The 113,432-nt window shown below is 40.9% G+C and overlaps 3 protein-coding genes across 3 annotated transcripts; all 3 read right to left on the minus strand.

The window, feature by feature from the left end:
* Positions 1-233: 233 nt before the first annotated feature.
* LOC135480459 (myomegalin-like) lies at positions 234-66,873 on the minus strand. Its single transcript, XM_064760297.1, has 43 exons — positions 66,735-66,873; positions 53,548-53,615; positions 52,389-52,456; positions 51,867-51,971; positions 51,275-51,351; positions 50,215-50,338; positions 49,533-49,652; positions 48,984-49,009; positions 48,369-48,525; positions 45,991-46,086; positions 45,832-45,873; positions 44,980-45,099; positions 44,303-44,395; positions 43,249-43,338; positions 42,685-42,789; positions 41,608-41,682; positions 41,124-41,255; positions 40,549-40,614; positions 39,905-40,042; positions 39,567-39,650; positions 38,794-38,889; positions 38,366-38,452; positions 37,625-37,720; positions 37,125-37,220; positions 36,359-36,454; positions 35,843-35,999; positions 35,110-35,201; positions 34,057-34,160; positions 32,713-32,846; positions 24,864-26,789; positions 23,886-24,006; positions 22,636-22,758; positions 20,456-21,654; positions 19,327-19,645; positions 16,541-16,653; positions 15,338-15,559; positions 13,920-14,022; positions 13,140-13,381; positions 10,289-10,501; positions 8,563-8,735; positions 4,490-4,648; positions 3,587-3,725; positions 234-2,435 (listed from the first exon to the last, which is right to left on the minus strand). The coding sequence occupies exons 1-43, from the start codon at positions 66,785-66,787 to the stop codon at positions 2,314-2,316; spliced, it is 7,971 nt and encodes a 2,656-aa protein (XP_064616367.1). The 5' UTR covers positions 66,788-66,873; the 3' UTR covers positions 234-2,313.
* A 10,177-nt stretch (positions 66,874-77,050) lies between these two features.
* Positions 77,051-85,551, minus strand: LOC135480661 (death domain-associated protein 6-like). The gene is made up of 7 exons (XM_064760557.1): positions 83,851-85,551; positions 82,540-82,732; positions 81,172-81,298; positions 80,415-80,534; positions 79,777-79,864; positions 78,765-78,897; positions 77,051-77,830 (listed from the first exon to the last, which is right to left on the minus strand). Exons 1-7 carry the CDS (start codon positions 84,847-84,849, stop codon positions 77,598-77,600), a joined length of 1,893 nt encoding a protein of 630 aa, XP_064616627.1. The 5' UTR covers positions 84,850-85,551; the 3' UTR covers positions 77,051-77,597.
* Positions 85,552-86,820: 1,269 nt separating this feature from the next.
* On the minus strand, positions 86,821-90,557 carry LOC135480682 (uncharacterized). The gene is made up of 3 exons (XM_064760582.1): positions 90,368-90,557; positions 89,912-90,030; positions 86,821-88,277 (listed from the first exon to the last, which is right to left on the minus strand). The coding sequence occupies exons 2-3, from the start codon at positions 89,933-89,935 to the stop codon at positions 87,549-87,551; spliced, it is 753 nt and encodes a 250-aa protein (XP_064616652.1). The 5' UTR covers positions 89,936-90,030; positions 90,368-90,557; the 3' UTR covers positions 86,821-87,548.
* Between the last annotated feature and the right edge of the window lie 22,875 nt (positions 90,558-113,432).

Raw genomic sequence — 113,432 nt, forward strand, 5'->3', positions numbered from 1 at the left:
AATTTAAAGCAGAAAGGTTAAAAACTTCAGAATTTGAGATAAGGCAACACTAATTTTCTGTTTTAATCATGAGCCAACATCACAAGGTTCAAAAATATAATAAAAGTAAGATTGAAAATTTAAACATTTATTCTGTGCTGAGTACCACCTATGCAACATCAGACACTTCATCAAACAAATCATGCCCACCAACCACAGATATGGTAACAATCATGTATCTTGGGAAGACTATTTCTTGGGAAGACTTGGTCCAGGACAGCACCAGAAGTTGTAATACTGTCTAAACTGTGTGAACACATCATCTGGAAGCCACCGGCAATATTGCGTACATTCACAGCAATGCTTGAAAACCCACTGATTTATTTATTTATTTGATCGCGTTTTACGCCATGCTCATAAATACTTCACTTACACAATGGCCGCCAGCATTATGGTGGGAGGAAGCAGCATATTTTTTGGCACTGCGTCACATCTGTAAGTATTTTCTAAGAAATAAGACTACAATAACATGTAAAACTTTGCAGGTAAATGCGTCTGATTTGAATACTGGCAGGTATCCATCAACACAATGTGTAAAAACATGTATTTTTTATCAAGAAAAGAAAAACACACTAATTCTTTAATTGCAAGTCAAATGTACCATTAAGTTATGCATGGTCGTTCTCATATTCTCTGTCCAGCTCACACTTTCCTTCCAAAATTTTACGTACATCTAGCAAAGATGTGACTTTAAATTTTACATAGACTCCACGGGTCCTTATATCCACCCAGATGATGGCAATTCCAGATCACTGAGAATTATAACTTCAGCAAACCTTTCACTCTAAAAGATCTGCAAGAGTTAAGGTATTGATTTACTGATTGAAAGAATCAATAAAATTTATCCATCTATTTGACTCCTTAAAATTTCAGTAGAATGACGGCATAATAAAAAATGAATGCCTTTCAATTTCCTAATTTCTGAGCTAAAAATATATCAATCTTTACACCTACACTCAAAGGGCTGATGAAAGGGCCAGCTTACACAAAGACCTCATGTTTTGATCAAGCCGCTGCCATGGCAACATGATGCCGACACTGCTGGTTGCCATGGTTGTGATATCCACCTCACACTAAGAGGGCTTCATGTAAGCAGGTCCCAATTTGTTAACGCAAACGACACAACAAAACACAACCTAGTTCAATTAACATACATTCATAACTTATACCACAAGTAAATAATTAAGCTACATTACATACATAAACAAGTAGTAATATACCAAGAGAGAATAAACTGGACAGAGTTTATACAGGGATAAAGTAACATATCGTGAACGTTAGTGGTGCAAGAAATCAACAAGAAAGCAATGTATTATGTGATTAAATTATACGTACAGAATAAATACAACTTGTGGATGATTACACAAAACAAAATGATACACAAAGCATACAATCTCAACATTTGTATTACTAGTATTATGTCATAGTGCTTTTGAATTAGTACATGTAAACAAAAAAATAGAGCTCAAACCACCACTACTCATTGTTTCTCTTGCATATGGAATGTGCACGGTGAGAAATAGACACAAAACACTGAAACAAAGCAATGGCCCGGGTGTCAGCTATGTTAGGTTACAAATTGTGATCACTGTGTGATGATAACCATTCATTCCGTTTGCCACGGCAAATCAATAAACCTCTAACATCTTCTGTGTTTTTTCTCAATTTGTTTATAAATCAGCTACATTTTAGGGAAAAGCCGTCCATTCTGAGGTTAAAGCATTCAGACACAAGTTGCTGTGTAGATCCATGTATTTCAGTTCTGTAGAACTACATAACAAAGAGTTACACGGGATTCACTTTCATATTTCCAAGTAAATCCATTTTCTGAGACTTCTTCTTACAAGAAAAATGTACTTGTCCTTTTTTTTTTTTTTTTTCACAAATATTTCATATAAAAACTTAAATATAAACAAGGATGAGCAAAAACAAGGTCAGCTACTTATCGAGACAAATGTGACGCAAAAACGTAAACGAATTAGATGAAATACAAACTGAGATCAACTCCAAAATGGGCATAATACAGGCTGGTACTATACGACTAAAGAAAAAACGAAAAACCAATACTTAACCAAAAGAGTAACGGAGACACAGCTTGTCTCAAAAAACTTAAATGAAACAAAAACCAAGAAAATATTGAAGAAAATATCCTCAATAACGGACAAGAGAAGTTCAAAATGCAATCATAAATACATTTTTTATCTTGTTTTCAGCAAAACATGTTGAAATGCAGTAAGAGTGGTGAAGATAAAGAAGATGGCTGTCGTATAAGCATTAACTAAAACTATTAGCACTAGACGATGATTGTTTTCCGTTCGTCTTGCTTCGATTGGCCGCTTTGGCTTTTGTTTCCAGGTTACCCCGTGCATGTCTCAGAACTTTTTCTGTTCGGCTCACTGAAAAGAAACCAAAATATTGATTCTTCTTAGGAAAAGAAAACAACATTAACAACTATGGCTGCATTGTAAAATACAGACAATGTTTACTATTCCAAACTACCCCATTTCTTCTCATTTTTGGGACACCTGGTCTGCTCTTTTCAGCCAGTAAACATGTAATTATAGCAAGAATAATTAGTTTTTCTCTTATGGTTAGGCCATCCAATAAACGACATACTCATACCTGCACTTTTCCAAAAATCTTGGAAATCAACGTCAATATTCTGCATTGGGCACTACTAATACATGTCCCAAAAATTAAAAGAATTAGGCTAACGAATATCACAAGCAAGATAAAACAGTATCAAATTATCTGTCTGGGAAAGTTTTCAGATCAGCCAGTGTCAGTGGGTTATCACGGATGGCTCTGAGCTCTATAATGCTCCATGTAAATCAAAAGGGTTCCTCAAAACAGGAAACAGCCCTCTCAAGCTATCATCAGAAAATTCAGGCAATGTCGTTTATACACGAGCTCACTTCAAACAATGATTCTGACTTCATTGTATGAGGACCTCGTTTTCAACAATGAGTTAACAAAATATTGTTGTTTTTTTTTTCAATAATTCATAGACGAAATGCTGAATGTGTCTTCTTAAAACCAGGTGCTCTGCTTCCAATGCCTTTGGGCTTAGAAAGAAAGGCTGACTGACATGGATTAATATACTCTTGGTCGTTGCTCCAAATCATAACCAGTTTAATCAGGGATATTACTGTCTATCTTACGTATCTTGGACGATCATTTGGAAACACTACTTTACACATTTCAAATAAGAATTAAGGACATTTCATGATTTTCTTGATCAATTAATGAAGATTTCTAGCAAAGAAAATGATGTTTAAAAAATCTGGGCCAAGAGGTTTCACAAGCAGACTGAAATGATAACGAAATCAAAATCCACTGCTAGAAGTCCACTCATGCAATGTACACACAATAATACAAACATACCTATGTATAGTGTACACACAACACGCAAGATGCTCACAGAAAAGAATACTGATCGCTTTTTCCTCACTTCCCCCAAAATTTTCAAAATTTTTATGACTGGGATATTTAATCTTGATTATGTTTACTTTCACTTTCGTAATGCTGATAGCAAATGAAGTCTCACATTGCTGGATGACAGCTTCCTCAATGTCCTCCTTCTGTCTGTTAGTGGCATGCAGTCGCGTCTGGGCGTCTTTGGCTGCGCTCGCTAGCAGGTTGTACTTCAGCCTCAACATGTACAACTCACTCTGAAGGTGGTCATTCTGAAATTAAAACAGTTCATGAATTATTTTCTTTTTCTAGCAAAATAGCTACAGTTATTCTTCAACCTTTTCGCGTGTTCACAAGGTGTTTATTCAAGCATATTCTGAAGGCATTTTTCTGTGTTGACTGATAAAATCATACTTTTTGTGCAGCTCTGAAATTGGCCAATTTAACCAATGTAATTTTGTCCTCAAAATCAAAATCAAAATTGCACTGAAAATTGCACTTTCATTTGCGAAAAAGTTAAGGAATTAGGGTAATATGGCTTTAAATTTCTAAAAATGACCATGGTAATCAATTTGTCAGGTTCAGATCATAACCTACTGAAAAAAATGGAAGTTTCAGCATTAAAAGTAATATTTTTCCACATTTTATATGCAAATTGTATTTTTTGATTCAGGTAAATCTTTAGGACTAATAATTATCTCTCTAGGAAATTTAAACTTCATTAGCATTTTTGTTTAAAGCAACAATACCGATATATTTGTTTATACGATAAATGATGTAAAAATTTCACCCAAGGCAGTTGCTCATTTTGCCCCGTTTCAGCACCAAAAATAATATTATGTAACATTTATTTGTTTCTAAAAAATGCACTTTTGGGCGAAATTTTTGAACATCTACCATATGTACTATCCACAAGATAGTTGTGTGTTGTTTGTTAAGTAGTGAAAACCTGTGAGAGGCAGAGAGTAAAACTGACTTTTTTCATGAGTAAGAGAGTAAAACTGATTTTTTCCATGAGTAAGAGAGTAAAACTGACCTTCTCCAAGACCTTGGAGCTGTAGAACTCCCCTTTATCATCACAGGCTGGCAGTTGAGTCACCCAGAACGAGGTGATCAGGCGATTCTCCTCACTCAGGCACATCCGCAAATTCTCCACAGACAAGGAGAGTTCCTTCAAAGTGCTGTACTCAATGCTCTGTAGCAAGGAATTTAAATACATTTATTTACTGGAGGATGTTGAATGCCTACCATGGTTACGATATTGTGCAATGCCACTCTGTGCCGTGAGTTGGGGAGAAAAGGCTGGTAGAAACCATTACCACTTTTGCTTCCACAGCACATCACTGATATAAAACTTATAGACTTGCTTCTTTCTTTATTTGACATTTTGGAACTCATGCCATTGTGATCAGGTTTATGAATGGTGGGCAAAAAAAGCACTCTAGAAACAGATGGGTTTGAACCCATGGCCTCATCTGTCAAGGCTTGACTAGCTCACACATGAACAAAACCTAAGTATAGCTTGTTTCCTGCGTGGCTAACGAAGGACAGCAAGCTGCCACACATGCTTCCCCTACAGTCATGATTTTTCATAGTTACATAACATCAAACTTGCGAATTAGTTGCTAATTTAAAGAACATGTGAGCAACAATGAAACACTCATTACATGCATGTACAAATGCACACATGTATATGCAAGCTTTGTGTTAAAGGGATGATGGGAAAATCAATTCCTGATGCGATTCAAAAATTAATGAACTATTTTTGCAATCAGCATGCAAGACAGCAATAAGTCTTTGTTGTCAACACTCACATTTCCACACAACATGCTTTCAGCCTTCTTGTCTGAGACGGCATTCATTTCTCTTAAAGTGAAAGACAGCACCTGACTAATGTTTATGTCCACTGAAAAACTAGCATTCAAAGTATCTTAAACCGGCATTAAATATTATGTTATATTTTCCTAAAACCAGTAAAAGTTTAGCGAAACTTCATCTTGACACGGCTTCAGCGCGTCTCCATTAACAACAGCAAGGTGACGTCAAGTTTGCTCTAGCTCTCTAACATCAAAGTTATTTTCCGTATTACAGTCAAACCAGTAGCCTAGGACAGTTAAAAGTTATGGAGTTCAGTGATGAAGGTCCAAGTTTTACATAGCTTTCTCGGAAATTGGACATACTGGAAGGATATTTCTTCTACTGCTTGAAATGCTGATAAACTAAGCCTGCGATATCATTTACAGTTGAAGTAGCCTGCAGTTGCACAGCCAGGTTATTCCTGGTTCAAGTCATATCCTCCAGATAATTGTGCTGGTGAATTTGACAAATATTAACAAAATAACAATAGGATTGTTGTACAACTAGATTCATGCTCCGTTCTGAAACAAATGGAAATAAATCTAAACACCACTGAGGCTGATCTAGGCATTTGACTGTCCCTGAATTTTATGCTTCACTTTTGTGGTGATGGCTTTTAAGATGAGAACAGTGCTGACCTAGTTTTCGCAGGCGTCAGAGAAAGCACATCAGCTTGAACATAGCGCTTCAAGAATTTTACTGTACTTTACAAAAGAAAACAGAAAAAAAAAAATCATGAAAAAAATGACAAAGGATAAAACCTTAAATTCTTCAATTCTTATAAACTTAAAGAAAAAAAATTATATCATAAGATTTAATTGTCCGCTACCATCTTCTCATTCCCACAAACCTTCAGTATCCCTGATAGATGTTTCACTGAGTCTGACATTTGTTATTTAGAAACTGCTGACTAAGTGGTGAAATAAACAACAAAAAATGTATTTGTATAATTTGAACAGGGTGTCTAAGTAGGCCTGGAGTCTACTGGAGAGATGAATGTGGTTTAGGCCGAGACAGTATGCTACTGTTTACACGGCTTGTAAATCAACTGATTTTACGTCTGTGGTTGTACGTAAATGATACAGACCTGTCCCGCAACACAGTGTTAAATGGCCCCTCTGCTATACGTAACTAAATCATTGTAAACAATCTCAAAATGATGTCTTATGCAGCAGTTCTGTGTTATCATATGTCACTTCATGGAGTGAATGGGTAGAGGCTATGTCACAGCTTAGGCCGCGCAATCTGATAGCAACACGTTTCAATGGATAAAATTCTCAAGATGGCTGCCTCAATTCACCCCATCCATTTCTGCAGTATTGTCATTTTGTTCTACACGTTATTCAGTGAAATCTCATTAAAATAATAAAATATGATACTGTTTAGAGAGCTTGAGAATCCTGCTTTCCACTGAAATATGTTTTAGCAAGGTGCTGTCTTATTCCTTTTAGAATTGCATGAAGCACATGCATGCAGCCGTTCTGGTTTGTTCAGATGGCAGTTTCTGCTGAGAGGTACAAGTAGCATGGACTCTTTGACAAGTATGGTCTTTGTCCAAATGTTCACCATGTAATAGGTAAAATGTTAGCGAGTATTTACAGTGTCTTGTACAGCTGTCATGCCCTATTTACCAGTCCATAACCTCTACTACTGCATTTCACATTCTTGTATACAGCATGCATTCCTATCTGCACAGCATCCTTGTACTACGTTCATGCTTCCTTATACTACGTTCATGTTTTCTTGTTCAGCATTCAGATACAACATTCAGGCATTCTTATACAACATTCAGGCATTCTTGTTTTGCATTCAGGCTTTCTTGTGCTGTGTTCAGGCTTTCTTGTGCAGCGTTCAGGCATTCCTGTTCAGCATTCAGGCAATCTTGTACAGCATTCAGGCATTCTTGTACAGCGTTCAGGCATTCTTGTACAGCGTTCAGGCATTCCTGTTCAGCGTTCAGGCATTCTTGTACAGCATTCAGGCATTCTTGTACAGCATTCAGGCATTCTTGTACAACATTCGGGCATTCTTGTACAGCATTCAGGCATTCTTGTACAACATCCGGGCATTCTTGTACAGCATTCAGGCATTCTTGTACAGCATTCAGGCATTCTTGTACAGCATTCAGGCATTCTTGTACAGCATTCAGGCATTCTTGTACAACATTCAGGCATTCTTGTACAGCATTCAGGCATCCTTGTACAGCATTCAGGCATTCTTGTACAACATTCAGGCATTCTTGTACAACATTCAGGCATTCTTGTACAGCATTCAGGCATTCTTGTACAACATTCAGGCATTCTTGTACAGCATTCAGACATTCTTATACAGCATTCAGGCATTCTTGTACAACATTCGGGCATCCTTGTACAGCATTCAGGCATTCTTGTACAACATTCAGGCATTCTTGTACAGCATTCAGACATTCTTGTACAGCATTCAGGCATTCTTGTACAACATTCAGGCATTCTTGTACAACATTCAGGCATTCTTGTACAACATTCAGGCATTCTTGTACAGCATTCATGTTTTCTCAAACAACTCATTCCTTCATGCCCAGCACTCCTGCTTCATTGACAGCCTTCGCTGATCATTTAAGTATAGGAAGAAATGTTCAGCAGACACAAAACATGATCATTCGAAAAATAAATATACTACCTTTATTAACTGAAAAAAAGGAAGTGAAATACACAGCGTTAGAATAAAATATATAACCTGGCAAATGCGTATGGGAAAAATTAAACATTTGATCCCTTTATTTCTACTGAATCACACACAACCTTTCCTTGACCGTATCTTATCGGCAGGACCACAAAGCTAAAATGCTCACAGAACTGTGCACTCTCAGCTGGTACATCTGTAAGGGTGAAGGAAACCCTTATGCCTGGATAATACCACTGACCTTTGGCAAAAACATGACAAATCTCGATGCAACGGCGGGGTTCTATTGTTTTTCGAGCAAGCATGAAATTCTCGGATGATATGGTACCTTCAGACTCAAATTCATCCAACCTTGGAAGTGCTCTCAGCAGATTTTCATTTCTTTGTTCTTTCTTGTAGTATATCACACTGTGATGCTCATTAAAGTACATAAGCGTAATAGCATTACAGCAGAAAACAAAGTGTTTTACTGCGATTTGGATTGCCATATGTGGCATATCAAATCTTGCATTTTGTTTTCCTGTCACAAAGTCCCCTGGATGTACAATGAACCAAATGTCAAAGCTCTCTTTCACAATTTTGTCAACGTACCTGGCTGGGAGACATAGACTTGAACCTGGAGAGTCGCTCCGCTATCCTGGCCTGAATCCCACTCAGTACCCTCCGACACTCATTATTCTCTTTCTTCAGGTGTTCATAGTCGTCCACCTTCCCAACGGCAAATAAGTGGCGGATGTCGGGGTCCACACCAACTGGGAACACGTCTGTAACCAACAAAACTGAAACTGTAATCTAACCTCTTCTGTAACTCTGTACTGGTTTTTTTATCACTTTTTTTTCAACACACACACATAGGTTAATAAGTCACTTTGTACTGTACAAATCAAAAACAGTTGTCCTCTAAGCCTAAACAAAACAAAAGAGATAAGAATGAAATAATACTGAATCAAATTTTTTGTGTTTCCTCAATTAATACCTGAAAAGTTTCCTAATACATTAACTTATTTACTTATTTGATTGGTGTTTTACCATTATGGCGGTCGGAAACTAGAGAGAGCCTGGGGAAACCCACGACCATCCGCCGGATGGAGAGGAAGCCAGCATGAGCTGGACTTTAACTCACAGCGACCACATTGGTGAGAGGCTCCCGGATCATTGCGCCAAACTGGCGCGCTGATCCCCTCAGCCGTCGAGGCCCCAATATATTAACCATACAGAGGTAAAAAACACACAGTCAAACTATTACAATCATGCCATTCATGTAAATCAACATGTTAACAACAAAACCTACACAAGACAATTGTTATTTATATAATACGTAATTTGGTACAAAGCATATGTATATATCGGTATATATATATATATATATATATATATATATATATATATATATATATTACTAACAATTAGAATTTATATTTTATGTTACAGGCCAATGGCTGCAGGACTGCAAACATGGTTGCAACATAACTGCACAAAGGGCATAGCAACATTCCTAAAACTGGCACAATGACACTGAAACACACCTTGGTTAATGCTTAGCTCACAGCCGTCAAATTTCTGATATCAAATGATATCAAAAATCTTCTTAATAAAATTTCTGATCTCCAAACCCTTTTGACGGGTTCAAAAATGCTCTGGATAAGGCGATGAAGGACATGTTTTACATATGAGAGGTAAAACATGGTAAAGCATGATGATTGCCCAGAACATGGGGTACATCTGTTAGGGTTATGCCACATAAAAATATCTGAAGCATGATGAATATATACCCATTCCTGTGAATAACAAAGACTTTGATATGAACCAACAAAGGACATTCCGCTTCATGCTTCATTCATGTTTTATATCCATACATGTATCATTGTATTAGTTACATCAGATCAAGTGAAATGGAACAAATTTAAACTGTGCATCAGGTTCAAATCATGTTAACTTTAACTTTCGTCAAGCATAAAAACAAATGAACGAGGAATTCAAGGAGAAATGGGTTGACACAAACAAGGCTTGTAAGGTATAGGGGAAATCCAAAGTGCAGGAGGCGCTGAGAAAAAGAGAAATGAAAGATTGTGCAAAGGGGTTCAAGCATGCATTCATGTGATGGTTGAAATGTTCAAGCATACCATTATAAGTTACACGTTTGTCATGGGAGCAGCTCAAAAATGCACAACAACGCACACATACAACACACAAGGTGATGTTCAAACATGCTTATCAGGAGGGGGAGACCATGTGCAAATTCAAGATTGCATTTCAAAGGAATGTTACAACAAATTCAAGGTAGGGGAGATCAAAATCCTGTGGAAGATGGACTGACCTACAAAACTACTGGGAGGATCATAAACATGATAGGTCATGTTGCCCTCGGAGGCGTGTCGCACGGACAGCGATCGCTGATGCATGCTGGCTGACAAAGGTCCGCCAGGTAACGACGTCGCAGACAGCAGCGACATCCCCAAGTCATAGCCGCGCCCTGAGTTAGGCCAGGTTCTAGATAGGCCATGTGGAGAATGGAGGGTACCTATCAAGGCTGTAGACAGGAAAGTAAATATGATTGGTAAAAAAAGTAAAGTATGAATAGTTTAAAACTCGAGTTCTGCAAAATCTTGTATAACCTCTTGCTACCTGGCATCCAGAAGAAGAGGAGACATTAAAAATTTAAACAACAACAACAGGAAACAGTGCTTTGTTATTATTTAAGTACTGAGTAACATCAGTGAGTTTTAATAAGCCACATACAACATATTAGTTGTTGGGTTTTTTTCTTGTTTATGTCACACTCAAGATGTTTTCACTCACTGGGTTGTTTTCAAAAACGACTTTTCGTACAACAGAGGTAACACAGAGGAAACCGAGAAGAGAAAAGTACAAACCACAGTGCCTGACTAACCGTCTAACCTAAAGCTACAACTAAGCCAACCAGAGCCAGGAAGAAAACCAAAAAGCATCAAAGAGGAGTCCTGTGCAATCTGTGCAAACAGCCCAAATTGAACTGTTTTTTTCTCAAAAACAGTTTGATGAACAATGTCTACATTGTCATGGATGTTGTCATGTTTAGCACTGAACACAGTACTAAATTATGACACCAAAAATTTTTGGGCAATTTTCAAAATAAATATTCCTAGATTTGTACAATAAAACTAAGAAGTAAACATTTGTTAAATATTTTTATGAGTACTAGGGCACAATTCCAGTCAACAGTTTGCGCCAGCATTTTCAGGTCCTGCCCAGAGGAGGCAATCGTGAAAATATAACCAAAATCTTGTCAAGCTGATACTTTTGATGGAGTTGAGAGGAACGTCATAACCCAGTAAAATGAAATCTGTACTGAGAAATCTGTTGCCATTTTTTTAAGTTTCCTAATTTTGTAAGACTTTGTGAGATTTTGGGGATTCTTCCTTCATGTGAAGGATCAAACATTTATTCTGCCCTCAATACATCATTCGATGTACCTACTTGTCTAAAAGTATGAAGAGTGTAAGCACCCTAGTGAGCCTCAGCTCAGACCACCAGCTCTGACCTAATTTATACTGTCCAAAACATTTACACATGAGCAAGACTACAGCGAAAATCATGATGTATTGAATGAAGATTCAAGGATGGAACATACCAGTTTTGTCTTTGCAAACTTTCCTGCAACCATTTAGAAATGCACCTGCCCTTTCTTGTGTTACTACCATTATTTCCACTTCACAACAATGTATCAGTAAACAGATACAGATTCTATCCATGGAAGCATCTGGCAGCAGTGATATCAATGACAGTTCAGGAAATTATACTAATATATTCACAGCTACATGCTCCTGCAGATGAGAGGTAACAGGTTCGAAAAAATACTCTCAAGGCTGTTTGCTCTTCAGAAGCGGGGTGTTTTTGGAGAGATTTCTTCTTCCCAAAGCCATGCCACAAATATCTGGCAAGTTTGATATTTTATGGACTCGCGAGGGGCAAATCTCAACTCGTATGGTGGCCCTGAGGTATCAGCTGAGGGGAAGAATGGTATCGGCCAATTAAAAAAATATAATCTGTCACTTGATATGAAGATCGTGAGCCCCAGTGAATTGAAGACATACTTTTAAAGGACAAGTCTGTAGATATTTCACCAAATTATCCTTGCTTGTATGATGTCAGGTCTACCGATTTTAAAAATCGGGATAAGTGGCACCAAACTATGCAGGAAATAGCCAAGGGTAGGAGGTATGATGTCAGGTTTTGGCATCTAGTTCCCGAATTAGTACTGCATATGTGATGCTTTGTCGCTGCCCCAGGATCCACTCCTTGGTCCATGTTTTGCAACATTTTGCTCTTAATTGCCACTGACAGCATCTGAGCAGTAAAATCAATAAATGCGTATCTTGTTGAACTCACATGAAAAAAAAAACCAATTTGATGAAATAAAATTAAAAAACTGGCATCAGTAAAAACACGAAAAAAGAATGTCAGTCAAGGCCTTTTTGAAGCGTCATTCGCGTAACATCAACCATAATATCTAAATTTTTGGCCTAACCAAGTCCTTTATCACAAAGAGCCCAGCTGTTCAAAACTGTGCTAGCTGTTAAGTCAAATATTAACTTTAGTAAGGACTAAAGCTTCATTTGCATCAGGCCACCAATGGTACGAAGATTAAAGTGTAACTGTTACTTTTAACACGCTTTTTAACGGCCAGGTTCCTCATAATTTCTCCTTATCCTGGGTACACCTCTGAGTCATATTCTTAATCAAATTGAGACTGCTTGTTCAAAAGGATTGCAAGTCTAAGTTGATTGTAAATCACTAAGATCACATACTTACAATCGACACCCTCTTCGCATGTATGTTAAAATCATCGCAAAAATTACAACTGGCAGGACCTGTTGTAAATATTTAAAATCAACCCAAAATAGCACAAGTATAAATACTCAAAAAGAGACTACAAGAATTAAAACCTCTTTTGAAAATAAAAACAAGAAGTAGTTATGGACAGGTACATCGTCCATTTATACAGACCAGCTTTATGTACAAGTCAAATTTGGCATATGAAGTTGATTGTAACTTTGAAAAGTAACAGTAGCCTTACAATACCTTTGTGCAAGTGGCTGCAGGATTTACAATGGATTGTAGCTACAATCCCTTTGTGCAAGCTGGCCAAGAAATGTTGTTTAAGCCTGAGTAAAATCAGGAAGACTTACCATCTCTCTCCTCTGAGGACTGGGAGTGCTGACTGCCAAGAGTGTCAAACCCTGACACCAGGTGGCCGCTACCATCAGAACTGTGCCCGCTGCGGTTCAACTCCACACTGCTGCCATAAGGCAAGTTTAGGCGGGGTGCAGGGACACCTGAGCAGTTCCCGTAAGAACCGTTCTGAGACCCCTGTGAACCATTCTGAGAACTGTACTGGGACCCTTGAGAACTGTGCTGAGATCCCTGGGACCTGGACAAATAGGAAATAACAAATGGGAACATTTTTTTTTACTGAATTTTAAAAATCTCATCCGTGAGGATCTGATTTTTATTTCCCTGCAGCTTTTAAATAAATATGTTAGACCGTCTGTGAAAAAGTTTAAATATTGCTTCTCAAAGAGGTTGTAACTGACAGGTTCAATGAATAAATTCTTGATACAATGTACTGAATGTGTCTTTACTCAAGCCTAATTGACTAAATAATGAATTCCTTATGTACAACTTAGGCCTGGGTAATGCTTTTTCCAAGGTGCAATGAAATATCTACCCTATGACTTTGTCCAGAGTATAACATTACACCTAGAAAAAAAAAACTGACTGTTCTGATCCCAAACTTTATAGGTGACACTATGACCATGCATAAAGAAATTTTATAAAATGTGACACAAAATGATGCTTTCTGACAATTTTTGAAATTTGCTTGAAAACTTTTTGTTGGTAACCCATCCTATTTTTGTTCCATTTACTTGTGAATTTTAACTTTACGACATGAATTAACATGACCTTACTTGCTGAGGGTCTCCTGCTCACCCACGTACCTCTCTGTGGTACAACTATGGGAATTCAGGTAACGAGTGTGGGCGTCAGGACTGGGCATTCCGTCTGAAGCTTCTGTAAGATGCAAAACATATATCTATTTACAGATGTAAGCAAATTTTGTAAACACAAAACAACACTGCGGACTTAAAATTCATGCAAAACAAAATGACAATGTAGACTAAAAAGTTTGCATCAAGACATGTATACACATGCAACTAATTGTTTCCTGGATTTTTTCCCTCTCACACTTGTCATTTACCTACAACCAGGTTAACATTAACATTCCCCTCTGATCCTCCACAGACCTCCCCCAGATTCCCCGCAGATGTCCCGCAGGGAGTTGCGGGGCATATGATCTCCTGTGGAGAATACTACGAGGGTACATGCACCTCCCGCGGAGCATTTTGCGACATCTACAAGCGTGCATATTACTGCAGCCGTTAGTTTTAGCTGCTGATTTGGCCCCCACGATGTGATAAATGTTTTGTTTTAACACAGAATCATTTTTCGGTGTTAGCTACGCCGTCGGAAAATATGCAAGTTAACAGGTTGTTTACAGCCTGAAAATCCTGTCTAAGGATGGCTTATAGTTACTGACACGCGGAGACCGCTGTCATCTTTAGCCCGTACCACTTGTGTACCCAATTATGATATTGTATCTGTATTCACCTACCCCATTGGCAAAGCTCACTGCTCACGCAATACTGAACATCCAAATGCAGTTAATACATGGTCTGTCCGCAAGCTAAGACATTAATGCAATCTTTTGCAACCAATGACAATGACCTTTACTCCATATTTCCACAAAAAATCTCAGTCAAACTCGAATATAAGGTCTATTTTGAACTACTCACTGCGTGCCATCTACCAGATTGACCTAAATCTACTGAGAATCTGATATCATGTGATTTCAAAGCACTGTGTTTCAAATACACTTAGTTAGCTAAACAAATCCATGGCTTGTTTATATTTGTTTTTGATTGATGTTAAATATGACATCTATTCACTTTCATGATGGCAGTCAGGTTTATGGGTGAAGGAAACAGAAACGACATTGCAGAACCGTACACCACTGTCCTTTGCCTGATACCTAATAATATCCCTGAGCCAACCTCACTATCAAGAGCTAAACAAGGCTAAATACTAGCAAAGTTGCTAATCCCAAAAAACAGTTGAAGAGAGAAAAAATAGTTTTGCCCCACTGTCCCAGAGACCAAATTAGGCTTTTCTGGCGTTTAATCCAAAGCCTGTATTTCAGTATTAAAATAAAACCCTCCTCAAGAAAATCACAACAATAACTCTGACTTAAGTCTAAGACAGCGTCGTGACCCTGGGGCCAGGAATTACACAGAAGTTTCCTATCACAGCCTTCGGGGGGTGGTTGTACCTTTGCTACCATGCCTGGAGCCATCTGTACTGTGCCCCTGATGAACCATGTTGATACCACCTCCATGGTGAGACCGAGGGCTGTCCTGACGCAGACGCTCTTCAAGCTTCTGCCGCAGCGAGTTGTTCGTGTCAATACACCTCTCAAGCTGCACCCTCAGCCTGCGTACTTCTGTCATAAGCTCCCGGATGTCGAAGCCTTTCTTCCGAGAACCAGAATCTTCTACAAAAATTAAAATATGTGTTAATAAGGCCAAGATATTTGGGTGGTTGACCTAACCCAAAAATCGGTTACAGGTTTAAAGTAAGCGATCGTTCGGTTTCACCACAACGTGAAAACAGACCAATCATTAACGCAAATTGGTTACATGAACATGTGGCTTATAAAGTCATCTACAGTACTACCTAGTAGATTTTTTCCTTTATTTACTGTAACCTCGGCAAAGCCTATTAATTTACGTATGAGACTGGTTGTATTGCAGTACATCCGCCATCATCTTGATTGGAATTCCACAATGGCTACATGGGGGTGTTGGGGGGTCAATTACACTCCACGTAACCGACACGCAAACAATCGTTTTCATTTTGTGCCAAATTTCATGGCCTGTTTAATTATCTGATTTCTCATATTTGGGGCCATTTTCATTCATGTGAAGGGATAAGTGTAAGGGTGGAGAAAAATCTGAGAAACATCAATCTTTGGTAGGTGCGGCCACACCAATTTAAACAGTTGTTTTAAATTGTTTTCAATGTCAGTTTAATATAAAGTTAAAATTCAAACTTGCAAACCATCTAATATAATTTGAACTAACCCAGCAATTTTTCCCACTGAAGATATATTTACATGACAGGAATGTCTTGAAAAACAGGAAATTCACAAAAACATGACTGCACAAAATAAAAAGGTGGGTTTTCATTTTTGGATTTTTTTTTGTCGGCTCACTCGTAAAAGACAACAACAAAAAAAATGCACAGACCAGAAGACCCCACTGATGTGAACTGTCCTGGCAAAACATGAGCCTGGATTAGAGAACATCACTTGATTGGTGACAAGCTTCTAATTTACTTGGCCACATTTAAGGACAAAGCCATTTCGCTTATGTCACAGTTACCTAGGCTATATCGTAACTGATCAAAATGAAGGGAAATTTGACTGTTCCACACATGATACTTGGGTCACAGCCTGCTCTCTGCCTACACGTACCTGAGCGCTCAGCATGCATGGACTCGTACATCTCCAGCTCAAATCTCAGCGTTTTGTTCAGGTCCTCATTCTCCTGCAGCTGCTGGTTAAGCTGGTTCTTCTCCTGCTTCAGCCTGAAACGACAACATCATGGACATGATCATACAAACTGAGACTTAACCATGATACAAACAAGGTCATGGAGTCGCTCATTAAGCTGGTTCTTCTCCTGCTTCAGCCTGAAACAACAACAACAACATCACAGACATGGTCATACAAACTGAGATTTAACCATGATACAAACAACGTCATGGAGCCGTTCATTAAGCTGGTTCTTCTCCTGCTTCAGCCTGAAACAACAACATCATGGACATGATCATACAAACTGAGATTTAACCATGATACAAACAAGGTCATGGAGTCGCTCATTAAGCTGGTTCTTCTCCTGCTTCAGCCTGAAACAACAACAACATCACAGACATGATCATACAAACTGAGAGTTAACCATGATACAAACAAGGTCATGGAGGCGTTCATTAAGCTGTTTCTTCTCCTGCTTCAGCCTGAAACAACAACATCATGGACATGATCATACAAACTGAGACTTAACCATGATACAAACAAGGTCATGGAGTCGCTCATTAAGCTGGTTCTTCTCCTGCTTCAGCCTGAAACAACAACATCATGGACATGATCATACAAACTGAGAGTTAACCATGATACAAACAAGGTCATGGAGCCGTTCATTAAGCTGGTTCTTCTCCTGCTTCAGCCTGAAACAACAACAACAACATCACAGACATGGTCATACAAACTGAGAGTTAACCATGATACAAACAAGGTCATGGAGCCGCTCATTAAGCTGTTTCTTCTCCTGCTTCAGCCTGAAACAACAACATCATGGACATGATCATACAAACTGAGACTTAACCATGATACAAACAAGGTCATGGAGTCGCTCATTAAGCTGGTTCTTCTCCTGCTTCAGCCTGAAACAACAACAACAACATCACAGACATGATCATACAAACTGAGACTTAACCATGATACAAACAAGGTCATGGAGCCGTTCATTAAGCTGTTTCTTCTCCTGCTTCAGCCTGAAACAACAACATCATGGACATGATCATATAAACTGAGAGTTAACCATGATACAAACAAGGTCATGGAGGCGTTCATTAAGCTGTTTCTTCTCCTGCTTCAGCCTGAAACAACAACATCATGGACATGATCATACAAACTGAGATTTAACCATGATACAAACAAGGTCATGGAGCCGTTCATTAAGCTGATTCTTCTCCTGCTTCAGCCTGAAACAACAACAACATCACAGACATGATCATACAAACTGAGATTTAACCATGATACAAACAAGGTCATGGAGCCGCTCATTAAGCTGGTTCTTCTCCTGCTTCAGCCTGAAACAACAACAACAACATCACGGACATGGTCATACAAACTGAGATTTAACCATGATACAAACAAGGTCATGGAGTCGCTCATTAAGCTGGTTCTTCTCCTGCTTCAGCCTGAAACAACAACAACAACATCACAGATATGGTCATACAAACTGAGACTTAACCATGATTCAAACAAGGTCATGGAGTCGCTCATTAAGCTGGTTCTTCTCCTGCTTCAGCCTGAAACAACAACAACATCATCACGGACATGGTCATACAAACTGAGATTTAACCATGATACAAACAAGGTCATGGAGCTGCTCATTAAGCTGGTTCTTCTCCTGCTTCAGCCTGAAACAACAACAACAACATCACAGACATGGTCATACCAAACTGAGATTTAACCATGATACAAACAAGGTCATGGAGTCGCTCATTAAGCTGGTTCTTCTCCTGCTTCAGCCTGAAACAACAACATCATGGACATGATCATACAAACTGAGAGTTAACCATGATACAAACAAGGTCATGGAGGCGTTCATTAAGCTGGTTCTTCTCCTGCTTCAGCCTGAAACAACAACATCATGGACATGATCATACAAACTGAGATTTAACCATGATACAAACAAGGTCATGGAGTCGCTCATTAAGCTGGTTCTTCTCCTGCTTCAGCCTGAAACAACAACAACAACATCACAGACATGATCATACAAACTGAGACTTAACCATGATACAAACAAGGTCATGGAGCCGTTCATTAAGCTGGTTCTTCTCCTGCTTCAGCCTGAAACAACAACAACATCATCACCGACACGGTCATACCAAACTGAGATTTAACCATGATACAAACAAGGTCATGGAGCCGTTCATTAAGCTGGTTCTTCTCCTGCTTCAGCCTGAAACAACAACAACAACATCACAGACATGATCATACCAAACTGAGAGTTAACCATGATACAAACAAGGTCATGGAGTCGCTCATTAAGCTGGTTCTTCTCCTGCTTCAGCCTGAAACAACAACAACAACATCACGGACATGGTCATACAAACTGAGAGTTAACCATGATACAAACAAGGTCATGGAGCCGTTCATTAAGCTGGTTCTTCTCCTGCTTCAGCCTGAAACAACAACAACATCACCGACATAGTCATACAAACTGAGATTTAACCATGATACAAACAAGGTCATGGAGCCGTTCATTAAGCTGTTTCTTCTCCTGCTTCACCCTGAAACAGTAACAACAACATCACGGACATGGTCATACAAACTGAGACTTAAACATGATACAAACAAGGTCATGGAGCCACTCATTAAGCTGGTTCTTCTCCTGCTTACAGGTTGACCAAGTTATGCTTTAAACTTGTGTGTTACTGTTACATCATCAGGACATATTTTACATCACTCACTTGTGAACTTCCTTATTTGCAGACTTCAGCTCCACACTGAGCTTGTTGTGCTGATGCTGCAGTTTCTTGCACATATTGTCTTTTTCTGTCAGCTGTTTCTCCTGCTGCTTCAGAGCTTGTCTCTGTTGTTCGATTTTGTGGTTCTTTTCTCGGATCACACTTTCGTGGGTTTGGATGATAGTGAGTTTTTCCTTCAGGATACGTTCTCGCTCCACCAGCTGTGACTGTATGAAGATCACCTTCTCATGAAGCAGCTGTTGGGAAATGTTCATTTTGTCAGCTGAATGTCCTGTCATGTGTACAGCCACAGGGGAAGGTCCTGAAATCAAATCTCAACAATTTCAGCTCAGCCTTTACTTATTCATTTATAAAAATTTATAATTAATTTTCATACCACTTTCAAAAATTATTATGAAAAATAAAACTTATGAATTTACAACTGCCGTTACAAATTACTTGTTTGATTATTCCACTGATGTTTTATTATTATTATTGATATTTCGCTTAATTATGATAGCAGAAGAATTTCAAAACACCAATCAAATCAATACAGAAATAAACACATTGAAAAGACGCAGATGTATCCCTTGATACCCCTCTAAAGCTGCATTCACATGCTGTGTTTGTCGCAATGATTCATTCTACAAGCCAAATGAAAATATGATACATCTCTTTCCTATGCGGCATTCAGTGGAGGCAATGTATTGAATGCTTGTATGAAAACTTGTACGAAATTATGACCAGTTGAATTGGACAAATCCATGCGTCAAATTGAAGCACGTAAATGCAGCTCGACTCTTTCCCATCACAACAGTATGTGGGCAGGTCTTCCAGCAACCAACGGATGGTCGTGGGTTTTTCCCCATCATTATGTTGGAAACTGTAAAAAAGGAACCTTTTCAACCTCCTCTGCAGCTAATATTTTGAAACATTGAGAGATAACCATGGGGTGTAAAGAAATAATTGACAGTTTTATGAAGCTTGAAGCGAATCAATTTGGGGGTCAATTTCATAATAACTGTATGCATAAATTCCACTGAAAAAACTGCTTCAGTGGTTGAAAAGGTTGAAGAATTACAGTTCATAAATGAACGTCTTGTCATGTTTACACGCATTTCACTGGGTATACCTGAGTGAGAGGACCCTTCATCCTGCAGGCGTCTCTCCAGCTGAGTACGCAGGTGGTCGTTCTGATTGAGCGACGCCTCTAGGCGGATCCTCATAGCACGGATTTCCGCTAAATGCTCCTGGAGAAGGGCTGTGTCTGAGTCCTCAGCTATCATGCTTGTTTGCGTGCCCATGCCAAGAGAAACACGAGTGGGGGTTAAGAGCCCCGGTCCTATGCCAATCGACGTTCGGATGTTCTGATAAATCTTCAGTTCGTCCTTTAAGGTCTGGTTGACGACTTCAGCAGATTTCAGCTTGGAGGTCAACAGATCTATCTGATTGGCGCACTCCTTTACAGGGATGACTGAGTCATCAAGCTCTGCTGCAGCTGAGCGGAGAATGGAATGGCTCTTACTGTCTCTGGTGCTATGACTGTCACTGTCAAGCCCCGAAAGGCTATACCGATCAATGTCAGGGATGGGGACAGCTGGGTAGGTGTGGTCTGTTTCCTTCAACAAGCCGAAGTTTACAAGCTCGGCACGCTTGCCGCGGGATCTCTGAGAGCTCGTCACCGAATCCCCATTCTGCACAAACAACTCGCGACTGTTCTGGCTCGCCCACAGTCCATCCTCTGTCTTCTCACTGCTGCTTAAGGACATAAAACCATTGTTTGTTGATGGTTTCCCTTGCACATCAGACGGCACACTAGAAGATGTGCTCTCCTCTCCTAAGGCGAACCCTTCTGTGGAGCCGCGTGTTGCACTGCGCTGTCCGAGCCCGCTCGCTGTCCTGTGCCGTGCACGCTCTATCGACAACTCGGCCTGAGAGTTGAGTTTCTGTATTCCTGATCTGTTCCTCATGGGCCTTGGTCTAGCTGACCTGGCATCCACATCATCAGAGTCCATCGAATCTGTATCTGGGTAAGCAGGGAATTTCCCACGTGACTTCGCATTACTGGTGCTTCCAACGGGTCTGTAGCCTTCGCGTTCCAAAGCATCCCAGGATTCGTCTGAATACACGGACTCTGTCTCCGTCTCTCTGTTGTTGTTGTAGGAGGGGTAGAAGAGACTGGCGTTGTCGGCTTCACAGCTCTCCCCCACAGCAGCAGAGCGTGTGGAGATGTTCATGGCTTGGAGGTTAGAAGTCAGCTCCTGTAAACTTCGCACCTGGTTCTGAAGCTTGCTCACCTCCAGGTTCTTCTGCTCTGTGTAATTCTGAAGTCTGTCCCAACAGAAACCATCAAAGAATCATCAATCACCTTCAAACTCAGTGCAGTGCAACGACAATTTTTATATGACAGAAGCCAAGGCTTGTTATTTGATTCTGTAAAAATATTTTTCTTGAGAGAAAAAATTTCATTCAAACACTACATAAGTACAGTATGATGTTGCTTAAGCAAAACACATTGGCATACATGAAAAATAACTGAAGAAGTTTCACGAAACTGGGCCCAGAAAACTTAAACCAATTAAGATGCTTAACCTTAAAAATTTAGCATTTTTCAAGTGACACGTTTTCCTTGATTATAATTGATTAATCCACATTATAGGGCAACTTCAGCGGTTTTTGTGAAGAATGCTTAATTTCTTATTAGAACAAATGAGTATTGGCATCAAAAGTATCATTTAAAGCCTTTATGTGCTTCTGAAAGTCCGTTTTTACACAATAACACTTATATGTTTTTACACAATAACACTTATTGTGTAAAAATATGGTGAAATATGGTTTCTGTATTACTGGGCTCTGGATTTCAAAGCAGACTTGAGCTCACCATAATCTTACTCGTAACTCCAAGGAAAATACAAAATACTGACTTAAATGCAATGTAAATATGGAATTTTTGAACTTAAGCATGCGTTCAGATTTATAAACTACCTCATCTTAGATTTTGACAGAGTGTTTGATTTAAAGAGGTTTTAAGAATCAAGTTCATGCTACGCTGAAGATTGCTTTGTGATTCTGGGGAGAAATGTAATTAAATTGTATAAAATGATACCTTTCTTCTGAAACTTTTCCTTTTTTTGTCCTTTTGTTATCTAAAAAAACTTTCAGGTTGTGATTTATTGTCACCACTTAAAACGTGCCTTGGCACTTAAAATTTGTCACAGTCTCCTAATGATAGAACTAAGATTTCCTAATTACACTCCATCAGACACTGTAAAGAGTTGTCTCCCATTTCACACAGCTGGGCCATATGCTCACCTGTCAATCTCCTGGTTCTGGGCCTCGACCACACACTCTTGACTCCTAAGCTCCTCCCTCAGCCCCTGGGTCACCGCCTCCTGCTGCTCCCTGTCTGCCAGCAGCTTCCTCTGCTCCTCCTGCCTGCAACCACACCATAACTCAAATATCTTCTGCATCTAATGATAGCTCCAATTTCTGCATCTAATGATAGCTCCAATTTTAGCGATGATCTGAACATCAACTAATATTTTGCAACATACTAAGATAACTGTAGGGTATAGGGAAATAATTTACAGACTTTTATGAAACCTAAAATGATTAGGTTTTCTAAGATGTACTTTAGTCACATACACAAATCATCTTAGTTATCATTTTCGTAATAATTGTATGCATAAATTCCACTGAAAAAGTGCTTTGTATCTCAAAACGGATTTATCCAGCACGCATAAAACAAAACAAAGTTGCAGCCTTTTTCCGACTGTTCTGCCATCTACATGCGCCTAAGAAATGTGTAAGGTGGTTGCTGCACATTTTGTCACCAGATCAGGTGGGTTTAACAAGAGCTCCACAGCCTGCAAGGCTGACCTCGCGCAGAGCTCGTCCAGCATTTTTAGAAAATGGCACCCAGTGATCAATCATGTGGTTTAATCAGTATGTCAATAAGTTATATCGTACAACAAATGGATATTACTGACCCGATGATATATGTGTCTTTACCACATGTGCATCTCAATATCCAGCATTGAAGAGCTTAACGATGTTTCAAGTGCAACTGAAATGCGCTTTATTTTTTTCTTTATTTTGCTTGCACTTTACTTGTGTTTTTACAGGACATAAAATTTAGTCCATGACTAACTTGCTCATTTTTGCACAATTCAGACAGTTCTACTGATATTAAAACGGTGCATTAAGGTTTATTTACATGGTAGAATGATATCCAGCAAATCCTACTGCACAGGTGTGGTTTCAGCACCAAAATTAGTATTTAATGGCATTTTTGGGGCGAATTTTCAGTCATTTAGGGTAATATATGAATACCTAAGGACTGTTATCCTAAAAAGATTATTCATCTTCCGCATCACATTGTTATTCATAGGTAATATTCCCAGGAAATAGACAGCGAAGACACACTCCCCACGATGAACATGCGCCCCCCCCCCCCCCCCCCCCCGCCAAACAATATAGCAGGGCACACCAACATCCATTTATCCCTCTGAAATCACCCATCATGAAATCTTCACATACAGTGTAACTATATACGTAGATACCTTGTCTTCACCAATTCTCTCTTCAAGGTTTGGATTTCATGAAGAGCCTTCTCGTATTTGTTCTGAAGACCAAACATCTCCTGAAGGGAGTTAACTCCACCGTCTGCTGTCTTGTCCGGGACTAAAAGGTAAATAAAACGATTTTTTTTTGTCTTAGGTTAAGTATCAATGTAATCAGCTGATAGCAAGACGAAAGTATTTGTTCATTTCACTACATGGAAGTACACTGCACAAAATACTAGTATGTATGTCGAACACACACAGGCAAGAAGATTACAGTTCTGTCAGTCTCAAACCTAACAAAAAACCCAATCTAGTCCTGGTTCATGAAGCTGGGTACCATGGGCACCCATCCAACACCCGACAGCAGGTCTCTAACATACCATTTTATTGACGTCAGACATCCATTCCCAGATCATCATGAAAGACAGAGTGATGTTACAGCAAAAACTGATACATGTGTACTGTAACATTGTAGATATTGCACCGCACTGGTGAGAGGCTCCTGGGTAACTGCGCAGCACAGGCATGCTAACCACCTCAGTTTCTTCCCACGATATATTGTATGGGCCATGGATGGAGACTTACAGTGTTTGGAATTTACAGGTTGGTAACAGTCATTGCCCATCCTTTCTTTGGTTTAATTCACGTGTATAATTAGAGTTGCACATGGGCTGGTCAGGAGATCTGAAAACCTTGCTGTCAGTGATTTGACCCCACGTGTCGCAGATTGGCGACCATATCCATCAGGCAGGGACCGGGGCTAATCACCCTCTTGAGTCATCCTGCCGCTAACTCACCTTGAAGCGAAGGTTAACGACAGTAGCGGATGACCAAAACATTGTATCATTTACCGTAAGTGAAATGTTCTTGAGTATGCTGTAAGGCATAATCAAATAAATTGAACAAAGTATACTAGTGCTGAGCAAATTAAGTTTAGGAAGACCAAATGACATGAGCAGCATCAGTAGAACTCACCGTCCAGCAGGGTGGACAAATCTTTCACCAGATCCTGGGTGGTGTTCAGCGTCTGTAACAGGTAATCCCCTTCCCTCGGGCAGGAATTGGCCACTGCTTCTCCCCCTGCATTGCTTTCATCTTTCTGTATGTACTCTAACACAAGCTGTCCTAGGTCCTCCAACTGACTGCTCAGCTGAGTGCAGATGTTCTGACTCTCTGCCAGCTGCTTCCTCAAGTTGCAGATTACCCTGTCCTTTTCCAACAAAGCACTGCCATCTATGTGTACTGGTGCCCTGGAACCAGGGGAGGCAACCGGGGAAGTCTGGCTGGAAGCGCACACATTGGAAATGCCGGAAGACGTTGCCTGCTGGCAATGCTGCAGTGTTTTTAACAGTGTCTTGTTCACTTTTTGCGCATCTGCCAGTTGTTTTTGCAGAGAATTAACCTGCCGCTGAAGAGTTTGATTGTCCATGTCCATGGGAACTGGAGAGGATCTATTGGCAGGAGTCCCCAGTGGACTAGTGCTAGAACTTATAGACTCCACTTTCCCCTTTAGAGACTTAATAACAGCTTCCTTCTCCTCAAGAAGCCTTTGTAGAGACTTCACTGTTTCACCTACATGTAGCTGTCCAATTCCAGAATGCAGACTTTCAGATCTTGCATCAATCGCTTGCTCTGCACCGCCAGAAACAGTCACTGCCTCCTCGACTGTAGCATTACAATCAAACAGGCACGACTCACTCTGACTTCTGTATGGCGCCGTGGGCAACAGCCCAGCATTGTCCAGAAGAGCCTTGTAATACCGACAACGCCGTCCCTGGGTGCGAACCGTGGCCTCCGTGGATGTCAGCTTGTTCTGAAGCCCCACAAGGTCCTGCCTGTACTGCCTTATTAAGGTATGCATCCTGTCTGGCTCGCTCAAGTCCACAGAGTCAATGTCAGGCACTATAACAGTCACAGGTCTCTTGTACACGGCAGATTTTGCGGGCTGGCTTGAGTTTGTGTTGGTGTTTGTATTGCTGCTACCTTTCCCAGTCGTACGAGGTATGTTCAACACCTGTAGACGAGGAATCTGGCTCTTGCACGGTTTCACCTTTAAACATGTCTGACCCTCCACATGCTTCACCGAAGACAGGACCGAATCAGAGCAGATATTTTTACCCTTGTGCTCCAGTTCCTGTTTAGCACAAGTCAGCTCAGCCTTCAGTTCCTCTATCTCTTTCACCATCTGCTCCACAAGGTCTGGATTGAGACCAGATTGGACATTCTCTCCTTTCCCGGTCACCTGGAGTTGCTGCTTCAGTTTGTTATTGACGTTCTCGATAGACTCTAGCGTTGTTTTCATCACCAGTAGCTCTGCTTGCAGTTCGTCCACATTCGGCAGATCGTCCAGGATTATCTGCTCGTCTGGGACGAGTCCAAACTTGAAGCGGAATCCCCGATTCTCAGCCTCTGTCCTGTTCAGTGTCTCCTTGCACTCACAGAGTTCTCTCTTCAACTTTACGATACTATCATCCAATTTGTAACTAGAGTCTGTGTTGTTTTCCCCGGGCACGTCTCTGAAAGTTTCTGTGGCTGCCAGTTGTGTTTTCAGACTGATATTAAGCCTCTGGCCTTCTGACAGCTGCTCATGGAGGTTCTTGACCGTTTTCTTCAGGTCATCCGATGACAGCACGTCCAAGAGGCTCTCATCCAGGTGCAGACTGGATGGCTCTGCGAAAGAGTACGAGTTGACGGAGATGTCCGGTGTCACATCCCTACCAACTCCATTAGCTCTGAGCTTCTGGTTCTCCTGTAGGCAGGACTGGAGAGAGGCATTCAGTCGCTTACTCTCCTCCAGCTCTGTCCTCAGCAATTCAATCTGCTCCTTCAGGTTGATCGCATCATCACGGCTGTCAGCTGCAACAACAACAGCACAAGAAAACAGAGCAATAAGTTTCAAAGTGGATGATTACAGGATTATTACGTCTGATGTATGCATCTTAGAATGTACATCTTAAAGTGGAACAAAGTGTTCTTTAGCTAACAGACCAGTGCAAGCTATATCCGAAAACTAATTTTTTTTTTCAAAATTTTAAGACTAAATTAGCTCAATTCAAAGGTGAAAATACAAGCGAACTATCACTAGCACAATACATTTTAATCCAGTCTGCAACGCAAACCTCTACAAACACAAATTACGACAGTTGCAAGTGTAGTTTTCAGTTAAATACTGAATACTGAATGTAAAACTACAAAACTACAAATAACAGCAAATACTTAAATGTTCTCACCACAAAAAAGTTTAACTAGACAGCCATTAATGCACTCATGATATATCATTTTGGCTGTAAAGGCATACCTATTAACCTTTATTATTTATATAAAGGTGACATTTCAGGATTTCCTTCACTGATAAAAGTGATATCTAACTGGCTAGAATTAGATATCACTTTTGTCCTAACACACCCCGATGTCATGACGTCAAAAAGAAACAATGATCTATCTTGACATTCCAATCCAAACTTAGCAGAATGATGTCCACAATACAACTTCAGTTAATTTTTTAACATTTCTTGTAACCTCACACAACAATGTGCGACATCACGATATAGTCGGTGAAGGTCTAAAGCTAAAACATTGCTTAAATTTGTTCACATACACAAAATCATGACATTGTCAAAACATAAATAATAATAAGGATATTGCACAGTGAAGGTCAAATATCATAAATACTTTTCTTGTGAAAGGTGGAAATGATAACCTATTCCACCCTTTGCGTCTCGAGGGTTATCATTTTCATTCTCAAAAACTATTTATGATATTCAACCTTCACTGTGCAATATTCTCAGTATATTCTTACTAAAACTCCAAAAAGATGTTCACACATAAAACAATGATGCTTGATAATTCCTACCTCCATACTCCTTCCAATACAGATGCAGAAGAAAGTCACAAATGTTCAGCGGTTTATGGCCACACAGACTGAACTAATGTTCCCACTATAAACCAATGATCTTTAAAGTGTTTCTTAACACAGTGTCATTACAACTAATGAGTGCACTGAAGGGAAATACTGGTACCTGTACATATCACCCCTTTAGGACTGCAAATAGAATCAGCATGTTTTGAAGTTGGACAAATCCATACCTTACAAAGGGGTGACAGGGCACTGGGTTCAGTTCGAGCTAGTGTCAAGCATGCCAGATGAAGTGAACCAGAAATGTGCTAAAAGGTTTACACAGTTAACCAATCCAGGTAAATTTGCACACCTGAGAGACACGACAGAGGTCGTGAGGCATATCCCAGATCACACTCATTGTAAGTGTGATCAAGACCACAGAAAACAATCTAAACAGACCAAGGTGATCAATCATCAAAGACAACAGTACACAATAGGTACACCACAATGCACACTACACCTCTGACCAAGGTTACACATAGGGCACAAATAGGGTACATATCATTGGTAGCTTTTATCAAATCACACATGTGCCTTCTACCATCATTTATCATTACAAAAATTCTTTGTTAGGCATAACCCTATCTTAGGAGACGAAAACAGGGTAGATCGAAAGTGAAAGGTTTCTCTTTTTTTTTTATACCAGTCAAAGAAAAACACAGGAATTTTAAAGGAGAAGAAAACTTTAAAAAATGAGACTATAGGCTAATAAGACCACATTTTTTTCTGTCTGGAGGTGCCTGCTGCATAATTTTGCCATTTTTCCTTGCCATACACGTAAAGCCTAAAAACGGCAAAGCTGGCATAAATCGCTGAGTCCATCGCATTCTCCATCTTTAACACCCTGTAATTTATGAGAGTCGTTAAAACTGCCGGCTTGTTCGTGTAATCTCAGAACCTATGTCCAACATTCCGGTTTCCGAATCGTCAAGCGGAAAACAAACTATACTGTTCCCTACCTTCTGGGAAGAAGTGTTCTACCGGAAATGTACAAACTGCACTTCGACGGTTTCTGACGGCAATTCTCCTAACACATAAGGCTTCAGGTTTGGTTTATAGGCAAAATGGAGTCGCCCACAGGGGTTTGGCGCTGACTTTATCTATAATTTATCAACCTGAGGTACATATTAGCTTATGGCATGCACCTGTGAGGAAATGCATACACTTTTCAACGGTATTTGATCGATATTTAAATTTTCTTCTCCTTTAAAGAACCTACCACTGAGAGTAATATACAGCCCAATGAAAACTCCAGTAGGGCCCAGATTAGAGTGTTCATTGGGTTATGTTTAACAAACGCATTCTCAATGATTGCCCACAGGGACATGCAAGTCAACAAATTAAATGAATGAATTAAAACTGATAGTTATATGCCACATCAGGAATACTACAGCCATATCAGGGAAACCAATCAATTAGGGCAATAAAATTTGTTAAACTACCAGCATGTAACCATCATTCCCTACATGTATTAATGACAAAAGGCTCTTACCCCCAGCACAGCTTAACAGGGCTCTCACTAGCAGGAGTATCACTTTACAGACGATTACTTACTGCAATGAGATGTATTCACCTCAGAACAAAACGTAAACCCACATAAAACTGAATACCTCAATACTGGTTTCATTACCTCCATAACTGTGTACCATTTTTCCTCGTCTTCCTGAGTCCCCCTTCCCCAGTAAACCCCCCCCCCCACTTCCTCCCCTAAACCAATCCATAGAGCCATGAACCACACATCTGACAGCAGGGGGAGAGGGTTTGAGGTGTGTTTGGGATTTGGTTGAGGATGAAGTATGCACACATGTCCTAGTTTACACTTGTTTAGAATGTATTGTTTAGTTTGGATTGATCATCATAGTTAATCCCGTCACTTTCCTGAGGAAGGGCACAACTTTTACTGTTCCAAAAACATATCCATCACAGTCTCCAAAACAACATGTGTACATTGTATGTTTCATTCTAGAAACAAACCCACAGCCTCACCTTCCCAAAATCCACAGCCTCACCTCCCCAAAATTCACAGCCTCACCTCCCCAAAATCCACTGTCTCACCTCCCCCAAAATCCACAATCTCACCTCCAATGAGTACACAGGTGGCCTCCCACCACCACCACCACCAAAAAAAATGGGCTGACTTAAATCAAAACACTGAACTGATCTGAAATTATTTTCTGTGTTCTTCAAAACCCCAAATATATGTTTCAAAAATTACATGTTTATGCAGAATTCTCTTCCTGATAATCAATTACACAGTGAATCAAAATATGTTCATTTCAAACAAATAAATTTAGTTTTTAAGCACTGGTGTTTAATAACTTACAACAAGTTTTTGCTTAAATAACAGCAGTCTAAGTCAATAATTGGTGTGAGAAACAGGACTGTTGGGAGTCAATCACCTACCTCTGGCAACTAAATGAAAACATTTTTATTTATTTGATTGGTGTCTTATGCCATGCTCAAGATATATTTCACTTGCACAACAACGGCCAGCATTATGGCTTGAGGAAACCCATGACCATCTACAGGTTGCTGCAAGACGTCCCATGTATGATCGAAGAATTGACAATTTCCCATGTAATGCTTCAATATGCCTTTCTATGAACTAAGGCAGGTCAGGACTAATAATTATCAACATAAACTACACACCTCTCTCTATCTATCTCTCTCCCTCTCTCTGAAACACTGTTGTTGGGGGACAAAATTTAGTTTTTCGACCACTGATAGCCTATGACACATACATGTGTGTAATATAGCCACAGACACAGCGTGATGATGGACGTGAACTGAACTGTAAACGATATCAGCATAATATCATGGCTTAGTCTGAATAGTTACATGAAAACCAAGCCTCAAAAAGCAAAGACAAAACTTATAATTGGTAGCAAAACTACCAAAGAGCTCGCCTGTGTGAACAGTTACATGAAAACCAAGCCTCTCAGAGCAAAGACAAAACTTAGAATTGGTAGCAAAATTATCAAAGAGCTTGCCTGTGTGAATAGTTACATGAAAACCAAGCCTCTCAGTGCAAAGGCAAAACTTAGAATTGGTAGCAAAACTATCAAAGAGCTCGCCTGTGTGAATAGTTACATGAAAACCAAGCCTCTCACTGCAAAGACAAAACTTAGAATTGGTAGCAAAACTACCGAAGAGCTCACCTGTGTGAATAGTTACATGAAAACCAAGCCTCTCAGTGCAAAGACAAAACTTAGAATTGGTAGCAAAACTACCAAAGAGCTCGCCTGTGTGAATAATCACATGAAAACCAAGCCTCTCACTGCAAAGACAAAACTTAGAATTGGTAGCAAAGCTACCAAAGAGCTCACCTGTGTGAATAGTTACATGAAAACCAAGCCTCTCAGAACAAAGACAAAACTTAGTATTGGTAGCAAAACTACCAAAGAGCTCACCTGTGTGAATAGTTACATGAAAACCAAGCCTCTCACTGCAAAGACAAAACTTAGAATTGGTAGCAAAACTACCAAAGAGCTCGCCTGTGTGAATAGTTACATGAGAACCAAGCCTCTCACTGCAAAGACAAAACTTAGAATTGGTAGCAAAACTACCAAAGAGCTCGCCTGTGTGAATAGTTACATGAAAACCAAGCCTCTCAGTGCAAAGACAAAACTTAGAATTGGTAGCAAAACTACCAAAGAGCTCACCTGTGTGAGACACATAAATGCAAAACTTCAGTTCAATGTATAAAGGACGGAATTGTGAATTCGGTAAATTTACAGTAATTAATATGCTCACAGAGCGTCAAGAATGGAACATCCCCCATGCATCATTGTGCTTTATATGCATGTAAAACTTCAGGTCAATACATACAATACTTTAAGATACCAAACGTAACATTTGGTTTTACAGTGATTCTAATACACAATACACAAGTCAGGAATTCAGTAATTTACCGTACTTAATACATGTATGTACACACCCAATCAATGATGGAATATCCCCCTCATGCTGTTGTGCTCTTGTACATACGAACAAGCCCTGAGTTCAATACCTGCAGTACTGTTTAGGATAACACCCTTAACATTTTGTTAAACATTGCTTTCTCTATTACTGGACACGCCCAGTATACTCTGACGCCCAGAGTATGACATACACTATGCCTGTACTTTATACAGGTGAGCTAAAACTCTGAAGGTTTTCTTCACTGAAACTTTTGAAGTGCTGTCCTTTACATACAAGTAAAGTTTAGCATTTTTCAAGTGACACATTCCGATTGATTCATTTAGCTTGCAGAGCCATTCAACAATTTGATAAATTTTTCATCACAAAAAAGTGTTGGCATCCAGAGTATTTTTTTCAGGCCTTCTTGTGGTTGTGAAAATGCATTTTAACATACCAAGCTTTAGATGAAATACTATGAGTACAGATGTGTGCAACAACAACTTGCTATTACTGAAGTCCATGCTGCAATAAAGTGTTCCAATCAGTGAGAGAAGTAGTCTTAAGGTGTGGGCAGTGTGGTTAAAATATCCACATTATTCTACAGCTCCGTTCTCTTCTCATCTTAAACCATCGGATGGATTAATGCACACGTATACAAAGTAGAACTGGGGGTAATCTAGCACTTGAAACACACTTATGGTCAACTAAAGCCTTGTTTTATCCGGAGTAAAAAAAAAAAGGCAAATTTTTGACACAGGTCTTGCAAGGGCCAAAATCTGGTTGAGTGGAACATTACTTACAGCTGAGACAAAAGTGTCCAAGAAATTAGACGTTGACAGGAAGACAATTACTGAGTGACAATAAAGGATTACCTTATTCATCACATAGCCAATCGATTCATCAGTCGCCTGAAACCCTTGGGGTGTACACAGACCCATATTAGAGCAATTCGTTCTGCATTGTCAGATGTATGAATTAGTATGGGTGTTTATAAGTTATGTACCTTAACCACATCAGCACGCTCACCTGTGACTGTGTGGGACTGGGCATCTTTGAGTTGTCCCTCAAGTGTGGACCTCAGCTGGTTGTTCCTCTCCACCCCTGCCTCCAGCTCTGTCCTCAGGCTCTTTACTGCGGCTAGCTCAGCATCCAGGTCACAGCTAAGGGAGTCAATGGAAACACATTCGCTTATCTATGGTGTAACATATACTCATTGTCATACTCATTTTTGTTTAACGCTATGCTCAGAATATCTATAATTTCTATTTTTTCTAAGGGTGAATCAAGATTTTTTCGAAACTAGATATTATGTTCCCTGCTATTAAATTTTTGATTTCAAAGCGATAACAAAAGCAAATTAATACCAATCACTCTACATAGGTGAGCAAATGTCATGTCTGCTGAAGACATTGAAGGATTAGTGGCCAGATTTAACCAATGGTCCTTATTACAAAAGCTAACACTATACTATAAGAAGTGTTTCTGAGCAAATGCCATAATTACTTTAAATTCACTAAAAACAATAGATTTACTGCCCTGGCGGGACTCCAGCCAGCCTCCTCAGCCGTATCTTCACAGGTAACCACATGCAAGCTTTATCTGCATCTTACTCTGAGAACTGGTATTCAAACGATGTCAATTTTGACATGGATTCTAGCTAAACAGAAGCAATTATACTGCCGTATTAAACTGAAACGGTAAAGGGGGACAATGAAGTTCCGATTTTATGACACTAACAGCACTGACCAGCTTTGAGGTTTGGATTTTTCAGGCAGGGAATTTTATGCTTGTTCAGACCATTAGCTAAATCTGGACACCAATCCTTAAAGTTAGGGAAATTTTCCGCCTTACCAAAGACATGAATCGTACAACCAATGGAGTTGCACAAACAAAAATATAAGCCAGAAGATTACACCAATGAACAGGGACATTACTTATATATCACAGAGGTTGGCTGCTTTGTGACTTAATCAATATAGCACTAGGCTTGTGCTGTTTTGGTAGCCATCTTGACAATATTTTTAACAGGCAAACTCAGAGAATTTAAATCTCACGCTCAACAGGCAAAATTTATTCATGGAGCAAGGTAATCGTTAAATCTGATTTTAGTTGCCATAAAATGAATTCGCACGCAAAAACACTGAAGCAGTGATTGTACACAAATTAAAGTGTGACAAACATATACAGAAACTGAAAGAGGGACAGACGGAAATTCGAATTCTTTGCTTCTGTTGAATAATAAAATTTGGTGGTAAGAGCTTCCAATCACCTAAGAAAGCACGCGGTTGTTGCTTTCTTTAACCACAATTTCTACATAAACATTGGGAACACTGAACCCAGGATCCAAGCTTCTGGACAAGAATGACTTACCTTCTGTGGGGATCAGAAGTGTTCAGGTTGATGTAGATTTGACGCTCATTCTGAAGGGCTTCATTAAGCCTTCGTGTTTCATTATTCTGCTCTTCAACCACCCTCTGTCAAGAGAGAAAAATCATCTGTATATGAATGCCTACGAAGTAAAACTAAATGTAACACACACAAAAATAGGTCAAGAGAAATATGGGATACATGTAGCTTACCTAACAGTGCTTCTGAGAAAAGGACAGCATTTGCTAATAAAAAAACAAAAACCAAAAAACAGGTTTCTGTGCTTATTTTACAAGCTGATGAACAAGAAAGTGTAACCTAGCTCTCAAAGATATTTGTCACAAGAAACTATTATGAAGTATTTTGATTTCACTGGTGTTTACCCCATATTCAAGAATATTTCATTTATATGAAGGTAGCCAGCATCTTGGTTGAAGAAAACTGAGCAGAGCCCAGATGAACAAGCCACAATAAAGTGCAACCATTAGTCATAAAGGATAAGGCTGACAAGTTAGGGTTATAAAAAAGGATGTAAAAACAATTGAAACCTAGTTCAAATTCACTGATCTTTCCCCTTCACATATATGTACATTGTACACCCCTTCACTTACCACAAGTGCAGGAAACTGCACAGGGTAGAGAGATAACCACAACATCATAGCAAGTAAGTGACTAACATCCTTAATGAACATGCTAGAAACACCAAGCACATGGCAATCTGCGACAACAACATAATAAGTTTTATTTATTTATTTATTTGATTGGTGTTTTACGCCGTACTCAAGAATATTTCACTTATATTCTGACGGCGGCCAGCATTATGGTGGGAGAAAACCGGGCACAGCCCAAGGGAAACCCACAACCATCTGCAGGTTGCTGTCAGACTGTCCCATGTACGGCCGGAGAGGAAGCCAGCATGAGCTGGACTTGAACTCACAGCGACCGCACTGGTGAGAGACTGCTGGGTCATTACGCTGTGCTGGCACGCTCACCAACTGAGCCATGGTGGCCCCCAACATGATAAGTGTCCAGAACTATGTGAACAGAACCACTCACCTCTATGTGCTTATGTATTTCCCGCGTTGATGTGTGCTCACAGGGATTAGATTTCTGTTCATTGTTCATTTTTTTCAGACGCTCAATAAGATCTACAAACAGAGCAAATCCTTAAAACCATAGCATAAGACTTAATGAACCTGTTTTGCACGGAGTAGGTTGTTTTAACTAACAGCATGATGTTTTTCAAAAAAAACCATATTGTTTTGCACAGAGCATGTCCATAAAGAGTATCTTCTTTTACAAGAAAAACATTTATGTTTATTTATTTATTTGATTGGTGTTTTACTCAAGAATATTTCACTTATACGACGGCAGAAAGCATTATGGTTATGGTGGCAGGACACTGGGAAAAGCCCGGGGGAAACCCACAACCATCCACAGGTTGCTGACAGACTTTCCCACGTACAGCTGGAGAGGAAGCCAGCATGAGCTGGACTTGAACTCCCAGCAACCGCATTGGTGAGACACTCCCGGGTCATTACGCTGCGCCAGTGCGCTAACCAACTGAGCCACGGAGACCCCCCAAATGTTTGTAAAGGGCTTGCAGTTTTGACAAAGCCATTTCACAAAGTGCATGTAGCATTACACACAAATAAGTCCCTACCATGTTTCAAACAACTCATCTTTCAACAGACTTGAAGAAAGAGCTGTTTCACACCACAGCTTGAAACCTTTTCTTCAACGACAAAATTTGACGAATGCAGTTAATTGAGATATAACTCCTGCTTACCGTCTTTGTTGTGTAGGTCATTCTGTAGGAGAGCCAGCTCCTCCTTCAGGTTTTGCAGTTCTGCCAGCCTTGCGGCCGTCTGTGATTGGTCAAGAGACTGGGAGCCCTGCATCTGACGAAACAGCTTGTCCTTCTCCTTCCCACTCTCCACGAGTGCCTGGTATAACACAGGATTTGTCGGCTTATGCAATGTACTCTCGAGACATACATGCAAGTAACACCTGAGCTTATTCACTCACCTGATATCGTTAAACACTGAGAAAAATGACCAGCTGAAACATTCCACTCAAAGCTGATGTCTTACCCTCAGGCAAAGGACACAATATCAAAAGTTTGACTTAAAGAGGTCCTTGCTGCAATTTAACATGTTTCACTTACAAACTGACGTATGTGAGTATTAAAATGTGAGGGTCGAAAGAAGGTAAGCCAAATAAAAACCAGCGCATCTTGCCTGTAACTGGACAATCCAGCGAAAGTCCTCAATTGATCACGTCCACGTAAGTACAACATATTTACCTCGATAGTTTTGTCCTTCTCCAGCAGGGCGTGTCTCATCTTGTCCAGCATATCCTGCTGCTGGTCTTCTGCCCAGGTGGCGCGGTTCTCCAGCGTCTGAAAGCATTCACATCATTGCCTCAGCTGTTTATTTATTCATTTATCTGACTGGTGTTTAGCTCTGAACTGCACAATTTTTCACAACAGCACATATTTATAGGATGACAGTCGTGTTTTTGAACAGGGTGACCCTTCACCAGGTACCTGATTAAATCTCCTCACTTTAGGCCACGCCAGAATAAACATCAATTCTCGTGATGGAAATTGATGGAGATTGCTCCTGGATTTTCAAAATGACCTTTGAGTCAGGCAAGTATTCCGCAGCAATATGTCAACGGTTGAGACTACACGGCCAACAGACCTCACCCAAAGAAATAGTTGACCAATAAATTTTATGGCTAACATGTCTGTGCTTATGATCAGAAAGGACTCCATTCCTATTTCTGCACACATCAAATGATACAGGTGATTGATGCATTGTTAATTTTCCACTCCAGACTGTGCTATAGCCACAAAGGGTCATTTCAAATAACAATATTTTTGCTAAAATCACTTTCTTAATGATGTCAATCAGTTGTAATACCTGTACTCTTAATATGCAAAGTGGGTCTCTCTGGAGAGGATTAAGAAAAGAGAAAGTGAGAGAGATAGAGATGACTTATCTTTTGGTATTATCAATGTGTACAAAACATGAGAAGCACAAGGGCCAGTTTCCACCTCTACTCACCTGTAGTTCAAAGTCTTTCTTGTTCAGGTCACTTTGTAACCTGTGGAGATCTTTCGCCAGGGTGGATACCTCTTCATTGTGAGCTTCAGACATTTGCTGTAAGACATACATAATCACACATAATGAAGCACGCTTCAACAGACTAAGTGATCAAAAAAGATTTGTGAATCATACAATCATGCAGTCAGATTAGTGGATGGAAGGCCTGAGGTAAACCTAAAACCTTAGACAAGTTACTGACAAACTTTCGCATGTGTAGGTCTTAAACAAGAAACATGAAACTGTTTCTGGTAAGAGGCACTTAACATGTGTCATTTGGCGATCAGGAGAGAAGACTGTCTTGAATGCTGCATGTCAAATCCCTCACAAAGACAGTATTATTCAACCCAAACAATTCCCAAGCAAAAAAATAATTCACTGGCGAATCTATATCTTGACATGCACATAGAAATAACAGCAAATAAAAGTTAATTTTAGAAGTTTTACAAAGATCAACATACCTTTATTTCATTTTCCTTGTCCTTCAGCTTTCGATGAGATTCTTTCATGGATGCTTCATAGCTCTGAGCCGCCTGATTCCGCTCCTCCATTAACTCCTGTAAAAACACCAAAGAAGAAAACCTCAATCCTAATGAAACGGGATGCCGATACAGCTCCAACAGGAACTGTCACATAACCACATCTCATTCTGTCAACAATAAGCTGACTGATCGTTTGATTCATTGCTGTGTAATGCGGCACTGAAGAATTTTACACTTTAATATATATGTATTTATTTATTTATTTGATTGGTGTTTTATGCCGTCCTCAAGAATATTTCACTTATACGACGGCGGCCAGCATTACGGTGGGTGGAAACCCACGACCATCCGCAGGTTGCTGGGAGACCTTCCCACTTACAGCCGGAGAGGAATACTTTAATATATAATGTCAGTCAGTTTTATGGGTGGAGAAAATTGAAGTGCATTAGAGTGAACTACTGGTAAGTAACATACCAACTTTGACATGTTACTCGTGAAATTTTCGATGTGTGAAGTACAGAAATGAACTCATGGCTGCCCACATGAGAACTGTTTACCTCTCATCACCATGGTCCTATCACCAGGTGACACAGTAAGTATGAACACAAATCTGGCAAAATGAGAAAGAAATCTTGTCCACCTATGACGCCAATGAGACAAAGAGGCAAATTTAATTAACTGGTTCACCCCATGTAGGGAAGAGTTAACAGACCAACTCACAGCCATCAGTTTGTCTTTCTCAGCCACTCTCTGTTGTAGCTGATGTAGCTTCACATTGTCAATGTCAGGAGACATCTTGGCAGCTTCCTGCACACAGGGGAGACAACTTAGTTACTGGTTACATCATGTCATTTATGACAAGCTCATTTTAACGAACTGGTATTATAAAAGTAGCCTGAAGTAGGTCAGCACTTTATTTGCCTTCAGATTTATTTTGGAAAAGTATAGATATGTACATTTTGTTCGTTAGAAAGAATAACTAGGTGAGAAAAAGAGAAAATGTGTATTCTTGTTACAATAACATGAGTATTGGCTAAAACGAGCAGACCAGACGATTTACAGTACACAGGGTATAAATAAGTATAAGTACACCTGAATCATCAACTCTTTGATTACAAAAGTATCCAGTCACATAGAGTTCAACCCACCTCCAAGGCCTTGTCTTTAGCAGATATGGCGTTCTGAAGACGTTTGATGATAGCATCCTTCTCCTCCAGAGAGCGTGTGTAGTTATCTTGTGTATCCTGTATACAACAGAAACATGTACAGGCCTGGCTTGACAGAGGGCTTGACAGGGCTGAATGCCAATAAACTCTAATAATATGACGGTTGTTTGAGGGAATTTTAGCACTTTATCAACCTTTAATAGGCGACACCAATTTTATTTTGTGTTTTGATTTATCTATTTATTTATTTGATTGGTGTTTTACACCACACTTAAGAATATTTCATTCACAATGTATATGGCAGCGGCCAGCATTATGGTGGGAGGAAACCGGGCAAGGCCCAAGGGAAACCCGCAAGCATCAGCAGGTTGCTGACAGATATTATGTGTTTTCCAGGAGAGGGAAATCCAAAAATTGAATACAATAAAACTGAAAATCCACATTTTTGTTTTGTCCAATCTTTATCTTTCTGTGATTTTTTGTTCTTCTGAACTCGCAGACAATATTCTGAATTTCTATAAACATTTGACCAATTAAAATCTAAAAATGCGATGTTACAACTTCAAATAAAGTCACATTTATTATGGCAGAACTTACTTTCCAAACAAGAGGTGACATTTATTGCGGTAAATGTAAATACATATGTCTCACACTGATTACCACCACAGTTACGAACAGGAAGACTGTCTTACTGTCTGTGTCTTGTTTATTTCAGTTTACGATACATCAGATGTTCCACCTCCATGTACACTTACCTCTCCCCCCTTCTGTGCTGATCTCAGCTGATTAGACAACTGCTTAATACTTTTGTCTTTCTCACGAATCTCGTTTTCCAAGGACTGCCAAGAACAACAACAACATTGGTAAAATTCTGTTTTCAACACTGAGGACAAAATTCCTACAGTACCGATACTTTTTATTTTCTAAACGCTAAACACAAAAAGGCAGTACGATTTTTTAGGTTAGTTAGAAGCAATACAAACTTGAATGTTAATTTAGCTGCACAGCTGGAGGAACTCAAATACTTGTAACTACACATGGCAAACTTACGGCAAAAATTTATTCTGGTATGTAAATGGGTAAAAATACTTACGTCAATGCTCTCCTCTGCATTGAGCAGCATCTGATTGGCTCGTTCTATGTCTCTATCTCTCTCACGCAGTGTTATCTTCATGTCCCTAATTTCCTTATCTTTCTCCTCCAGGCATTTAAACTTGTCCTCAATAGCCTCCTAAAATAAACAAATAGCCACACAAGGAAGTCGAAAATATAGTATTACAAAGGCAACCCAAAAATGAAAATCTGAACTAAACCCAAACAAGTTTGTTTGAATTATATATTCACGGAGACTCACAGTCATATGTGACAATGATCCCCACTAGAGGGTCAAAAGCTTGTTCAAACTATTACCTTCACATGGTGATGCCTTAAATTCATTACTATTAAGATTATTTGAGGAAATAACTGAATATAGTTACAATTTGGGTTGGTTTGTTTTTGACTGGTGCATTGATACCATACTGAAGAACTTAAGTCTATCAGTGGCAGAAACTGTAGGAGACCAGCGCCATGTACACGGTACCTGACAAACTACCTGCCTGAAACCCACATTCAAACCTCCAAGAGATGGATTTGAATCTGTGACCGTCTTCGAGGTTGATCAGATGCCAGCTGACTAGATCAAGGATATTTAGCTCTGTTTCAATGACTGGTAAATAAAAATATGAAGTTTCTAACCTCAATGGCCTTGTCCCTCTCTTTTAATTTCTCCTGGAACTTCTTCAGCAAGTTGTCCTTACTCTCCTGAGAATATAGAATGTATAATTCTGATGAAGATTCCAATGTCAACAGCACTGCTTCACTGGATTGCCTGGTCACAAACAACAGGCATGACGCCCTATCCAATAACAATTTCTTGACACCATGCCATTCAACAATTGCCCTGTCCCTTGGTGCTGAGAGGAATTACTAAACTGACCGCAGTGAATGGTGTAAAGGCTTTTTTCAATTCATTAAGGAACACAACGTAAATATTTAGACTGCACCATGCAGGTGTGTTCACGTAACAGGGTACAGCAACCCGCAATCATTTCAAATCATCCCAGAGAAATTTCAGGAATCTGAAGTACACTCAAGTCTCACTGCTGTCATGTTACTTACTTATATACCCAAATTGCATTATAATGACACTTCATTTGCATTCAAAATGACAGCAGCTACCTTTCTGAGGCACAATTTACATTACATATACATTTTATCCAGGAACCCAAGATATAATTCAGCTAAAGAATTAACAAGCAAGGGGAGACTACCTCAGTAGTGGCAGGTTTGATCAGCGTCATACAGTCCTGGAGCTGTCTATCCTTGTCCTTCAGACTCTCCGTCATCTGCTGCAGCATTCTCTCTTTGTTCTCCAGCTGACGCTGGCTGTCCCCTAACAACGCCTGCACAAACACAGCGGACAGACGTGTCACATTTTTGACATATTTAATCCTCATTTTTATCATATTTTTCGGTTTCAAAATGGTCAAATTGGTAACACGAAAATGCAATACTGCAAAGGCATACAATGTGAAGGACCCTGGAAATAATTAATATCATACTTAAAAAGTGCCAGCTTAAGAACTACACGCAGAGCAAAGTAACATTGCCTACAGGTAATTAACTGCCCTTCTGTTATATTTCAATAATACTTAATACAGTGCAACACTACGCAACTTTACCAAATTATGAAATAAAACGTATTCAGAAATAAGGCCAAAGTAAAGAGTTGGTTATATGGGTGTGTAAACTCACCTGATAGTGTTGTGTTTGTGACTCCAGTTTGTCAGTACATCGCTCTCTCTCCTTCTCCAGCTGATCCTGCAACACCTGGTAGTAACACAACACATATCACTTATCCATTAATATGATTTTGCAGAACAAATTTCAAATGACAACCCTTTAGAAATTTACAGCTGAAGAAAACCACCACACTAAATTTAAGATGTCTGTGAGGCAACTGGCAAACCAGAAGAGCTGGATTTGAACTAGAGATCTCAATTTTCTATGTCAAGTCATCTATTATGTAAGACCCTATAAGACAATTTGGTCAGCGAGGGGAGTCTACATTATTCATGCAATTTAGTTGAAAGTTTGCCACTGCTCAGTCTCATTTCCTCATGATTACCTTACGACTTCAACTGGCAGACATCTTGACTTAGAACTGGTAGCAAGGCTACCAAAGAGCTTGGCTGTATAAGACAAATGAATGCAAAACTTCAGTTCAATGCATAAAGAATTGAAATCGTGAATTTATGGTAATTAATATGCACACATCAGCATATTATGGTAATTAATATGCTCACATATGTTCGATACATAAAGGGCTGAATCGTCAATTTGGTAATTTACAGTAATTAATATGCTTACAGAGCATCAGTGATCGAAGATTCCCTTGCATCATTGTGCTTTACAAGCATCTAGAACTTCAGGTCAATATATACAATACTTTTTAAGATAACAACCCTAACATTTTGTTTAACAATGATTCCTATAAACAATACACCAAGTCCGGAAATTCAGGTATTTACGGTACATAATATGCACACACCCAATCAACGATGGAATATATCTACATGTGTGCAAATCCTGAGCTCAGTACCTTTTGAGAAATCACCACTAACACTTGGTTTAACACTGATCCTTATACACAATATACTAAGCCAGGAATTCAGTAATTTACAGTACTTAATATGCATACATCTAAAAACACTTACGATTATTTCCTTAGTTATGTACAGGAAGAATCTGTTTCACATCAGCAAAGGGACAAACTAACCAAGGTTGGATTTGAACCCCTAACCTGACACAGAGCTGCTGTAACTTCCTCACCTGGACAGCCTCTTCACTGTGTTTCAGTCCCTGCTCAGCCTTGGTCAGCAAGTCCTTAAAACTGCTAGTCTCTCCTTCCCTCTGGGTCAGACTTCGCCTCAGGCGCTGAACAATCAGAGAAAAACCTTTCTTTAACATCACCACAAATAATAACGAAGTGGATATGGTCATATCACTACAAACCATATGACATGTGTACCCACAGACCTTTCTTTAATGATGAAACCTCAACATCTGTCCTCATCACTGTGAACTATCTGGCCCATGCACAAAGATAAAAACACACCTTAGATGTGTTCAGACATCTCAGACACAGGTGGTAAAATTCAGTTAAAAACTGAATACTGGGGTAAAAAATACTCAATTCTGTGTTTTTCTGGTCCAGAGTAGCTTTTCTTACTACAGCAAAAGAGGAAAGCATCCAACGTGTGCTGATAAGGATGAATCAAATTAGTTCAAACTTTCCACCAGTTTGCTTCTCTAATGAATGGTTCTCTGTATTTCACTGGGGGGTTAAAATACAAACTGTCCAAAAATATGAGACAAAACTGCAGGTGATCTTACCTCATTTTCATGTTTGATTTCTTTCAGCTCAGCCTTCAGCTTCTCTAAGGTCAGTTCATTACCAAGGCCTACATGCTGCTTTTCTATACCCTATAGAAACACATGCCCACAAAACACGTAATCACAAAACTCAAATCATCACACACACCAAGAAAACAAGGTAGTGTATTTCACCTGAGGTTTGGTAAGAAAAAAAAAGCACCCTCAGAAGAACATGCGAATACATGCCAGCGCCTAAAAATGGTACTTTTGATGGCAATACTGACAGTTTTCTGGATAAGAAATTAATCAAAGTTCATAAGTTTGAGTTTCATAAAGAAACTCATAAGTTGCCCTATTAGGTGGACAAATCAGAATCAAGCAAAATGTGACGATATGCAAAATTTTTGGTGAAATACAGTACTTCAACTCCTTGAAAAGTAAAGCTATGAATACAGAAACAATGTCAATGGCTCAGTCCACACAATAAGTTCAACGAAGTATGTCACAAAACTGAGACTTTCAAAAAGCAAGAGAAATGTAAGTCAAAAAAAAAGAAAGAAAAACAACAGACATAAGTCTGATTAAGTCACCAGTGAAAAACAGTCAGACTAATCAACAACAGGGCACATCTGAAAAACAGTCAGACTAATCAACAACAGGGCACATCTGAAAAACAGTCAGACTAATCAACAACAGGGCACATCTGAAAAACAGTCAGACTAATCAACAACAGGGCACATCTAAGCTATACGTGTAAATCAAACACAAGGTAATGTCTTGTATTAAATGTCCACATCACAGTTTCTGTTACTAAAATACCATGCTTTTTAATGACTATCTTCACAAGCAGAAGTCAAAGACACATCAAACGTGCTAAACAAAATACAAGTATAAACTTGACAACTAAATCTGTAAGTTTGTTTTGTGTTTGGGAGGTACCTAAGACTTTTCAGGACAAGCAATGGAGAAAGTCTGGTACCCAATGGTATTACTCCGACTCAACCTCTACAACTCTTATTACCCTTGTGGACTGCTGGTCCACATAAAGAGACAAGCCTGTATAAGTATTTACCTCAAGCCTTTCCAGATTCAGGGCATGTAACTCTTCCCTGGCCTGCTTCAATTCATCTTCTTTCTTTTCCAACTGACTGCACAAGTCAGACGCCTGAAAAAACACATCATGATTCACATTTAAGTATCACCATTATTTATTTATTTGATTGGTGTTTTACGCCGTACACAAGACACCACTATTAAACTCCAGGTACTGACTTTGAGCATGTAGCGCTACGTCGTCGTAACTATCATGGCGACGTAATACCTACAGCACTGGTCACCATGGAAGTTACATGCACGTAACGTTACGAGCACTTTGTGAAAGGAGCCCCAGAGCTTTTCGCTGATCATCTGTAGCAAATCAAGAACACGCATTTTACCAATCATAATCAGTGTTGTTGCAAGTGGGTCATTCGAACAAATAACAAAATGCAATGAACTGTAACGAAACACACTCATTACAAATGTCTACTGTGTATCTACATCATCAAGTGACAAATGGTTATACTGAGAATACAACAACGTACGAAGAATCATAAAACAATTTACTACTTGGTATTAACAACAATCAATCAATAAATCAATCAGGCTGAGTGCTGTCTTATGCGATACTAATAACCTTGACTATGTTAAGTGGGCTAATTGTCCCTTCTCTCAAGCTGCAAACTGCTAATATCAGGGCAGAGAGAGTACCTCTTTGACTTTCTTACGCAGCTCCATGGTGATAGCCTGCACAGTTTTCTTCAGCTTTGTTCCCATCACAGTCTGAGTCTCTAGCTCCTCCTCCTTACGCTTCAGCTCGTTCTCCAGGTCCTGCCAACAACAACAACAACAACACATAATGGGCCCAGTCCTGAGTCCTGAACTTAAATTACCAGTATAAACAGAGCCAACAGTTCAGCTTTCTCCATATGTGTCTATATGTATCTCCAACAGTTCAGCTTTCTCCATATGTGTCTATATGTATCTCCAACAGTTCAGCTTTCTCCATATGTGCCTATATGTATCTCCAACAGTTCAGCTTTCTCCATATGTGTCTATATGTATCTCCAACAGTTCAGCTTTCTCCATATGTGTCTATATGTATCTCTGGCAAAGACCAGTCAATATTATATAACTTAGCAAGACTGGTTACCATTTTCTCTGAAGTGGTGTTTTCAAAAATGTTTGGCACCCATATGTATTTTTAGGTTTGTGATGGCTGTCAGTAAATGCTACAAGAAGAGATACGGCAGGGAATCTCGCAAATTTCTGTGTTTCTTACAATTCCAACAAGCATCTTGATATTATTTTGTCCAAGCCAAATCCCAAGTGCCAGAAATTTTCTCGAGCCAAGCTCTTAACCGGTGGCCGGTATGTTCTCCCATAATTCTATTGTCCGGAGCATCTGTTTTCCCTTTGTTGAAATGACTGTACAGTGTATGTATTTTAAAAACAATTTCATGGAATTCTTCATTAATTGTGAAGAATAAACTACCAAATTTAAAGCAATTTCCACAAGCCACAAACACATGGAATAACTTTTTCCTGGCTTGTAATTCTCACCTTGATGCTCTTATCCTTCTTTCTCAAGGAGTCTTCCAAATTCTAAAACAAAACAGAACAACTTCCATGAAATATACACATAAAAAAAAACACAAAATTTCCACCTGAGAATAAATTGAATATGATTGTTGTTCAAAACACAAAATGTTGCACCCTCACCCCAAGTTGCTCCTGTGCAGTTTCCAGGTCAGCTTTTGTTTTGCCCAACTCTTTTTCCAGATCTTTGCTCTTTTCATTCTTTTCTGCTAATTCATCCTGTAACAAAACAACTACCTATATTTACATGTATCAGTCAGTCAATCAAATGATAATTTCCGTTATGTCACAATGGTTTTGTTGAAACCTGATCAATGGCTGGTCATTTTTTGGCTGAAAAAGCTCACTTTCATTTATTATATATTGTATTATAGTATTACTCAAAATTACAGCATAATCAAGAGTCATTATTAAAATTGCAAAAGTAAGTACTTCGTAAACTGAATCAGAGGTTCACGAAAATACTGAGTAGAATTTTCAATCATAAACTGTTCAAAACCAGTGTTTGTGGATAAGCACACTGGAGAGTTACACCCCCCAATGTATCCTGGGTGCATAGCACTACAGGCAACAGCTAATGTTGATATAAAGAATACATATAAAGAATATATATATATATACACCAATTTAGTGTTGAACACAAATATCCCAAAAGTACACAACATACAGGTTAGAACTACATGTACCATATATAGACTGAGAAGCAGGTGAACATATAACAGCGACTCAAGAGACAGTCCGAAATTAATACATGTATGGTGCATTTATGACAGTCATATTTCCTGTCTTCAATGGCATGAGTATATGTCAAAATTTCATCTTACCAAAATGAAAGCTTTGATCTTCTTCAGAGTTAAATTTATACTTTTATACACTATTACATTAAACTAGTATCCCAGAAGTCACGTTGCTGCATTTAATAGGTCAGGTCCAGATGTCAAACACCTTATCCAATGAAATTGACACAGACACAGCGGTCTTTTACGAATCTGTGGCCTTCAGATTGCAAAACATCTACCGACATCATGTGCAGGAATATACCATAATTCTTCAACCTCCTCAACCACTAATGTGGCCAATATTTTGAAACATTCTGAAACAACTATGGAGTGTAGAAAAATAATTTGCATAGTTCTTGCAAGACTGGATCTTAATTGACACAAACATATCATTATTCGCAACATTTTCACAACTAATTGTATGCATAAAAGTGCTTTAGTGTTTGAAGAGGTTGAAAATTTACAGTAAATTTAAGAATGTGAAAGTTTGTTCATACAACTAAACACACTCAAGAGAATTGATAAGAAACAAAGGTAGAGGATTTCACACCCACCTATGATTATTGATAGTTCAATTAATATAATTTACATTTGACTGGTTAAAACATACAAAGCTGGCTCAGCAAATTCTGAAAGCAGAAAGCTACAAACACTGTACAAGAAAGTTAGACCCATCTCCCAGAAGCATCGTGGTTGTTGTCACACACAAACCTGTAGTCTGGAATGATCAAGAACAGACTGGCCCAAATCTTTGTGGTTCCCCTCTAGAGCCCCAGCTAAATTCTGAATACATCAACAACATGCAAAAATAAGGTACTTGCTTCACAAGTCACACAGACATACATGCCAAACTCGTGTGGGGCTATGTGTGTCTCATATACAATTATGGGACCTGGATATCAATAGGTTCATCGTGTTTTCTTTTAGACCCATACATAACAGCAACTATGAATGTGACTCATGAATTAAAATGCAGCTCATGCTGGCTTCCTTTCCAGTCGTATATCGGAACAGCCTACGAATGGTCAAGGGTTCCAGGCTCTTCCCAGTTTCCTCCCACCATAATGTTAGTAGCTGTTGTAGAAGTGAAATATATTCTAGAGTGTACAGAGTAAAACTCCGATCAAATAAATAAATACATCAAGATTAAAATGTCAATCTGTCAATAACATACAACCTGACTTTTGCCCTGATGCTTGCAATTAAAATACATGTAGGACAAAAAAAAAATTACACACCAAAATGATAATACGCAATATGATATTCTCTATTTTCATAGTTAGATCCTTAATTTCCCAGGAATTTTTTCACGACTTAAAACAGGCTAAGTTTGTTGATACACTGGCAATAAAATGATGCTGATTTCCCCATACAACAGTGAAAGGGATGAGATTCCTTCCCAAATGTCCCTTATTCACAAGATATCAACTGATCGATGACTCAGTAATTTCTCGATTCAGTGGGATAAAAGATGAAGATGATATTTTTAGCCGTAGCTCATCAAACAGTTTGTTTGACAGGTACATGTATTTGGTGAAGGGCAGCTGTTTTCTCCACTCACTTAAGATTTCCTCCACCAATAAAACACCATCACATACTGCGAGTCAAATATTTCCTAGTACTCCATTAAACACTAATCATACAAAAAAAAAATATATCAAAAAAAGATCAAAACTAATTTGGTTATCCATTACTGGTTTCAGGTGAATGCAAGATGCTTACCTCAAGCTCCTGTTGTTTCCTTTGTAGCTGAGCTTCCAGGTCTTTCATGGTATCCTTCAACTTCGCTGTGGTTTCCTCAAATGATGTGACCTCTGCCTGTAACTGCCCAATCCTTGCCGTCTTAGCCTTCAAGGTCACCTTCATCTGGTCTACCAGCCTGACATTCAGAAGAGAGGGTCGGGACCAGGTGTAAAGTTACGTCTCCGATAACCAAATGTGATGAGCATGTTAGCCAGAAATTGACAGTTTGAGTCTTTCGCCTGGACAATTTTTGACAAATCTAGGAATGCACCTCTCTGCCTTGTTAACTTTGGTAATTTCACAGAGTGATTTCAGGAAATCGAAAGTGCAAAACGCTGGTTGACTAATACCATAAATATAATGCTTAAGCCCCCCTGAAAAGTTCCATTTTATACAAGCAAACAACATTCTTAAACTTGATCTACACATGGTCCTCTCCACAAACAAGTGAACAGTTACTGGAGACTTTATGTCTGAAAGCAGCACAGAGACAAGCCATTTACACAGACAATACTTTGTCTATCCATCTTCAGCCACCAAAAAGTCTGATATTACGACATACATAAATGATATCACAGATCTGATGTTACTTACTTTTGGGTCTCTGCTGCCTGCTTTTCCTGTGGAGGAGAACCAAGTAACACTGTTTTAACAGGCAAATCTTTCAATGACAATTTCTATCAAGATGTTTTCGATATTGGTACGCGTGTATTTGCTTCATGTACGTCATCAATGCGGATTTAACTAACTTAGGTCGCCTGTAGGAGACACATGAATGCAAATCTTCAACCCAACACACAAAGCACAGATGAAGTGAACTAGGTACTCAGTGATGGAACATCCCTCTTATGTCATAGTGCTTTATGTGCATATAACCCTTCATCTCAATACATGCCATATCTTTTGTGATACCACCTCTAACATTTACTGTAGCATTGATACACTAAGTTGTGAATTTTGTAATTTACCATGTTTAATATGTATCCCCCTCATGATACTGTGTTCTACATGTGCGCTAAACAAGAGCTTAATATATGGAATACTGTTTAAGTATGACAGCTAACAAGTAATGGTGAATAGAAACCCACGGGATCTTGACAATAACAGAATGAAACTGACGCAAAACTATGTAGATCACACTACCTGTATATCTTTGCCACTGTCAGCATCTTGCCTCTGTCGTTCATACATACACAGTTCCCCCTCCATGGACTTAATGCGAGCTTCAGCCGTCTCCAGCTCCTTCTTACTCAAGTACAGCTCCTACAACAATGTTAATATTCACATTTATTATTTATATAAAGGTGAAATGTTTTAATTTCCTTCACTGGTAAAAGTGATATTTCACTCCGTTAGATATGCCTTTTGTTAGTACATTTTGAGGGGGTCTCCGTGGCTCAGTCGGTTAGCGCGCTAGCGCAGAGCAATGACCCAGGAGTCTCTCACCAATGCGGTCGCTGTGAGTTCAAGCCCAGCTCATGCTGGCTTCCTCACCGGCTGTACGTGGGAAGGTCTGTCCGCAACCTGCGCATGGTCGTGGGTTTCCCCCGGTTTCCTCCCACCATAATGCTGGCCAGCGTCGTGCAAGTGAAATATTCTTGAGTACGGCGTAAAACACGTTAGTCAACTTTTAATATTGCTATATCACACAACAAGACCTGAGATCATACCAGACTTGCTATATAAGCAAGTCGGTGAAGGCCTATGGCTAAAAACATGTCAAACTTTTTCAAATACACAAAATCATGAAATCGTCTAAATATAAATAACAAACAGAATAGTGCACAGTGAAGGTTTAATACCATGAATATTGCATCTACTGTACCTGTTGTGAGGCCTGAAGCTGTCTCTCCAGCGGGGCCTGTATGCTCCTCAGGGCAGCCTGGTGTTGTTGTCGTAGCTGCGCCATCTCCTCCTGGTGAGTATGGGTTAGGTTCTGCATGGCCACTCTGTTCAACATATTAACGCTACCAAATAGTCACATGTGCTTAAGAGATTTTCGTCTAAGGTCATGCTCAAGAGTTTTCCAACATCTTACACAGCACATGGAAGACAAGAACATGTACACATAAAGTTAAAAAAAAACCTGACAAGACAGAGGAAACAACCCTACAAATGCTGTCAGCCACTAACTGTTACCAACAGTGATAGTGTTGGCAATCTACCAATGAACACGATTGAACCTACAAATTGCATCATTCTGACTTTTCATAGATCTTTTTATTATTAACCAGTCAAAGAATTACGGAAATTTCAAAATTCCAATACATGTAAAACGTATCAGCCGTCTGAGTAGCCTCTGTATATAAGATCTAATCAGTTGGCTTACTTCACAATTCTTTGACATCATACTAGGACACTGTCATGCTTGAGCTGTACTCATTATTTGACCTTAATTCCAAATACTTCTCGATGGTAGACAATATTTCAGAATAGCCCTACTTGCAATCGTCACTGTCTTCAAGACAACAGATAATACATGGCTACACCGATTACTCATCTTCCTGGTTTGAGTTTTAGAGTGAGTGAGTGAATGCTTGAAGTTTACCGTTGTACTTAACAATTTTTCAGTGATGTGACGACGAAGGAATCCTTAGAGTGCATGTACGTGTAACGTGCCTCCCTGTTGCAGGACGGATTTCCATCGCTCTTTTATTTAGTGCTGCGGCAAGAAAGCCGCACCGCCCGAGCCATTATACTGATACGGGCACTATCCCCTTCATTCTGAACACCAAGTGTGGAAGTTACGACTTCCTCGTGTGACTCGACCTAGGATTGAGCCTGGATCTACCAATCCCGAAGTGGACGCTCTACCAACTGAGTTATCGGGGCCGGTAGGTTTGAGTCGTACACTTTATAAATAGGACAGTCTTACAAAGACTTACGAAGCTTTCTTGAGGATTTCCTGTTTGTCTGACAACTCCTTCTTCACAGAATCCAGTTCAACTTTCAGCTCAATGTTCTAAATAAACACAACAGGCAATTACAAATATAACAGGTGCAAAAAGAGTTACAATAAATTTTTCAGTCCACTATTTAATTTTTAAGTAATTTTTTGTTTTAACTGAACAGCATTAAATGAGAACAAGGCCATCATTGGTGGTAACCCGACTGAACCTCCAAAAAGATCCCTTACAGCAAAAGCTGTTTTTTTACCATACATGTACACAGGGCATTGACTATTCAAGTCCCTTAGCCACTGAAGGCTTAGGAAGGTTTAATTCCTTCTTTTACAAAAAAAAAAAGAAAAAAAAAAGTTATTTTCAAATATAGTTTGAGTTATAATTATTACCTTTCACATTAACAAATGTCAGATACCAGCAAAGTTTTGGATCACGCTCCATTTCCCAGCTACTGAGGCTACAAGCACACGTATGCATGTCGCCTGTTCAATTATCAAGTGTCCTTCAATCTATCAATATAGTTAAGTTATCATTAAAATGTAAATGACCATGTATTAGAGGCAGCTGTGCTTACCGTCTTGAAGACGTCGTCATCTCCAAACTTCTGCTGCATCCTCTCGTCCAGATAATATATACGCAGCTTCAGACTGAAATTCTCTTTCTTCAGCTCGCCAATTTGCTACACACGGCAGACAATTACAGGTAAATGAGGTAATCACAAGAACTGTTCAAGGATCAAAGATCCTGTGTAAGATCTAATCAGAATATTTTCACTATTTTTATCTCACTCAAGAAATCTTTACTCGTTTGTCTTTTAGGCAAAAAATGGATTTCCATGAACCCAAGGTTGTATAAGGTACAAGGCAAGCTGATCTTTGTTGTTGTTGTATGATTTAATAGGCTAAATGGCATTCATCAATATATCTGGCTGAACAGTCATACAGCTCAGCAATCTCCTGTGCACAGTAAAAAAATTTGTACCTATGCAAGTTAGCTAATGCTCTCTAGGGCTTGGAAATGCGCAAGTAGGATAACTGTGCCAGTCACACGACGTACATGCATGGTCAAATGCAGTATTTAACAGGGAAGAACATACCGTTTCATATTCCTTCATGGTGCGCGACCTAATGGGGGATAGCCGGCCGCTATTAGACTTGGCCACCACTGCAACAAAACACAGAAAAATGTCAATATTATGCATGTACATTTGCTGCACATTTACATGTACTTTTAACATAAAAGTAAAGTAGATATCTACGATATTCTTTTACTGAAAAGTTCCCAGTGAAGAAAAAATTTTAGGCTGACTGATGGCACAATCTTCCACCAAAAGATTTCAGCATTATGGGTCAAATCACAAGTGTTTTCTTGTGGCTGCTTATAAATTAACTTCAAGCAGAGTGGCAACAATATTTCACCCAATGCTGCCAAAGAGGATCAGACATTCCAGCCTGACCATGTTAACGGGTTGTTTCCAGCATCATTATAATCATATCACAACAGTGTTTCTTCGCAGAGACTCAGATTCATGCTGTCATATTTAAAGTGCTGCCTCACTAAAACATGATGTTGAAAAAACATGTGCACGCATACACCAAATCTGGATATTCCATTTTTAAACATTACTGGTTGGGGGTTTCTCCCGGGCTCTGCCCGGTTTCCTCCCACCATAATGTTGGCCAAGGTCGTGTAAGTGAAATACTCTTGAGTACGACATAAAGCACCAATCAAATAAATAAATAAAATAAATTAAAGCATCACTGCAGTATTCATTTTTTTACTAGACTGGTGATATACGCCTTACTGAAGAACATTTCACCTGCATAGGCATATATATCAAATAACAGTCAGTTGCATGTATGTAGGTACAGGAATCGGGTAGTATGAAAGCAATTCTGCCACTGCACCTTGTCATGTAGGTGACAAACCTCTTGAGTTGGTCAGGGCCTCCATGGCTCAAAGTGATAAAGCGCTGGCTCGCTCCAACCATACTGACCATCAGACCTTTGACCAATAAGGTTGTATGTTCAAATCCAGCCGTTGCCACTTGGATGCAGCCTTATGTCAAGAGGTTTGTCAGGTACCTGGCAAAGGTTGGTTTTTCACTAGAGGCACCCTGCTTTCCGACGCCCCATAAACTTGACCATTGTCATGTACAAGTGAGGAATTTGTGACTAGGGCGTTAAACACCAAAAAACGTCAGATGGCGAGAACCATATTGGTGTTGTACAACAGTAAATATGGTGACAACTGACTTGGTACGGAGCCATCAGGAAACTCCAAGTGGGACTGAGTCAGATCATTCAGGAAGTCTGTATTCAAACTGAAACACACCAAAAACAGACAATTATTAGCTACATACACATGCACAAGAGTCAAAGCAATAAATATATAAAATCAGTCAACATCAGTACCTGAGACTAGTACACATACATGTAGATATTATTATTTCATGTAATTTGTCTCTATTTGATTTTTTCCTGTGCAATTGTACAAAACAGCATATTTCACTTAGGCGTCCAAACCAAGCCGTCTTGAAACTATTGAGTAATTTAAACAGTGCTATGATTTTATAAAAAAATTCACCTAGAGTCACATGTACATGCATGACAGTGGCCTGTCTTAAATGTGTGCATGACAGCTAAATGTACATGTACGTATTATGTCGGCCATAAGTCTGAGGGTCTTGCAGCAACCAGCGAATGGTCGTGGGTTCCCCCGGACTCCTCCCACCACAATGTTAGCTGACATTGTATAAGTGAAATGTTCTTGAACACGGCATAAAACACCAATCAAATAAATAAATAAATAAACGTATTAAGTAGCAGAGTTCGAGACACAGCTTCACTTGCAGCTGAACAGAAGCTGCCTCTGATACCGTTATGTACCTCATTACAACACAACACACACTGTCTACCAATCAGGTAGTGACCGGGCTTGTATTCATTGTTCTTTCCTTTATTACGTCATAATTATTGGTGTATGTGTGCACATAAAAAAATATATCACATACACACTCACTGCAACATCACAGAAGTCATTTGGACCATCTGTGTAGCTCATTCCTGCGTCTCCCATTAGGGTGTTCTGAGAATAAACTCATTTGTTGATTAAAGTCCCACTGTGTCATGTGACTTGTCAAAACTGTCACGCAACTTTTGCCGATATTAATTTGGCCACCACCTGTGCACAAATGACACCCCTTCATTTAAGGAACTTTCACATTTTACTCCAGAAAATTTATTTTGTGAAACACCACTAACAGAAAAACTAAATGTGATGAAAAATACATGAAGTTGCCTAACATTTATGAGAGGTCACATGGTACAAATGGACTTCTTTTTTTTTACCTTCAGTGATAAAGAGTTAGAACTTGAAACTCCCCTACTGCATATTGAATCCACATGCAGCAGCTTTTATATGTAACATGCTAATGTGTATGACAAATGGATATATATATAAACATATTACGTATATGTATATATACATGTGGCATGCCAACATGTCTTTTGTTTACATGGACGCAAGCATGTACATGTACAAGTATATTTATAGTTTGTAAACATGCTTAACGGCAGGTTTCCCTTCCACAATCACCACCCACAATCACTACCACCAGAAAGTCAGCACACTGCAGAGATATACACTATGTTAATAGACAGGACTCGGTCACATGAATTTTAAAGAAATTACAGAATAATCTGAACAAGATAACAAACATATACTTCCAATATGCATTCCGCAATTCTTCAACTTTTTTTGCATGTTTGCAAGGTTTTTTTTTCCAAGTATATTCTGAAGGCCGATAAAATTATACTTATTGTGAAGCCTTGAAACTTATCAATCCAACCGATGTCATTTTGTATCTAAAATCAAATTAAGAATGTAAATGTCTCAGTCTGTGGTCATCCTTTTTGAGGATTTACGGTAGGTTGTGCAATTTTGGTATGTTTGCATGTATTTAATTATCAAGATAAAAAGTGATCGAGGCATTTCAGATTATAATAGTGTTTGTTTCAAAAGCAGCTTACGGCCAAAGTGTTACGAGGTGCATGTGCATCATAATATGCACAAACACACGTGTGTTTAGTCGGTATATTTCATGGCAGTGTTTGCAAACAGAACACTTTTTAGATGCTGCTGGACTGTATTAACTACATTTGCACCAATTCAGTGGAGAAGCTGCTTATCAAGTCAGCATGTACACTATGCATGCAATATCCATGAAAATTATTACAATTTCATTACAGGAATATACACTTATCAACACCTACACCATACAGGAAGTTAGCCAGAATTGTGAAAGAGGCCGGGGTGTCCAAACATCCCTTTTTGAGGCCATTTCGTTATAGCTGGGTGTCAAGATTTTATTTTCGCCTATCTGTCCCAGGTTAAAAATGCTGAAAACTGGGTGTCCAAATAAAAGTGTCCATTTTCATCTGTCCACTGGGAAGGGTGAACAGGTAGCTGGCTAACCCTATGCTACCCATACACCTATACATTCAGTACGTGTATGTATGTATAGCCCTGAACAAGTGTGCCTGAAAAAGCTGCCAGTTTAGGGCAATGACTTGGCGGGCACTGCTGCAGACCACCTGTGACGAGCACATGTAACTGTACCTATACTGTCAGTAGTAATCCACATAGCACAGTGGTCTAACCTTAATGTACAACGTCATCCTGATAATCACCCCGATTTCCTCCTTCCTGAGATCCAGGTTCAGGAGGTGGAAATCGGATACCAGAATGAAACAGGCTGGAGCAAAGCAGTAAATAATACGTCACCTTGTGGTTAAACGGAGGGAAATTCTTTTTAATATAAATTTTTAAATCTATTCTAAATCTTTTCTGTCCTACATTTCATTAAGTATTAAGTATTAAGTGACAGTCAAGAACATCCCAATTGTCCCAGGTTCATGTTCATGTCCTGGAGCATTAAAAAATAATGCACAGTATGAAGATGATGTAAAATTATCTCATTCAAATATCCTTGCACATAATTCGTACAATATGGTGGTGATATTGTTACCATCCCCATAAAGTACAAGTACTGTAATTCAACCTTTTCGCATGTTGGCAAGGTGTTTATTCAAGCATATTCTGAAGGCATTATTATGTGTAGAATTATAGAATTATACTTTTCATGTATAAGCCTCGAGACTGAGTTTGGAGACAGAACTACATTCGAGGAAAGTTTAAAATGTGCACAAACTGCACTGAAAGTCGCTCTTTCATATGCAAAAAGGTTGAGGAATTAGGGTCCAAGTTCGTTGTCTCAAAATATCAACAAACTGCTGATGAATTAAAGCAAAAGGATGACATCTGTAGCTAGGGTGAAGTATACCTTTATGTGAACAGGTACATACATGTACATGTAATAAGTAACATGTACTGTGTGTAAATATGGCAGGTTCAGGGCAGTGAAAAGGGTTATCACAGCTGATAATATCCAGATGTTCTGACTCGGTGGAACAGAAAGCTTATAAAACTATATCTGTGCTACTCCACCTTCCTCCTGTATTTATAGAGCCTTTGGTGATGTGGGTAGTCCCCAGGGTTCACACTGACCATCTGAGCCAGGGAGGAGAGGGAAAAGGGATACGGATGGGGGGAGGGGGGTGTTGCTGAGTGCCAGGAGCTGACCCCAAACACCTTAAGCTTGGTAGGAACAGTGTTTACACCACATGTAGTCTGTTTTCACCCAAACTCAACCCCAAAAGACTTGGCCATAATCTCAACATGATGCATTTGTTGCTTTTTCAAAGGATAAATATTTTTTCTGTTTTCTTTTATTTTTTGTTTGTATCAAGATCATATTTATAACCAAGGAATGTTAAGACCCGGGCCCTGGAATCACAACGCAATCTTAGATTTAATTCAAAATTTCAAATCTTTGTATAATGTTATTTTTTTACATAATAATGTCAACTTCTTGCTTGCTAATGTAAACTGTGGGTAAATTATTGTAAAACAAATTTCTGCTAAAATAATGAAAAGGAAGACAACAAAGTTTAATGACAGAAATTTTCTGTCTAAGATTGCTTGGTGACCCCTGGGCCAGCTGTCAATTTTGTTTTTTAGGGCTTTATTGAGACGGTCAACGAAACAGTCAGGACAGCCTAAGGCCCTTTATCCAACTTATTAACAGCATGCACCGTTACATTATACATTGGCTAATCCACAGAAATAGACATGTAACCATGTGAAATTTACAAAAGTGGATATGTACATCTGTAAACGACAGCCCTGATAGTCATACATGTGTATGTTTATATCATCTCTTCACTGTCACTAGGCTATCTACAGAAATGTCTCTGTCTATCTGTTTCTTGTAACTTGATATTCCAACAGCACAGCTGGAACTAGATCAGGGGTGTGGTGTAGGAGACAGGGGTGTAGATGGGGCAGTAGACCTGAGGTCCTCTTGGAGAGTGATGTGGAGTGAATAAGGGCGGGAGGGGGGGGGCATGGTGAGATTTAGGTCTTGTCTTATCTTCCAGATGACTGTTGGGAAGCTTGCACTAAAATAGCACCTTTCATTTCTAAGTCAAAGAAGAACTAGGTATACATGCCTGTATCAAGAGGCATCTACAGATGTATAAAATTAGGCCTGGTCTTGAATCTGGCTATGGTTTTGATCACAGCTTGTGCCCATCATTAGCATCATGTAAATCAGAAGCACAGACACAGAGGCAAGTCACTGCTGATACACCCACATGTAGTCGTACAGTTTGAGATTTTGTAGTGATACATATGTCGGCTATACCAGTAATATCAACATAAGATGGCATCATCGCTTTCATAATGCTTTTCTGTGAGGATACTTGATTCAAAATTTCAGTTACATTTTTCTTTTCTTTAATTTTTTATAAACTTTTTTGTATTTTAAGCCCATTGTATACTTCTAGGTTATTACAATACTTCTGATATTTTGCACGCCATACACATAAAAAATATTTTCTGAGAGTACAAATATAGCAGTTTAATAAATAGGTATGTAATCTTTACCGCAAGACAATCATGGCACATCTAAAGGAGAAGAAAATTTAAATACCAATCATATACCATTGAAAAGAGTATGCTTTTCCTCACAGGTGCATGCCATAAAAAAAATTCTTAAGTTGTACCTCAAGTTGACATATTATAAACAAAGTCAGCGCCAAAATCCGCTGTGGGCAACTCCAATTTGCCTAAGAACTAGTCCTGTAGTCTTCTGAGTTAGGAGGAGAATTGCCGTCAGAAACCGCTGAAATACAGTTCGTACATTTCCACTTGACGATTGGGAAACCGGAATGTTGGACGTAGGTGCAAAGTTTACACAAACAAGCTGGCAGTTATAATGACTCTCATTAAAGGGTGGATGCAGCGATTTATGCCAGTTTTGCCGTTTTCAGGCTTTACGTGTATGGCAAGGAAAAATTGCAAAATTATCAGCAGGCACCACCTGAGAGAAAAAAATGTCCTCTTTTCAGCCGATAGTGTCATGTTTTTAAGTTTTCTTCTCCTTTAAATTAGTGAAAACCTACATTCATGGAATACTGTTATAGGAAACATAAATGATGAGATGGAAGTCAGTGCCAATGAAAGTGCCAACCAAAACTATCCCCCAAACTACATGTATTTGCATCTTTTTCTTAGAATTTTTCTTGCGCCATGCTTTATTAACAACACTTTATTAAATATAGTCTCCAATAAAAAGGGCTTTTGTGGCATTTGTTGTTAAGATAAAACTATAAAAAAAAATGTAATTTAAGTATTTCCATATCAGATGTTTAATGAACAATCAAATCTCAAAAAGCCATCAGCAAATGATGGGGAAATGAGTTTGTCTTACATGTACATACAAATTTCTGAATACCCAACTTCAAATGTTCCCTTAGAAATCTGACATGTACATGTATGTGTAGTACCCCTACTATGTATGTAAAAAAAAAATATAACGTGTTATTTAATTGATGGTGCTTGCTGATTGGCTAATGGGTGCACTATACACACAGAAGCATTGGATCATAAAATTTCTAAACAAATTTCAATGCCTAATCAAAAAGTTCAAAATCTGGATGATACCCTTCAAAACATGGACAAATCTATACCAAAATTGACAAGAAATAGCGTTTTCAATCTTCTAATGTGTACAAACAGGGCCATATCTATCACCATCTTAGTTCAGATAAATGTTCATACTCCCAAACCGTTGGGCACCCAAATCAATCAAGTTGTATTAAAACTAACACGTAAATTAAACCAAAATTTATGGTTTGCCAATAGTAAGTTATGTTTTCATACAAATCTCTTTCATTCACAGTCGCCACAAAATGGCTGAAATATTGCCGATGTGGCGTAAAGCCAACTTCATTCATTCATTCGTTTATTCAAAGTTTTATGACTCCCAGAAGGCATCAAGTTGTGAAGCATTTTACAAAATTTCTTTATGCATGGTCACAATGTCACCTTTAAAGTCTGGGAGCAGAACATTCAATTTTTTTCTAGATACGGCCCTGACTAAGCTATCAAAACTGGGTACCTGCCCTGCTACACCCAGATATGGCCTGAGGGTACATGTACACACAAATTACGGTGCATCTACATAAGTAATGATCATTGGAAGTACACCGGCTGTATTGGCTGATGTATCATAATTGGCACAGTAATGGAATACAAAGCATATGCACTGGTCACCTGTTAAATGCTCAGGTCACGACTCATCCACAAAAGCTTGTGTAAGGTGTTTTATCTCGCCAGGACAACCTGTCAAAATTAACACCACTGCCCACTCATGCATGGACAGAGCACATGTGAATGAATATTCAAACAACATGTTTGTGCCGTGCCTTGCCTTGCATGGGAAGACAACTAAAGGCATGTACATAATTAAACAATCAGTAACTTGTGAGTTAACCTCATCAGTCTCAGATTGTAATACCTCTCCACCTGTATATGAGTGTTATTGTACACCACTTAAAAATTTGTACAATGTATAGAAAATGTTTCACATAAGTGAGGGTATCTCTAAAATTAACTTGATTAGAATGAGGAACTCAGTGTCCTAATTTTTTACCATTTCGCACATAAAAGAGCAACTTTCAGTGCAATTTACGCACATTTTTAATTTGATTTCGGAGACATTCACAAGACTACATTAGTTGGACTTGCCACCTTTATGGGGGCTTCATCAAAAGTATAATTTTATCAGTCTACACAGAATAATGCCTTCAGTATATTCTTGAAAAAACACTTTGCAAACATGCGAAAAGGTTGAAGAATTACAGTACTCATGTTTTTCACCAATACAAGGGCAATTAAGCCTACATGTGTACGAGTAAGAAACCGGACAAGCACAAAGGCATCAAAACCCACCCTGTCAGGTAGAAACTAAATGGTACACCCTGTAAATAACAGGGACCCTAGCACGCACCCCCCCCCCCCACCCCCAAGCCCTATCCTACAAGTTACAGGTACCTGGTTGTGAAAATGATACAATAACAACACAAAGGCATCAACTGTAATCAATTTATACATAGTTTGATTCCATGTTTAAACTTCTACATTATATTCACATGTACATGTACATACACTACACACGTCCATTCTTACCACGTACTGTTTACGTGGTAAGAATGGACGTGAAAAAATCTAAAAAAAAAATCTATAAAAACCTGCCGACCATTGCATTTGCAGTTGCAAAGTTGCAGTTCACGTTGCACAGCTTAAATCTCTGCACTGACCCATATTATGTTATACTTCACATCGCCAAAATACACATACATGCACTGTACCATCACTTACCCTATATCAATACGACATTTTACATGCAATCATAATAAAGAGCCAAAACAAATTTAAGCACACTGGGATCACCGTATTGAAAGTTAAGTGGCAAAATAAATTATTTTCCAAAATTAAGCAGCTGAAAGTGTGTGATATCAACCAAAGACACTGCCAGATGCGCCTACAAATTCTGGCTCAAGCTAGATTTGAACTCTTAGCACTGAGATCTTATTGGCACTGCTCTAACAAAAAAGCTTAGGTTGTACCCAGCCTGGTGTCAGCAACTCGTGTACAGTAATCTCAGCCAGTCCTGCATGTTATAGAAAGAGAATACATCTGGTTTCACAATCTTGAGCCATTAAGGACAATGTACTATATGGTCCACTTCGTGATGGACCGAAGTCATCATTTCCTAAATACATGTAATTTGATAAGCTACATATGATGATGTACACACATCTGCCCCTGTAAGTTTACCACCAAATATAAGCCATCCTATCAAAATGGTGATAGACTGCTATATGTACTCATGCCTTGAGTGACTGCAGTTCATGGGAATAAGAACAAGTAGGTTTACACATTGTAAATGTAACACTTTATAAGAGTCTACTTTATTATGTACACTTCAGTAAATGAAGTAGTGGCTTAAGAACAAAGCCAACCCTTAGTGTATAAAGTCAACTGTCAATGTGACAAGTGACACACGCCTACATGGAACAGGATCCACAAAATGATGTCCAAAAAATTAGTATAAACCCAACAATATCATCCCACTGATAAGGCATACATTTATGGTTACAAGCACATACTCACCGATTGCACCCCATCATTGTAAATTTTCCCTGGCTGTTAGGGACATGCCCTGCCCAGGGTCACTGAGAGGATGGTCTCACTGGGGGAGACATGTTCGGTACAGACCTAATAAGTTATCCAGACCTGACAGCTGTCAGGATAGGGCAGATATACCAACATGATGCCTTGCGCTAAAGTTACACAGTAACATGCGTTCTGAGAGTACCTAATAAAGGTAAGTGTACAGTCAGATCATTGTGGACAGTCATCATACATGTAACATGTACACTATCTGCCAGCAACACCTCAATCCCTGTTAAAAAAGCAGGAAGGAAATGGCCTATCACTGGCCAGGCCTGGCACAAGTCTACCGTAAACTACCCAATAACCAGAGTATAACATATAGATCATGAGCACCGAGGACAAAACTGTACATCCATAGATATATTTTCAGTATATGTATGTATCAGACATCTAACTTTATAAAAAAATGTTATCGTGGACAAAATTTCTGAAGGGCTGATGATTTACAAAACAGCATATTTAGACAATTACATGCACTCAAGCGATGTGCACTTGGCAGTCAATGAAGGTGTCATTGCAGGCAACACAGTTCAATAACAATGGGCACATGAAAACAGCCTGTGAATGTGCAAGTTCTCAAGGCCAAAAAAGTGTATAACTTTACTTTAATACGTTTCTGTACATTGTATGCAGGTGTTTACCAAAAATACATTGTTGTTCTGTAAATGACACTAAAGTACTCAGAAAAAAAAAGACATCAGACATGACAAACCCAACTAGTCACATTAGACATGACACTGGGCCAACCAGTCATGTTTCTGTAACAAATTCTAACTACAGCCTTACTACATTTCCTTGCTCTGAGTGCTGAGCGCTTAGCGAGGAAGCAGCAAAAAACATTTTTAAATTCTTTGGTATGACCTGACACAGGTTTGATCCTGGATCTGCTGACTTTGGAAGCGGAGGCTCTGACCATAATGTCACCGAAGCAGTCAAATCGAAAATGAAACACCCTGATATGCAATTCTTCCTAAATCTATGCCTCTGAACATGACCATCAATCCAAATCAACAGGGAGGAAATAGGAGGGAAATTATACTCCAGCAGGGAACATGGTGGCCACCATTTCCATATCCTGTTTCAACTTTAATGCTTAAATATACACAGCCCATATGTCTGAGTGTTCCAGGTTAGAGGTTCCAATGTCTGGTAAAGAAAGGTGATTCATAGTATGGTTTTTATGTAAAAAAATTAATAAAAAACAATATGATGTTTTGGAATTCTCTCACTTATGTTGACGTTTTTATCCTTCTGTCCCCCCCCCCACCCCCACCCCCACCCCCCCCCCCCCCACCCCTCAATTTCTTTTTCTCAGTTTGTGCATATATGCATGCACTTTAAATTTATAAAACTAAAAGGAACAATAGATTTTAAAGATATACATACATCACTACATGACTGAAGATAAAACTAGGGATTTATGATATCACAACAATGATACTTGTGTTTGTGTTTGTGTTATGTATGTGTTCTATTCTTTAAGAAGTTATCACACATGTAATATCAAATCTGTATATTCTCTCATAAACCATCTGCATGTGTGACTGGCTACAGATGAGGTAAACTGAAGATGGTGTTGACTGGGTGAAATACTGCACACCCAAGGTTGCTCTGGTACAGGTCAGAGGCTGAGCCATGTGGTTGGGGGTGAAGTATCAGATCTGGGGTCAGTGAAAGCCAACTGTGACCAGATGAGCTCAGATAGGGAGGGAGGGAGGGTGCCTGAGGCAAAGGGAGGTAATCATTCTACATGTACTTCTAGCATGTGTGTCAAATGTATTTCTTACCAACATGTGTTGGCCTGAAAAACGGATACTTATAACAATAACAAAATACCACAAGTGCAATGGTGTTTTTACCACAGGATTATGAAATTGTTAAAGTATTTAGTTCACAAATTATGGGATAGAGAACTTTAGAAAAACAGAATAACCCTGTTCAGTGCAAATTCAGGACAACATACCCTGTGAAACAGAACAAGCCAGTTTTAAAATACTGTAAGGCTTGAGCCATGCAGATGTCTCCAAATGTGAAAAACTGGATTCTGCGAGAATTCACAGGGATGTGTTTGTCAAAATTAGATATGAATCGCCCACATTTCAAATCCCAGCTCTATATGTACACATACATGAATGTTTTTCTTAATATGCCCGGCCACAATTGGGCGTTACCGGATTGACTGTCTAAAAAATGGCCCTACTCTAAAGATTTTATTGCACCGTAGACAAAATTTTTTGTAGTATTCTCTCCATACTAATTTCTTTAAAACCTCTATCATTTCCAATAGTCTGAATTAAAAGTAATAAATAATTATAATTCCCTACCAACAACCCTAGTTTTTCTTATTTTGTTACGGTCGGGATAGAAACAGCCCCACCAAAGAAATTTTTTGTAGACATCACACTCAGTGAAGTTATAACGAATAGCACGTGTATGCACATGTATGTACATAACAATGCAAACTCTTTAACATGTTGAGATGAAAAAAAAGGTTAGCGGCCCTCTAAAAATGGAAATACATGCACAATGAGAATTAGACTTGTCATTGGACTTTCACTGAAAAATGAGGAAGATGAAATGACCATTTAGCAGTATTAATTTTGAATCCATCTCTTTGATGAAGGTTAGCGGCCCTCTAAAAATGGAAATACATGCACAATGAGAATTAGACTTGTCATTGGACTTTCACTGAAAAATGAGGAAGATGAAATGACCATTTAGCAGTATTAATTTTGAATCCATCTCTTTGATGAAGCTTTAACTTTCTCTTACAAAATGAAAAAGCTAATGATTATAGCCAGCATTACAATTTATACACCCAGGTTATTCATATTACATGCTTTGCTCAAACCTTAACCACTCACTAAACAGGCGCTTTGAACCACAACAAGTTTATTTATTTAGAGCCCGACATATATTTGGTTGCAAGGCAATCAAAGACCTCACCTGTATGAGACACACGAAAGCAAAACTTCACCACGATATATAAAGTCAGTGGTGAAACTTAACGCCTGCCGACATGCCAAAAGCAGGCAATAAACACAGAAAGTATGTTATAGGCTTGCATAGCCTACCTTATCGGACTACCACTATTACTCGATACTGAATCTCTCCTTTACAGATAAATTCAACTTGAAATGTCTGATGGATGTCATACGTTGCCATTTTCCCCTTCTGTTGTTGTTGTTAATCAACAAAAGTGCCTCTGCCACACAAGAGTTCAGCCAATCAATGGGGAAGTTTTCTGTGTTCTACGTGACTCGGTTCCTTGCAGTGTGGTAACCATAATGCACACATTCAGTACTTTAAGCCCGGCACGGAAGAGTTTGTATTTTTATCCTCAAATCCACTGCTAACAAGAGCCAGCAAACAAAGATGAAGCCACTCTATAATCTGATCACAACAGACCAAAACAAGAAATAATCAATTTGTATAATATGTCATGCTTGTGCTTAACTGTGTCATCCATTCAGCTGAAGGCATTTTAGTTGGTGAGTGAGTGCTTAGGGTTTAACTTTGTATTTAACAATTTTTCAGTCATATGATAGCAGTGAGTGCAGGCTGCCTTGAATGCAGGCACCGAAAAAAAAGTCACACCACTGAAAGTACTGAATTGTGAACTTGGTAATTTACGGTAATTAAGGTGCACACAGAGCATCAGTGATGGAACATCCCCCTTGTGCTTTTTATGCATGTAAAACTTCACGATGGTACATGATGTACTTTTTGAGATACCACCCTCAGCATGTTGAGTAATGTTTGTGATTTTAATACACAATAAATACACTAAGTAAGGAAGTCAGTTATTTATGGTATTTACTATACACACACGAATCAACGATGGAATATCCTCCTCGTGTTATTGTGCTCTACATGTGTTCAAACCCTGAGCTCAATAAGTGCAGCACTTTTTAAGATACCACCCCTAACATTTAGCTTAATATCGCTTTCCTTGTTATTGGACGCCGACACTCAGAGTATGACATAAGCGGGCTAAAAAGGTCCTTCTTTTTGTCAATTTGTATTATTTCCAAGGACTAATTTTAGTTAGGCCAACCCAAGAACTATATAGATGACTTTGGTTTATGCTAGGAAAGGTATAATGCGTGGGTAAATGATCCTTACAATCAACTCGACATATATTCCCTCCGTAACTCATGCAAATGTGTTGCTCTATGAGAGTTTTTCAATGCTGCAACCATTTTTGTCCATAAAGATCGGCTAACTGGAAAGAATGCAATAGTGAGCATTTTTACCTTGGCAGCAAGCGTTTGAGTAGCGGGCGTTTTGACCTGCTCCTTTCTCTCTTGTCACTAACTGCCTAAACAGAAACTTTTAAAATCAAAACCTTTTGATTTGAACGCCATTATGAACATTGAAAATTCCCTTGTATGGCTATATCTGATAAATCACTCAAATGTCATTTTCAGTGAGTTCGTGTATGGCTTTAAACATCACTACGGCATCATTTTGATCCGTGTAAAGTAGTTCATGTGTTTGATGAACCGCTGAACCTAACGACTATGAGAAGATAACGTTGTTGTTGTTTTATATTTCCAGTTGGAAGGAATGTGATTCCGGTGTTCTGCGTGATCCAAGTTTCGACAATAATCACGTACACCTAAAAACTGGTAAAACCAATTCCGACACGCTAGTCAAGTAATTCAGCCAGCTGAATAATGGTAAGAAGAACTGCGCTGTCAAATTTGGCAAATCGGCTCGCAGACATTGGTGATCCGATTTTTCTTCGGAGCGATGCCCAAATCCTGCCATCATTCTTATAAATAAATCGACTTACCTGTTCTCTATGTTTATTGGAAGCGTTGGATCATACGCTTCTGATGAATCCATCTTGCTTTGAAAGTGATTTCAGCTCATTGTAAACGTAATATTTGTAAACAAGGTCAAACTAATTTGAAGTTCTAAAATTCCGCCATATTATAGAGCGGTACAACCACGCATGTGCAATGGATGCAGATGCGGCGCAATGAAGCAAGAGAAGATAACTCAAGTTAAGCTATCTTGATAAAGTCATCTCCCCTGAAAACCACAGCGGGTGAAAAAACTGCTAGGCTGCAAATGGCTTAAACATTTTAACAGATACATAGCAGATTACATAACTGTTATATTAGTCCCAGATTTTACTAAGTACGGGATATTCTTTATTGAACCATGCAGCTTAATCACCAAAAAGGTAAAATTATCGATGAAAGTTTTAATATTTATACTCTCCATGAAATGTAAGGTGCTGGTTCAACACCGGCTTCGGGCTGCGCATTCCTCTCCCGCCACCAGTGCCTTTATGACGTCCTGCCATAAACGGTATACGGCTCTCGTGAGACTGTTAAATCTGAATTTTCCCCATTTTGCTAGCTCCATGTGATTTATTACCCGCTGCATTCTGTGAAGAAGCCGGACGATCGAAACTATGGCAGAATTTACTTTGTGGACCAAACCAGGATTTGAACTCTTCACAAACGCGGTCCAGCGATCAACCAACTGAGCTAAAGGGAAGTCTCCATTTTAATAATTCATGTCTACCCAGACAGAATTTAATCGCGAAACCTGCACGTCTGGTCATAGCACAAGGATAATTGTTGAAGGATTTGAACTCGGATCTCCACATCAACTCTACCAACTGAGTTCCCAAAAGGAAATTCCCAACAGCTACTGCTAGTATAAGCACCGGAAAACTATAGAGCATACCATTAAATATGAGTCAGGATCAGAATCAAATTTATTTTCCACTAAGCCATATTTACAGGTAGGCCTACACAGTTTTAAACATTGTCAGACATGAAACAACACAATAAGTTTACACACACACTCTCTTATCCCTAAATCTCTTTACAATCTGCCATGGCTTTGAATATAAATTTAGCTATTACGTATTCTTGTTGATCACGTGTTGGTTAATTTATCCCATGCATGCACGTGCATGTGATCTTTACGGCTTTATTCAAAACCATATAATCAATCAACAAATTGCAATGGATCAATCAATCATTCATCCTGCCCATGAACACCTTCATCCATCCATGTATTCATCAATATATCAGGCAACAATCAATCAGTCTATCAATCAGCAGGCTAGATGCCTTCATTTGCTAAATTTGGTGGTTTCATTTGCTAAATAGGTGTGGGTCACACCAGCGTAAGTACTGATTCAGATGTTTTTTCGTCTTTCGTCTTTCGATGATGACAATAGAGCTATCACCAACAAATAAACATCCTTATTTAATATATTTAATAAGGTGTATTATTTATTTCTTTATTTGATGGGTGTTTTACGCTGTACGTAAGAATATTTCACAAACACGGCGGCGGCCGTGATTGGAGGAAATCGGGCAGACCCCGGGGGAAACCCAAAACTATCCACAGGTTGCTGCAAGCCCTTCCCATGTACGGTCAGAAAAGAAGCCAGCAAGGGCTGGACTTGAACTCACAGCGACCACATTGATGAGAGGCTCACAGGTCATTCCGCCGCGCTGACACCTAACCACCTCGGCCACGGTATTTTTATTTTTATGTATTTGCGCGTAAGCCTTGGACGGACCACAGATTTATTGTCTGACACCATGAATACATTTACCTGAAACGGAAATCCGGGGATGGTTGTGGTTTCCTAGCAACATGACTCACGCAAAATTACGTAAAAAATTTCATTGATATTGATTGCAATTTATTAGACCTCTCTGGTTTAGCCTTACTGAAAATGCCGTGTTGTTATCACGTTTAACATACAATCACATAAAAGCAATACAAAGGGACCAGGACCCACGATCAGAATCCTGGCCTATGCAGGCCTACAACACAAAGGCAACAGCATACAGGGTAAATCCAGAGCAGTGACGACAGTGTGATAGTTGGCAATCAGCCACACGCATTATCGCTGAAAATCGACCCCACCTATCTTCCCTTGCATGCCAATACTCCTCTTTCAGCGTTTTATCCTGGAGATTCATGCATGTGCTTAAAATACAGACCTTTATTGGCTTTATTTTGGGGATGAGGTAATGCATATTGCTCTATTTGTGAGAGATGTTGCTCCAAGGAATTCCTCAAAGCTTGCAAAACCGCATCTTGGGAGTTATATCCTGGGAAATCCAATGGAGATGGTGGCATTGGCATACGTGTTTCTCTCACTTTGTTATACAAGGAAACAACATCATTCATGTTATAGTGGACTGCTTCAAAAAATGAGTAAGGGCTATCATCATGCTATCATCAGGAAGCTACTGCATTTGTCAGGTCTGGTTTGGTTTGGGCCTGTGCATCGAAACAGACATTCGTATACTAGTCGTCAACCAAAATAGACGTCCTGGGTCGATAGTCACAAGACCAATTTTCATAACGACGTTTAAAGCAAAACACCAAAGAAATGAGAAAGTATTTGAAGCGTAAAATCATGCAAAGAGAATTAAGCAGTTATCAGTTTTCAGTGTGATGATGGAAAGAAACTATAAGAATGTTCCAGAAGAATGTTCGATGAGGCCCTGTACATTTTGACAAAGGCACAAGAGGGGATCTTGTCCATTCTATAGCACTCACGCCTTTCCATCTGAATAGGTGGAAAGGAAGACGTCATACCTTTCGAGAACATGCAGTTGAATTAAAAGAAGATCTAGAACTCGCATATAGGGACTTCCCTTGGTCAGCGGACCAGTGCTGCGCAATGACCCAGGAGCCTCTCACCTATATGGTCGCTATAGGGGTTCAGGTCCAGCTCGTGCTACCCTCCGTCGTATAAGTGAAATAACCTAGAGTACGGCGTAAAACACCAATCAGATGAATAAATAAATAAATAAGTAAATAAATAAATAAACAAATAAATAAAATTACCTTGTAAGGCTACAACTCGCATAATAAAGTACTAGGAGATCACTTAAGCAAACACTTAAGCTGTACAAACCACATGTACTGTGTTTTCCTGTGGTAGAGCGAGTAGAGGCCGCCATAGTGTTGCCAAAGTATAATATCGAAGTCACCAGACATTACACTCAACCCTGTCACATTATACTAAGACCGTCCTATAAGGGAAATGTTCTTCAGAGCGGCTTAAAACACCAAACAAATAAGTAAATAAATTAAGTGTGGCTGTGCGGTGTGTGCGCGGGGTGTGTGCAGGGTTTCTACCGATACTAGTTTGGTCAAACGGCTTGTCACAGGAGATACCTTCCGCCTTGCTATCCCCATCTTCATTTTTATCAAGCCAAACACTTCACAAATATTTTTCTGCCTTGATCCAGAGGGCAGGTCTAAGCGGCCCACCCGACTCGGTTTATGAATATTAATTATGAATATTAATTAGTATCTAAGTATCCAGTAAAATAGTAGTTTCTTTAATGATGGGCAGAAAAGACGAAACGCGATGTCAAAATACTTCTCGGTGACTTTAATGTTTGTGTTTACGTTTTGCATTCTCTACAGGCTCTACATGTCTGAATTTTTTATTTGCAAACGTTCTTTGTCAACTTGAGCATAGGTAAATATGTGATTTGATGACGTTGATGGTCTGTTATGTTCCGTGGAAGACTCTCGAATGGCCGACGAATCAAAGCAGGGAACAGAGTGATGGGAAAAGTAGCGATGTATATAAATCAATATTCATTGATTGAATGAAGATGTACTATCCCTGGTCCCGGGATCACGGATCCATCTAAGACTTAAGTCAAAACTTCAGTCATTAAATTAAGTATGTTCCTTTCCGTTACGTTATCTGAAATTTGTTCCACAATAACTTGCCCAGAATTTCCGTTTTTTAAACAAAAGTTTGACCTTGTAACATAATAAAAAAACAACAATTTTAAAGTAACTTGAGTCTAAAATCTATTCGTGATCCCGAGACCAGGGCCTTAACAGAGGCTCCCAAGTGGGATCAACACTGTACGCGCCATCTCTTGTCCAGCTTATGTTGGTTTCCCCTCCGGCCGAACGTGGGATGGACTGCCAGCAACGAATCTAGGACAAAAGCCCCGCGGACAACAGCACCGCGGACAACAGCTCCGCGGACAAAAACCTCGGCGGACGTCGTCTTGCTTAACCCACAAAACATAGCCAGCAGTCTAACAAACTTGATGTTAAATATCTGTCGACGGGAATTCATCTAGTTTGACTTAGTTTTCCATCAAAAAATTTGTCAACAAAACGTATCCGAGTCTGTTACTGTATCCAGCTCAACAGTTTTCCTCCCTTCGTCGTTGTTTCGCCAAAATGGTTGTCTGCGATGTCTCTAATGTTATTATCGAATGCAAATATAAGTGTCGTGCAAATATAAGTGCATTCTACCACTAATTGTGTAAATAAAAATGTATATATTATTCCCCGAAATGGAGAAAAATGAACGTTCGCTGCATGTTTTTGAACATCTACACTACGGACTATCGACACCGGCACGTTTTGTTTCTTTTGTTTTCTGACGTTAAAAACCATCACTGCTACAAGTATTTGGAATCAACCATTTTCTTTAGTGATGTTAGGCTATAGCATTTAAATTTCCAGGAACAATTAACATACTACAGCAATTATTTACCATACTTGAAGACTTTTTGGGTTTCAGATAAGCCTGGAATGGAGATCGGGCATTCTGTATCCTGCTGAGAGATATATGGTTTTCTCAAACAAGCACACAACTTAAGTCATTTACCATATACACTTAGCACTGATCGAGGACTTTATATCCGCTGGGGTTCTTGTCCGCCCGGGGGTTTGTCAGTGCCCCTCTAGCAACCTGCGGATGGCCGTGGGTCTCCCCCCGCGGGCTATGTCCAGTTTCCTCCCACTGGCCGCTGTCGCATGAATGAAATATTCACGAGAAGGGCATAAACCACCAACCACACCAAACAAATAAATAAATATATAAATCAATTTAAGGTTGACCTTATTATGTGTTAAGAAAATATTTTATAACGAAAGGTATTGGGTTAGCTTCCGCTGTAGAGCTGGTGAAACTTGGATACCGGAAGTTCATACTTGGATACCACATTTCAGAAGAAGTGCCTCAAAAGGCAAAACAGCATCTTGAAGAAAGTTACGGGAGTTACAGTTGTCCCAGTCAAAGGTAAAAGGTCTATTTTATCCTCAAAAAGAATTTTTGCATATTTAATGAATTCCACTACCGTTACGCATTGGTCCTTGGTTTCTGTGCAATAATTGTCAATAATTGTTTAATCGCACGATCTAGTGTGTAAAGAAGCCGGATCGAGGTATACACTAAAGTCTTACATGTTTAACGATTCCACTGACCACAACGCCCTCTATCGACCCTCAGATGTCCCACGAACGGAGTTATCCCCACTTCTGACGTGGGAGCCGCGGTGAGTTTCCTGGCGTTGGAGAAAGCCAGGTTTATTACAGGAGCTTTCTTGCCTGTTGACGGTGCTCTAATGTTTGCCTCTTGAAACTGAAATGCTATAACTTGATGTAACATCCAAAGTTTTAGCAGTGGTCGAGATAAGAATTTCGCATTGTAAATGTCAAAATGTCATCTAACTTTATGTTACTGTTGAGTTCCTTTACTGGATGTTGACAAATTTAACTCGGAGACTCGAATCTAATCAAATGAATGTATTCTCCACACCATGCTGACCATGTAACTACAACACATAGATACGCATACGCGCGAGTACTTCCGGTTACATAATAAACCAGATCTGATATAAGAGGTGGAAACACTACATCATTTCCTTTCTGTAAAAAAAAATTGCAATCTTTGCGCTGTTCTTAACTTGCGTTCGTGTACATTATTCATTGACACCAAATTACCCGAATAAAGCAAACTGGTTTCTTCAAAGCAAAGGAAGAAATGTCATGAGACAACAGTATCACATAGACGAGCATGTAACGTTCTGTCTTGAGAATTCCGAACATTCAAGAATATTAAGATCAAAGCTCAAAAGTACACATCACTTTAAAAATGTTTACTATAAAAGGTTGAACAGTTCAGTTCACGTGAGTCCATGATAAAGTCATTGAATCTGGAGGGCCGATTCCTCTCACAGGTTGCCCTTGTCTGTGTTATGGGCGCCTGTGGTTCGCGATGGTTCTCCACCGTGTCGTCGCGTGAGTGGGAGATTGGTTCAACCTCCTCAGACGCGAATGCCTCGTCGCATTCATCTTCGCGATATTTCCTTACAAATGTTGAGTTCCGACAATAGCTTGTGCCGTCAGGGGCCTGTACTACAATTTGATTGCTCTTCTTTCCCTTCACCGTGAAAGGCACATTCTTGTATGTTGCTGAAAGCTTATTTTCACGACGTTGTTGGACCAAGATAGTGTCTCCAACCACGATGTCGCGTTCAGTGGCGCGGCGTTTTTGGTCTGCATTACGTTTTCCAACAGTCTTTCTCTCAGCATAACGATTGTGCACTTCGGAATCGTATCTACGATTTTGCGGCCAACAACGGTTCAGCAGGACTAACGTCGGTTGTAAAAATGCATGCGTTCACACCACCATGTGACCAAGCCAGTTTTAAGCCAGTTCAGGAATTTGCCCGTTCGCCCGGTCACACTTAAGCCGGTTTAAGTATATATAATTACGACGTCATCCTGAACTCCACGTATCGGGGGCGTTTAATTCAGTTACCGTTCACACGACACACATAAACCGGCTCAAGTCCTGAAACCGGCTTAAACCCACGTCACGAGCAGGGACAAATAAACCCGATGAAATGCCCCCGCTTTGCTTTCACACGAGCGACATCAAACTGGCTAAAAGCCACTTTCGGATTTAAACCAGCTTAACTTTGTCCGTGTGAACGTGGTATAAACAATCTGTGTTACAGTTGTGTGCGCTTTCAGCAAAAGTAGAATACGGAAGTTTACGGGCCTCTGCTTGAGGTAAGGCTTTCCCTCTGCCCAGCCATTCGCCTCTTCTAATCGGCCACGCCATTTCACAGCAGCTGCGTTGTGATATTAGCTTATCGTAACATCGTTTCACAGCATGAGAATTTCGTCATTATCCGGTTTCTCGTTTAAGGAGAGTTTTATGACAAATCAACATTAACAAACAAATAGCCATGTATTTCATTATTAGATGTTTGCTAAACTCCTTGTAGTTGTCATTTACCGACCGTACGTAGGAAGGTCTGCCAGCAACCTGCGGGTGGTCGTGGGTTTCCCCCAAGCTCTGCCCGGTTTCCTCCCACCATAATGCTGGCCGCCGCCGTATAAATGAAATATTCCTGAGTACAGCGTAAAACACCAATCAAATAAATAAATAAATAAAATATAGTTGTCATTTATAGAATGAAGGGCAGTTTTTCGGCAAAGGAAACTGGAGCACACGTTGGCAAATTGCTGGCGAATTTTCCCACGTTTTCCACAGATTTCCCCGCCAAATAAAATGGTTGAAGACAAGTGTTTTAGAGAAAGTTTATCCACTACCCAAACAGTCCCACGAACGCCGAAGATGGGTAAAGTGCAAAGTCCGTCCAAGGCTGGGATTGACCCCACACCTCACGGGCCAGCGGTTTGGAGTAGACAATTACCACAGGACCAGACCGCGATCCCCAACAATTTATACCCTTATAGTTCAGTATATCCATACAATTATTAGTAATTACTAAAATTTAACAGAAATCATTTATGGACCCATTTGCGCCAGGGGTATGCAGAGATTCTCTGGATTATTGCTGATTGGCGTTGAGATATATGTGGATGGGTGGGCCCAGTTTAAAGAACAAAATACCTTCAGCGAGAGTTTCTCTGTGCTTCTATGACCCGTGGTTATTAAAGTTACATATACACTGTCTAGAATACCACGTAAACTTTTCTTATGTGATTTTTTTTTTGCTGCCCACCGGCGAGATCGCTTTACACTTACGTTTCTTGTCCCAGAAGCATTGTAATCAATCGATGTGACTGCCTTACAAGACAAGGACAGAGCCTTAGTTAAGTTGATATAAATCGCATTCTGGCAAGACAAAATACAAACAATAATAGACTGATGATGAACATAACCTTGCTTTTTCATTATTGGATTTATCTCAGATATAAAATAAAATTAGTAAAGCACGCGGGTTAGACGCTTAGAGCTATCTGATTTCTTTTTAGCACATCTGTAGTTATACAAGCAGCGTTTTATTGACAAACGATGAATAAGGGCATAAAAGCCTAAAAAAATTATAATAAAATAATAAAAAAAAATCGGTTAACAAAAACCGAAGTAATAACTGAAACCAGTTAATTCTGTACCCTTTCGCTGACCTTAACTCTTAAGGTTGGCTATGGGCCCGTATGATGTCAATAATTAATAATAATTAGGTGACATAAATGTGATCGTAAACATCATCAATATGATACAAATGAATGAATTTCTAATCGTAGGTAATCGTAGGTAAAAAAAATTAGCAGTAATAAATGAAAAATTCATTCGTTTTTTTTTAAACAAAAATTGCAAGAAGCTGTTACGTCCTACGATGGCCAAGCACCCAGGCCCAATTTCATGCAAATAAGAAAACACTATGACAGTAATGCACTGAACTAATTTGCCATGATCGGAAAAATTAAAGCTTTGGAAAACATAACGACGATTAGCTTTATTCAACTACCGAAGAACACAGACAATGGAAAATTCAACACATTCCACCTGCATGTACAAATTGTAACAATATTTACAAAAAAGGCAACGTGGAGAAAAAGCATAACAAAATGAAAAATAATCAACTGGATTTGAGCCCCACACTACCAGAAATCATATACAATCCGTATAGTGCTGAAAACCACCACAGCGTCTTGGAGGTGTGCATGGGGGTGACAGGAAATGTTAGGAGACTGTAAAAAAAATTTTGGTCTAAATAGTTGGAAGGAATAAGCGATGTTGTTGTCTTTAAAAAATATCCTCGGTTCAAAGCCATGGCGTGCGGCATCCTAAAGCCCGTCCCTTCCTTACGGGTATGCAAGGTCTAAACCTCAACAGAAACTGGAAACCGCGATATTTCTTTCACGGTTGACATGGTTAAATTTGGCCTAATAAGGGTAAAATGTTTTGGGCTCATCATGACTCAAGGTACAGGTGTGGATAGACATTTTTCGTATATTTCACATGGATTTGGGTTTATATTCCTGATAGCACTAGGGGGAATGCTGAAGTAGGGTGGTATCACTTAAATATTTCTAGCAAGAAAACTACAGATCGTAACTCAAATCCGTTGGCATTCATTGGCAACTACATGTATTGGGCTACAATTTGGTGCAAGCCTCAGATTGGTAGCTTTCGTAGTTTTCGTGTTACAGGCCATTGAAATTACGTGACTGAAAAAAGATTTAGACCATATCTCACAAAGTTACAAACATAGGCAAAATCCGAAAGCAGATTCAGAATCAACGTTGTCAAATATATCAGAGTACATGAAAACATAATCAAACTTAGACACTTTTTATGACGTCATAAGTTTTCAATGCCAATTTCAAAGATTTTTTCAAACTTGTTCTAACTGGGATCACTCTACAAGTGTATCAAATTTCAGATCTGTTCGTTGGTTCTTGAGAAGAAGATTTTTAAAGCTTTTGATCAAAATCCAAGCGGGCCTCCATGTTACGTCAAAAGTTAACCAAAAACAGCAAAAATATGCCTTGTATTTTGTTCCTAAAATCACCAAACTTCAACAACATCCAATAAAAACTTTTTTATACAGCTCTTAAAGCTTTCAAAAAGACGGAAGAAAATAATAAAAATCCGAACGATTTCAACAGGTGTTCCAGCACAGAGTGCCTGGCCACCTAGAAATGATTCGAGTGAATAAGATACTTAACAAATTATCTTCCTAATAAAAGGAAATTTCCTATATATCATGCTGAAAATGAAGGATTTCATTTTCACACGAACTTAAAATGGTATTGAGATTTTATGTGCAATTTCACTTAATCCGGACCTGGTTAAAAATGGTTTTAATAACAAGGAACAATTATAAGCATGAGCATAGGACGTTGCAGCTACATTCGGAAAGGGTTCAACCCCGGTCCTGATCACTCAGATTAAAGTAAAAGAAGCTAAAATATGAAGTAAGGTTCATCAAACATAAAAAAAGGAAAATCATTCGAATATTTGAATAGCATAGTGGGCTTTATGAGCCATATTGACAGTATCTGGAACCTCTGATGTCACATCTCCATTTTTCCTGATATTCACCAGAAGACATAAATTTTTGGGAGCATCATTTCAGTAATACTTTATTTATAGGTAAAAAGAGTTATTTCAAAATTCAGTGTCGTGATTAGAGTTGGAAAAAATTCCTCAGAAGTCAGAGTTCCTAAATTCTGATATTATGGTCCATAAAGCCCACCGTAGAATACCTTTTGGATGCCTTTAAATCTCTTCACAAAAATCTAAAAAAAAAAAATAAATAAATGAAAGTACATTTATACATAATTTTAAGTGGTCTATTTAGTGATACCTATTGAATTTCAGAGGCCTTTACCTTAAACTCTCACAGGCTGAGAGGCAACACACCTCCGGCATAAATTACAGGGTGTTAAAGGTGGAAGACGCAATGGACTCTGCCATTTATGCCAGCGTTTTCTCAGACAGAAATAACTAATCAAGTATATACTTAATATCCATATTTCTGCTCGCTCTTTCCATTGCGCTTGTGCTAGTACCTATGTCACTATGCATAATAATTAATGACGTCACAACAATATTTAACATCACATCAACAGACTACATTTGGCTGTCATGATTTTCTGCATTCTTCTTTCGATTGTAGGACGCCGCGAAATTTCTCGGCAGTTGAGTGTCTTTGTCGTTTTCCCTGTCCTCATCTGACTGAGCATCGTCAACGTCCTTGTCTTCGTCTGTGGACAGTTCGATTACATCCATCATCCCGTCGTTTCCTCCTACATCCATTTCAGTCGAATTATCTCCCCTTTGGTCATCAACTGTTTCACTCAACACTGGAAGTGAAAAAGAACAATTGTTAAATGTAATTCATATTTCAATACTAAAGTGTCGACCAAAGAATCTTGATTTCACATTCTTAGCCCCTGTGTACTTTGTTACACGGGGGAAATCCATGCAGTTTTTGTTGTTGTTGTTGTTGTCTCTGTGGACACAATTATGAAACAGTGATAGCGTGATTAAACCTGCCGGAAAAGAATTATAATTTCAGGGAGGATATAATCTAAAAAATAAAAATCCAGATTGAACTTCTTTGTCTATAAATAGTAAGCAAATATTCTCATCCTTGTGAACACAGACGGTACTGTCTAGAAGTCATGTTGGCGGAAGGCTACTTAACTCCAATATTGTTCATTACGCACGACACCCCAATATGTTAACCTTGAAAATCATTTTGCCCATTTACTCATAACGTTATAATATGGTGTTATTACGAAACCCTATTTGCAAAGTTTTGCTAAAGTCGCCAAATGAGAACATTTACTTCATGAATGAATGCTTGGAGTTGTGTGCATATACTGTGTCTTCTTGTGGAAGGGAGAGTCCATGCAACCAAAGTGTTGCCGCCATTGAAGCATCATGCCAGACACCAGTCCTGTTTTGCTCTAATCTCTCAGTGCAGTGCGCCAAGCGAGGCAGCATCAAATACCATTTTTAGCTGGACCCGGGTGTGATTTCGGGTCTCCGGACTTAGAACCGTTTGCTTTATGAGAATGCACTGATAAAATTTTGAGGCCTTATTTGTTGTTATTATTCTAAATATTTCTAACTAACTGCGATGTTCATTTGACAGCAAATAGCGAGATACGGTTTGAGAGACTGCGATGAACCAGTCAGACGCACGGCATCATGTTATACATCTGCTCAAATTAATACGATGCTATAATTGATATGCAATAATGTTTTACATAAACTCTATCGATCCGGTACCTTCATAAAGTTTCGGTACACACACTTCTTCTTTCTCCTCATTGGTCGGTGAGCAGGACATCTCGCGTTTCTCTTTTCCTGACTGTTTAGCCAGTTCCTCAGACTCCTGTTCTCGCACGTATTTAAGGAACACCTATTAAAACGTCAGCATATATGTATTACTGATTGATTTAAAGGTGTTTTAGGTCATATTCAAGCACGTTTCATTCAGCCGATCATAGTCAGGTCCTGGGATAGCGAAGCCATCTTCGACTTAAGTCAAACTTTCAAATCACTTTAAAATTGTTATTTCTTAAGTAACAATGTCAAAGTATTTCTTAACATCGTAAATTCTGGGTAAGTTATTGTAAAACAAATTCAGTTAAACAACCGGTAATGAACATAACAAGTTTAATGATTAAAATTTTGACTCAAGCTTAAGATCGCGTCGTGATTCCTTGGCCAGCTCCGTTAATTTATATTATTTGAATGTGACGAAACTTAGTTAACATGAGTTTGTTGAAGACAGAGGGTCTTAAGCCATTGTACTAAGAGGTTACCATATTGCTACTTTTTAAGCATATATTTGATCACTTAAAATAAAACTCCAACTGAGGTACACTAACAAGCCGTATTTCGTGTGACCAGTACCGGAGTCTCGAGTTCGAACCTTTTTATCAAGAACGTTTTAAAAGAATGTCAAAAGTGTTACTATTTTAAATTATATTTACCATAACATGGAATCTAAAGAAAGTTTCACAAGGAGTAATTCAGAGTAGACAAACAATGGAGAAAATTGAGAAAATGAACATTTGTGAGCTTGAGGCGATCCGTAGGGAAAGGGGTGTCATTTGTGCCTCTGGAAGACAATAAGGCAGGTGATCGGTAAATTAATGTCAACATAGGTTGCCTAACATTTTTCACAAGTCACATGATACAGAAGGACTGTTTTTAACTTTGTCAACAAAAAAGTTCGAACTCGAAACTGCCCAATTTCTGTAGTGGTTTATATTGTGGGTAATTTCGAACCCACCTCATTCAGCTTCTTATCGCCCTCTAACCGATTTCTCTCCAGTTTGGCCTCTAGTTCAGGGTCTGTCAATGCTGGGTCATCATATAAGCTGAAACATTGCCAACTCAGGTCATTTTTTTATCTATATCATTGATTAAATGAGGAAACCAGAGTACAGAGAACAAGAACCTGACAAACCCCAGTGAACATGCAAGCGTTGGATTGCCTCGCACAGTCTTATTCGTTACCAGCTGACAGGATGCACTGAGAGCAGAATTCGTTTATTTTATTGTAGCTTTACGCCGTACTCAAGAATATTTCACGTATATAACCACCATTGTGGGTGAAAAAAGGTTTGAAGGAATCAGGATTGGTTGGTCCGGTGTCAGTATAATGTGACTGGTGGGGTGTCATATCTGTTGTATTTGGCATGATAGATCAGTAGAGGCTTGGCATCGCCGTGCCACAAGAGCATAGTATATGTACACACACCTAACCCCTAAAACTGTTTTAGGCAGAAATCAACGTGATTTATTTATTTATTCGATTGGTCTCTTTAAGTCGTACTCAAGAATATTTCATTTATACGATAGGTCATGGTGGCCAGAATTATGGTGGGAGGAAAGGATTGAGAAGTTATTATGAGCTGAGACGCTAACTTCACACAATCAGGCAATCGGCAGTTGAAGGTGATCAAAAAATCCTGCCGGCGTCGTTCCTTGAGAAGATATCCCACGTCCTGAAAGGTGGAGTTTGAAATATCCTTCACCCTCTCCGAACTAGAAAAGTTAAACAAAAAATAACATTTGAATAATTCATGAAAGAAATAAGTCACACTTACCTGTATTCAGTTATATTTGTTTATTTATTTGATCGAGGTTTTACACTCCCCTGACAAATATTTATTTATTTATTTATTTACTTATGTACTTATTTGCTTTATTGGTGTTCTATACCATATTCAAGAATAGTTGACTCGTTGCATATTTATGTATAGCTGTATATTTATTTATGTGATGTTGCATAACCGAGACATCGCCGTTGAATAGTAGGCAAAATCGTGTACATTGAGAAAATCGACCGTGCCGCAAAGGTATACACTGTGTATCACATTTTTTTCTTCTTGGTCTATTAAGCTGGAAGAAATCGCTTTCCTAAAGAACCTAATCACCTGACAAACCTCTTGCGGTTTGTTTGTTTGGTGTTTTACGTCGTACTCGAGAATATTTCATTTCTACGACGGCGCCCAGCATTATAGTGACAAGGAATCGGAAGCCAGGAACATTTGCAGGCTGTTGCCTTACTATATGGCCCTCCTGAGGAATCAAAAACTTAAAGTTAATATTTAAACAAAATATATATATATATATATATATATATATATATATATATATATATATATATACGCAAACTTACGACAAACAGAGATTTTCAGTCTTGTTAACTTTCATGATGATATCTGTGATGTCATGCAGCTCAGGAAAGATGTTTTTCTTGTTAATAAGTCGTCTGATTTTCTTGTTTATCTCCGGGAATCTGGTACCTACAAGACGACACAAAGACCAGGTTGTAAGGCTAAAACAACAACGTACCAACGAAAGTTTTTGTAAATCTGGTACCTACAAGGCGACACAAAAAGCAGGGGAGCTAAAAAGTCTAAACCAAGGAAATGAAATGTTGATGGTCCAAAGGACGTGATTTCCTAGTGAGATCGGCCAGATGTGAAGATTCTTGGATTTATGTTTTTATTTGTTTACCGTTTCCCACCGCGTTGAAGAAGTTTTCACTCCTAAGACTGTGATATGGTCATCCTTGGAGATCTGATGAGAATGGCATGGTAATCCATTCTTCTTAGAGATCAGCATGGCTTTAAACAATAATCATATGGGTAAATCAGCTAATTTATTCCACAGATTTTTTATGAGTTTAGGCAAATGACATCTTTGGTTGGTTGCAGTGGTGTTTTAGTAAGACAGAACCGTGTGATATATTTCCGATTTATTTATTTATTTATTTGGTGTATTTGCCGTACTCAAGAATATTTCACTTATACGACGGCGGCCAGCATTACAGTGGGAAGAAACTGGATAAATACCGGGGGAAACGCACGACCATCCGCAGGTTCCTAGGAGACCTTCCCACGCACAGCTGGAGAGGAAGCCAGCATGAGGTGGACTTGAACTCACAGCGACCGCATTAGTGAGAGGCGTCTGGGTCGTTACGCTGAGCTATCGCGCTAACCAACTAAGCCACGGAGGCCCCGATATATTTCCGAGTATGTTTTCTTGTTAATATATCAGCCTTGTTATGGTTTGTCGGTCTGACGTATTGGGTCTCGGCATGTTGGTCCTCGGCCGCTTGTGTTGGAAAACGACACAAAACAATTCCTGGGTGCATTAAAGATTTGCCAGCATCATTACTTGTTTGGGAGCTCAAACTATAGTGATGATCATATCCGATATATGCAGTGCAAGACAAAAAAATAACTAAAAAGACCGTTACATACTGAAAATCTACGGAACAAAATGCATGAATACTTTAGAATGGAAGAATATATATTGTTAAAATATCGGGGATGGACATGAGTTCAAAGGCAAATGGGGTGGTAGATATATGTACTAGGTATTCAAAGAACAAACAAATGAACAAAAATACGAGTGGATGTGAGAGTGAAAGTATACCTGCATATAAATGCTTATCTTCTGATTGGTGCAAGTACAAAAAAGTACAAAATCTCGCCTGGGCTAAAACCCTGGCGAGCACTATCAAAGTTTTCTCGCTTACCCTCAAATCTCAACCGCTTCTCGACGGGTCGACCTGTGGTTTTCCGCCTCCCCTTAAGCTCACATAACTTTTCCCAGACTTTGACGAACTTCCTCTCCAGTTTGTCCTCGCACATGTAACACGAGTTCTCATCATCCAGCTCATCTAACGACATCTCCTGCTTTTTTAACCTTTCTATTATATTCCTCAATTCCTGTAAAACAGGCCACATTTCAGGAATTTCATATATATCTCCAAGCGTGGACCCGAAAAGATGACCCGAATATCTGACGTGTATTACTACGAAGGACTGACATCATATTTAAGAAATAATGGACCTACAATTTACACTGTTAATGTTATGGTATATATGAAATGCGATGACAACACAGCATTTGAGTAATTCTAGACCAGTTAGTGTAACAGATGTAAATTACAATTAAGATCACTGCATTTTTTTTCTACGTAGTTCTGCTTAAGCTTTGGTGCTAGAGGGCCTGGAATTCGCTACTATTTAAGGATTTGCCTGAACAGTTAGGATAAAAGCTTAACTGACGTGTGACCATTTCTGACCATACTATTGTTGTATGATGTTTTCAGCTCGCATAACGACCTAATTAAATATGTGTAATCTTGCCAGCAAAAGCATCCAAAAAGAACAGTTAAAAAAACACAGAACAATTTTCTCATGCGGCTTTCGCCAACTAAACCCGCCAAGCGGGCACCGGTTGCTTAGTCTTCTCACTTCTACCAAAGCATGGGCCTCTCACCAATGCGGTACCTGTGAGTTCAAGTCCAGCTCATGCTGGCTTCCTCTCCTACGTGGGAAGGTCTGTCAGCAACCTGCGGATGGTCGTGGGTTTATAATACTGGCCGTCGTCATATAAGTGGAATATCGAGTACGGCGTAAAACACCAATCAAATAAATAAATAAATAAATCTATCAAAGCAAAATTGTATGTAGTTTCCACTCTGGCTGACAAAGATTTAATCCAAGTTCTGGACATCAGCACTGAGGGCAGTACTCCTACACGTCACGCATGTTGTAAGGACATTCCAAACAGGGTTGTTTATTCCTTGTCAACTTATGTACATCCTCTGATGTACACGTGCATAGTCAGTGTCCCAAAACTGTTTGGCTCAAAGATCTCTAAGGTCAAAGGCTTTCAACACAAACTTAGGCTAGACTAGATTTTACCCGAAAACAACAGAAGTCACGAGTTGGATTCAAACCCCATTTATACCATTGCAGAGTTCAAGCGTCGATCAGCTGCAAAAACAAGGTGTTAACTGGTTTCTCCTACTTATCCAAAATGAAAAATGATGACTTACTGCCAGATAAATCTCCTGTTGTCTGATATGTTTCTCACTGACATCTGTTTTTTTATCATCCTGGTTTTCGCTGCAAGATGGTTTTATTTTCGCTTCCTTTTTAGATGCTGACCCGGGATTAGACGAAGTATTTGCATCCTGAACACCATTCTGAACTTTGCTGCAAGAGGGTTTAATTTTCGCTTTCTGTTTAGATGTTGACCGTGGACTTGGCGAGGCATTTGCACCATTAACAGTATGCTGATCTTTGCTGTAAGATGGTTTCACTTTCACTTTCTCCTTAGATGTTGAAGCTGGCTTTGACGAGGAATTTCTATATTCCTTTTTATCATTAACAACTGAAGCAAAATTCTTTTCTTTCTGGATAAATGGTGTATTTTCTGTCGCCCTGTTAGGTGTGGAAGCCAGCTCCGAGGGAGGGTCTACACATTTAAAGATCGAGATTGGGGTAGACACCGATTCTACCTTCGCGGGCTGAAGATTTACACGTCTAGGGATCAACTTCGAAGTACTTGAACCAGCAGTAAATGGTGAAGAATGGCACTCACTGCCATCGTCCACGGTGCCCAAAGGACTGTCCGCATCTTTCTGAACAGGAAGTTGACCGTCTGTGGCATTAGCTCTTTTGGTGACTTCAGAACTTGATCCAGTCCCTGGAGTTGTGTTACGTTTTAAGACGATCCAGACCTTGTCAGACTCTGCCGCATCGCTGTCCAGTTTGGATTTTTTAGCAGGGCTGGCAGAAGGAGAACATGTGCTGTGCGTGTGGGGGGATTCACCGTTATTTTTAGAGACTAGCTCATAGTCTGGTGCATCTACCGGTACATCCAATACTCCCTTGCCACGGTTCGCCTTTTTCTTCGATAACTCCCCTGAGTCTGAACCAGAGCTTTTTCCACGATCCCTCTTTCTACGTTTATGTTTGACATTCATCTTATTTTTACCGTTTATCTCGGCGGAGTATTTGCCATGGGCCTTTAACTCTTGCACAAAGTCCATAATATGGACGTACACCCTCTGCTTGTCATTGCTGATAGCGGACCTCGTAGACTGGACTAGCTTTTTAAAGTCTGATGATTCTCTAAAACTTTCATCACACTTGTTGAATAGTTTTTCAGCATATTTACAGAAATCATCTACTTCTTGGTGATCTGTTATTAAAGGCTTCAGGAAGACCAGGAACTGTAAAACAGGACAGACACGTATATATGAATCAAGGATATATGCATGTCAAATGAAGCAAATGGTCATCGATGGGAATTGAGGACGTGCAATGCATCTTAAATATTTAGATTCTATGGTGGACTTGAAACGGTATAATGATGTGATGGAAATTAATTTTGAACAATAAAACGCATTTTCGTGAAATGTATTGATGTAACGTTATGTGTAACTAAACAGCTAATCTAAAATTGTACTCGGGTACTCAGAATAAAATTTGATTAAGCTACTATACATTTTTTGTGAAATCTATTCTGTAACTAAACCCATAGAACGGCAAATCTAATATTGTACTCGGATAATCAGAATAAATATTGATTGCCCTAAAATATATTTTTGTGAAATCTATTCAGCGCAAGTGGGAAGGTCTGTCTGCAGGCTGCGGATGGTCGTGGGTTTCTTCTGGGCTTTGCCCGGTTTCCTCCACCATAAGGCTGATCTCCGTCGTATAAGTGAAATATTCTTGAGTAGAGCATAAAACACAAATTAAATAAATAAATAAAATCTATTCTGTAACTAAACCCATAAATCTATCATTGTACTCGGATACTCGGAGTAAAAACTAATTAGCCTACAATACATTTTGGTGAGATCTACTGCAATAATATTATATTTAACCAAAACCTAAAAACAAAAAAAAGCAAAAAAAAAAAAAACACTGATGATTTAATGAAAAATGCAATTCTGCAAACAGCAGACCTTTTCAGTTGGTATTTAATGTGGTGCCCAAGAATATTTCTTATCTAATTCTGCCGAAGCCACGGTGCTAGGGGAGCGTTTATATGAACAGTTGGAGTAAAACACAAACAGGCAAATTGACAAAAGGCCGTTACGTGTAACCATTTGTCAGTTGCCCCATTGTCGTTGCTGCTCTGGTTTTACTCTCTATGCTGTACATCAATCACACTGTCGTCGCTGCTCTGTTTTACTCTCCATGTTGTAGTCTTTATACATAATGAGGAAACCGGAACTATTGCTGGCTGAAAAAATAATAAAGCATACGGAAAAGAAGATATTTCTCCTTCAACAGATACTTTAGGCGGGGGAGGGGTTCCTCGTCCTTTGTCCCCTCAGAAAAATATCCTTAATTTAGAATTTGTGATTTATGAAGGCCTATTTATTTGTGTTTAATGTACTCATGAATTTAAACTTAAAAAAAAAACCCGCAGTAAATCAGAACTATTCACAAAGTACTTGACATCTCTGTTGACTCAAATATCTAACCGAACTGCTGAGAGCCTGATTTGACCACCCTTATTAATGTTTGGTGGCTTTGCCCATATACCTTATCACAAAAAAGGGGTCTGTCCGTAGGAATTTATGTATTAATAAAGTATCTCAATGGGTGTTTAAAAAGCATAACCTTTCACTTTCTGATGTTGCACCACCGCGATATCGCAGTTCAAAGTAAGCAAAATCACGCACAATGAGACCATCGACAGCACCGCCGTGATGTTAATTATATCCAATCAGGCACTAGTTATTTCTACAACCACAGGACGTGTCTGTTTCAGCTCTGCTCAGCGGAACCGTTTTTTATTTTAACCATCAATGGGTGGGATATGAATGACAGACACGGCATGGTTTTTCCGATTGGTCGAACATGACGTCTCCCATGACCTTGTAAAAAATTCCTTTCTAGAAATTGATTTGTAAAGTTACCAAGATCATCAGAAAGAAAATGCCTGTGAAAAAATTGACTGTTTATATTTGTTTTCACCTATCTTCTTAAACCCCTCAGGTTATGTATGTATGTATGTATGGTTTAACGTGGTACTGAACTTTTTTTTCCAGTCATATGAGGGGTTATTAGATGTGTGTACATACACCTTGTCTTCTTGTGACAGGGTGAGTCCATGCAGTCAAACTGCTGCCGCCAATGAAGTATCATGCTGAAGACACCAGACATGACACCCTACCCAGTCAAATTATAGTGACACCGGGCATCCAGTTCTGTTTCCTTGGTCTCACCCCTCCGCGTTGTGGGCCAAGCGAGGCAGCAACAAGTATCATTTTTACAGTCTTTGGTACAATCCGACCCGGAATTGGCCTTGGGCCTCCCGAATTCGAGGCGAAATCAGGTTATGTTATACGTTGTCTTTCCCTTGAAAGAAATTCACATGAGAAAAAGGGTTTTCATTTTGAATTAGAGGAGGAGACCAGAGCTCAAAAGTAGGCAGCGGAATTGAAACTGATTCTTTCACAGTTACTATTGGTTTTAACGGTGAGAATATCCAAAGTAGAAGGCTAAAGGGATAGCTATAGACAGCTGTCTGCACCCTGCTACTTGCCCTTTTTTGAACACACTGTGAGAAAAAAATACTTCTATTAATATACCGATAAAAACTTGAAAGTAGGAGCGGATTGGTCAGGTTACGATCAAAGAACACATTTTAAGGACTGCAATACGAATTCAATAGCGACAAGAACAATGTTTAGTCAACATGGCCAAGGAGGGTCCCTAAGAATAAGTGATTTCAAACTCGTACAATATGATAAATACTTAGTGCACTTACTGACAGCAGAATTTCCCGTTGACTATCACCGTTCTCGCTGACTGCTGAATTTTGACCATCAACGACTGACATAAAATCCTGTTCTTTACTACATGATGGATTATCTGTACTTTCCTTATAAGACGTTGATGTCGGTTCCGGATGGACATCTGCGCATTTGACGGCTGACACCGAATCTACCTTCACGGGCTGAAGATCTACAAGTCTAAGGGCCAACGTTAAATTACTTAAATCTGCAGCTTGTGGTGAAGAATGCCCTTTACCGTCATCTGCCGCAACAATAGCACTGTCAGCCTCTTTCCCAGCGTTATTCTCACTGATAATGCCATCATTAGGTAAATTTATCCGAACATCCGATCCATCCTTGTTGCGATTCACCTGTTCCTTTGGTATTTCACTTGAGTCTGCACCAGAGTTTCTGTCGCCATGTCTCTTCTTAGACTTACTTCTGTCGTCTCTCTCGACGGAATGTTTTACATGGGCCTGTAACTCGGATACAAGGTGCGCGATGTAACAATGTATATTCTTCTTGCCATTGCCGATAGCTAACCTCGTAGACTGGATTAGCTGTTTAAAGTCTGATGACTTTTTATAACTCTCATCACAGCTGTGGAATATTTCTTCTAGATATTTAATGAGTTCATTATATTCCTGGCGATCTGGTATAAATGGCCTCAAGAAGACCAGGAACTGCAACACAGAAGATACATATACAAAAATGAGTTCAAGTCCAGTTCATGCGGGCTTCCTCTCTGGCCGCAGGTGGGACGGTCTTCCTGCAATCTGTGGATAGTTGTGGGTTTCCCCCGGAATCTGTCCCGGGGGAAACAGCCCGGGCCAATCCCACGACCATCCCCATGTTGCTGCAAAACCTTCCCACATACGACCGGAGAGGAAGCCAGCATGAACTGTGCTTGAATTCACAGCGAGTAACGAGAATGAGACGGAACACGAAGAACTAAAAGATTTGACCACCGAGAACAGTGCAGTTAAATATTCAAATTGTAAAGTGGAATATTTTGGTATATACGTGTAAAGGGAGTTTATTTTTACCCAAAACTGCATTTTTGTGAAAGCTCTTGATCTATAATATTTGTTGATACCATAACGGTGTCAGACGGTCGTTTGAGTGTCGTTGTCGGCTTATTGTGACAATCCCCAAAAGGCCCTATGTGATGTGAGGAGGAGGCTTGTCCAAGCGAGATGAGGACTGATTACGTAGTGCTCACTTTCACTGCATGCCTATTTATTTCACGTGGAAAATTTCTCTTTACATGTCGAACCCGTTCAAATATTCGGTATACAGTGACTGCTTAAATCCACCAAAGAGTAGATACATCAGTCTCAGTAGCCTAAGTCATCTTTAAACAGAAACACGGCCAGTTAAACTTTTAAATCGACCGAATCGATACAAGGCCTGCTATGTGTTGCACGGAGTATGTTGAGTGGAACAAAATCGATGTGCTCGATTTAAAAGTTTAAACAGCTGAATTACAGTTAAAACAGTTGGTTTACCAATGCTGGCGCCAACGTGTCGACACTTTGGTTGACTTGGGGAATCAGTGCATACCAAATATGTGGATGGGTTCGAGCTGTATAGGCCAGTGAATAGATAAGCAGTGAACCCAAGCCTTACGTAAGGAATCTTCAGCTAGCTTGATTCACAAATTCATTGTCCAAACCTGGGATTGAACCCGCATCTCCCGTGTTCTAGCGAATAGAATCCGATGAAAATGACACTGACGACCTGATTGTAACGAATCTTTGCAATTTGAATAAATTTTCACTGACAAGATATTCAGCTATTTGAAGAATAAGCTTCATTAATAATATTATTAATATTAAAATAAGACTTTACCTGAGATTTTGGCACTAAATCAATCAGAGCAAATCGAATCGAATTTTTGCTATAGCTTTCGAATAGCCGAAATAATTAACATCAACAACATAACAACTTTCTCTGTGCAAGTGTTACCGTTCAACATCAGTAATATACTTTGTAAACTTTTTAGAGCGGATAGCCTAAGTATGTTTTTTTCAAAATTTACAATTATTTCAACACTATAACTAGTGAAGCACAAGCCTGATATTTTCTGAAAGGCAATAATTCGAAATATTCTTGGTAATTAGAGAAAATTATGTTTGATTTGGCTAGGGAATATGGATTTGTTTTTGACACGATGTAAAATTTAAAATGGTTTTATAACCGCAAGTATTTTAAGTATTTCATTTCCATGTGATAAATACAGCTGTACAACATATCACTGCTTGGTGATCTTTACGACTGCATCATTGGTGCTTCCAAATTTACATGCAGAACATACCTCAACCAGGAGTACAGCAGACATTATGGTCGATTGTCAACTCACGCCTGTTCACGGGTCTTTGATGCTCCACATATCTACAAGACGATATTTGGCGGCACGTTCAGCAAGGAAATAACCTGAAGGAGATGCATGTATAAATAACTCAATATATTCAGGGCATATCAAGTCATCTAGCATCGCAAAGCTTCCGGGGCCTAAGCAGCCCAGGGCTTTCGCTTTTTGAGCTGGGATAGCCGACCGATGGCCGTATCATCGACTGTACAAGACTTAAACTTTTACCTTAACGTGCATTTCACAGTAATAAATACACAAACCCGCTACATACAGTTTGTTCACGTAACGGTACACAAAGGTGTATGTGCAAACACTATCACACTGTAACCTACATAACAAGCAGACAGGAAGACTCATGGTAGGCTACGGAATCTCAGGCCGAGATATTTTCAGCCTCACCTCCTATGTGCTCAGCAGGCCTACTTTGAATCGTTTTCGTTTTGCGTTTCCTCCTTTACCCCTTCCTCTGGCCTTCCAGTTGTTTTGTAAGTTCAGTTCAAGTTTCACTCAGTATCTTTGAGTTTCACTCCAATATATATGTAATTGACTAAAACTGCAATTTGCAGACACACCCTTCCGCTTGCGAGTAAATCTGGTAAACAAGTGCTACATTTCTTACGAGCTGTACGTCACAGTTTACGCTGTTTATGTGCTCATAAAACAATGACGTAACTAGTACAGACACATACTTTCTATCTCAAGCTGTTAAAAGTGAGTAATGTCAATAACAGCACCGTCTTAAATCCACAACAGTCACTGGTAGTAGGCCTACATTGTATTTGATCATGTACCACAAACAAAAGTCCTGCAGATAAGCTCGCATCCTTTATTTGAAGTTTTCAAACTCTATTTTTTTTTTATCCCAGACACTTCTGCACACCTTCATGAGTTCATTTTAGGCATGTACCAGGCTACAATATAACTCTTCTGCGAGGAGAAGGAACAAAATACCAGAAAATGTGCCATGGCACGTGGCACAAAATATCATTTGAAACATGACACAAAATATCCCATGACATATTACAGAAATTTATACCCCATGACACATGGCACAAATTATTCCATGGCGCGTGACACAAATATCCCATGGGACATGACACAAAATAATACATGACATGTGACACAAGATATAACATGACACATGACACAGTCAGACGCACCGAGGTGCCTGATTGCGTCACTAGACCCACAAACAAACATAGTAGTATACACACTATAGGTTCTGGCGCACGCCCCCTTGGGGCCCTCCCCATAACAAAATAGAGGCCCCACCCCCCTTTCCCTGCTTCCCCATAACCACCCCCCCCCCCCCCCCCCGCCCTTAGGCGCCTCCCCAGCCAAGGCATACATGCTTATTTACAAGTCTCGCCTACACACACACACATTGATATGAGGCGACCTAGTTGGCATTTAATACATAAGGATTATAGTCTATATATAGGCTGGCTGTATTGCACAACAGGGTGATTCAGATGATTTTCTCCCCACTATAGGGCTTAAACCAAGGATTTTTATAAAAAATAAATGTGACAGCCTTTTTCAGCGTGTCTTGTTTAATAAGATCCAGTATTTTTAGGAGAATTAGAAATATTTTGTTTATGCGAAATAGTCTTTCCAATTTAGCCTATGTTTAGTGGGTCGTGGGATATAGCTCAGTGGGCTGACAGAGGTGGGAAAGCGCTGTGTGTAAGGGGCGTATTCATGTACTGCATGTATAAGGGGATGTTTGCTAGCTCAAATCCGGATTTGGTCTCCTGTATATGTAGTATATGAATGCGTTACCTGCATATGGCGCCGGGCTCTACGCACTTCTAAGGAATCTCTGCAACTTTCGACAGTTTCGGGGGCAGAGAGATCTTACCAAGGGGTGTTGCAGATGGCCCAAAGGTAGTGGGATGTGTCAGCCCCAATTAACCCCCCTAACGGCGGGTCGCTAGCGCAAAAAATCCGGAGCCCGCCGTTAGGGTGGTGATTAATTGGTAAAAGGCTGAGCTATAAACCAGGCCTTTTTTTTGGACCATGGGTTCGAACCCCACACTGGGCAGAATTTTTTTTTACCCCAAATCCAGCCAAAGGGGGTATTTTTGACGGGTAAAATTTTGAATCAACAGCCCACAGACCAGTACACTGTTTCAAAGTGTATCAATATTATATGTAGGCCTATGTATACTAGTAGTATAGGGAAGGAGGGTTCTGGCACACCATCCCCCTGGGGCCCTCCCCAGAACAAAATAGAGGCCCCAGCCCCAGCCGAGGGTCTGATGGCTATCGAAATTTCTTATTAGGTATACAGCGAATACAATGAATAATCATGGGATCTCCCACGATGGAAACGACCAGCCTATTTGGGCGAAGTTAGTCGGCACGGTGCAAGACTTGCGAGGCTACAAAGAAGTCACCCACAGCATAGGTGGTGGTTAATTGGTAACAGGTTGAGCTATAAACCAGGCCTTTTGCTTTTTTGGACCATGGGTTCGAACCCCACACCGGGCAGAATTTTTTTTTACCCCCGCGCACCAGGCTAGCCAAACATCCGTCCAGTTGGACGGGCAATCCAGCTAAAGGGGGTATTTTTGATGGGTAAAATTTTGAATCAGCAGCCCACAGACCAGTACACTGTTTCAAAGTGTATTAATATTATATGTATGTATACTAGATTGTGAATATTTTTCTAACATGTATGTTTACAAAGTGTATTGATATATGTATTCAGATGACAGAAATGATGTTTGACATGCACTACTGTGCCCAGAGTTAATTTCTCGACATAGATAGTACATGTATTTGAATTGTTTGTATTTTACAAAGTTTATTTCCACCTACTGTGACTTAGGTGCTCAAAACATATGGTGCCACTACTCTTTTAGTGAGTGACAGTCACAGATTCAGTGGTGATAATTTTGCCTGTTCTCAGAGCGATGTATACTGTATTCTGATTTGGGTTCCGCTGCATGTGAAGTAGTGTAACAAGTTCCCCCCGGGCACCTCCCCAGAACATCATTCGGAAAGAGCGTTTTTTCCGCTCTTGCCGAGCTAGTTTTCGGCCGCGATGTATAAGCTGTTTTTTCGTGCTTTCATCGATCTCTACGGCGTTGAATGCCTTACGAGACTTAGCGCGTATCTCCTGCTTCAGATCAGAGTAGTTCTTGAGCTCCTGAACGACTTGCTTGAACTCTACGTCCGAAATAACACCATCAGATAATGCCGTAGATACCTGCGCACGGATGCTGTTAAGTTTAGCCTCAGCCAACAGCCGTATATCGTTATGTTTCTTGGCCTTTGCGTGAAGTCGGCGGCTAACGAATTTTCCGGCGATATTTAAGACACCGCAAGCTAGGGCCGCAGCTTCCATGGCCAAGACAGCAGGGGCTGCAATTATTGTTGTGAGTAGTCCCACGCCTGCAACCTCTAGTCCCAAACCGGCCGTAAGCATGGCCGAATCAAGGGCCTCGGCGGCTAAGACACCGCGCCGGTACTTTTTGTACAGGGCCCGGCGGAGGTCTCGCTCAGATTCAAGCTGCCTCTGTATTTCGCTGATATACTGCAGGCGATGGGCGTGCGCCACGCCCTCCGGGGGGTTTTCAACCATCGGCGCGGTCGGGGTCAAGGGATGGTCATCCGTCGGCTCTTTATCCGTGATTGCTGGGTACAGTCGTCCCATATTGTCCGTCCTACGAATCAACAACGTCGGGTAAGCTCTAAATCATCATCGGGAATACTAACACGAAAGCTATAAGTTTTATACCGGACTCTAAATAGATGTAATCGAGTTTGGCATCGTCCCTACAAGACCCGTATATCCTCGAGAGAGCTCCTGATGACTGGGTCGCCCTGGCCGGTAATTTTGATCATAAGTCTGAGCTCCTTTCCATTGTGCTCTGCAGGCCACTTTAGTCTCACACCGTAATCAAGGAGGCACGGCGCTGATGAGGCCGCGCCAAGTATGATGTTGAAGATAAGTATAGATCCAGGGTTTATTTCTATCATGGACAAAGATATACTTGTTTGCCCTTTAAGAAGTGCGGAATCTACACCTTCGCCGCAGATAGTGCTAAGCCACCTCTTACACCCTTAGCTAGATAACACTTGCTGACCGGTACCCACGAAACGAAAGAGGTTCCGGAGTGAAAACATTTTTCACCCTAGTTATATCGGCCTGGACCGTCATCGGGTCACCTTCACATCTACAAACCATTCGGGGTCTCGAGCTCTGGGCAAGAACAAAGCGGTCTTCAAAGCGAATTAATGAGATTTTTGTTCTTCAATCACCTCAGAAGGCGACCTGCGCTCTTGCTCTACAGAGGATGAGACATCTTGAAGGGAAGCAAACGTGGCAGGTTCTGCTTGCCCCCCCCCACCCCCCCCCCCCCCCCCCCCGTAATCTTTTTGCGGCTGTAATTGCCACTTTGAAACTGGAATGCGTAGATTTTACCTTCCTGGCCTTGAAGTTCGAACTCGACACATCTGCCAAGTCGCTTAAAGACAGGCACGCAGACCTGGGACCGGCTACGTCCACCATACTCATTGTATTTCTAGGGTAGCACTGAGGCACTCTACATTAATATACTTGCCGTTTTTGTCTAATCGCCACGGTCAAGTGCGTTATATAGTCGGCGCGCAAGGCTTTGTACTGTGGGTTGGGAAATGAAACCGTCTTCCCGCAGTTTATCCCTTCACCAGTCACGGCGATGGCCTGAAGTAGTGTTGAACCGCCACCGAAAGCGGAGGTTATTCTCACGTTTTCAGAGGTGCTCAGTTCATCCAAATGCACGAAGACTTCTTTGTGTGTGACCAAGTTAGGTAGATTTTCACCCTCCATAGTCCCCCCTTTGGGCACAATCCCGTCTGAGAACCCTAAGATAGGGGGCAAGCTCTTGGAGTATTATAAAAGGTATTTCTAGGGAGGGTAAGGGACTAAGCGGCCCGTGGTTTCATTCAATCCCAGAAAAATCCCATGCGGGCGGAATATGTCCTTGTCCAGCGTACAGACATTGTAGTAGCCCGTCGGCACTTCAACACGTTTGCTCTCAAGCCAAAAGCCCACTCCGGTGGAGATATTCACCCAGGCTGGGTAGAATGTTATCTCGCGAAGGGCGGTTTTAAGGCGGCCGTCGAGGTTGTTAAGGGCATGAGGCAGCGTGTGCTGTGCCCCATTTAGAATGTCAGACAATGTGATGAACATTTTAGCCACGATGAACAGCGAGGCTTACAGGTTCAATAGAGAGGCCACTTACAAGGCCGGAGCATTTCATAGTATCCAAACCCACGCAGAGAAGCTCACGCGATTTGACATCTACATCGATGAAAAGAAGGCCTTTCCAGTCCAGTTCACAGATGTGTTGGCCAAGTACCGGCTGCCAAAGATAACCAGCAATGACATTGTTTGGGCCTGGAACACCAATCCTATGCAATTCTGGCAGAACCAAGTGAACTTCGCGGTCTGGTGCGCAACCACGGGCTGTGGCGTCTCTGCAAAAGACCATCTTCTCGCCCCCGACCAACGAATAAGGGCCCTGTACAGGTTCCATGTGTATTATCAAGTTAGGCGGGTCTTAGAAGAGATCCAGGCCCCCCTGTCGCAAGACAGAGCTTGGGCGACATTCGAAAACCCCTACGACAAGAGGGCCTATGAGAGGATTTGTAGGCAGTTCCGCGTAGATACACACACAGACTGGAGGTGCAGTGGGGTGAATCACGGCCTCGGAGTGGCATATTACTATGTCACGAGAACGGGCTAGAGCCCCACTGGCGATGGGACCTTCGATCCGAGCAGGATGTCGTTCTCTAGAAAGCCTACAGCGCTCCACGTCGACTACATCGAGCAGGACGCCGAGGAGGCTTGGGCGGCGTTCATTGTCGACACATCCCAAGGATTCACGCAGCCGGGCGTAGAGCGCCTAAACAATTCCATCCGGACATACGTGTGGGCTATTCTAGGCGCCCAAGCGCAAACAAGAGCGCGTATTCTAGGCACGGGCACAGCCTTCGACGCACAAAAAACAGTTTGCCGCGAACGTTGAAGACGCTATTTCCTCTCCGATCGACCTTCCGTCTGCTATCAAACGCTACCAGGACGTGCTACAGTATGCCGGGAGCGCTGTAGACTTTGTGTATGGCATAGGCCTATATGTGGCCCCCAGCGACATGCTTCTGCAGATCGGCCATGTGGCGAACTACAACAACAAAATTGTCGTGGCCACAGAGGACCAGAAGCTAGGCGCCAATGAGGGTGTAAACGCTAAAGTGCCGCCCACTTTGCACAAGCGCGGACCTTCCCACGGGATCGTTGAGCCACAAGAAAGCGTCCCATCACCCACCGCGCGCGTTCAGCATGTTGCTGCCGCCGGAGGCAAACAAGGACCCCTATTTCCAAAGCAAAAGAATCACGATGCGGAGAAGACAGCCATCGTCGTCGCTGGGGTTGGTATCGGCTTACTGCTGCTGTGGACTATGGGGTCAAATACGTGCGTTAAATACTTGCGAACAGCCACGAGCATTAGGCCACCTACTGCGACGACTAGAGCCCAGACATTATCGGCCAGCCACCCAGCCGCTTTCCCAAGAAGGTTCAGCAGCCAGGACACGATTCTGCCAATAATACCCGGAATCGCAGCGGCAGCCTTCCCAGCCAGCTTGCCAAGGGGGCGCCCCAGGGACTTGAGATGCTTTTTCACCCATTCTTTAAGACCACGCCCGTCGGATGGAGGTGGTGTTGGCTGGATGCCCCCGCCGGACCCGCCAGTCAGCCCCAACTTTATCGCTAGCCCCAGTGTCGAGATCGCCATCCCAATTGCCATGAGAATGGAGACCACGGTTATTCCCTGCTCCCGGAAGAGGGTGCGGACGCGCTCGGCCAGACTGGTATCCTTGTGTAGGATGCGATCGACCGTCTCCTTGATGCGGCGTATTTGCGTGCGCAGGGCTTCGGCCGTTAAAGAGGCTGCTTCGAGCCGGGCCACCCTCTCGTCCTCGAGATTCCTTATCCGGTCTGCGATCCGACGCCGGGAGAATTCATCAGTGGCCTCCTCCAACTTCTGTTTTTGTTTTGCGATGTCCTTATCGAGACTTGACAGCTTAGCGAGGTTATTCGCGTGTTCGCCCTCCGAGGTCTGCAGTGCCTTGTCAAGCCCCAGAAGTTCTCTGGGGAAGAGGAGGGTCGTTTATCGTTTCAAGAGCCCGCCCGACCTCACTATCCGTCAAGCTTGTTTCCAGTGTGTGGACAGCATCAGCGGCCTTTTTCGCTGGTTGGCTTAAATCCTCCAGCTCCATGGTATCTGCCTCGCCGGCCGCTGCACCGAGTTCTGAACTCGCTGTCTAGAGGGCTGCGACTGCTGCCGGATGTAACGATGTCTGTTCTTTTCTTTTCCAGTCTATAAAGCCCAGCCTCCCTTCCCCCTAACAATATTAACCCCTCCTTTTTGGGCGACCGTTGAGAGGGCTAGCGGTTCACCTGTTCGTTTGTTGATGATGTCCAGTGTGGGGTGGGCCACGAGTCACAGACGCCCTTGGACAACCTTAAACTTCGTGTAATCGCGAAGGAGGGGGGGGGGTAAGGCTGGGATCCGCCTTCGCCAAGGCATCGTAATAATCATTCACGGCGGCCTGCGTCAGCTCCTGTTGAAGGTTTCTGGCGGTCGCACCCCGGCTTTGTTGCTCGGGAACATCACCACCTGCACGGAGAGTGGTCTGCTCGTCGTCGATGTTGTAGTCCTTTTGGGCGTCGTCGAACGCCGGATTATCAAAGTCAAAGTCTGCCATAATCCTCGTATTGAACATTGCAAGGTATACCTTTAATACACACAATGGATGCATACGGACGCAGGCTAAACCCTTTCAGAACACTCCGTAAGCCTCGGGGGGTACAAGGTGTACGGCAGTCCTTGGTCGTCACCAACAACCCGAGTACGATCGACCAGAATCAACAACTCTTGGTCCGCTTCCCCAACCTCGGCCCAAATGACGTCATTGTGCCCGGTACCGTGCGCTTCGCCTTCTCGATCACGATCAATTCATCCGACCCGAACGCCACAGTGGTCGGGAATCTCGGACGCGCAGTAGTCAAGAAAACCACGATCAGAATCAGCGGGAATGAGGTAATGTCCATCGACGACTCTAATGTGTTTCATTGCTACGGCGACTTATGGCTGACCAAAAACGAACGGCGGAATGCGGCCTACCAAGGCATCGGCAGTGAAAACATGCTTAAACTTCGAGTCAAAGCGGAGGACGCAAGTGACGACGATGCTGTAGAAAAGGCCATCGCTCGCGCCTTTGGCAACCGGTTCCACATCCCGCTAGACTTTGAGCTTCTAGATAGTCACATGCCATTCTACCAGAGTGCCTTGGCCGACCGGCTGGAGTACGAACTGACGTTCAACGATTACGGCCGGGTAATCCAGGCAACAGACGATGCCGACGCGACTTACACCATCGACAACATCAGCCTGGAGTTCGATATGGTCACCGAAGAGGATCTCGCTAGACAGATCCGCACCCAGTTTTCCGTGGGCGTCTCCATTCTGTATGATCGCGTCCTCCGCCTCCGAAAGTTTGTGAAGGACAAGTGTGATACTCTCTGGAACATAAACCTGAACACGCCTGCGAGAGCAATGAAGGGCATCCTCATGCTGTTCGAGACTAAAGGAACCCCGTGGAAGAGGAGGTCGGAATCCTTCTACAACCCGAAGATCACTAAAGTAGAAGTCACAATAGAAGGGGTCCCCAATCAGCTGTACAGCCAGGGAATGCGGGCGTACCAGCAGTGGGGCGAGGTCCAGAGGTTCTTCGCCAGCTCACCCCTACGGAAGCGGGACCCCTAGGTGGCCAGGGTCGTTAAAGACTTAGGTCTGGCAGACGTCTCCCTGGAAGAGTTCTTGACGCACAAGCACGCCTTCTGGCTTGACCTTCGGCCAAGCGACGATGACGAGCTGCATGGCAGTGGAAGGCGCGTTCTGAACGCCAGCGAGGGGATTACGATACAGGTTACAAAAGAGAGAGAGGAGCCCGGCGTGTTGAACGTATATCTCTATGTGATCATGGACGCAAAGCTGCACATCGAGAATGGTAGATTCCTTAGCGCGCTTTATTGATGACGCCCCCTGCGCGATTACCTGTGGGCAGACGAACTGCGGCAAAACAGTCTTCGTGCTGGACCTGCTTGAGGGGCCTTTCCGCGGTTTCTTTCATCACATTGTGATCCTGTGCCCCACTCTTAAGCATAACGAGGCGTACCGGCGGTGATGGATACTGTCTGACCCTGAGGTCTATTGTTTTGATCCCGGCGAGCTGCTCAACGACTGCCTGAGAGCTTTCTACAGATTGTTCGAGGGGGAGCCCACCCTATACATCATCGATGATTGTAGCGCGTTAGAGGCGATGAAGAAGAAACAAAAAATGCTGTCATTCATGGCTTTCTCGGGCCGTCATGCAAAGCAAAGCGTCTGGGTCCTCACTCAGAAATACAACGCCGTCCTCAAAGACTTTCGCGAGCAGACAAGGTGGGTGGCTTTATTCCACTGCAAACATCGGCACTCGTTCAACGAATGCCTGGAGGAGAACCACATCATCGAGGCCGAGAGCGAAAAGGTAGAGGTTCGACAGAAGCTCAAGAACAATCCGCATTCTAAGCTCCTGCTAATGACTGATACGCCCGCCACATCTAAGATTATATATTAGACGTAGTCGCCCCTACATATTAATAATAATTACCGACGAGCTTATAGACGATATTCTGGGCGCAGAGGAGGAGGAGGAGGAGAAGCCCAGCTAACAGCCCAGCAAACATGCACAGCAGCTCAGGGATAGGCTGGCGGCACTTGCGGTGGGTGGGCAGGTCAAGCGATATCTGGGAAAAGACGTAACAGCCGCTGAGATCGACGCAATGAGCGACGAAGACGTTGAAAGGCTGCACTCCAGGTACGAGGCTAAGCTCGGTGCGCGGATGGTTGACGGTCTCTGAGGTATGTTCTTGAGATCATATGTAAGGGCAACTAGCTGGCTCCTACCAATCCCACCCGAGAATCGACCAATGCTCATGGCACAGCTCGCCACCGACCCATTTGTTGAACAGGCGCTTAGCAGTGCTAGCTGCTGGCTATACTACTGCTATGGTAAGTACTTGGCACCGTTAACCATGGCGCTAACCACTACTGAGCACTGCTCATTTAAACACCACTACTCTCCTAGAAATGATGATCCAGAAGAAAAATGAGTACAACGAATCCGGAAGGCCCGAAGGAAGCGGAGGGGGTGACAGCGGATTCTGCGAGTGACGGCCCTGCGAAGAATCCCAAAAGAGTCGCTGCGGGTCGAGCGGGTGCTGCACCGAGAAAGGCCAAGGCTGAAAAGCTCAAGGACGAGCTTCGCGAGGCAAAGGCTGCTTTGCTTGGCGCTGCTGATTCCACCAAGAAACAGCCGAAGGAACCGGATTCTACGAAGGAAGGGGGAGCCACAGATTTTGCGAAGGAACCGGATTCTACAAATGTACACCAAATCACCCGCTAGAGGGCGCCCCTAGCGTTATTAGGCGTTGGCGGCCTTGCAGTGCTTGTGTTGCTACGCGCGTGGCGCAGCCGCTATACAGCACATGCACGAGGTGCAGATATTACGCCGCATGCACGAGGTGCCGATATTACGCCGCATGCAGATATCACGCCGCAAGAAAAGAATCTCCATTTCAATACACGTCGCGACTCTTTCTATATAGATCAGCATGTCTACTCCACCCGGTGACGGAAAAGTACTAGTCAACGCGGCCTACCACGCCGCTGTGGTCTCTCTCCTGGCTACTGGGTACGCTCGTCTCGGCCAGATGTTCCTGAAAGGAGCCCTCCCGAAGCTGGACTTAACACCCCGTGGCGTCGGCATGGTCATTGCAGATGTAGGCCTGGCTATGTTTTCGAAGGACCTGCTAATTAAACAAGGGCTCCTTCCTCCCAATATAATCAAGTAGTAATGGCCTCCATCGCAATGATGATGGGCGGCGCCCTCGTAAACGCTTTGGCCTTCAGCGGGAGCAACTATATGTTTTCGATGCTGAGGAGTTCCGGTGTCGACGAAGAGCGGAGGCGCCATGACCGCGCTGTAGAGCAGCTCCAAGCCGCCCAGGAACAATGGGCCCGAAAGCGCACTGAACGCTTGGACTGGATCAACTATGAACTCCGCCGCCAGGGCCACGCTGTCCAAACGTTCCCGGATGTCGACGCTGCAATCCGCGAGTATTCTAGGGTCACGGGCAAAACTCTTACACGCGATGCACGCGAGGCGCTGCTGGGCTCAGAGCCACAGCTCTCCGATTTCTATGTGCCTAGTGAAGATCAAAAACACCGCGAGATGACCTTCGTCATCCTGGGGATGTGTGTGGTTGGGGGTGTGAGTTATGGAATCGCAAAACTCACCAAGTAATCCGAACTGACTGTGCCGGACTCGCCATCGAGCTCCTCCCCGTATGGCAGGCACGATCTTAGTAGTGAGGTGGTTCTGCTCCGCGACGATCTTTTTCGTCGCAAATCTGTTAGAGGGCTGCTAGAATACCGTGATGATATGGCTAGTAAGGTGTCTGCTCGCCTGGCAAATATCTACTACAGCCCTCGTGGGTACTGGAAGGGCCGCGCGGCCATCCAGAAACTTGCCACTGCGGCTAAAGTCTCCGAAGATGTGGTCCGGGCCTGGCTGAAAAAGCAGGCTATCTGGCAGATATACCTGCCTCGTCCCCGAAAAATACCGAGGCCTATGTTCGATGTTTCCACGCCAAATGACATCCACCAAGCTGATCTTCTATTTCTACCACATGATCGGCGAGGCCGGAAGCTGTATAAGTACGCGCTGACAGTTGTTGATGTCGCTTCTCGCTACAGGGAGGCGGAACCTCTGGCTACTAAAGATTCCAAAGAAGTCGCTGATGCTCTCTCTCGCATTTACAAGCGTGGACCCCTGAGATGGCCGAAGCTTCTCCAAGTTGACCCTGGGCGCGAGTTTATGGGTGCGGTGAGCCAACTGCTGGCCAAACACGATGTCACAGTCCGCCGAGGCCGCGTGGATATCCACCGAGACCAAGGCATAGTCGAGCGTTTCAACCGTACTCTGGCTGAACGGCTCTTTGGACATCAGTACGCCCAGGAGATGCGCCTCCCTCCCGAACACCGGTCTACTGAATGGGTGGCTCGGCTGCCCTCTGTTGTGGCCGCTCTGAATAACGAGACAACGAGACTGATCGGTAAAAAGCCGAAAGACGCCATCAAGGCAAAAGGGGTGCCCCATAAGCCTTCCTCGACGGTTCCAGGTCGTCCCGTTGGACTTAATGAGCGGAAGATCCCCGAGGGTGTTGGCGTTCGTTATCTCTATCAGCCTGGAGAGCTGGAGGGCGGCCGCCGTCGCGCGACTGATCTAGAGACTGTGGTCTCTAGAGATATATCGGCTTGGGCGCTCTGTCACAAAGCCTAATGAACCCGTGCTGTACTATCTAGACGATAAGTCGGATGGCCCGCGACGGGGATTCGTTCGTGAGGAGTTGCTTATAGTGCCTCCCGATACTCAGCTTCCCCCGGTTGGGGTTCTACGGCGCTAGTAGTTCCTCGAAGAGGATGTCCCATCCTGCCCATCATCCTGCGGGTGCCGCATCTCTATGGCCGTAAGCCAAGGTGTGGACACCATCTTCGGCGATCCAGCGCTTACTATCGAAGGGGGACAGTGAGACCTTATTCAGGTGCTGCCCATAGATATGGTGGCGCTCTGATCGCAGCACGTCCATACCGTGTCGGAAGATCTTCTTCTCGAAGAGGGCCTCTTTGTACTGCTTATAACGGATGCACTTTTCCACAACTCCCTTTTTCACGCCCTTGGCCTTCTTAATGTTGGCTCCGCCTGCCTCCAGAATGGAGTACATCTTGGGGCGCAGACCAATGTATTCGGCGATCGGCCGCCCCGCACACTCCTCCTTCATTTTCCCCAAGACCTTCATATTTGCTACGCTGTGCAGGGGGTGGTCTTGTGGCTAATCTGAGGTGTCGTACAGGTTTGCATTCTCAGCCATATCCCTATAAACATCCTCAGTCTGAATCTCGAGTAGCAGACTATCCGTGTCAGTGTAGAGGAGCTGGCAGCGCTCTCCGTACTGGGCCTTCATATGGTTGTAGTAGAAGTCGTACATCAGGTGCTTGGAGAGATCTAGAATGCTCATGCCCACGTAGATAGGTCGGATTAGGACTAGACGGGTCTTGTGCATCTGAATCGCTGCAAGGTCATCATCAAATATGTTTGCCCGTGCGAATCTCGGGCTGGCTATCAAGCGTCGGAGCTTGTCGTCTTCTCCAGAGCGTACCAGCTTGACGTCCACACGCTTCCGGAGGTTCTCCATGGTTTTTCCGAAGACCGAGTTGTTCATTAGCTTGTACAGGTCCTTCTCGAATTTACTCGCGGCCGTTTTTGGGAGCTCGGTGTTCATCCTGATATAGGGTTCCATCCAAGGGCTCTGGGCGATTCTCAGCCCGGTGAAACTTTGTCAGGCGCATTCCCAGAGATAAATACAGCTGTAGGTTCCGGTAGTGCAGGACGTACCGTTCCTTGTTGCGGAGGTTGGGGACCAGCTTTTCGACCTCGGTAGGCGCTTTCTTGCCTAGAAGGCTGTGCTGATAGTCAGACATCCACTCCTTCTGGACCACCAGACGCTCCGGGGCTAATGGGTAGCTGTTATGTGCGTTATGTAGGTCGGCCGGATACTCTAGGCCGGCCTCGAGGATGTAACCGGAAGGACTGTCGTGGGGGTGGGTAGCAATCGTTTCACCGAGACGCTGCGCGTCACCTACCCACTGGAAGCCGCCCGTTGGAAGAAACTGACTCATAGCCCAGCCATATAGATTATTGGCGTCTAGGTATTGGATGTAGCTGTTTGGGCTTTCGGGGTTGTATCCCTCCACCTGTGGATTATTGGCTTTGGCGTATCGCTTACTTACCATGGAGATACCTCCTCGCAACCCCTTCTCAATGAAGAGATGTTGGTCGTAGTCGGTCGAAAGCTCCAGCTCTACCCCGGTCTTCTTGAACAGCGCATCCCACGAGAAACCTGGGCTCGTAAAGTAGTGAGCAGGGTCCAATCCATACTGCCGTAAACAAGTCTTCCGGAAGGCCTCAAACACATCAGCCAATAGGAGCACGTCTGTGCGGCAGTAAAAGTCTGTGTAGTCCCCCAGATTGGTGCAGTCAAATGCCTTCCATACCTGTTGAGCGTGGATGTAGTCCTCATCGCTAATGCCTCCGACTTTGAGCTTACTGTAGAAAGCCTCTTTGGGTGGGAGGCTGGACTCGTCGAAGCGCTCCCAGGAGCCCATATACTCATAGGGGTAGACACCCTTGCGCATGAGTAGCTTTCGTTTTTCTTCGGCGGGCTCATACCGGGCTGTGATGTGGAAAGCCTCAGGTTTGTTGGCCTCAACCAGATTGTCAAGGGAAGTCGGTAAGAATTGAACGCTGTCGATGAAGCGGAGCTGCTCCAGCGAGAAGGAGATGTACTTTTCCGTGTTGTTGGGGATGCAGGAGATGCGGCCCTCCACCTTACTTATGGCTTGCATCAGGAGGTGCCCGTCGTAGCCCCGTAGGTTGTGGAAGACTACTGGTATGGCTGTCTTGGGACCCAGCCGCAACTTTAGGTTGCATGCGTTATGGGCCGCGCCTCTGTACTTGCCGGTGATATGGCAGTGATCGCGCACAGAATCGGCGCCTAGAGGCTTCTCACACACGTGGCAGGTTGCGGCGTTGTTGTGGGCCTGCCAATCTTGGGGAGTCATATTCATGTTCTATGAGTCATGAGTCATATTCTAATTGTAAATTTCGATAGCCGCCAGCCGTTTGAACTCATCCAAGAAAGTCTTGAGCCTCCGCTGTCTTTCACGCATCTGGACCCTATTATATCCGCAGGCCATGCAAAGCTGAAATCGGTTTTTAACACCCCAACCACAGCTAATACATGGCAGGGCACCAAGACCCTTGCGCAGACGGTTTAGGTGAACCCCACAGTACTCTCCCAGACAACTCTTACCACATAGCTCCTTGGAGCCTATGGGTAGCCACCGGCAATTATTATAACCCTTTGGCATGTTGTTGTTGTATACACAATTGGTGTAGAAGCATATCTGAGCAATGGGTATGTCTAATAGAACCCCAGATGGGGGCTGGGGCCTCTATTTTGTTATGGGGAAGGCCCCAAGTGTATAGTGTGTATACTACTACCATAGTTCATAATAAATGTTAAATTACTCAACGGAAAGTGAATACATTAAAACGAAACTAATTCGAAAATAACCATAATTTTCCTACTCGATGATGTCTGACGAATAGCCATAGTTTTAAGCAATATCACCACATTTTCACACGGTATCATATTCAGTGCTGACGTAACCGTAGAGGTTACGTCGAAGTGTCACTGAATGTGTGATTCACAGCAACAACACAAACAAATCAAATGTCAATCTCGATTTTGGAAAGAATTCACAGGGCTGCCGGCGATACTTTATGTTTGTCAGTGTTACACTTCCCACATATAGTTCAGGGGTTTCCCCAAGGGAAGGCGCAAGCAAGGTCACGGAGTTCAAAGTAGTCCGCGAATGAGTGCTGACGTCATCACCTGATAGCTACATGATAAATACAAATTATAGACAGGCTATAATGATTTTTATGTGTGGACAAATGATCGTTTCATAATGTTTAATTCTAGATCAGCGCTCTCATGGGAAAAATGGTATCTCCTGTGGAAGTGATCTCCCCTTCTTGGGGTTCTGAGTTCTGATAACCTCTGTGCACCATCACCTGTGATCATCACATGGCAGGCTTTATCTCTATGGTGATATTAGCATATAGAAGACAGCTTGGCTTCATTGCAGCCTTTCCAAAATTTTCTATCAGGGAGGCAAGACGTGGACTGGGTGAAAGACATTTGTGCATTTGGGGACGGTAGGCCCCTTTTCGTGCTTTTCAGAACAATATTATTATGTTCATGTGCTATGGGTGTTATTTGTATGGCAATATGCAGCAGCAGATATTAGTACGTGGCATTTTTATTGGCCTTTAAATTTGTTGCTTTAGGAGCCATATTTGGAAATGACTTATTATATAATCTGGAACGCTCTGCAGTTGACTCTTTTTTAAATATAATTTCACACATGGCTATCCCTGCCGTGTATTGTTACGCTATAATAGCTGTTCAAATAAAATTTAACACATGTATAAAAGTAACTCACATATGGCAGTGGTATAATTTCATTTATACTCTTAATAATGGTCTGCTGCCTAATTTTATTTTATTGTACCTACATATAGTACCTTCACGCTGCTCTCTTGCCTTGTATTCTTCTGTTTTTTGCTTTTTGACCACCTACCCCTCCTCATACCACCACCGCAGGTTCAGCCCCCCAGGCCGTAACCACATCATGTGCATGCCCATCTGTTAAGGCCATTGCGGCGGAAGTGTTGAAGATGCTTGCGTCCCGTCAGCTCTTGCCGTCCCGCAGTGGATCAACTCATCAGCCAGGGCCCAGCTGAGATACTGGGTGAGATATCTTCGAGTTGTAATTCTATGTCCACTCCTAAAGATATTTGTACAACTGGTTTCCTTTCCTTGTCATTACCTTTAGGATTCAATGTTAGGGCTTCAATAAGAGCCAAGATACACGCCAATGAGTACATCAACTTTAGTCTTCTCCTCAGTCTGTCGGATGACGAACCTTCCGTTAAAGTATCATATAAAGTTGAATAAACCTTTCAACACCTAGTCGTAAACAAAGTTTTTAGATCAATTGTTTTTAAATCAACAGCCTCATAAAGTATGGCAGCACAGTTAAGCCAACACATCTAAACCAACACTTCTAAGCCAACACTTTTAAGCCAACACTTCGGTTTTCCTGCTGCAAAGAATTATGACGAAAACTTCCGAAATTTCGCGTATTACAGCCGCTGCCCTGGACAAAATTCATGATGAACTCTGGAAGTTGTGCTCTGTAATAGCCTCTCCTGCACCTTCAGCAAACTCAGCCAAAAAGGGCAATTTTCGACCCTCTTCAGGTAAAGGAACCTTTAGAAAGTTCCCACTTGGAAACTGTTGGAAATACTGTAGAGCAGGAAAGTGTGACACACCAAATTGCCAGCATAAACACACTTGTTACAAGTGCCAAGGAAAACGTAATCCAACAACTTGTAAATCCAGCTCACCTGTCCCATCCACTTCCAGCTCCTGTTATTTTTTATTTGATAAACTACCTTAATCAGTTGAAACAATACCTCAATGACGGCTTTTCGTTCGGGTCAAGATTAAGTGTTCAAGTCAGTCCCTCACTCCACCCTGCTAGGAAAAATACCTCAACTAGATTACATTCAGACTATGTCGAAAGCAAAATTACATCAGAAGTACGTGTAGGCAGGATTACAGGCCCTTTTTCTGAAAAACCTATTTCTAACCTAATTTGTTCTCCACTTGGAGTGGTTTCAAAGAAGGAAGCTGGTAAATTTCGTCTAATTCACGACTTATCTTTTCCTTAAAATCAATCTGTCAATACACACATACCAAAAGAATTCTCAAAAGTGCAGTATGATTTCATAGAGAATGTTATTTCTCCAGTCCAACAACAAGACAGATATTGCCTCATTTCCAAAACAGACAGTTGTTTTGCGTTTAATTCCAATCCATCCAGAAGACTATTGCTTTTTAGAGTTTGTTTTTCAAGATGAATATTACTATGATAAATGGGCGCATCATCGTCCTGCAAAATATTTGAAAGTCTTAGTTGTTCCCTTCAGTGGATCATGCAGCATTACTTCAATGTGACTTCTATGTCGCACCTGTTGGATGACTTTGTTTTTCTAGCCCCAGCGAATTCAAGGAAGGGCACAACCGACTCCCTAAACTTTATTAATTTATGCGAACGCATAGGTATTCCCATACAAATTCCAAAACTGTAATATCTAAAACTGTAGTTCAAGTCTATGGAATTGAGATTGATTCTGAAAAGATAGAGACCCGCTTACCGCAGGAAAAGCTAGAAAAGGCACGAAATCTTCTTAAGTTTAAGCATCGGAAAGGTGTGACCTTAATAGAGCTTCAATCTCTGCTTGGCTACCTAAATTTCTGCTGCTCAGTCATCATTCCAGGACGATCATTCTTGCGTTGTCTGCAGAAACTCACCGTCGCCTTTACTAAGCCTCATCATCACATTCGAATAAGCAATAATGCCAAAGCAGATACTGATGCGTGGTTGTCATTTCTTAATAACTTCAATGGTAAGGCATGCTTCCCTCTTTCTGAGTGGGCATCATCTGACTCAATAAAGCTCAATAAAGATGCAGCTGGGAGCAAGGGATTTGCTGTTGTTTTTGGAATTCAGTGGCTCGTAGGCTCATGGAAACAAGACATGGCTACTCAGAGCATAGCGGCAAAAGAGCTTTTCAAAATTGTTCGAGCTTTAGAGATCTGGGGTTTAAAGCTAAAAAAAACACAGAGTTCTTTTCATGACAGTCTATTCTGTGGAAAATCTATTCTTGTGGCTGATCATTTATCACGCTTTGATTTCCAGGTTGCTCGTCAAGTGGCACCATGGCTGAGTCCCAGTTCAATCAGTATTCCGCAGGCGAATTACATGCTGTAGTTGATCGTCTCCTCTCCTCCTCCCTTTCGGGGAACACAGTTCGATCCTATCGTAATGTGTTAAACCAGTTTGCTAATTTTCACAAATCAATGTTCCCAGATGCCCAGGTTTTCCCATCATCAGAACAGAAAGTGGCCCTGTATATTGCTTTTCTTTTTCGTACCAACCGCAATGCAGCTACAATCTGCTCACACATCTCGGCTATATCTTTCGTGCATAAAGTGAGACACTTGACAGACCCTACCAACTGCTTTTACATTCATAAAATTCTGAAAGGAGCACGAGCTTTAAAAACCATCTGAAGACATCCGTCTGCAAATCACTCTCGATATACTTCACAAATTAGTAACATCTTTACCACATGTTATTCCTTCATGCACAAATCAGTCCCCGTTTACACCAAAGTTCCCCCTGGCATTTCATGCCTTTCTGCGCATTGGTGAAATGGCAGTGTCACAAAATTCATACGATGCGAAAGACATTTCTGCAGAAAAAAGACATCACCTTTCGTTCAACTGCAAGTGGCTTCTCATCCATGACAGTTTTAATTCACCATTTCAAGTTCAGTAACTCTCACCCGGTCAGCATAAATCTGTGTCTCTCAGAAAACCCCGATTTTTGCCCTGTACGAACCCTGAAAACTTATAGAATATATAATGGACTTGCAGGTCCTCTGAGGGCCCCCTCTTCCAGCTGGACTCTGGGGCTCTTGTTACCTACAAACATTTCTGCAGCACATTACATTCAACGCTTAAGTTCGATGGCCTTGACACAAAACAGTGCAAAGGGCACAGTTTCCGCATTGGAGATCTCATACCAACATTACCGCACCTAAAACATTTGGTGAAAGCATGCCTCACCAAAATGGGGCAGTGAAATTTGTGGCCCGAGTGGCCACACTGGTTTGCCAAATTTCGAATAAAGCGATTTCCTCTCAGATTTATAGCACCATTCCTTACTTTGAGGGGAAACACAAATTCACTGACTCATATCCTCAGTGTAATTAAACAACTTATGAAGATGTAGAGGTCTTTTCATCCGCGACCCGAGAATGTGGAGAATGTTTATCTGCCAATATGGCGGTAAATTGTTTCAAGATAGCTTTATCTTCCCTATTATCCGAAGACATACATCTATTTGAGGCACAGAAAGTATTTATATGTAAATATTTCTTCATCCTTACGAAAGTTACGTTGTGATAAAAAAAAATTCCTTACAGAAATCATCCCAAACAGACGGTAAAGGAGAATGTAACGTGGCGTTCAGTTAGGATTTATGCAAATCACGAAACTTGGTCTTTTAGTAAAAATAGGCACCATTTCTAACATAATTCCTTATGTCCAATCGAACCTATATGCAAAATATGGTGCTTTATTTTAATTCAGTCACACTCTCGACCAGCAGCCACCGGACTATAACGTAACTTGTTTAGTTTATAATAATATAGGCATATTTCAGTGGAAATATTCGAATATACATATTGTTAATCAAATGTCTCATGTACGCCTGTAACTATAATATACACTGGGTAATCTACCTCACGTTACACTAATGTGGCTCTGTTTTAACTCGGGAGGCTGGAAAAAGAGGAAAAAGTAATTAGAGAGCGGAGGAAAGTATAAATGTGTATTTAAGTCTAATGCATACCGCTTGAGACTTGGGTTGAGCTCGCACGAGATAAATTTATGCGTGCGCGGTATTTCTATCAGTGGGAGGAGTTTAATAGGTCACCAATATCCCCGAGGCTGTAAGGGACATTATTGTGTTCGATGAGGATCGGCGACAGTTTATTTCCATGCATTTGTTATGTATTCAGATTCCGTTTTCGAGACGTGGAATTTATCTATCTAATAAATACATGGAAGGGAAAATAATCCAGTTTCTAAATTGCCTGTGTCGGTGTTGAATACAAATGTACGTTCATATATGCAGGTCTACATCACTAAAACTAACACAGCAATTACGAGTAGCCAAAGAATAGTACATAAATAAATATTTATCTTCCATCCACAATTAAAGATGTTATTTCTGAAAATTAAAAATATTCTTACTTCCACGCATTTATGATCAGTCGACTGACGCAGATCTTTATGGTATACTCATTTGGTGACTTGGCGAAATGTGGCCAACTTATGTGGATTTGGGATAGGCATATGGCCGCCTCACGTCCTCAAGGAACCCTTATCTCATCGAGGAATGCCTACCACCAAACTACCCGTACGTTGTAAATCCTGACTAATTTGGCCATCAAGGTTTAATCACTGTTGACAACATACATCCTATTTATGGGCGAACGTGGGATATGATCTTCCAGCATCCTGTTTCCCCTGGGCTCTCCCTGGGGTGGACGGAGAGAGACACGTAGGGCACAGGCAGGGTAAGGTTTCCAGAGATTTGCCGTCTGTCAAGACGGGGGAGATATACGTAGGCCTATCTCCACGTTCACTTTACATCACTGGCACAACTAGCAAAATTTATACACAAATCTTGAACAACGCCGAGGCCACTGGGGTCGTGGTGATGAGACAGGAAGTGATGTCAGAAAATACAAAAACTGTGGCTCAGACTTTGTTTCCGATAATATTTGACACGCATACATTCTTCATTGCCTAAAGCTCGTACAATATGATTCTGAGCTGCATATAAAACAGTCTTTATTGCTGAATGCTGATTTAAATGGCTCCGCAGGAAAACACCGGTGCATGGTTAGGCTAAGCCTTATTTAGAACTTACTACTTATTTAGAAGTATTTACTTAGTTTTCATCTGCCGATACCTCGGCTGAGTTGGGGTACCCCCGATATAAGTTATAACAAATATAAAAGAACACGATACACAGAGAGTTCATTAAACCCAATGCAGCGACGACAGTGTGATAGTGCATGACAAATGGTCACACGTAACCGGTGAAATCCGATCTCTTGTCAATTTACCCTTAATTTGTAAGGTGTTTACTTTTTTATGTAAATGCATAAATACTAGCAAATTACACACAGTTCTTAAGCAGAATTAGGTTAAAATGGCGATGATGTTTTTATCGCAATGTATTACAGTTACATTAAAAACAATGCAAATCGACCAATGATGTTTTATCGCAATGTATTACAATTACATTAAAACAATGCAAATCGACCAATGATGTTTTATTGCAATGTATTACAATTACATTAAAACAATGCAAATCGACCAGGCCTCGGGGATGCTTAGTCCACCACAAAGAATCCTGCTTTAAGCGAAATTCGGGAATATTTTATCCCAGCTTCAGCCCGTCGTGTAAAGTTGCTATGGAATTCAAAATCAGGCGACCAGTGTTAATCTCTCGTTCCCAGACTAAGACGCGCAAACAAATCCTTCCAGGTACATGTATTACACATATCGGTGCCATTTCATGAAGTGACTGCTTCGGTGGCCTCATGGTTACAGCGTCCGCCGGAATCAAACTGGAGTCGGGTCATGCAAAGGACTTTAAAAACGGTACTTGTTGCTGCCTCGCTTTGCGCTCAGAGCTGAGAGGCCAGGAAAACATGATTGTTAGCCCTGCGTCAGTATCATGTAACTGAATCGAGTGTCATGTCTGGAGTTTCCGTGACGGTAGCACTTTGGCGGCCTGGACTTGCCCTGCCACAAGAAGACACAGTACATGTACACACACCTGAGGACTTCGCGTCGTCACATGACAGAAAAATTGTTAAGTACTACGTTACACCCCAAGCATACATACATGCATACATCTCAAGAAGACAGACATAATGTAAACCACTGATCCGTTCCCTCAATAAATCAATCAGTCAGTTGACTCATTCATCAAACAGATTAATCAATCAGGCAAACCAACCAGGGCCACTAATCATTTAAACTAACCCAAATCATTCACCAGATCATACAATCAGATCGATTACCAGATCATCTAATCAGATCAATTACCAGATCATCTAATCAGATCAATTACCAGATCAATCTAATCTGATCAATTACCAGATCATACAATCAGATCGATTATCAGATCATACAATCAGATCGATTACCAGATCATCTAATCAGATCAATTACCAGATCATACCAATCAGATCAATTACCAGATCATCTAATCAAATCATTTACCAGATCATACAATCAGATCAATTACCAGATCAACCCGATCAAACAAATCAATCAGTCAATCATTCATGACGAAGATGTTCACAGTTTCTATCCGACTTCTTTAATTAAAAGTTTGAGAAAACATAAAAAATTACGTTCATGTGAAAGAGCCTGACAATTTTTTTTTTGTAAATACTAATATAGTGTTACATATTGTTTTCTACGAAGAAAGTCACAGAAAAATAATTTTTGTATGGTGGATATTTTGGGACCACCTCTTGGTGTAATATTGTCTGTGCATAATTATGTTATAAATGAGGAAATAGGTTACACTTGTGCTATAAGTTGGTCTTGTTATCTCACAAATGTGTTCTACCCTGAATCTTAATCGTATTTATATGATTAATATATTTATAAAATATCATTATAAGCCAAATTAAATTTATGTTTTTTGGATTTGAACAACAAATTTACATTCAAATACATTGATTAGATGTGCATCACATTCTTTTTTAGAATATTATTTTGCAAAGACAGTGTATAAGCCTACCAAATGGTGTCCCAAATATTCACCCTACTAAAATATTTTTAATTATCCTTTCTCCGGAAAGAATAAATTGAGAATAATATTAACAACCATATTTGCAAATAACTTTCCATGCCTTTTTATCTGATATTTGGCATCCTTTATATGTTGGTTTACCTGATGTACTGAAGTGAAATATTCTTGAGAACGGCGTTAAAAAACAAAACAAAAAG

The sequence above is a fragment of the Liolophura sinensis genome, chromosome 13 (assembly GCF_032854445.1).
Source record: "Liolophura sinensis isolate JHLJ2023 chromosome 13, CUHK_Ljap_v2, whole genome shotgun sequence".
NCBI classification, from domain to species: Eukaryota; Metazoa; Mollusca; class Polyplacophora; order Chitonida; family Chitonidae; genus Liolophura; species Liolophura sinensis.

Coding starts and splice junctions, on each gene's coding strand:
- LOC135480459 (XM_064760297.1), bottom strand. CDS start 66,787: ATGGATTCATCAGAAGCGTATGATCCAACGCTTCCAATAAACATAGAG. Junction 49,653..50,214: donor AGCTTCAGGCCTCACAACAG/GTACAGTAGATG, acceptor ACATTGTTGTAG/GAGCTGTACTTGAGTAAGAA. Junction 39,651..39,904: donor ATGCAGAGGAGAGCATTGAC/GTAAGTATTTTT, acceptor TGTTCTTGGCAG/TCCTTGGAAAACGAGATTCG.
- LOC135480661 (XM_064760557.1), bottom strand. CDS start 84,849: ATGGACTTTGTGCAAGAGTTAAAGGCCCATGGCAAATACTCCGCCGAG. Junction 82,733..83,850: donor AACAGGAGATTTATCTGGCA/GTAAGTCATCAT, acceptor CCTGTTTTACAG/GAATTGAGGAATATAATAGA. Junction 80,535..81,171: donor ACTGAAAATCTCTGTTTGTC/GTAAGTTTGCGT, acceptor TAACTTTTCTAG/TTCGGAGAGGGTGAAGGATA.
- LOC135480682 (XM_064760582.1), bottom strand. CDS start 89,935: ATGTCTGCTGTACTCCTGGTTGAG. Junction 88,278..89,911: donor CTGCTGTACTCCTGGTTGAG/GTATGTTCTGCA, acceptor TCTGTGTTGCAG/TTCCTGGTCTTCTTGAGGCC.